This window comes from Rhinoderma darwinii, chromosome 4, assembly GCF_050947455.1.
Source record: "Rhinoderma darwinii isolate aRhiDar2 chromosome 4, aRhiDar2.hap1, whole genome shotgun sequence".
Classification (NCBI taxonomy): domain Eukaryota; kingdom Metazoa; phylum Chordata; class Amphibia; order Anura; family Rhinodermatidae; genus Rhinoderma; species Rhinoderma darwinii.
Window position 1 is genome coordinate 353,184,281 of NC_134690.1, and position 144,179 is coordinate 353,328,459.

The window sequence follows — 144,179 nt, forward strand, 5'->3', positions numbered from 1 at the left end:
AAAGGTGCAGAGTGTTACAAAAGATGGATACCGGCCACCAGCCTGCGCATAACGGATTGCTTCACAGCGTAACACAAATCTATGGATAATTGTATTATTTACCCCATTATTATATCCTCTTATTATGCCCCTGATGTACTCCGCACAGATTACATATGCCCCCACTTTATAAACTGAAATACCAGAAAAACTCAAACAAAACTACTACCAAGCAAAATCCAGCTCCAAATGATGCTCCTTCCCTTCTAAGCCCTACAGTGTGCCCAAACAGCAGTTTATGTCCACACATAAGGCATTACCATACCTGGGAGAACCCGCTTAACAATTTATGGGGCAAGATCCTCCAGTGGCACAAGCTGGGCACACCATATTGTGCAGTGAATAGGCAGATCAGTGGAAAAATTGCAATTTTCACTTTGCATCATCCACTGCGTATTAATTTCTGATAAACGCCAGTGGGGTCTAAATTCTAACAACACCCCTTGATAAATGCCTTTAGGGGTGTCGTTTCTAAAATTGGGTCACTTTATTTTTTTGTACATCAGGGGTTTTGTGAATGCAACATGGCGCCCGCAAACCATTCCAGCAAAATCTACGCTCCAAAAGTCAAATACCACTCCTTTTCTTCTGAACCCTCATATATGTAAATAGCAGTTTATAACAACATATGGGGGTGATATACCATACTCTGAAGAAATTACAAATGTTGGGGTGCATTTGATCTAAAACTACATCTTATTGGAAAAAAAAATACGTTTTTCATTTTCACGGCTTAATTCTAATTAATTCAGCAAAAAACCTTTGGCGTCAAAATTCTTACTATACCCCTAGATGATTCCTCAAGGGGTGTAGTTTCCCAAATGGAGTCACTTTTGGGGTGTTGCCACTAAACTAGTACTACAGGGGCTCAGCAAATGTGACATGGCGCCCAGAAACCATTCCAAAATCCAAATGGTGCTCCTTCCATTCTAAGCCCTACCGTGTGTCCAAACAGCAGTTTATGACCACATATGGGGTATTGTTTTACTCCGGAGAAATTGCTTTACAAATATTGCGGTGCATTCCAATAATTTCTGCAAAACACCTGTGAGGTCAAAATGCTCACTATACCCCTAGATAATTTCCTCAAGGGGTGTAGTTTCCAAAATGGGGTCACTTGTTGGGGGTTTCCACTGTTTTGTCCCCTCAAGGGCTTTGCAAATGTGCCATGGCCTCCGCAAATCATTCCTGCTATGTCATTCCTAAGAAAAATAAAAGGATGTTAAAAAAACGATGCCAATCTAAAGTAGACATATGGTATAACTGTTTTTACAAGCAGATGCATTTAAATTGAGAAAAATGCAAGTTTGAAATGACATATTACACGTCTATTGTATATATTTACCCAATATGTATATATTAACCCACAAAAAAAACAAAGTCCACTACCCATCTGCCATTTCATTGTGAATAGGCACTTATGTTGTGTATATCATTATATTTTATCGTTACACCTGAGTACTTTGATGGAGCTGCTGAAAACAAGAAGTGCTCTACTTATGGTGGAAGCTTTAATTTGCCACACAGAAGTTAATTGTATAGAACATTATCAATGTGAACTACTGAGGGATTCTGTGCTGAAGTAAAGATTCCGTTAGTGAACAGGAGTTGTGTTATAATCATGTCCTATATTCTGTAGTGAGAGAGGAAGGAATAGCAAGAAGTGAATTTCTATAACACATTATATGAATGAATTCCCATGGGACCTGGAGACGGTAATAAGTGAGGGGTGGAAAATAAATCCAGATTCAAGTCCATTCCTGGTTGGTAATTATAAGGTTCTCTATGGACCATATCTATCTATTAATGGAGAGTCGAAGGAGAGCAATGTGCTACAAATCCCAGGAGACGTTGGTTAAGTAATAAACTGTAATTATAAGGAGAAAAGTAACATGTGCAGGACGGAAAGAGAAGTAGTGGGGTGCTTATAGGTTTACAGGTCAATGTGCCAACTCTGTCATTACATAACATACAGAATCTGGCAGGATAGATTGTGACTTGTACTTTCACAGTATATATGAGGTTTAACATGAGTTGAATCTATCTATCTATCTATCTATCTATCTATCTATCTATCTATCTATCTATCTATCTATCTATCTATCTATCTATCTATCTATCTATCTATCTATCTATCTATCTATCTATCTATCTATCTATCCATCTAAATATAGAATCTGGTAGGTTTTAAAATGCCAAATTACAATAATTTTTTGGAGAGTCATACAGAAGTTTTTTTCAATTTGCTTTATGGGTAGAGAAAATGCAGGATGACAGCTCAACATAGAATGTTAACATGAAACCATTACTATTTCAACTAGTTGTCCCATCAAGATAACCCCTTTCTATGTTAAATTTGACCATTCTCCCTGCTCTATAAATTATGAGCTGCTTGAAATGATGGCTCTTCGTTTTAAGGTCTTGACCATATATTACATGATAGACCATTAAAATTCCTGGAGGTAAAATGTGTTTGGTCTGGCAGCTTCTCCCGGTGACAGCAGGTGATTATAAAGGGTTCCAGCAGCAAGATCGTGGCAATTAACTGGGTTGCTATATTTGCAAAAAAGACCCCTTTAATTTATTATTTCTGCTCTGTGTTCTCCTGGTCCCATTAGATTCAATAGGATCTTGCAAATGTGTGCCAGAAAAAGGGGGTCAAACTATCAGAAATTCTGGAGTAATAGATTTTGTATTAAAAAAAACATCACTGGCTAATTATTTTATGCATCTATTGGTAAAGGGGTTTTCCGGCTAAGGAATTTTTGTTTTATTTTACCTTACATGCATTTCTTATATCTAATCTAATGTTGCTCTCTTGGTTCTGGAATAATTTTCTTCTACTGTTTACTTTCCTTCCATTCACGGAGTGCAAGGTATGTGAATATCCGGTATATGGGTGGTCTTCCACTTGAGCGCGCGCCGGTGATAAAAAAAAATTCTCAGTGCCCGCATGCTGCCCGCCCCAATGGTATCTACAGTCATGATGAGGATTACATTATCTAGCTGACGTGTTGTCACGTGACCGCACGCTGAGAATAGACAGATAGAGGGGGCGGAATAATTACTAGACAACATCCCACTAGCGTGACCTAAGTAAATGAGGTATCGACACAGGACTGTGTGCGTACTATTGCTCCTGCACAAGCCTGTGTCGAAAGAAAAAAAGACTTTCATGAAAAGCAGAACTTCCTGCCGGGCAGTGGTAATGTCAATAGCAAGATAAGCATCCCGATTTAATAAAGACTGTATATTAGGAAGTTTATTCCATTTTTATATAGAGTATTACACTGGAAAACCCCTTTAAATTATTTTTCTTTTGATTCACTATGATCTAGTGAGATTTTTTATTTCTTCCCATCTTGGGGTACATGCCTTGCCCCCCACCCACCATGATACTTTGAAAATATAAGATACCTAAGAAAATATAAAAAATACATTTAATAACTTTTTTCAGTTTGAATAAATACTCAGATCTACCAAGAAGAGGAAAATCATCATTTATGCCAATGATCCTTTGGTACGTAATGTGAAAACTCAATAAAAAAAAATATTACAGCTTCTACTACCCACTTCCAAAAATTAGCAGCTCAAAAAAGCAATAAGGAAAAAAAGTATTGTTTCTTATGAGAAGTTCTAATTACAAATAACATAAATGCTAACATATAACAAAACATTATAGAAGGAAATATCCTTATTGGATTTGTTGCAACAAGCACATTAGTGTTGATGCTACTAATACTAATGGGAATGATGATGTCATCATGCCTGAATATGAGTTCATAGCGATCTATCAATTACAATGTCAAAACCTATCCACTTTTTTTTCATTTTCCATAACCCATAAAATGCAGCACAATATGCCATAAGTATATACATAGATTTCAAGTAGGTGTTATATAAATAATACTCTCATATGCTTGCATGCATGAATATATCCTGTTGATGCCTAAAGATAGGAGCATTTTATATTCTCTCCCATGGTGGTCTAAAGCTAAGTTGTCAATGATAATATTCTGATGTACCAATGTTTACCAGATCTTAAATCCAAAGGAAAAGCAAAAATCATACATTTTATAGAAACTATATGTGCACGAGGTTATCATTTTACCTTTTGATCATTTTATTAGGCTTTTTATATTTGTAGAATAACCAATTTCACTTTACATATTTGAAATGATCCTTTTAGCTACCAAGTTATGACTACTCTTTCTGCTCAAGCATATGCCGAAACTGGACATTGTAAATTCTAACACTTGAACCATCATATATTTAAAACAATATTTTCAATTATGATACTTTAAATTCTAATAATACTATTATAGGAATTGTCCAGGACTAGAAAAAAAAAATCTTTTTTTTTTTTAATCAGAAACAGCACCACTTTTGTCCATAGGTTGTGTCTGGTATTGCAGTTAAAGGGGTTTTCCAGGATAAAAAAAAATATGGTTTCTTATATACAAAAACAGAGATATAACTATCCACATCTTGTATCTGGCATTGCAGCTCTGTCCCATTCACTTCAATGGAGCTGAACGGCAAAACCAGACACAAACCATAGACAAAAGCGTCACTGTTTTTCAAACCCTGTACAACGCCTTTAAACCCCATTATCTTTACTAGGACTAAACTGTAATACCAGATACAACCCAAGGACAAAAGTGTCACTGTTTCTGGAAAAAAATATCCTTTTTATTTATTTTTTGTAATCCAATTAAACAACCCATTAAAAGATAATTGGAAATGTACATAAGGAGATAGAATGGTGGGGTGTGTGGGCACATAGAAAAACATTGGCCAAGATTTTGAATGGTATTTGTACAATTTGTTATTGATGAGTTATGATTTAATTAACAGAAATAAAAACAAACTCAGTATAACTGGAAAACAGGTTCATTGGCATTTAAAATAGGCACTAAAGTAAAGGTAATTGTACCCCCATCTAATCATCCACCATAACAATCCCATTTAATCCAGTAGATGGCGCATGGAATCCTTACGTAAAATTGGTTTATCACCCGGAGCATACAGCGTCACATATGACCTTTGGACCACGACTAATAGTCTTTTAAAGGACAACAGCTCAGCCAAAAGTAAGTGTCACTCCAAAGCAAACAGTGGTCCTGCCCTTTAGTCATGGTGAGTTTAACTGTTGTCTGTCTCCTCTAAGTGGAATTAATCGTATAATTTGGAAGAACGAAGTTTTGTTTAATATGATTTGAACGATTAACAGATTACAGTGACATTCTCATGAATATATCTCCTCTTTATAGAGTTTATTATAGAGTCCCAATAACCAAAGTACCGACCGACTAACATATGTCCTACGACAATGTAATGTGTATATAAAAGAATGAATTCTCCTTTAGGGTTTCTAAAAGTAAATCTATTGGGTTTTGTTTTTTTTTTAAATCAGAGAGTTATCTCTCTTTATAGAGTGTGCCCCGAAGAGTTAAATGACAACCCCAGCGTTGCTACATCTGTACTATTTATTTTGCTTGAATCTGGGAAGTTATACTTTAAATATAAGGACGACGTTCTGGAGGTCAGCTAAGTTTATAAATGAGAGTTTATATATTCACCAATTCATGAATGCTTTATCCCTGTGACTGGATATAATCTTGATGGGCTGCATTTACAAATCTATCAGCGGCTTTGTAAGATATTCAGTTCTGAAGTGACCAACTGCTACAATATTTCTGGCCAATGTGTGTAAGAGATTATAGTTGATTGCAGTGGAGATGCATAATGCATAAACTCATCCATCATCCCTGCCCAGGCGCAATTTTTATTTAAAGTATTGGTAGCATTTTTTATATCGCTAACATTTTCACTTTTCATAAAATATGCTTACTCAGAAATGAATATCAATTTTTTTTTGTTTAACCAGGGACCAATGTCAAATGCAATGTGCATCTTTAAAGTTTACATTTTGATAAACTTTCTTAGTTTTTATTTGTTACTAATTTCATAAAAACTTTTATGAAAGTATTAATGTCTATCTATCTATCTATCTATCTATCTATCTATCTATCTATCTATCTATCTATCTATCTATCTATCTATCTATCTATCTATCTCATATCTATCTATCTATCTATCTATCTATCTATCTATCTATCTATCTATCTATCTATCTATCTATCTATCTATCTATCTATCTATCTATCATCTGTCTATCTATCTATCTATCTATCTATCTATCTATCTATCTATCTATCTATCTATCTATCTATCTATCTATCTATCTATCTATCTATCTATCTATCTATCTCATATCTATCTATCTATCTATCTATCTATCTATCTATCTATCTATCTATCTATCTATCTATCTGTCTGTCTGTCTGTCTGTCTGTCCGTCCGTCCGTCCGTCCGTCCGTCCGTCCATCCATCCATCCATCCATCCATCCATCCATCCATCCATCCATCCATCCATCCATCTATCTATCTATCTATCTATCTATCTATCTATCTATCTATCTATCTATCTATCTATCTATCTATCTATCTATCTATCTGTCTGTCTATCTATCTGTCTGTCTGTCTGTCTGTCTGTCTGTCTGTCTGTCTGTCTGTCTGTCTGTCTGTCTGTCTATAGATCTATCTGGATTTTGAACGTTTCCACTGTGTACATCCTCAAGTCAATGAATTGTTTTGATTTTGTCATGACAGACTTCAATACTTTACCTTGGGTTGTTACTACTTGCTTCATCTTCAGATACGTTTTCCTATGTTCAGGTAGGTTTTTTAATTATTGTAAATACTTTTAATTAATTCAAATGTATAGCCAGAAAAGACACTTCAAGCAACTGTTATACCGTATAATTTATTTCATTGACGTCTTCACAGCGACCCTCATAGTCTTCCTAATAGTCTCCATTCACCTGAACACGTGAATGTTCAGTCCTAATTAAAGGAGCGGGGGATTGAGATGCGCCAGTCAAACCTTGCAGCTTGAGTATATTTGCTCTATAATTTACACCATTTTCTGGCGTAAATTTGTCAACCACTCCCATCTTTACTAATCCCCGCCCACTTTAAGCATAGTTCCGTGAGAGGTGCAAATGCCCTAAAAGTTGCGACTTTTCTATGCGTAGAAAAATAATAAATTCCCCCCATAGAGAGATAGTCATGATATATTAAATTGTATAACAAGATGTTTTTCTCGTGCCTGGCTTTTCAGATTAAGTTTATTATTAAGCAGATCTTAACTCCTTCGCGCACTTTGGCGTACATGCACCTCCACGTGAGGGCATTTAATGGGTGCAGGGTATCTGCCCTGCTCTCCCCGTTGCTGATAAGGGACCCATCGCTGCTGAATTAGGCAATTAACCCCTTAGATGAGGCTGTCGATTGCGATCGCTGCATTTAATGGGTTTAGTGCAGATCGGCAGCCCCCACATGCAGTTTTGGGGGCTGCCAATGGTTGTCATGGCAACCGGAGGCTAGACGATGACCTCCGGGCTGCCATGTACGGAAGCCTATGAGGACCAGCCGGTGGCTGGTCCTCATAGGCCTCCTGTCAGAGTGAATGTCACGTCACAATGACAGTTAGGGTATGTGCACACGATAACGTCAATTGCGGCTGAAATTACGGAGCTGTTTTCAGGAGAAAACAGCTCCTGCATTTCAGACGTAATTGCTCGTACTCGCGTTTTGCGAGGCGTCAATTACGGCCGTAATTTGGAGCTGTTCTTCATTGAAGTCAATGAAAAACGGCTCAAATTACGTCCCAAGAAGTGTCCTGCACTTCTTTGACGACGCTGTTATTTTACGCGCCGTCTTTTGACAGTGACGCGTAAAATTACAGGTGGTCGGCCCAGTACGTCGGCAAACCCATTAAAATGAATGGGCAGATGTTTGCCGACGTATTGGAGCCGTGTTTTCAGGTGTAATTCGAGGCGTAAAACGCCTCTTTTACGCCTGAAAATAGGTCATGTGAACCCAGCCTTAGAATACATTACACTATGTGGGTAGTGTAATGTATTCCAGCAGCGATCAGAGCTGCAAATCTTCAAGTCCCTTGTGGGACAAAAAAAAAGTTTAAAAAAAGTTATAAAAATGTTTTACAAACGTGTAAAAATAAAAGTTATAAGTTACATAAACAAGAACTGCTTTTTTTCCTATAGTAAGACTTTTATTATAAGAATAAAATGAAAACGTTAAAAAAAGAACACATATTTGGTATCACCGCGTCCGTAAGGACCCAAACTTGAAAACTATAATGTTATTTTTCCCACACGGTGAACACTGCAAAAAAACGAAGTAAAAAACAATGCTAGAATCACTATTTTTTGGTCACCACCCTCCCAAAATATAGAATAAAAAGTGAACAAAAAGTCACATGTACCCCAAAACAGTACCAATAAAAACTACAACCCGTCCCGCAAAAAGTCCTTACACAGCTTTTATGACTAAAAAATAAAAAAGTTATAGCTCTCAGAATATGGGGACACAAAAAACTAATTATTTTATAAAGAAGTGATTGTATTGTGAAAATGTTGCAAAACATAAAAAAACCTATATACATAGGGTATCACCGTAATCGTAACGACCCGCAGAATAAAGTAAAATTGTAATTTATAGCCCAGGTTGGACACCGTAAAAAAAAAGAATAAAAAACATTGTCAGAGTTGATGGTTCTTGGTCACCTTGCTTGGCAAAAAATGTATAAAAAGTGATCAAAAAATCGCATGTACCCCAAAATGGTACCAATGAAAACTACAGATTGTCTCAAATAAGCCCTCACACAGCTCCGGTGGAGAAAAAATAGAGAAGTTCTGGCTCTCAGAATATAGCAACGCAAAACGTTCCAAAAGCGGATACGATTTGGCACCATTTATCAGTGTGACACTGGCCCACATATCTATGAATTATTGTTTATTTACCACATTATTATACCCTCTAAGGGCACATTCAGACGTGGCGGAATTACTGTTGAATTCCGCTGCGGACAGTCTGCAGTGGAATTCTGCAGCAGCCGTGTTTTACATTTGTTTCTATACAGTTTTAGGAAACTTAGTTCAGACGTTGCGGAAAATAACTGTGCGGAAATTAGGCTGCGGTGCAGAATTTTCCCTCCGCAGCATGCACATTATGTTGCAGAGAAGAAGCGGAATTTCACTGTCAAATATGCAAATGTTGGTGCAGATTCGTTGCGTAATTTCCCCCGAATCTGCACTAACATTTGCAGCGGAAAAATTCTGCCACGTCTGAACATGGCCTTATTGTACCCTGATGTACTCCTCACAGATTACATATGCCCCAACATTATAGAATGAAATACCAGCAAAACTCCAAACAGAACAACTACTAAGTAAAATCTGCGCTCCAAAAGCCAAATGGTGCTCCCTCCCTTCTGAGCCCTACAGCGTGCCCAAACGGCAGTTTACGTCCACATATATGGAATCACCATACCCGGAAGAACCCGATTAACATTTTATAAGGTATTTGTCTTCAGTGGCACTAAAATGGCATATGAGTGGAAAATTTAAATTTTCACTCTGCACCATCCGCTCTGCATTAACCCCTTTGCGCACCACAACTTAATAGTATGTTGTGGTGCGGGGGGTGATGTATGGAGCGGGTTAATGCGCTGGGCCCGCGCCATACGCTGTGGGTATCAGCTGTGTATTATAGCTGACACGGACAGGAACAGCGATCGCGCTCTTACAGGAGCCTATACAAATGACAATATATTGCAACACATTAGTATTGCAGTGTATTGTGCCAGGGATCTAATGATCGCTGGTTCAAGTCCCCTAAGGGGACTAATAAAATGTGTAAAAAAAAAAGTTAATAAAGTTATTATTAGTGAAAAAAATTTCATAAATATTTAAAGTAGAAAAAAAAGACCTTTCCCCATTTTTTCTCTAAAATTAGGTGAAAAAGAAAACAAAATACACAAAATTGGTATCACTGCGTCCGTAAAAGTCTAAACTGTAACAATATACCATTATTTAACTCGCACGGTGAACGCCGTAAAAAATAAATAATTTAAGACACCGCAATCGCTTTTTTGTTCACCTTAGCTCTCCAAATTAAAAAAAAAAAAAGTGCTCAAAAAGTTGTGTGTACCAATAAAAACTACGGCTCATCCCGCAAAGCCCTCACACCTCTCAATCGACCAAAAATAAAAAAAGTTATGCCTCTTACTTTGTAAAAGTAGTAAAATATTAAAAAAACTATATAAATTTGATATCACCGTAATCGTATTGAGTCGCAGAAAAAAATTGAGTTGCCGTTTTCACTACATGGTGGTAGCTGTAAAAACAAAACCCAAAAAACAATGGAGGAATTGCAGTTTTTTCCAATTTCAGCCGGCAAAAAATCTTATTTTCAGTTTCCCAGTATATTAAATGGTACATAATGGTGTCAATAGAAACTACAACTCCTCCCGCAATAAATAAGCCCTCACACCACTCTACTGACGGAAAAATAAAAAAGTTATGACTCTTCGAAAGCGGGGAGGGAAAAACGAAAAAGAAAAAGCAAAAAATTTATCAGTCTGGAAAAGGTTAATTAATTTCTAATAAAAAGCATTTATGACCACATGTGGTGTATTGCAGTACTTGGGAGAAATTGCTTTACAAATGTTGGGGTGCTTTTTCTCCTTTATCCTTGGTGAAAATGTAAAAATTCTACATTTTAGTGGAAATAATGTTGATATTCATTTTCGCTGCCTAATTCTAATAAATTCTGTAAAAGGCCCCTAGAATTCCTTAAGGGGTATAGTTTCCCAAATTGGGTAATTTTTGTGTGGTTTCCACTTTTATGTCCTCCCAGGGGCTTTGCAAATGCGACATGACACCCGAAAACCATTTCAGCTAAATTTGAGCTCCAAAAGCCAAATAGTGCTCCTTCCCTTCTAAGCCCCGCTGTGGGTCCAAACAGCAGTTTATTACCACATATGGCACATTGCCGTAATCGGGAAATATTGCTGTACAAATGTTGGGGTGCTTTTTCTTCTTTATTCCTTGTAAAAATTAAAACTTTCTATGTTTTTTTTAGAAAAAAAGTAGATTTTCATGTTCACACACTAATTCCAATGAATTCAGCAAAAAAAAACAAAAACTGTGGGGTCAAAATGCTAACTATACCCCTAGAAAAATTCCTTGAGGGTGTAGTTTCCAAAATGGGGTCACTTTTGGGGGGTTTCCACTGTTTTGGTCACTCCAGTGCATTGCAAATGTGACATGGCACTGAAAATTATTCCAGCACAATCAGCGCTCCAATATCCAAATGACGCTCCTTCTCTTCTGAGCCCTGCTGTGGATCCATATAGCAGTTTATTATCACATATGGGGTATTGCTATAATTAGGAGAAATTGCTTTTCAAATGTTGGGTTGTTTTTTCTCCTTTATTCCTAGTAAAAAATGTCTATGTTTTTTCAGAAAAAAAAGTAGATTTTCATCTTCATAGACTAATTCCAATGAATCCAGCAAATAAACTGTGAAGTCAAAATGCTAACTATACCCCTAGATAAATTCCTTGAGTGGTGTAGTTTCCAAAATTGGGTCACTTTTGGGGGGTTTCCACTGTTTTGATACCACAAGACCTCTTCAAACCTGACATGGTGCCTGAAATATATTTAAAAAAAGGAGGCCCCAAAATCCACTAGGTGTTCCTTTGGTTCTGAGGCCGGTACTTCAGTCCATTACCATACTAGGGCCACATGTGGGATATTTATAAAAGCTGCAGTATCTTGGCAATAAATATTGAGTTGCATTTCTCGGGTAAAACCTTCTGTGTTACAGAAAAAATTATTACTAATTAATTTTGGCAAAAAATATGAAATTTGTAAATTTCATCTCCACATTGCTTTAATTGCTGTGTGACGCCTAAAGGATTAAAACACTTTCTGAATGCTGTTTTGAATACTTTGAGGGGTGCAGTTTTCAAAATGGGGTGATTTATGGGGACTTTCTAATATATAAGGCCCTCAAAGCCACTTCAGATCTGAACTAGTCCCTGAAAAAATAGGCTTTTGAAATTTTCTTGAAAATGTGAGATTTGAATTGCTGCGAAAGTTCTAAGCCTTGTAACTTCATAGAAAAATAAAAGAACATTAAAAAAATTATGCAAACATAAAGTAGACATATGGGATATGTGAAATAGTAACTATTTTGTGTGGTATTATTCTGTTTTACATTAAAATTTATAAAAATGCTAATTTTTACACATTTTCAGAAAATTTTGGTGTTTTTTCACAAATAAATATTCAATTTATCGACCACATTTTTTCACTACTATAAAGTACAATATGTCATGAGAAAACAATCTCAGAATCGCTTGGATAGGTAAAAGCATTCCAAAGTTAATACCACATAAAGTGACACATGTCAGATTTAAAAAAATCAGCTTTGTCCTCAAGCCCAAAACAGGCTCAGTCCTGAAGGGGTTAAAGCTGACAATACACATTAAACAGTAACCGACTGAACCCGCCGATCTTGGCAGGATCAGTCAATGATCTAATGTGTATGGGGATCTGCTGACTCTCCCCCGGCGGCAGATGTTAGGGGAAAAAAGGATCAATTATTTGGAGCATAGTAAATGAAATGTTACAAATTCCAATTCTATCGTTTGACACTTCCTGCTATGGTAAAACTCTTCTACAACGTAACATGAACAGCATTGCTCTTTACAACTGGACTTACTATAAAACATGATGACCAATCTCATCTACCACTGGATGGTATTAAATTAAACATTTCCTCTAATGATGGTTTTAGACATTAGATTTTTTATGTTAATTTAATCACTCAAACTTGAACAAAAAAATCCATTGCACGTCCACCCTTGAATACCTTGTTGTTGTTTTCTTTGCCTAAATAGGTCCAAATTTTTGTGATGATTAGTTTCTTAATATATCTTTAACCCCTTAATCATACCTCCCAACTTTCAAGTATCGCAAAGAGGGACAACCAATGCGGCGTGCATAGCTTTGTTGCAGTATTTTTTTTCCTTTCAAGCCATGCCTATAACCCCACCCAATAACCGCCCATACACACGCGGTTCAGCCCAAACAATATCATACTCCCATAGTGCCTCCCCACAGTATAATGCCACCATAGAACCCCCACACAGTATAATGTCAAATAGCTTCCCCCACAGTACAATGCCAAATAGCTGCCCCCGCCCAGTATAATGCCACCATACAGTATAATGCCCTCATAGATTCAGTCATACAATATAAAGCCAACATAGATGCCCGCATACAGTATAATGCCCCATAGCTGTCCCTATAAAGCATAATGCCACCATAGCTGCCCCCATACAGCATAATACCCACATAGCTGCCCCCATACAGTATAATGCCCACACAGATGCCCCCGCCCAGTATAATGCCCCATAGTGCCACAATGCCCTGTAAATAGTGCCACAGTTTCCACTGTAGATAGTGTCACAGTGCCCACTGTAGATAAAGTGCCAGTGCCCACAGTGCTCATGTAGATAGTGCCACACTCCTCTCAAGCTTACTGCCCCCTGTAGATAGCTCCACCCTGCCTGTCGATAGCGCTAACACCCAGTGTAGATAGCTCCATTGGGGCTCCCTCTAGGAGCGGAATCCCCAGCCATAGCATTGGCCAGGCTGTGGCTGGGGATTCCGTTCCAGGAGGAGTCCCTGATGTCACCATCCACATATGGATAGTGATGCCAAGGGCTTCTCCAGGAAGGGAATCCCTGGCCAGAGGGTTGGCAACGCTCTGGCTGGGGATTCCTCTCCAGGAGCAGCCCCTGACGTCACTATCCATGTATGGATAGTGGCATGAGGGGCTTCTCAAGGAGTAGATTCCCCGGCCAGAGCGTTGGCAATACTGTGGCCGGGGGTTCCGCTTCAGGAAGAGCCGCTGATGTCACTGTCCATATATGGACAGTGACGCCAGGGGCTTCTCCATGAGCGTAATCCCCGGCCAGAGCGCTGGCAATGCTCTGGCCGGGGATTTCACTTCAGGAAGATCCCCTGACGTTACTGTCCATATTTGGCAAGTGTTGTTACGGGCTTTAAAATCTCGGAATCCCTGGCCAGGCCAAAGCGTCGGCAACCTTCTGGCCGAGGATTCTGCTCCTGGAGGAGCCACTGACATCACTGTCCATATATGGACAGTGACGTCAAGGGCTTTCCCAAGACAGGAGTCCCCAGCCAGAGAGCTTGCGCTTCTCTTGCCTGGGACGCTAGAGCAGGGAGCTGACGGTTCCCTGCTTCAGCATTGGATTCAACTATATCTGAGGACGCAGATACAATTGAAACCAGGACATTCCACTGGTCGCCCAAGACAGCGGGACACTTCCCGGGAATCTGGGACTGTCCCGCTGAGACTGGGAGGGTTGGGAGGTATGCCTTAATGACTAGACCTGAAAAGGACTTAATGATTAGCAAAATGTTTTCATTTTTGCCTCTCTGCATTTCAGCAGCAATAACTTTTTTCATTGATGTGGCTGTATGAGGCCTTGTTTTATGTGGGAAAAATTGTATTTTCTTTTCTGTGCGGTTTGGGGGTACAAATAAATTACTGTGATTTTCGGTATAATTTTTTTTCGTTTATTTTAAATACCATTCCTGTTTCACGCTAAATAACCGTTAAATTAGTTCTTCAGATTATGGTCTTTCAGTTATGTAATATGTGTAGGCTTTTTGTTTTTATGTAATTTATGGTCAATAAAATATATTTTATGCAAAATAATGACTTTATTTGTGAACATTTTTTTATTGTTATTATTTTTTTTAAATGACCTTTTAACAACTTTATTTTATACTTATAATGTATAAGGATACTACTGTATGCTAATACATTACACTGTGTCATTATGAATAGACGTCTCTGGGTTTTCTCTAGGTCACCAGGGCTGACTGCATAGGGTTTCCCCATTTTTCAATCGCGTCACCCTGTTTCCGTTCCTCCGACCCCAGCCGTATTCAGGAGACTTTTCTAAGTATAGGAGATGTTAGTAACAGCTATTACTAAGAGCATCAGAGCTCACTGTAGCTGTAGTCTTTTGATGTTGCTGTAGACTTGGGATCTGCACCACCCGCTGTATAAAGATAGTGGGCGGTTGGGAATTGGTTAAATTGGTCTAGGTCGGAAACATCACACCACTGGGGGGAGTTTAGGGGCTTACTGCATAATGTGCATAAAATGCATTTATTACTGAGTCCAATGTATAATCAGTATGGAGCCAACTCCTAAGCTCCCCCTAGTGGTGGCTGTATGAAGAAAGAATTTTATTATTTAAAGGGGTTATGCGGAGACCAAAAATTATTAGCAGTGTTTTTACTGCAGTATGTGAGTACACGCGCTAATATAAAGTACATTCCGATCCCCTGTCGCGCTGATTCTGAGATTTTCATAGATTTTCTTAGTGCTGCCTGGGGACCGGAAGTCTAGTTGCACAGCCTTCTTTGATGACGATACGACTTTTCGTCATGTGACCGGCCCCGCTGTACTCTATGTACAAGCAGGAGCAGTAGTATAGCGATTGTCATCAAAGAAGGCTGTGCAACTAGACTTCCGGTCCCCCGGCAGCGCTATAAAAATGTATGACATTTTCAGAATCAGCACGATGCGGGATCAGAATGTATATTAGCGAGTGCACTCACATACTGCAGTGAGTACACTGCTAATAATTTTTGGTCCCCGCATAACCCCTTTAAGGGCATGCCCCCACGTGGCGGATTTCCTCCGCAACTGTCCGCATCAATGCCGCACAGAATCTGCGTTGCAGATTCTGCCGCGGATCTGCCCAAAATGTGCAGTAAATTGATGCGGACTAGCTGCTGCGGACTGCGGTAAAAGTGCTTCCCTTCTCCCTATCAGTGCAGGATAGAGAGAAGGGACAGCACTTTCCCTAGCGAAAGTAAAAGAATTTCATACTTACCGGCCGTTGTCTTGGTGACGCGTCCCTCTTTCTGCATCCAGCCCGACCTCCCTGGATGACGCGGCAGTCCATGTGACCGCTGCAGCCTGTGATTGGCCTGTGATTGGCTGCAGCCTGTGATTGGCTGCAGCCGTCACTTAGACTGAAACGTCATCCTGGGAGGCCGGACTGGAGACAGAAGCAGGGAGTTCTCGGTAAGTATGAACTTATATTTTTTTTTACAGGTTGCTGTATATTGTGATCGGTAGTCACTGTCCCGGGTGCAGAAACAGTTACTGCCGATCGCTTAACTCTTTCAGCACCCTGGACAGTGACTATTTACTGACGTCTCCTAGCAACGCTCCCGTCATTACGGGAGCCCCATTGACATCCTCAGTCTGGCTGTAGACCTAGAAATACATAGGTCCAGCCAGAATGAAGAAATGTCAAGTTAAAAAAGCAAGACGCATCCGCAGCACACATAACATGTGCATGACAGCTGCGGACTTCATTGCGGAAATTCGAATCTCCATTGAAGTCAATGGAGAAATTCTGCCATGAGTCCGCAACCAGTCCGCCACTGGTCCGCAACAGACAGAGCATGCTGCGGACACCAAATTCCGCTCCGCAGCCTATGCTCCGCAGCGGAATTTTACGCCTCGTCTAAACGAACACTTCTAAATAGAAGTGGAAGTCAATGGAGAAACGGCTCCGCTGCGGATTAACGCTGCGGAGTGTCCACAGCGGAATTCAAGTGAAATTCCGCCACGTGTGAACCCAGCCTAACTCTACGCCAATGCAGGGGATTTGGAACTCTGTATCAGAAAAACAGAGCTCTGAAATATGATAATATATATTAAGAAATTAATCAGCACAGATTTTTAGATCTAAAAATGAAATGGTATTAAAAGTTGGACATTAACTTTAAATTACAAATATTACAAAAATCTAGATCCTTGGAATCAATTGCAGTTGCAGAGAAATGCTATTAATAATTCTCAGCAGCTTCTATCCGTAACCTGATTTCTCTGTTATTAATCCTTTCAACTTGTGAAAATGTGATATGTATCCTTCAACATTTTGCACTTCTCACATGTTTATACACAAACTTTATATGTTACTACCTGTATATAATTTATAAACATCGAAGTGTTTTCAGGCCACAAAATGATTTATTTTGCATGTATATTTTTGGAAGAACTTATAATTATTTTTGCATTCATGGGGAGAATTGGAAAGTTGAATTGAACAAAGATTAAATGCCTAAAGGAACTTCAAGGCAAAAAATGGAAGAAGGAAAATCAATTTTCCCAGCCAGAGAGATTTATATGGCTTTCTTTGTTATTTGAATCAATAGTTCTGTTCCTGTGAATAGCTGAATAATCACTTTTTTGTATAGTGTTGGTATACATGTAGACTGAGTCACTGAACCTTCAGTTGCAGCACTTTTGATCATTAACAGATTTTTGCTGTTATCCTGATTTCTCCACATCTGTGAATTTTAGTTACAGCTTCGAGCAGAGCAATTATTACATGCTGTGTGTCCAGCATGCCTTGCTAAAATAAATTGATTCTTCAAATACACATTTCCATTTAAAAAAAAGCACATGAAATGTAAAGCACAATAGATCTTGTAAAATGAGCATGAACCCCCCGGTAAGATGTCTTGGAGTAAAATGCGTTTAGTGACGTGATTATATTCACAGGGGACCCCACTGATGTTGGCTTTTATAGATTCCGCTATCATCACAATTTAACATTGAGCTGACATCTTAAACTTTAATTATGAAGCAATACGAAAAAAAAAAATTTTTAAATTCTGTATACTGTACTTTCAAGTATTTTTATTTCTTATGGTATAATCCACTCTGAGTCGAAAACTTGATTAACCAATGATGTTTCTTAGCTGTTGCAGAGATGTGCTCCATAATACCCTGTAGTGGTTAGTTCCATAACATATGGTGCACTCCAAATACCCTAAGGTCGCCATATGTGGTGGAATCCCTGCGTTACCACGTTTGTTTTTACTGCTAGGTTAAATTGGTACAATGTAAGCACAGGAGGTGCGTTCACATACATCAGTTGCATCAGCATCAGTTTTTTGTCTTTCAAGTGGTTACAACTGATGCAAAAGCTGATGCAAAAATGTATCAGGCTAAGTTCACACTTGCGTTGTATCTGTTACGCTGATCTGTTTTTAGATTTTAATAAGATTTTTAACGGATCAATTTTTATCCTTATTCTGTTCTAAAAACGGAACACCAGGCTTTTTCACAATTTTTTACTACAAAACCATCACTTGTCATCGGTTTTCGTTAGTTGTCATCAGTTTTTACCATTCGTTTTTAACATCAGTTTTTACCACAGTGGTCAATCAAAAAGGCAGTCTAGGGTGTGAAAATGTGCCAATTTTTATCAGAGTGGTGCATAGGTTGTGAAAGATTGGATACATGATAGATTTGACATGTTGTGTACTTGTGATTTCACAAAACTTCTGACATGATCCTGGCTTGTCAGGGCTCTCCTCCTCTGCTCCGGCTTCAGTGCTACACTGAAGTCTTTCACACACATTGTAATGTCAGGTGTGTCATATTCAGTGCAGCGCCGGGGACGGCGCTGAGAGGGAGAGCCCAGAAGGCAGCTGCTGTCCACTCACCTCACCTCAGATCAGATCTTTGAAGCAGCCTTTGAACCTGCAAAGGCGCCAAACACTAGCCCTAACTTTAGGGTGGAGTTGGTTTTTGGCACCTTTAGGGTATGTTCACACGGCCAAATTTCAGACGTATACGAGGCGTAATATGCCTCGTTTTACGTCTGAAAATATGGCTACAATACGTCGGCAAACATCTGCCCATTCATTTGAATGGGTTTGCCGACGTACTGTGCAGACGACCTGTTATTTACGAGTCGTCGTTTGACAGCTGTCAAACGACGACCCGTAAATTTACTGCCTCGGCAAAGAAGTGCAGGGCACTTCTTTGCCACGTAATTTGAGCCGTTCTTCATTGAAATCAATGAAGCACGGCTCAAGGTTTACGAGCGTCTCAGACGCCTCGTAAATTACGAGGAGGAGCTTTTACGTGTGAAACGAGGCAGCTGTTAACAGTCTGTCTTTTCACACGTAACTGCCTCTCAGCGTGTGAACATACCCTTACAGCTACCCAATCCCACACCACATCTCCTACCCACTGCACACCCCGCCGGGACTGATGTTGTTTCCATTCACACAACAGGGTCCTGGTGTAGGACGTTAAAAATGTCTGTCTTGGTCTGTTTTTGACGGCCGTTTGCATCCGTTTTGCATTTGATCCATGTCCGTGTTTCCGTTATTGACGGCCGATTGTGACTGGTTTTGCATCCGTTTTCCACTGTCCGTTTTAAAAACAGATGAATTTCATTTGTAGATAATGCCACAGTGCCCTCTGTACATAGTGTCACACTGATCTCTGTAGATAGTGCCACATACCCACTGCAGATAATGCCTCAGTGCCCTCTGTAGATAGTGCCACACACTCCCTGCAGATATTACCACACAGTTCCCTGTAGATAGTGTCACCCAGCCCCCTGTAGACCACACCACACACACCACCTCCAGATAGTGCTACACAGCCCCCTGTAGATAGTGGCACTCACACCAGTCTGTCGATAGTGCCCTCCAAGCATCCCCTCTAGATAGTCTCACCTACGCACCACCTGTAGATAGCGCCACCCATGCCCCCTGTAGATAGCGCTATCTTCTTCTAGATAGCGCCATTGGGGCTCCCTCTAAGAGTGGAATCCCCAGCCAGAGTGCTGCCGATGTCACTGTCTATACATGGAGAGTCGGTCACAAAAACTACTTTTTTACAGTTATTCAGGAACTAAGATCGCCGACCTACTGTATATGTATGCTGCTAATCTGTGATCTGTGCTGCTGGGGGGAGGAGTTCTGAGCTGAATCAGTCTCCTCCCCCCTCTGGCAGCTGACAATATAGTCTCTCCTTACCTTGCCTACAGATAGGTAACATGGGATCCACAGTAGTAAATGTATATATTGTGTGACATAAACAGTGTGCACTCCCTCCCTTAGAAACCAATGACAATATATTGAAATAAAACAATAAAGGCTGAGTGAGCTAGTGTATGTTTCATATCTGCTGTCGGTATGTAGAGCTTTACAATCTTAACAAGCTGAGAACTACTGATCCTTCCCTGACAAGCAGGGTAGAAAGTCATTACTATTAGCTGCTTTGGAGCGAACAGAGGATCACTATGTGCAGGGAGAGTGACTGAGCATGCGTGTCACCCAGCATTCATCTCAGTCGATGAATATGCATATTGTTATACACGTTGAACACCAGGTGGCGTGATGTAATGTCGGTAAATGTCAGAACTCTTTACTAGATTGCAAATGGCACACATTTTTTATGATCTATTCAATTTATATGATATCAAATGGTGGGACGACCCTTTTAATAATTTTCCCAATGAAAAATTGTTTGTTTCATGGAATATATCACACCCTTGCTTTGCACCACATATACTTTCCTTGAATGATAGTAAAGTAAATTCTAACCATGGAAGCATATACTACTAGCCACCGAGAAAAATACGGATGGAGCAAATTTCCATTATTCAGAACTGATTATAAATTTTTGGGATCATTAACAATAATTATTACGTCTATGGTCTCCATTGATTTTCCTACTCTTCCTGATTGTAAACTGATTAAAGGGCTGGCTTAAAGAGGCTCTGTCACCAGATTTTGCAACCCCTATCTGCTATTGCAGCAGATCGGCGCTGCAATGTAGATTACAGTAACGTTTTTATTTTTAAAAAACGAGCATTTTTGGTCAAGTTATGACCATTTTTGTATTTATGCAAATGAGACTTGCAAAAGTACAACTGGGCGTGTTTACAGTAAAAGTCCAACTGGGCGTGTATTATGTGTGTTACATCTGGGCGTGTTTACTTCTTTTACTAGCTGGGCGTTCTGACGAGAAGAATCATCCAATTCTCTTCAGAACGCCCAGCTTCTGGCAGTGCAGACACACAGCGTGTTCTCGAGAGATCACGGTGTGACGTCACTCACTTCCTGCCCCAGGTCCTGCATCGTGTCGGCCACATCGGCACCAGAGGCTACAGTTGATTCTGCAGCAGCATCAGCGTTTGCAGGTAAGTAGCTACATCGACTTACCTGCAAACGCCGATGTTGCTGCAGAATCAACTGTAGCCTCTGGTGCCGATGTGTCCTCGCTTGTCTGACACGATGCAGGACCTGGGGCAGGAAGTGAGTGACGACACAGCGTGATCTCTCGAGAACACGCTGTGTGTCTGCACTGCCAGAAGCTGGGCGTTCTGAAGAGAAGTGGATGATACTTCTCGTCAGAACGCCCAGCTAGTAAAAGAAGTAAACACGCCCCGATGTAACGAACACAATACACGCCCAGTTGGACTTTTACTTTAAACACGCCCAGTTGGACTTTTGCAAGCCTCATTTGCATAAATACAAAAATGGTCATAACTTGGCCAAAAATGCTCGTTTTTTAAAAATAAAAACGTTACTCTTATCTACATTGCAGCGCCGATCTGCTGCAATAGCAGATAGGGTTGGCAAAATCTGGTGACAGAGCCTCTTTAATATTCACCAAATAACACTGCTGTAGAAGGGAAAGTAGCCAGGTGTAGAATCCGCAGTAGTTCTGAATGTGTCAATGACATCTTGTCATTTGAAACCGTAACTTGTATCAGTACCATAATAGTGGAAACTCTGATACTGTGATGTTATGCGACAACAGATGCCTTGTATTTGCTGATGGTAAAACTCCTCCACAATAAACACAATGATTAGGGTTCCACCTAGATCACACCTGGTATAATTGGTATCAGGGTCCGCCTTAGGGTGTGAGACTTCTGCAGTCGCACAGGGCGCATCACAAGTCACCACTGAAGGGGGCATTACTGGCCCTCCTGGCCCTGGGTACCCAAACTTGCACCTACTATTTTACACTTCAAGCAATGGAAAGACGACTGCATAAAATGCAGCTACATTTTCTAGTTTATTGATTGTAAAGTGTTATTTGGGCTCCTTATGACAATGTTATTTGAGCAGTATATGATTTTATTTGGGCAATCTATGGTAAGCATCATGCACGGGGCATAAATCAACCTGTGGCCCGCCCTGATTGGCATAAAGGCTTTTTTTTTTATCAATGTTTTAATGCTTAAGTGAAGAATTTAACAAATGTAGCTATGGCATAAACATGTATATACGTTTTGGTAAAGTTGAACCTACAGATGTACTGATTTGGACAGTACATATTTTGGACTCTACTATCCAATTCTTATGTCAGGAGGAAGAGATTGTACCTATTTTTTATTTCAAAATATTATCTTTCACTTGTCATGAAATCACTGGCATTGCTGACCATGAGGACAACCAAAGACTTGATATAAACATCTTTCCTTTGTAATTGCTAACAAATGAACAATTCATTGCATGACCTTGACCCCCCCCATCCTCATGCAGCTGCCTGTCCGACCTACCCCTTGTCCCAGTTCAGCAGTTTCAGATAATTTAGTAATAATCCCCTGTGATAATGGTTTGGTGTGATTACACATGTCTGTGACCATCTATATTAAATTCAGTAGTCACAGGTCACATCTTGGCTTTCAAGTGTTAATCGCTTTTGTTCTATTGTGCCCTTTGACCCGGAGGTAAGGAACTCTGTATCCTTGGCACAGCTTGGTGGGATGACCTAGCAACCCAATTAATGGTATAATTATGCAGAATATTGTGTGGCATGTGTTTATTATTAACATACACAGAGAAGGGAGGATAGACAGCAATTAAAGGGAGAGCAAGGTGTGTGATTTCCATATTGCCCGGAGAATCATCCTATGTATTAAGTATGTGTCTTGTCAATCAAGTATTCTTAGGAAAATATTTATCTGTTAGACTTTCCTTTGGGACAACATGTTATTGGTCATCCAATTATATTAGTGGCAAACAAATGCTATAAACCAATAATTGTTCCTATTAGCCGTATGGAATGGTGGTAAAACATTGTTCCTAATGACGAGAACTGGAAGTCAATATTATCCTCTACATAGTGGTAAAATATTTTACAGTGTCGTATGTGAAAAATTATTCTGCCAATTTAGACCCTGGCCCATTAAAAATCGTAATCTGATTTCACCAGGAGCCTAAAGACACAAGCATCATTGTTTGACAAGAAATTTGCTACCATTATTCAGGAAAAATGTACGTGTTCCTTACATGCAGTAAGATATTGTTGCAGACTTCTATTTACATCTAAGGGCATGGCCAGACATGGCGTATTTCTGCCGATACCGTACGCATCAATGCCGCACATAATCCGCGTTTCAGATTCTGTTGAATTTTGAATTTTGAATCTCCATTGAAGTCAATGGAGAAATTCCGCAATGTGTCCGCAACAAGTCCGCTACACGTCCGCAACAGCCAGTGTATGATGCGAACACCAAATTCCGCACCGCAGCCTATGGTCCGCAGCGGAGTTTTCCGCCACGTGTGCACGAACCTAACTAAAAAGTTGTGGAAACCAATGGAGAAAATGTCCGCTGCGGATTTCCGCAGCGGACCGGCCACAGCGGAATTCCAGAGCAATTCCGCCACGTCTGGCCATGCCCTTATAAGTGGAATGATAAACTTTATATCACTTTGTATAAACTGACCTTTAGTCACATAAAAAAATAAATTCTGGGTTAAATATAGCTTCTAATAATGCAGAACATGTGACCCATAATAAAAAGAGTTCAAATGACATCTTACCTTAATTAAAGGCTATGTAAATCTTTGAAAGTGATTTTTTAAAAATAAAAATGTCTATCAGTGTGATTGGTGCAACTTTCAAATTAGTTTTTATTAAAAATTATTTTTACATTTTGAGATACAGCTGCTTTATATCCTGTATACAGAGCAGCTGTATCGTTCACTAAGACCTGAATCCATCAGTCCCGTGGAGGTGATAGATTATAGGTGGATCCTGCGTGTCACAGACCCGCTGACACTGAACCTGTCAGTCCCGCGGAGCTGACGGGTACAGGATTCAGCGCTGTATACAGAATACAGAGTAGATGTAACTCTAAAAGGAAAAATAATTTTTAATAAAAACTAATTTGAAAGTTGCAGCAAACAAACTGACTGACATTTTTATTAAAAAATTAAATAAAAAAACTTTCAAAGGTTTACATAGCCTTTAAATCCTAAAGGCTATATCTACATTCACAACCCTATTGAAATAAAAAGTGAAGCAACTTTGCAAATGGCCTTGAATAAAAAATTTCAAAAATTTTGTGTGTATAGCTCATATGCAGGTCTAAGCATCTCCATGGTAACAGACTACAAACTCTGTGTAGTCTGATCCTATAGTCTAAGGGTATGTGCACACGTTTTCGTGGCGTTTTTTACGTCTGTTTTTGGAGCTGTTTTCATTGGAGTCTATGAGAAAACAGCTCCAAAAACGTCCAAAGAAGTGTCCTGCACTTCTTTTGACGAGGCTGTATTTTTACGAGTCGTCGTTTGACAGCTGTCAAACGACGACGCGTAAATAACAGGTCGTCTGCACAGTACGTCGGCAAACCCATTCAAATGAATGGGCAGATGTTTGCCGACGTATTGTAGCCCTATTTTCAGGCGTAAAACGAGTCATAATACGCCTCGTTTACGTCTGAAAATAGTTCGTGTGAACCCAGCCTTACTCCTTACACTCTGCCCCTTACTTCTTCCTTACATACATTCAGTAGGACATAATGTAAGAGACAACATAATTATATATGAATATTTGAAGTGTGAAATGCTCTGTAAGACGAAAAGAATGAATATATGAATTCTTTTATATGAATATCATTTTGATTTAGATATTGTGGCAGGATCCTTATTTTTTTTAATTTTTCAGGTGCTTACCTTATTATTATGCTCTTTCCTGACTAAGGATAGTTTCTGAAATGCACGTAAAAAGTTATATCCTTGTATTTGTACATAGTAAGATGATACCATATTCAGCTCCTCATATATAACATGGTAGCGGTACCACCATCAGAAATATCTGGGCCCCATACTGGCAATCAGGGCCGCCATCAGGAATTTCAGGGCACCATACAGCTAAATTGTCTGGGCCCCCCTACCGTGGCACCGCCCGTTAAGGATACTCCGTCCAGCACCATATCACACCCTTTGTATGATACATAACTAATAACTTTTTATTTGGCCGAAAGATTTTGAAGCCTGCCACCACGACAAGGTAGACTCTTTTGGCAGGGCCCTACTCTACTCTAACGTAAAAATATATAGACTTTATTCCTTTTTCTGCAGATTTAATTAATATAACACTTAAAGGGGTTTCCCAGCCCCTAAAAATTTATGTCCTATCCTCAAGATAGGCCATCAATAGCTGATGGGTCGGGGTCCAACTACCGGGACCCCCGCCGATCAGCTGTTTTGAAGGGAGTGCAGTGCTTGTACGAGTGCTGCTACCCCTTCATTTCTACTTGCTCACTGTGAATCGTTGACACAGATGTAGTGCAATTCAGAGTATTACAGCCTTCTCACATTCACTTCATTGGGAGAGGGCTGCAATACTGTGAATCACCGCTACATCTGTGTCGACGATTCACAGTGAGCAAGTAGAAATGAAGGGGTAGTAGCGCTCGTACTGACCCCAAATTTATTGATGGCCTATCCTGAGAACCTTTTAGCAAACTCATGCTGCCCTAACAATGGACACAAGCCAGTGCTAAAGCTATGACTTCTCTTATATGACGCAGAACTTTAGAGTAACCAATAGTTTAGTTTAATCAGTGCACCTGTCACTATAGCATACTGTCCGCAGTTAGGGCAACATTACCAGGCCGACAGGTTCACATAAAAAAAATAGAAGATACAGGATTTGTTTTGGTACAATCTTAAAACCCCATCTATGATCAAAAATAGATGCATAAGAGCAAAGGAGAAAAAAGGTTGTTAAAACAATGGCCTAACAATTGCGGTCACAGGGGGGTGGGTCAACCTGGTATTTAACGAAGCGTTAGGACGGTGTATGCTGCGTCTTATATAATTTACTAATGCTGCCCAGCCGGATGTGGTAGTGGGCCTTGTGTACCAGGCCATGAAGGCAAGAGGAGCGAGTAGTGGGGAGTACGTTTGTTTACATTTTTATGTCGGTTCTGGGGTCCATGCTTAAGGTGGACGAGGCTATTCAAAAGTGTGGCATGGGGCCCAGCACATTGTAGTTACACCCCTGTGTGTAAATATTATTCTAGTTCTATATGTAACCCATTTATCCATTTTACACTTACCTTTGCAGTCTTCTCTTCAGCAGGGGGGCATCAAGCTCACAAGTGGTTACCACACACTGAAGCTGAGCCGCTCCCTCTGCCCTATCCAGACAGCAGTTGGCGTCGCTGGGATCGCTCTTCATCGCTTTGGACCTTTAGCAATAAGGCTGGGTTCACACGTGGCGGAATTTCACTTAAATTCCGCTGCGGACACTCCGCAGCGTTAATCCGCAGCGGAGCCGTTTGTCCATTGACTTACACTTTAATTTAGCAGTGTTCGTTTAGACGAGGCGTAAAATTCCGCTGCGGAGCATAGGCTGCGGAGCGGAATTTGGTGTCCGCAGCATGCTCTGTCTGTTGCGGAGCAGTGGCGGACTCATGGCGGAATTTCTCCATTGACTTCAATGGAGATTCTAATTTCCGCAATGAAGTCCGCAGCTGTCATGCACATGTTATGTGTGCTGCGGATCCGTCTTGCTTTTTTAACTTGACATTTCTTCATTCTGGCTGGACCTATGTATTTCTAGGTCTACAGCCAGACTGAGGAAGTCAATGGGGCTCCCGTAATGACGGGAGCGTTGCTAGGAGACGTCAGTAAATAGTCACTGTCCAGGGTGCTGAAAGAGTTAAGCGATCGGCAGTAACTGTTTCTGCACTCGGGACAGTGACTACCGATCCCAATATACATGTATCTGTAAAAAAAAATGAAGTTCATACTTACCGAGAACTCCCTGCTTCTGTCTCCAGTCCGGCCTCCCAGGATGACGTTTCAGTCTAAGTGACGGCTACAGCCAATCACAGGCTAATAACAGGCTGCAGCGGTCACATGGACTGCCGCGTCATCCAGGGAGATCGGGCTGGATGCCGAAGGAGGGACGCGTCACCAAGACAACGGCCGGTAAGTATGAATTTCTTTGACTTTCACAAGGGAAAGTGCTGTCCCTTCTCTCTATCCTGCACTGAATAGGGAGAAGGGAAGTACTTTTACCGCAGTCCGCAGCAGCTAGTCCGCATCAATTTACTGCACATTTTGTGCAGATCTGCAGCAGAATCTGCAACGCAGATTCTGTGCGGCATTGATGCGGACAGTTGCGGAGGAAATCCGCCACGTGTGGTCATGCCCTAATAAAACTGCCCCCCCTACAGCCCGCTTTGACCATTTTATTGGTAAAAATTCGATACCACGACGATCTTACGTAGTCCAAGATACTGAAACTTGTAAAAAAAAACACAGACAATAAAACATATAAGACCGTTACAAGCATACAATGTGATATACTTACATACAGAAGATGATTCATGACAACCCTGGCGCTGTCTTCCTCCGTACTCCAATGACGCGCTGTCAGTGAGGATATTGCTGCAGCCGCAGACCCTGTCAAGGACCCAGCAGGAGAAGTGTCAGAAGAGATGGACACAGCGCTGACATCATCGGTGCTTGACCTTCCGAGAGCAGTGAAGGGGGTGGGGGCATGCCTCAGGCTGGAAGGCAACGCTCTCCACATGCAAGTCTGAGACAGTAGCAGCCATCTTGGATCCGGGAAAACTGGGACCAGAACGAAGGAACGGAGCGGGAAGCAAGAAAGTCAGGCCAGCAGGTAGGTTAACAATAATTTTACAGTTTTAGTGCTTATTCAGACAAACGTATAATACGTCCGTGCAACGCGCGTGACTTTCACGCGCGTCGCTCGGACCTATGTTAGTCAATGGGGCCGTTCATACTGTCAGTGATTTTCACGCAGCGTATGTGCGCTGCGTAAAACTCACAACATGCCCTATATTTTCCCGTTTTTCGCGCATCACGCACCCATTGAAGTCAATGGGTGCGTGAAAACCGCGCACGGCACATGGACGCACTTCAGTAGTCAAAACTATGAATGAAAACAGAAAAGCACCACGTGCTTTTCTGTTTATAAACATAAAAACAGAGTGTCATAATGATGGCGGCTGCGCGAAAATCACGCATCCACGCATCATATGCTGCTGACACACGCTCGTTTGAATCCGGCCTAATTCTTTTTTTTTTTGTGTTCATAAGAACGAGGGTCCCAAACCCCCAGATCCTCCTCACTGCACCCCCCACAGTGAGGGGGACATTGAATTGAGCGGCGGTCAAGCGTTCACGCTTCCATTTCATTCAAAGTGTATGGGAATGACAGGAAGAGCAGAGTGCATGTTTGACTGCCGCTCCGTACATGCTCCGCCTGCATGGGAGTGTAAGTTTTATTTTACGCAAAATGCCCAAAATGTAAGGCTGGGTTCACACCTGCGTTCAGCTTTCCGTTATTCTCCTCCGTCAGAGCAGAACAACGGAAAAATAAGACGCGCCTGTTCCGCTGCACAACGGACAACACCTGCCGCCAACTAAACCCATTGACTTTAATGGTTTTTTTCGGATTTCCGTTGGGGTGTCTGTGGTTTTAACGAAAACAATAGGGCAGCATGCTGCAATATTGTATCTGGTATTCTTGGTCAGATCTGCAACGCAGATGTGAACAAGGCCTAACACAAAAGTTTTGTATTTTTTTAAGCTGGTTCACAAAAAAAAGAAAAAATTCTACTGGACCAACTGCCTATTTAGAGACAGGCAGCAGCTCCAGGAGCGACATCATAAGGGACACACTAGGCGGATATGCTGAGTAAAACTACACAGCTTATCCGCCCCGGTAGCCGCAGGGAATTCCGCCAGCAAAACCGCACCAAATAGTGGCGCAGGTTTCGTGAGGCATGTTCACTGCGGAAATCCTGCAGGGAAAAAAAAGTTTACTTACTCCGGCAGTAGTCTAGGCGACGCGTCTCTCTCTTCTGAACGTAGCCCCGCCTCCTGGGATGACGCTGTAGACCATGTGACTGCTGCAGCAGTCACATGGGATGAAAGGTCATGACAGGAGGCCGGGCTGCGCTAAGAATAGAGGATCGCGTTGCCTAGACTACAGCCGGGGTAAGTCTAAACTTTTTTTTATAAATTTTAAATAAAAAAATACTTTTTTTTTTCTCATTTGTGATTTTTGCGGCAGAACCACAGCATTTTCACAACAAAGGAGCAGCGATTCCACAGAATACATTGACATGCTGCGGCTTAAAAAAAACATCTCATCCACTCTGCTGCTACTGTTATAGGCTGCGGATTTTGTACAATGAAATGTGTTGCAGAAAATCCGCGGCGTTCATGCCTAGTGTGTTCCTACCCTAACAATAAGGCCCAGTTCACAGAGTTTTTGGGCCTTGATATTGACTCGGACAATGCGTCTGAATCAGCCCCAAAAAAACTTCCAAAACAGCCTTCCATTGATTTCATCTGAAATCAATGGGAGCCAGTCGCAGAAAAAATAAAAAGCAGCACGTCCTTTCTTGCCGCGGTTCCGCCTCTGACCTCCCATCAAAATCAATGGGAGGCAGAAAATGCATTTTTCGCTGCGCTTTCGGTCTGCGGTCCTCAATCGCCGCGGGCAAAAAACACAGCAAAAAATGCGGCAAGATAGTTTGGGCAGGTCAACATCGGCCTTAAAATTCTTTAATGAATTTCGAGGCAGATTTTTTTCTGCCTGCAAAATACTCTGTGTGAACAGGGCCATACACAATCAGCACTTTCACACGCTTTACTCACTGTGTCAGAAGGAGCTGCTGGCTCCCACTCCAGTCCTCATTGTCAGGCGATGTCTTCCAGGTCCAGTCCTTCACCTCCAGGCTCAAGAAAATGTCAGGGATCGGAGAATGCCTGCCGCCGCGCTGCAACTTGACTCCTCCCCCTCTCCTTACGCAGTTACGCTCTGGAGGAGGAGGAGGCCCAGGTGAGTCACGGGAGCACGCGGCCATCCGTGAGTGCGTGCCGGCGTTCACAGGTGCGCGCAGTAGCTCTCGGGTGCGCGCAAGCGGTGTTTGACGGCCGGGCCCCCATGACGAGAGGGGGGGCCTGCAGCTCACGACTTTCTTTTGGTGAATAGAATGGGCCCCATTGCAGGGGCCTATTTTTTTCTACCAAAGGCAAGTCGCGGAAGTTGCCAGGCCCCCTTTCAATTAGGTTTGGCCGGGCCCCTTACAGCAGTACCCCTAGTACCTCCCTGATGGCGGCCCTGCTGGCAATTCGTGAGGGCCCCTAAACCCTTATTGTACCTTATTGCATACAATTGGTGACCCACAAATTTTGAAATTTTGAAATTCAGAGAAATAATATGATCTTTGTACAGTCTCTTTGGCTGATACAATGTAATAAGTGGGTTCATAAGGGAAGAGCAGAATACTAATAGTTGCCTGTGCATTTGCACTTCATTGTATAATTGACCCTTTCCATGCAGCGACTGGTAGGCAGGAGGGTGGCAGCACACAGATGAGTTTGAGCATCTAGTTTGTCTAGGCCCCTGACATCAGTACCACCTGTTTTGCCCTGATGGCAGCCCTGAGTGGGAATCATTTATAGGTCCAGTACAGCTCAGAAATGATTAATAAAAGTAAACAGAAGACTAAGGCTTCGTTCACATCTGCGTCGCGGTTCTGTTCATGGGTTCCTTCAGACTTTTCCGTCAGGGGAACCCATGAACGGAAAGCAAACAGAAAACCATAGCTTTCCGTTTGCATTACCATTGATTTCAATGGTAATGCTTCCGTTGCTAATGGTTTCCGCTTGTCTCCGTTTCGTAAGGTTTCCTTGTTTTTGGCAGAATCAATAGCATATTGATAAAAAATCCTGCCTGGTAGTGTCTTAGATTAACGTGTCCTAGAGGAACTATTATTCATACACACATACATTATAAACAATAATCACCGTTAATGGTGAAACTCGGAGGGTCTATGGTAACAGGATTGGTAGAATGTTTTCTCAATAGGTAATTCATACAACTGCTTGTAATTGTAACTGCTATGATCGTAACGAAACAATTATTGGAATATTTATGTATAGCACTATTCACCTTGAGTTTTCTGGTTTATAAAGATAACACCAGAACTACTATGACACCAACACAGGCAGTGCTGTAGGTGAAAGGGAACAGGGAGAGAATTTTACTTTGCATAATATAGTATTTTTACTGTATGTGCCATTCAGGAGCTGTATAAAGCTGTAGACAATGACTAAATGTTTGATTTTGGGATGAAATGCTCTGTAAGAAACGTCTGTTCCTAAGGCCCATGCACATGTCGGTATTATGGCTCCGTATAACTACCGAGCTGTATGAAGCCCTAATTTGGCACCCAAAGACTTTTATGGGTTCCTCCTGTACCTCCTAATGCCTCTAATTTATTATGTAGGCAAAATGAGTGTGTTTTATTCTTTTAAATGAACTGTTTATAAATCGTCTGCATGTATTTTATTTCTAACGTGAGTTCATGAAACTCTCTACAGGCAAAAAAAAAGGGATAAAATAAATATTTAGCATTTTTTTTTATTTATTTATTTATTTATTTACTAATTATTTTTTTTATTTTATTTGTTTTTTTATTGTTTTAATACTGATAAGGTAGTCATACAATGACGGATTTTGCTCTATTTAATTGTAATGATATTTTGTTACTTAGTGTGCCAAGGTTGTAATTTTCTTATCATGTAAATTGTAGGGTAAATCATCCGCTAAAGGAAAGTCAGTTAGCAAGTGTAAAAATGCTTTCAGACAAACAAGAATTAAATGGCTATTTCATTGGCTTAATGTAAGGTAAATTCACTGTGAGATCATAACTTTATCTTTACTATGTATTTAACTCATCACCAGTGACCTTTATATAGTAGTAGTATACTATTATGTTAACTTGTGTAATGGAATACATCAGTAGTGCTCAGAATAAAGAAATGTCTATTGCTAAAATTGTATGGAACAGAATAAATAAAATAATTGTTAGTTACTTTTATACAGCATTCCTGATCCTTGTGTCCTTATGGGCGGAGTGGTGGCTCAGTGGTTAGGACTGTTGGCTTGCGGCACTGGGATCCTGGGTTTGAATCTGACCAATATCTGTGTGAAGTTTGTATTTGAGTGTTTGAGTGTTTCTCTGTGTTTGAGTACTCCAGTCAGACAACCTCTGTACAGCACTGTGGAATTTGTTGGTGACATATAAGCAATGGGAAATAGATGAAATGCAATTCCTTGACGTTCTTTTGTCTACAGGTAGACGGCCCCCATGTGTATGGTCAGTTTTAAATAGCCAAAGTTAGTCCAATCCCCTTTTCTATTGGCTGTTGAGAACCCGTGCAGGACACCCCTCTTCAGAGGAATTACATTGTTCGCAAATAAGAGGGGAGGTGGGTTGGCCTAAAATTCATAAAAAGAACGAGAAGGGAAAACAAGGTTGGTTACATGGTATATAGATGGTATAGTTAACTTTTATACATACATTATAATCTCTGTTATGTGTGTGATTTCTGATACCTTCTGACGCACATAAAAAACATATAGTTTGCACATTTTGAAGGCTTCATAATCAGAGTTCATGTACACAAGATAAGATATCCACATCATTAGTTATTATTAGGCAGCAATTTTTCAGCTCCACAAAATCTAAAGTACAAAAGTAGAAATCTCTTGACTGTGATCATAAAAAGGTAAAAGTAACAATAAAAATGTATGGTTCCAACTGACTATGTATATATGTATATATATATATATATATATATATATATATATATATATATATATATACACAGTATATATATTTTATTGTAGATCAGAACATTTTAATCAATATTTTAAACTTGGGTACATTGAGGGAGAACTTCTAGGAATCTTTTCTGGTGTGATAATCTTAACAAAAGCTTAAGGCTGAGTTCACATGTCACGGATTTGTCGCAGATTTTCATTGCAGATTTTACCCTATGATGCAAAAAGGTAAGATCTGCATCAAATCCGCAACAAAATCTGCGACGTGTAATCTCAGACTTACGTTTTTGTTAAGATTATTGCCTAATAGAATACATACAATTTATTTATTTTTTTTGTAAAAAAAAAAGCATGTCATTCCAGGTGGCTAAGTGATATTGATTTATTACAGTTCTTTCTTTTCAGCGAAGAAATGTAGTGGTGAACAAGGCCTGGTGTTGTGCAGGAGTGCGAGCACTAAATAGGAGCGAATTTCCAAAAATTTGTTTGGGGTTTGAGCGAAACGACCATCCGATTCGTTTTGGTCCGATTACATTTTACGCAAATCAAAAGTGCCCCGATTGCATTAAACATTTGTGTCTGACTCTCTGATGTCTTCTAAGACTGTATCCAACCCCTTTCAAGCTCATAACGCATTAGTAAGCTCAAAATAACAGCAACATAAAGGGAGGGATAACCGCAGTGTATTTTGGGAAGGCTGCCGGCAAAGCATTATGAGTAGCCCATCTGAGGTCATGCGATCCTTTTTCTAATTGTAAAATGGCGCTCGGCGCTCTCTGACAGCTGCCATTTTGCCGTGATTTGTGCGTCATGAACCCCAACAGTTTTGGAATTTGGTGAATCCTAAACTTTTGGGAACTTCAGACCAAATTTGGTTTGTGTAGAACTGATTCGCTCATCTCTATGCAGCCTCTTATTAGAGAGATTACATGATTTTATAGCATTCTACGGTTTAAATTTACATGAAATGTTGAATATCTTTGTATATCTTTTACTCTACTTCTCTTCCTCCTTTTTACTTATATGATGTTTTAACCTCTTCACGCACTGCTCCGCAATAGTACGTCCTGCACAGGGCTTGCTTCCCGCATCCAGACGTACTATTGCGGAGTAGTTCCCGCCGCATTTAAGTGGTTTGAAGCACATCGGCAGCCCCCACGAAGTGATCGTGGGGGGTTCCGATGCTTGTCGTGGCAATCGGAGGTCAGACAATGACCTCCGGGTTGCCATGTACGGAAGCCTCAGAGGAGCAGCCTCCGGCCGGTCCTCCGAGGCTTCCTGTCAGTGTGACGTCACAATGACAGTTAGAGTACATTACACTACGTGTGTAGTGTAATGTACTCTAGGAGCGATCAAAGCTGCAAGTCTAAGTGTCCCCTAGTGGGACAAGTGAAAAAAGTAAAAAAAAGATAATAAAAATGTTTTCAAAAAAGTGTAAAAATAAAAGTTATAAGTTATATAAACAAACACTGCATTTTTTTCCTATAATAAGTCTTTTACTATAGGAAAAAAATGAACACGTTAAAAAAAAGTACATATATCTTGTATCACCGCGTTCGTAACGACCCCAACTATAAAACTATAATGTTATTTTTCCCGCACGATGAACACCCCAAAAAAAATCAATCAAAAACTACAGCAGAATCGCTATTTTTTGGTCACCACCCCTCCAAAAATAGAGAATAAAAAGTGATCAAAAAGTCGCATGTACCCGAAAATAGTACCGATAAAAACTACAACCCGTCCCGCAAAAAACAAGCTCTTACACAGCTTTTTTGACTGAAAAATAAAAAAGTTATGGCTCTCAGAATATGGTGACAGAAAATAAATTATTTTATAAAAAAGTGATTTTATTGTGCAAACGCTGCAAAACATAAAAAAAACTATATACATCTGGTATCGCCGTAATCGTACCGACCCGCAGAATAAAATATAATGGTCATTTATAGTGCACGGTGAACGTCGCAAAAATAAACTAAAAAACATTGTCAGAATTCATTGTTTTTGGTAACCCGGCTTGCAAAATATTGTAATAAAAAGTGATTAAAAAAAATCGCATGTACCCCAAAATGGTACCAATGAAAAGTACAGATTGTCCCGCAACAAATAAGCCCTCACACAGCTCCGAAGGTAAAAAAAATAAAGAAGTTCTGGCTCTCAGAATATGGCGATGCAAAATGTGCAGTGTTTTCTAAAAGCGGGTAACATCTGACACCATTTATCAGTGCGACACCGGGCACATATCTTTGAATTATTATTTATTTACCGCATTATTATACGCTCTTATTATGCCCTGATGTTCTCCGCACAGATTACATATGCCCCCACATTATAAACTGAAATACCAGCGAAACCCAAAACAGAAAAACTACCAAGCAAAATCTGCGCTCCAAAAGCAAAATGGCGTCCCTCCCTTCTGAGCCCTGCAGCGTGCCCAAACAGCAGTTTGTGCCCACATATATGGCATCACCATACCCGGGAGAACCCGCTTAACGCTTTATGAGGTATTTGTCTTCAGGGACACAAACTGGGCACGACATATTATGCACTAAAATGGCACATCAGTGGGAAATTGCAATATTCACACCATCCGCTGTGCATTAACCCCTTTGAGCACTATGACTTAATAGCACGTCATGGTGCGCGGGTTTATGTATGGAGCGGGCTCACATGCTGAGCCCGCTCCATACGCTGCGGGTGTCGGCTGTGTATTACAGCTGACACCCGGGACTAACGGACAGGAACAGCGATCGCTCTGTTACAGGAGTCTGTAAAAGTAACAATATACTGCAATACATTAGTATCGCAGCATATTGTACCCGCGATCCAATGATCGCTGGTACAAGTCCCCTAAGGGGACTAATAAAATGTGTAGAAGAATTAAAGTTATTAGTAGTGAGAAAGAAAAAAGTTTAAAGTTAAAAAAAAAAAGCTTTTCCCATTTTTCTTCAAAAGTAATGTAAAAAAATAAACAGAATTGATATCGCTACGTCCGTAAGAGGCCGAACTATTCCAATATACCATTATTTAACTCACACGGTGAACACCATAAAAAACGTAAATAATTTAAACTGCCAAAATCGCTGTAGTTTTCTTTTTTACCGCACAGTTTCCCAGTACTTTTTATGGCACTTTAAATGGTATCAATAGAAACTACAATTCCTCCCACAAGAAATAAGCCCTCACATCACTCTACTGACGGAAAAAGAAAAAAGTTATGGCTCTTGGAAGGCGGGTAGTGAAAAGCGAAAGTAAGAAAGCAAAAAATGGATCAGTCCTGAAAGGGTTAATTCATTTCTAATGAAAAAAATGTATGACCACGTGGGGTATTTCCATACTCAGGAGAAATTGCTTTACAAAAATTGGTTGTTTATTTCTCCTTTATCCCTTGTGAAAATGAGAAAATTCAACATTTTAGTGGATAAAAATTGTGATATTAATTTTCTCCGCCTAATTCTAATAAATTCTGCAAAAGACCCGTGGAGTCTAAATGCTCACTATACCCCTAGAAAAATTCCTTGAGGGGTGTTTCCAAAATGGGATAACTTGGGGGGCTTCCACTGTTTTGGTCCCTCCAGGGCGTTGCAAAGGCGACATGGCACCGAAAAACAATCCAGCAAAATCCGTGCTCCAAAATCCAAATGGCGCTACTTCCTTCTGAGCGCTGCCATGGGTCCAATCAACAGTTTATTACCACATATGGGGTATTGCCGTAATCAGGAGAAAATGCTTTACAAATGTTGTGGTTCTTTTTTTCCTTTATTCCTTGTAAAAACTTTAAATTTTTATGCTTTTTCAGAAAAAAAAGTTGATTTTCATTTTCACTGCCTAATTCCACTAAATTCTGCAAAAAACCTGTGTAGTCAAAATGCTAACTATACCCCTAGATAAATTCCTTGAGGGGTGTAGTTTCCAAAATGGGGTCACTTTTGGGGGGTTTCCCCTGTTTTGGTCTCTCCAGGGCGTTGCAAACGTGACATGGCACCGAAAACCAATCCAGCAAAATCTGTGCTCCAAAATCCAAATGGCACTCCTTCCCTTCTGAGCCCTGCTGTGGGTCCAATCAGCAGTTTATTACCACATATGGGATATTGCTGTAATCAGGAGACATTGCTTTACAAATGTTGGAGTGATTTTCTTCATTATTCCTCTTAAATATTACAAAGTTTTCATTTTTACAGACTAATTCCAATATATTTAGCGAAAAACCTGTGTGGTCAAAATGCTAACTATACCCCTAGATAAATTCCTTGATAGGCGTAGTTTCCAAAATGGGGTCACTCTTGGAAATTGTACACTTAAAGGAACAGTGTCACCCAAATATTTTTTTTTATATCAGTTTTATGTTAGGGTTTTATTAAAAACATTTATATTTACTTCTGTGTACGCCGTCTGTGTGGGAACTGCGCATGCGCCGCTCCCACACAGTCCAATTTGAAATGCGCGCCGTCCGGCGCCATTTTCCTGTGGACCGGAAGTCGCGGCCGGGCAGTAAGATTACTACTTCCGGTCGCGGCTTCCGGACTTGTGCACCTGGAGCAGCAGCAGCAGACGGTCCGGAGGGAGCGGCTGCGACTGGAGCAGGTAAGTGATTTCTATGTATGTTCGTGTTTCAGTGTGTTTTACTAGTGTATGTAAACCTTCTACACTGTGTGTTAGCTCAAAAAATGGCGACACACAGTGTAGGACGTTAGACCGTTCAAACCCCTCGTTTCTCCCGGCACTAGCCAGGATAAAGGAGGGGGGGGGGGATTCTGAGAGCTCACTAGAGCGAGGGATTTTTTCCCAATTTTGCAGCATAAAGCAATGTGGTTGCTTTACCACATGCAATGCTGCAATTTTGGGAATGGCGCCATCTAGTGACCAGTGCTGGGAAATATTATAAATTGAATCCAATTTATAATATTTCCTGACTCGTGAAAAAAATAAAAAAAATTAGAACAATGTTTAATCACCTACACACTAATTGTTTAACTAAAAAAAAAAAAACTTGTTTTGCTGGCAACACATTCCCTTTAAGGAATATTCAGACGTATCGTAATTATTCTCAGCATTTGACAGTACAATACAACTGGATGGGGTTGTCAAAACCCCATCTACGTGTAGTGGAAAAAATCCACACTAAAAGCGGAGCATGCTGCAGGTTTTTTAAATCTGCAGTATGCACAGTTTGATGCGGAGAAGCAGCGTATATTCACCGCGGATTCCAACCTTTGCAATGCAAATGCTAAATCCTGCGGCAGATCCCCTGCGAAATCTGCCTAGTCTGGATGCACCCTTACATATGGGGATTTTGCAGCAGACTCGTTGCGTAATTGCCGCGAATAAGTGGCAAAATTCATAGTAAAAATTGTCCGCCACGTCTCAACATGCCCTTACTGGCAAGTTTTTCCAACTGATAGCAGCTGATCTCTGGGGGGCCCAGCAGGGGGACACTTTGTGATCTGCCTATTACCATTGCACCCTTCTAACAAGTAGGGATTGTCTAAAGCGGACAGTCCCTTTAAAGGCTATGTACACCTTTTGTAAGCAAATTTTTTTTAATTAAATGAATGTATTTTGTGTTTTTAATCTTCTTTTAAATTCACTTTTATTACATTTCTTCTTTGAACTTTTTTAAATACTGCTTTTGTGTATCCTGTATACATATAAACTGTATCGTTCTCTCTGTCGATTCCGTCAGTTCAGCTAAACCTACAGCATGGCTGAGAGCCGATCCTGTGTGTCTCTGATACACAGGATCCACCTAGTATCGATCAGATCTAAGTTTATAACTTACATGTGATCAATTTTAGCTGGAGCCTGTGTGTCAGAGACACGCAGGTCCCACTCTCAGCCGAGCCGTCAGTTCAGCTAAATTGACAGAATCGGCTGGGAGAGAACAATACAGCTTCTATGTATACAGGATACGCTGCGTCTTAAAAGGCAATTTTTTTTATTTATTTTTTATCAAAGTGAGTTTAAAAGTTGTTTAAAAACACAAAATAAAATAATTTAACTAAATAAAATGTGCTTACAATGGTATACATAGTATGAATTTTGTAATAACTAAAAAAAATAGAGAACCCTATTATGTTACAGAACTTATGTGGGGCAGTTGTATTTTTGCTATTGATATAAACCCCTATTTACACATTATGGTTGTAATATAATTATCCTAATAGGGTTATAGAATAAAAAATCTGCACCAAAACTGTAAAGTTCATAGCAAGTTTACAAGCTAACCCAGAACAGAATTGTAGTCCTCATCCCAGACCGAGTGATGTGGGTATAGATACAGGCAAAATGTTGTGACGGACTCCGCATAACTAATTACTGGGCGTCAGGCGTTGAGTCTGTGCCAATCTTCTACAAACTATGATGAAGCGCCAAGTGAAAAAAAAAAGCAATTTCATGCTTCATTCTGTCATTAATTCTCTCTTGTATTCTTCGAGGCACTAGACGCCTTTGTTTAAGTTTGGGATAATGGAAGGTTTAAGTTTTGATTCGTGTCAAATAAGTCACGGGAGTGAACAACAGAGACCCCATTTGTTGTTTGTTTTTGTGCAGATTACTGTAAAGATAAATAAGTGAGCATTACAGGTGATTCCTTTCTTGGCAATAAGGTATAGGGCTTCCATTAGGCCCTATCAAATGCATTAAGCTGGAAGTCAAAGCCCTCCGCTTTCTGCTTGCTGCTTGTCTATGCCAGGAGACAATCAACCCATAAGGGTCATTTTCTGCATGAACTAACCTTTTCCTCTCTTAAGGTTTGAAGCCTTTGTTGGCAATGAGATGCTCAGTGGGAACATTAAATTAACACTTCATATTCGTGCCTGTAAATTTACTGGCAGGCTGAAGGAAAGTCAAGGAAAACAAACACTCCATCATTTCTGCTTCATTTAGCTTGTGAACGGGGACACTCTCACCTGCAGAGAAAAGAGGTCAGGGCAGACAGGGATAATTTTAATCAGACTCTCAGACTGGTCTTTAGTTGTAGTGGATTGAGTTGCATTCTGTGTTTAACGGAAAGGTGAGATTGAGGTGAGAGCAAGCAAATAGATAATAAGTACTCTGTGGAATATTTAAAAGGGCTCGTTGCGGTAACCAAGGCAAGAAGTCACACTCTAATCGGTTACCAAGGAAACCGGAAGGTCTTAAAGATTGTTAATTTTAATCGCCGGTAGAAGGAAATATGTTGTCATCTTAATAAGGGTGTCTGATTTGTATAAACTGACTAAAATAGAGGAGGGAAGTTTCTCTTCTTGTAAGGTAAATAATGATGACAGATGTCTCCGCTTTTCAATAAATGAGTCCTCTCTACTTCACAACTGAAGGTTTTGTGTATAAGAGGCAATGAGCAATTATAGATATTGACTAGTTCACTGTGTTAAATCTATTATTATTACTAAGGAAAGTTTTATAGACTGCACTTTTTTTTTTCTTGTTTTTTTTAACACATTTAATACAAAACCAACATATATTGTTCCTTAATAACGAAATAATTGTTTTTGTTGTGTTTTTCTTCTTCTCCAGAATAATTAGATCCCTATGAAATTGGTCTTAGTATATACGTGTTTATATTTGTAATTTGTTATTGTTGAAATAGAGAGAAGCAAAATGATCAGCCTGGCTGATAATAGGCACCAATGAAGGTATAAATAAAAATGTACTATACATACTATATAGGTGTCTGTAATGTTAAAGGGAAACTCTCTTGGTAATCAGATTATCCAATGTGAATTCTTACCTGAAATCCTGATGTCTGAAACAACTGCTATTTCTTTTGCCTTTTTTTGGCTCTCAGTACATGCTGGGTGTTGTAGTCTCACATCACCTGAAGAGCCACAGGTTGTATACCGCTGCTTTAATATACATATACCTATAATATATCAATGAAGGGAAAAGTAAATAAATATTCTGATAGATAGAGAAATAGATCGATAAATAGATTAATAGGGGAGAGATACAGTAGATATATAGTTGACGTTGGTGATAGATAACAGAAGGAACCACAGCGCTCCAATTTCAGGTGAAATTTTTTTAATTTTAGTCAAATATATATCAATGGTTTTGCCCTCTTATTTGGATGTTTTACTATTAGTAAAAAAATGTCACTTGAAAATATAGTATTGCAGTTTTTTTGGTAATATTTACCTTGGAACCTTGACTCCATAACCTTTTTACAAGGGCCAACAATCAGGGAATTGGAACATTTGTTCCCGAGCATTAGCCCGTGCAAAAGTGCCCAGCAAGCATTTGTCAACCAATCACATTTTTAATATGGCCGTAAAGATCATTGTTGTTGGCAGCACATTTTTTTTGTGTAAGTAGGAGATGGGCTGCCGACAATGATGCAAATTGTAAGGTGACGAACGTTCTTGTTCGTCCCCATACTGTACAATGATTGCTCCATGTAAATGGAGCTAAACAAGAGCCGATAAACGTGCTGAATCGTCGATCGCCGCTCGCTTACCAGCATATATCTGCCAGTGTAAAAGGACCTTATGCCCTGGGTGTGTGCACTTTAAGGACTTTTACTAAGTGCCATTTTTCTGTGTTTAGTAGATTGAATAATGGGGTCCATCTGTCTAATCTGCACTCAACCTACACCAGTTTCCTGCGTCTTCCTATATAGATAGCATTAAAATTAAAAGTATTTAAAAGTATTCAAACATTTTGTGAATTTAGCCTTAGAAGGATGAAATATATATGGCAAACTTTCTAAGTATGTGAATGTGATCCCGGAAAAGCATAATTCAGAACCTTTCCAACAGTTGTGAATGTCCATTGATGTTCCATTGATATAAATATTGACCTTTGAACACAATTTTACAGCTCATATATAGATATAAGGTAAATGGAAAGTTGAGTAACTTTCTAAATATAGCTTATCATGTACTTGTTTTTAATACAGGTTGTAACTAGGATCAGTACAAGATAAATGAAAGCAATTTACGATATTTACTAAGTTTCGCAACTTTCTATGTAGATTAATTCTATATGCAACGTGTAAAATAGTGTTCAACAACTAACATGTTTCCACACTTTAAGTTGAATTAAAGTGTTTGTCTGGGTTTAAAAATCCATCTCTAAATACCCTTATGGGGAATTCTGAGTTAATAGAGGGGTGTTCACTGTTCAGAACCCCCATCTATTAGCCAAAGGGAATATTGGATACAAAGAAAGTCTCTTAATCTGGAGAACCTTACATTGATTGCAATTTGCACCATGCTTCACTTGTCCTGTGGGGGCACTGCAGGGGTTTACATCTTGTCGATGGGGTACTCAGAAGGGGACTATTATATATATATATATATATATATATATATATATATATAAATACAGTCTTAAGCAGACAGCCCCTATAAGCTGTACCACCAACATTCCCTTTGGATTGCTTTAACTGACTTATTACGGCATATTGTAGTATATTTTAGCAATAACTTAATTAAAGAATGTATACACATTTCTGGTGCAGTGTAATGCTGGAATCCCATCTGTAAATGTCTCTGTGTGCCTCTGCTAATAATAACATAAGCTTATTACAGCTGAATAGGAAACTATTAGATCTTCTCAATAAGAAGATAGATTTGTTAAACTAATCCATTCTTCAAGATGCTCCTGCATTTTTTGCAAATTCTATTGTACCGAGTAGTAGCAAGCATAGGCCCTATGTCCACTATTCTTCAATAGCAACTTTCTGCATCTTTTCTGCACCTTCGACTTAAAGTGTACCTTCCATTATAAGAAAAAAAAATCATCACAATCACTCCATAGGCAGCTGTAAACGTATTTTAGGTGTTGTACGAACAAAAATTTGGTGTCAACTCCGCATATTTTGGGTTTATTTCCATTCCGTGGTATGGCTTCTATGAATATATGACACTTTTCCTAGTGTAATGTTACACTTTAGTGGCATTTTCTGCTATCTACACATCCTATAATACTGTGTACAACACTCTGAAGTGCTCATATGTCAACACTTTGCTTTTGCACTATGCATTGTCACAGATGCAGAGAATGGGAGAGAGAGAGAGAGAAAGGAAAGAGAGAGAGAGAGGGAGAGTGAGAAAGAAGAGAGAGAGGGTGAAAGAGAGAGAGAGCGAGCGAGAGAGCGAGAGAGAGAGAGAGAGAGAGAGAAGCTGCAGCGGCCACCCCTCCTGACTCTTTTTCCTATTGATTTATGGGGATGACTAGGGAGGTTTCTGTACATTTAGACAAAGCCTTGAGTCATGACAAGGGGCACCACAGGCTGCTGAAGGGAAGGAACATGTCATGTCCCCCTATTATTACAGGGTATACAGTGGAGGAAATAAGTATTTGATCCCTTGCTGATTTTGTAAGTTTGCCCACTGTCAAAGTCATGAACAGTCTAGAATTTTTAGGCTAGGTTAATTTTACCAGTGAGAGATAGATTATATTTAAAAAAAAAAAGAAAATCACATTGTCAAAATTATATATATTTATTTGCATTGTGCAGAGAAATAAGTATTTGATCCCCTACCAACCATTAAGAGTTCAGCCTCCTCCAGACCAGTTACACGCTCCAAATCAACTTGGTGCCTGCATTAAAGACAGCTGTCTTACATGGTCACCTGTATAAAAGACTCCTGTCCACAGACTCACTTAATCAGTCTGACTCTAACCTCTACAACATGGGCAAGACCAAAGAGCTTTCTAAGGATGTCAGGGACAAGATCATAGACCTGCACAAGGCTGGAATGGGCTACAAAACCATAAGTAAGACGCTGGGTGAGAAGGAGACAACTGTTGGTGCAATAGTAAGAAAATGGAAGACATACAAAATGACTGTCAATCGACATCGATCTGGGGCTCCATGCAAAATCTCACCTCGTGGGGTATCCTTGATCCTGAGGAAGGTGAGAGCTCAGCTGAAAACTACACGGGGGGAACTTGTTAATGATCTCAAGGCTGCTGGGACCACAGTCACCAAGAAAACCATTGGTAACACATTACGCTGTAATGGATTAAAATCCTGCAGTGCCCGCAAGGTCCCTCTGCTCAAGAAGGCACATGTATAGGCCCGTCTGAAGTTTGCAAATGAACATCTGGATGATTCTGAGAGTGATTGGGAGAAGGTGCTGTGGTCAGATGAGACTAAAATTGAGCTCTTTGGCATTAACTCAACTCGCCGTTTTTGGAGGAAGAGAAATGCTGCCTATGACCCAAAGAACACCGTCCCCACTGTCAAGCATGGAGGTGGAAACATTATGTTTTGGGGGTGTTTCTCTGCTAAGGGCACAGGACTACTTCACCGCATCAATGGGAGAATGGATGGAGCCATGTACCGTCAAATCCTGAGTGACAACCTCCTTCCCTCCACCAGGACATTAAAAATGGCTCGTGGCTGGGTCTTCCAGCACGACAATTACCCAAAACATACAGCCAAGGCAACAAAGGAGTCGCTCAAAAAGAAGCACATTAAGGTCATGGAGTGGCCTAGCCAGTCTCCAGACCTTAATCCCATCGAAAACTTATGGAGGGAGCTGAAGATCCGAGTTGCCAAGCGACAGCCTCGAAATCTTAATGATTTACAGATGATCTGCAAAGAGGAGTGGGCCAAAATTCCATCTAACATGTGTGCAAACCTCATCAACAACTACTAAAAATGTCTGACTGCTGTGCTTGCCAACAAGGGTTTTGCCACCAAGTATTAAGTCTTGTTTGCCAAAGGGATCAAATACTTATTTCTCTGTGCACAATGCAAATAAATATATATAATTTTGACAATGTGATTTTTTTTTTTTACATAATCTATCTCTCACTGGTAAAATTAACCTAGCCTAAAAATTCTAGACTGTTCATGTCTTTGACAGTGGGCAAACTTACAAAATCAACAAGGGATCAAATACTTATTTCCTTCACTGTATATACTACAAATCGATGAAAAAAAAATGATAATGATAGATATGCTTTATGTTATTGACTTGTATGTGACCTCTTGCAACTTTAATTGCTCACCTTCCAGCAATCCATGTCTTCAATTTGTTTATGTGTGTATCTAGATGCTTAGGAACAATTGTTTGCTATGTCAAGGTCAGGTGCAGTATAGTAGCCATATTGAAACAGTTTATCTTACTCTTATTTTCGTTTTTAACAATTTTTTTTATTGCTGCTTGGTGATAGCCAAGCATTCATTCAACACTAGTAATGTAAATGGGGTAGACAAGATGAAAAGTTAAAAAAACTGATTAAATTTATAACCGATGCCACAATAAGTAACATTATACAGTACATGTAACCAGCAAATAGTGATTGTGGTTGGTATTCCAAGAATAGAATAGCAATACATGACAAAAGATAAAATATAAAAAAAGCAAGAATGAGTGCAGAACAGGTATATAGTCAGAAGATCTCACTATAGTATCACAATTGTATTTGTAAATCCAGGTGGGGTATATCATATACAGGGGCGTAACTAGGAAAGACTGGGCCCCATAGCAAACTTTTGACTGGGGCCCCCCCCCTCTGCTGGGTATTACACAACCCCCCCCCCCTTGTAGATAGTGCCTCCCTATAGATTCCACCACACAGCGCCCCCCTATAGATAGCACCATACACAGCCCCCTGTAGATAACGCCATACAGCCCCCTCTGTAGATAACGCCATACAGCCCCCTCTGTAGATTACGCCATACAGACCCCCCCCCCCAAAAAAAAAAACGGCCTATAGTTTGTCCTACAAAAGACATGCATCCCCTATCCACAGGATAGGGGATACATGTGTGATCGCTGGCAGCGATAAGGAGAACGGGGGACCGAAAGTCCCCCGAAGTTCTCCATGACTAACCTCGGACTTCCGGCGTCTGTGCAGTTCAATAAAAATGAAAGGAGCGCTGGTCACGCATGCGCACAAGCACGACCGGTGCGCAAGTCATTTCCATGGAGCTGCAGACAGACTACGGAAGTCCGAGGTTTGTCATGGAGAACTTAAGGGGGACTTTCGGTCCCCCGTTCTCCTCATCGCTGGGCGTCCCAGAGATCCCACATGTATCCCCTATCCTGTGGTTAGGGGATGCATGTCTTTTGTAGGAACAACCCCTTCAGTGGCGTCGCGCTGTAGCAGCCATAGCGGCTGCTAGCGGAGCCTGCGGCCATGGGAGGAGCCGTGCCGGCGGGTGGCACGGGCCCCCTCATGCTGCAGGCCCCGTAGAAGTCGCTACGGCTGCTATAGCGGTAGTTACGCAACTGCGCATAGGTTTGTACCGCGTAAAACTACAGCTCCCAGCATGGCCGAAACAATGATAAGGATATGCTGGGAGATGCGGTTTCACAAAAAAAAATCATACCACCCATCATCTCGCTGCAGATCATACAGTGACTACAATACTGATTAGAGGCAGAATAAACATTTACATTAAGTGACTCACCGGTGACGTATCAGATTCTAGTTCTTTTCTTCTCCCTCCGGTTCAGACATCTATGATGGATTTCTCCCGGCCTCGACCCATTTCTGCAGTTTTCTGTTTAGATGTCTTCAGCTTCTCACTTTTAAAACATTTCTGCACCTATAAACAAAGTTAAAATTCTCAACACCTCTAAATATAACTGTCACACACACACACACACACACACACACACACACACACACACACACACACACACACACACACACACACACACACACAGTGCCCCCTGTAGATAGTGCCCCCTATAGATTGTGACCTACATAGAAGCCCCTGTAGATAGTGCCCACATATGGACTCCAGAGCTGCAAGGCAATAGTACTAACCACTGAGCCACCGTGCTGCCCTACATATTGCTTTCCCTATAGTTAGTGCTCCACGTATAGCCCACCTCTGTAGATATTGTCCCACATATAGCCCACCCCTGTAGACTGTGCACTACATATAGCCACCCTGTTGCTAGTGCCCCACAGGTAACCCACCCCTGTATATAGTGTCCCACACATAGCCCACCCTTATAGAAAGTACCCTAAAAAATAGCTCCCCTATAGATAGTGCTCTACATATAGCCCACCCCTGTATAGTGTCTCATATATACTGCCCCACATATAGACCCCCCTGTAGATAGTGGCCCACATCCCCACATACAGACCTCCCCTGTAGCTAGTGCCCCACATATAGACCCCCCCCTGTATATAGTGGCCCACATATAGACCCCCCTGTATATAGTGGCCCACACCCCCACATATAGACCCCCCTGTAGCTACTGCCCCACATATAGACCCCCCTGTAGCTACTGCCCCACATATAGACCCCCCTATATATAATAGCCCACATAAAGACGACCCCCCCCCCCTGTAGATAGACCCCCCCACTATAGATAATGCCATTCACATTTTTATGAGGAAAAAAATATATAAAGTTGATATACTCACATTCTCCGGTTCCCACGCTGTTCACTGGCGATGCAGACATGCTCTCTTCTGAGCATGTCTGAAGGAGCTGAATGAGCGTCCTTCAATGACGCTGATTGGCGGGGCAGAATGACTTGCCCCGTCAATCAGCACCTTCCAAGCATGGAAGCGGCGCGATGATGTCATCGCGCCGCTAGCCAATCAGTGTCATTGTAAGGCACTGGATGGTCAGGCACGGAACATGCCCGGCCATTCAGTGCGAATACATGTATTTGGCTGCCGCTAGCACCGGGGCCCCCTCCGGTGCTAGCGACACCTACAGGCATGAGAGTGCCTGTGTAAGGCTCGGTGGCGCGGGCCCCACAGTAGCGGCGCCACCCCTGTAGCAGCCATAACGGCTGCTAGCGGCGCCACCGGGCATTTGGGAGGGCGTGTCGGCTGTCGGCACGGGCCCCCTCAAGCCCCGGGCCCCGTAGCAGCCGCTACTGCTGCTACCGCGGTAGTTACGCCACTGATCATATATAAAAATATGTACTACTACTTCATAATGAAAATTACCTGCCACTTCTTAATCTCATTAAGGACTCATGCACACAGACATATTACGGATGTGTGTTGTATGGATCTGTAATATGCTACTCATGTAAATCATAAACAGAGGCTTATATAGAGGGGTTTTTTCTTCAAATGGATTCTTACATTTTATTGCATGCTGTACTAGGAAGATATTCTTTCATCAAAGCATTGCTTCCAGTGGAGAATACCATGCTGTATGGAAGCGCCATATGGCGGCACATAGTGTGCCTATGGTTCTGTACTAAAAATAACTGTGAGGATTCTATGGCCCTCTATGCAGACTCTATGAACACGGTTGTGTGCATGAGGCCTAAGGAACAAGCAACTACCACCTAATCATATTTTAGGAGCAATGTTCTAAGCAGTATATTTTTCTGAACAGTTAAAGCGGTTTTCCCAGCCAATTAAAATTGATGGCCTATCCTCAGGATAGGCCATCAATAGCTAATGGGTCGGGGTGGGACTCCCGGGACCCCCGCTGATCAGCTGTTTTTAAGGGGCCGCAGCGCTTGTACGATCACTTCTTCCCCTTCATTTCTTCTTGCTCACTGAGAATCTTTGATGCGCATTTGGCGGCGATTCACAGCTACTGCAGCCTTCTTCTCCCATTCACTTCAATGGAAGAAAAGGCTGCAATACCTGTAAATCGCCGCTAAAACAGCTGATCGGCGGGGATCCCGGGAGTCGGACCCTGACCCATCAGCTATTGATGGCCTATCCTGAGGATAAGGCCATCAATTTTTACAGGCTGGAAGACCCCTTTAAAGTCTTTATTTAGCTATCGAACCAACTGTTTTTTTTATATACTGCAATGCTTCAGTCTGAACACAGAAATTTATGGCAAATCCTTTAGTCATAGACATATTGCAAGTCTGTTTTTCTGGAGTGAGGACTGCTTCTACTTTGCAAGTCTAATAGGTCCAATTGAGTATGGATTTTTTTTACCTTTTTACATTTTTGGTTTTTACATATATATTTTTACTCCCTGTCTAATCGAGTTCATTTTCAACATTTGTTTTGGGTCTGGTTAGGATATTTTTCTTTTAGTCTTCTAATATTTTTTGCTTTTTTTATGCTTTGCTATCATATTAGCAAGAGTTTACAGTTTTTCTGTATGGCGTTTACATATAATGGATTATAATTTTTTATTTTTGTAACTATTATCTTCAAATATGTGCTATGTGATACATCTTATATAGTTTTAAATGTTATTTATTTAAAATGTCTATTTTTTTCTATTATCATTTTGTATAATTAGTTCATTCACTATATTTAAGAAACATTTCTTATTTTATGTTATGAGGAAGTTAAAAAAACACACAATTCTTTAATTCTAATTCTTTTTATTACTGTAAATGCTTGTGCTAATAGGATACATTACAGCTACTCTTAACTCATCTTCTAAAATATGGAGCACTGTAAATATAAAGGAATTACTATTTAAAAGATTATACATTACACAAAAATGACAACCATATAATGATTACAAATAATAATTATTATTTAATGTTGCTTTTCTCGACTATAGCTCCTTAACTTCTTATAAATCTTAGATAAGGGATCAGTGAATCTGCCAGGGTACCAAACCTTTCAACCAATTGGTCAGTTTATTCCATACAAATGTTCACTCATGATGCCTCAGATCTGCATATGAACAATCCTATTAGACTAAAATATAGGCAATTGAGTATGCAAATCTGTCTCTTCTAAATCTCTATTCATGTTCGGCATTAAAATTTATCCCTCTAATTTGCTTTACAAAATGTTCTTTAACTACATTGTACTTCTGTGGAGATTGGTGAATTTTCTACATCTGTTAGAAATATAGCTGCCAAAATCAACATCATCACCGAGCTATTTTATGTAAAATATTGTAATATTATTTTACTATTTGGATGAAACTTTAATGCACGATATTTATTTGGTGAGAGAACCTGACTTTCCTCTGACAATACATCACGGTAACTGTTTGGTTTATATTTCCTAACAAACTAGTGCACAAATTTCTTTTATTTCTTTTTTTTTCCTTTAGGAAGCATGTGATGCTTTTGATGCCGAAACTCAAAATCAATTTTAGAATGAATAAAAATTTCAAGCTGTATAATAATTTTAATAGATCTCGAATTGAAAATAAAAAAATATTAGATAAAAACACTTCTACTACTATTAGTAAACGTATTCAAAACAATTTAATTATTACTAAGAAACAACAATTAAAAATAATTACAAGTTTGTTACCTTTTCTAACCTTTAACTGTACTTTAGTTAACAAATAGGATATGCATTTGTAAAAGAAAAATAATAAAAGTAAAAGTTTGTGTCCAGTCGTAAAGAGCGGCTGACCATCATGATATCATAAAACAATTATTTGCCTGAGCATCGGAAGCTTTTTTTTTTTTGTATTACATTTTATATCCAAATGTCATGAAACCATTAGATTTGTTTTAGTCATATTTTAACAATTGTTACCTGTTAAGGGATTCAATATTAACTAAATGATTTATTTATTTATTTATTTATGTATTTATTTATTTATTTATTTATTTGGCTGTGGGAGAGTTGAGTTGATACTGTGTTAAAAGGAGCCTACCAGGTGGTCCCTGAAAGTAGACGCACTGTGTCAAGTAAACTGAAAGGCTGGAGCTCTTTGCAGTTCACTGGCTGCTGTAGAGCCTGGCAAATGTTACACGCTGTGGGGGTGGCACTGATGTAGCTATTGAGGTTCCAGGGAATTCTGTGTCAGGCTTGGTTTACTACAATCAGAGTAGTGATTAGATTTCTTTTGATCGCAGGGTTAGTGTTCATCCTATCAAGGGACTAGAAGAGATGGGATACATATTAATGTCTTGCAGTGGGCCCACATAATTTCCCAGAGGGTCACAAGGTCAGGTTTGTATTTAGTTAGCTGTAATGATCTCGTTAGGGATCTGAATGGACCACCGTCCAAGCCCTTTCAGGGATATGAACGTGCCTCCCCTTCCCCCTTCTTTCCCTACCTTGTGTGGGCTTACACAGGACATGAACTGTGATTAATGGACTTCCAGTGCTTAATAATTTGCAAAACAGTATTAAACAAGGAGAGTTGAGGACAATTGGAATTGGACACAGGAGGGGCAGGAGGTTGTTGTAAACAGAACCAGTACAATCCCAGTGCATGGAATTAACTAAGATGGATGCATACAATGGCACAGCTGGCCGCTGGCAGGGAGCCAGTTCTGGGATAAAGCCCCATTGCTGTGTCCAGGTGGTCAGACTGAGCTGGGCCTTTTAACTTTGCACGTCTTAAAACAAAAATGGCAAGGGGGAAAAAGACTACACTTGCAGTGGGAAAAAAACACAATGGGAAGCCATTGAGTACAAGAAAGAAAGAGATTATGAAGCAAAGAAAGTGACAAGCTGATAATAGAAAACACGTTCAATAGTAGTAATCCTTGACATACAGGCAGAAATATGAATACTTTCTTCTAGAATTTAGATGAACTTTCACTTCAATAGTGAAATAAGAGTAGATGTTTAAGTTGGTGCCCACTGAACAAATGATGACTTAGATAAAAAAAAAAAGTTTCAAGTTCATAGTATTGACCCGGCCAAGTCTTCTGCACAGACGAGCCAACACAAATAAACAAGTAAACAAGAGCAGCACAAGTGGCCCGGTCTTGTGTGTGCTTTTTGTTGGATGTGTCTGGCTGCCAACATGATTTATGGACGGAGTTATGCTTTGTCTTAACGAAATCTACATGTGTTCTCTTTTTAAAGAAAGTGCTGTCTAGGAGCGGGAGGACACATCCTCAGACAAGAAACCTTCTATACTAACACTGCATTCTAGGAAATGCATTCTAAAAGACAGAAATTAGAAGAATTACTCCGTAGGTTCAGACAAAGTTGAAGCAATCTATGTATATTCTGGAATTGCATATACAGTAACTCCCTATTATTATTTTGTTTCATGTTGCTTATATAGCTTCAACATGTTCTGCAGTGCTGTACAGAGATTGTCAACATTCATTTGTCCCTGTCCCAGACACATGCTTTAGGGACGATTTTTTAAGTATTTTTATTTTTTTTGTATCAGCATGTTTTTGAAGTTTGGCAGAAAACCCCTGAAAACACAGGTAGAACATACAAACTGCATGCAGTTGTTGCTCTTGGTCAAATATGAAACAAGGATCCAAGTGCTGCAAGACAATGGTAGTTACCACTGACCCACCGTGCTACTTATACTTCTATTTTCACCTGAACACAGGTTGGCCTTTACCGGAGCCACTATTCTCTGCAGATACAGGCTGTTGTAATACTAAAGGCTACGGGACTCTCCTGATCCAGATTTAGTGATTGGATAATATTGAAATTAATAAAGTTTTCTAATGTGGCTGACAAAAGCTGAACCTGCATTTTAAAGGTTTTATCTGTGTTATTCATATATATTATTATTACAACCAATCTGTCATTTGACTATAATGCTATGTTAGGGTATGTTCACACGCTGAGTCAAAAACGTCTCAAAATACGGAGCTGTTTTCAAGAGAAAATAGCTCCTGATTTTCAGACATTTTTTGTGCCACTTGCGATTTTCGCTACATTTTTACGGCTGTTTTTGGAGCTTTTTTCAATAGAGTCTATGGAAAACAGCTCCAAAAACGCCCCAAGAAGTGTCCTGCACTTTTTTTCGTGGCCGTTTTTTATGCGTAAAAAAACGCAGCGAAAAACGCTCCGATTTTTTGGATGTTTTTCGGGCGTTTAAGGCCGTCTGAACATACCCTAAGGGCTGGTCTGCTCTCCTAGTAGCCCAAGCAGCGTAAAAGAATATTGGATCTATCAAATTGGACTCATAATCCACTGTATTCATGAGGGCGGTACTCCATCCAACGCTTCTCTTAGCAGAGATTGTTGCCTGGCTGATGTCAGCTGCGGGCCAACACACCCATGAACAGGGTGTTCTACCCGCTTGATAGGTGGCGTGTTGCCCCGTCCGGAGCTGTACCACAAAACTTCTCTGTTTGTGCTGCGCGGCTGTAGCTACAATATCGGGACCTGGCGTGGCGTGTGTGCTATACTCCTCCTGGACCTTTAACCCCTTAATGACCGGGCAGATTTTAGTTTTTTACTCCCCATCTTCCAAAAGCCATAACCTTTTTATTTTTCTGTGAATGTAGCCATATAAGTGCTTGGTTTTTGCAGGACAAGTAGTACTTTTCCATGGCACCATTTAATGTACCGTATAATGTACTGGGAAACTGAAAAACAATTATTTGTCGGGTGAAATGGGCAAAATAAACAGAAATTCCGCAATAGTTTTTTTGGGGTTTCCTTTTTTTATAAGTTCATTGTGTAGTAAAACCGACATGTTAACTTTCTTCTACGGGTTCATACGATTACGGTGATACCAAATTTGTATAGTTTTTTTTGTGTTTTACCACTTTTATAAAGAAACTATTTGTTAAAAACTAAAATTGCATTGGGTCGCGTCATTCTGAGAGCCATAACTTTTTTTTCCGTCGATTGAGCAATGTGAGGATCTATTTTTTGCTGGGCGAGCTGTAGTTTGTCTAGGTGCCAATTTGGGCTACATGTGACTTTTTGATCACTTTTTATTCAATTTTGTTGGGGAGTTAAGAAGGCCTTTATTAGGACCCGTGGCTGCCATGACAATGATCGTCTTGTGTGAGGGCCGATGAGCTGTCTGAGGGGGTCGACGACCCTTTTTTTAATGTCTTAGATTGACCGCGGCATCTAAGAGGTTGAACGGGCTGAATGAATGTAAGTTGTCAGATGTGTAATACAGCTGACACCTCACTTTGAGTCTGGCCATTTAACCCCTTAGATGCCACTGAGTATGGAGCATGCTTAGCCTGTGAGTGCGCTACAAACTTCCCTTTAACGCTTTTCATGTACATGTATGTGCATGAGGTTAAAGGGTACCTGCTCCTGGAATTCATTGCTTGGTTACCAGCCCTGGTGGTGAGCTTCCTGGCATTTGTTCCTGTTTTTCCTGAGGATTTTCCTTGGTTTAAACCAGCTTTCGTCTTCATTACACTTCTGTCCTATCCATGTACTGACCTCTGGCTTAAAGGGGTTTCCCCATGAGGGACATTTATGACATATCCACAGGATACAGGCAAAATATTCAAAGACAGCATCCAATGTGGCAAATATTTTCATGCTTGACAAAGATTCCTACGGGGTCGAAATGTAGCCTTTATTTTATTGGGATGTGTTAATAAACACTTATGAATTGATGCCACAATGGATGCTGTCTTAATATTTTGCCTATTGAAAGATGTCTGGATGGGATTTCCGGATTAAGAATTTGCATCCAGCTGTGTAATGACGGGGGTGGGGAGACAGACAAGTGAGCCCTAATCTACCCGCCACTCAGTCCCTGCCTACTTGCAACGACCCGCCCTAGGCGACGGGGTACAACTGGGCGACGGTCCCTACGCTCAATAAGTGCATGACAGACAAACAGACAAGGGTACACAGAGCTAGGGGGAGAAATGGGCAGTTGCCCACGGCAACACCGTGAGCAACAAGAGAAGTGAACAAGCCGAGTCAAACCAGGAGAGTACGAGGTGCCAAACGCAGAGCAGAAGAGTAGTAAACAAGCCGAGTCAAACCAGGAGTGTACGAGGTACCAAATACAGAGCAGGAGAGTAGTCAGCAAGCCGGGGTCAATATGAAGCAAGGACAATAGTACAAGAAGCTGCAGCAGGGCCAGGAAACCAAACGAGAAGAATCACAAGCAAAGGAGGAACAGGAAAGGCAGGTATAAATAGACAGAGGGCGGGAGCTAGCTCCGTCTGGCCAGGCTGTGATAGGTTCTCCCACTCCTAAGCCTGCCACCCTGAGTGGTGGAAGATGGAGTCAGTCTCACAGACATAGAAGCAGGTGCAGACTGATTATCTATGGGCGTTAACCCCGAAGCTGTGCCTGGCAGATCCTTTACAAGCTGATTTTGAAGTGGGAAGTTCCTGTGCAAGTGAGTGCTGTGGATACTTTTCTTTTACAATTGAATAGCCACAGGATATGTCATAAATGTCAGATAGATGCGGGTCCCACCTCTGGGACCCGCTCCTATCCTTAGAATGGGGCCCCTAAATCCCATTCTACCTCTGTGTGTGTCAGCCGATTTCCGAACATGAAGGTGAAAACAGCGTAGCTCCTGAACTACGCTGTTTTCATAAGCCCCATCGAATGGAATGGTAGTTACGGAAACCGCGTAACTCGCATGCTATGCTACTTCCGTAACTGCTATTCAATACTATGGGAGTTACGGAAACAGCGTAGCTCAGCGAGCTACGCTGCTTTCATAACTCCCGACCATAAATTCAGGAAGTGGCTTGGAGTCAGTGATAGCAGACAAAGCTAGAATGGGGTTCAGGGGGCCCCGTTCTAGAGATAGGTGCGGGTCCCAGAGGTCTGCCTCTATCTGACATTTATGACATATCTTGTGGACTTTGCCTCCTGATTCTGATTACTGAACCTGACATTGCCCGCCTGTTACCAACCCGGATCTGTTTGACCACACCTGTCATCTGCAGCCTGACAGTCTATTTGGAACTATCCTGGGGTATACAACCTGGAAGTCTTACCTGCAAAGTCCATAAGATCTTGCTGGAGTTAAGAGTGAAGAACAGGGGATTTCTTATTTTCCGCACACTAGGTTAGCCTGCGCCACCTCAATAATGGTCCCAGTCATTCATTGTTCTTGCTGTCCTCCCAAACTACTCCTGCGCTGTGTGCAGCTCCTTCTCCAACAAGTTTACACGGTGGCACTGAAGTCTGTCCCTGTTATGCTTTGATACTCTACTTCACTCTACCTGAGACGTCCTGGTACGTGGTGCTACTCTGTGCTACTCTATTTTACTGTGTTTGAGACATCATCCAAGTTTCAACTACGCTAGCCGGGAAGCAGCATCCAGGTACACTCTTAGGCTTACAGTTTAATATGGATTGTTACAACTGCAGTATATGCAGATACAACTAGTAGCAAGGTACCTAATGTGTGCCAGGATAACATTTCCAAAAATATTTCACAACCACTATTAGCTTGAAATAATAGACCCACAGAGGCCTTGGCTTTCAGTCATCCAGTTCTGGTGCTCATGTTTCTTGGAATTGAGCCATGATGAAAGCCTGTGAGCTCTTCAGCGTGACTGATGCTTGTCTATGGAGATTACATGGCTTTTTGCTTTAGATTCATGCACCTGTTAGAAATGGGTGAAAAGGTCAAACCCCCTAACTAAGAGTGATTATTTACCTTTTGGTATATAATAAAGAATTATCTATTTATTTCCAATTGCTTATATAGTACCAAAATATATTTTGTATTGTTATACAGCGTTGTCTTGAGTTCTTGTCTAATTCCCTATGTCAAACAGGGAAACTAAATACATGGGCCAAACTCAAAGAAAGCAAATTAATCAGTAAATTTATGGAGTGTGGGAGGAAACCCATACAAACTCGGTCAGAACCTATAACTGCCATCCAGACTGGAACCCAGGACACCAGTGCTGTAAGGCAACAATGCTGCTCATATTGTAGTTATAAACTACTATCACTACTAATACAACTTCTAATATAATTAATGTGATTTTACATTGTCATTACCAATATTACCAAGAACGTGAAAGCATAAAAAAATATAATGTGTAATACAAAATGTAATAGACAACCTACTATGTTCTAAGAGCCATACATTGTCCATTGGTCTTGAAGTCTTGGATGTGATACTGCCTTGATGTACAGAGTGGGTCGCAGGGTTTCTCTGAGATTAATTGCTTGTCACAAGTTTGATGCCTGAACACTGAAAAGAAAATAGGTTGAAGTCTGCTGCCATTGAGCACTTGATGATATTAGACTTCCCCCTGTCCTATCTATATCTTTCTTTAACAGTGCGTGTTTGAGGATAATAGGTAGAGAGATTTGAGTGAAATATACTGGTTAAGTAGAAGAAAAAGTGATATCTAATTTTCCAAACAATGTAACACATCAAAGGGACATTTTGAGTGACAAGGCACACACTAAAGAACTTTTCCATTATGTTTCTATAGGATGATTGCAGCACGCGTAACTAAGTACAAAAGTTTTTGGTGAGATACTTTCATTGCTGAACTTTTTACATCCAAATCCAATTGTTAATCTCTGTGCACTGTCTACGAGATGCTATCTAGTTCCTCTACTAGAGCTAGTTCAGCCAGACTCCATTTTTTACATTGTTAGTTTTAAAATACACATTTTATTAACCCTTTCATTTTGTTTAATGCAGATTGTATTCTTTACTTTTCAAAGTCTAGCTCAGGTTACCACATCCCATCCAAGTATTAATCTTCACAAGGCTTGCCCTCTCGAATGCCAACAAATAAGGGAGGGGATCCATCTGATTGTGTCTCCAACAGTAAATGAAAGGACTATGAACAAGCTGCGCTCCGCTTGTCCAAGAATGGCTGGGAAAAGTGATGGCAGGGATTAGCACAAGTAGATGGCACCAATTTGGAATGAAGTCCCCTCTCCTCTATAAAGTTTCCTGCATCTGAACATAAATAATTTAAAGTAATGGAATTTATGTTATCTCCCATGCGGCATCTTTGAGGTATAGGTGATACTTTGGCTCACAATGGTTTTGTAAGATTTCCAGCCACTTTTTGCACCTTAATGCATATGGCAGTGCCCATTTTTTTGCCTTTTCAGTTGGGTAGCTTTACATGTAACCTGCTGATATAAGTATTCTTAGCTGCCATTCATTTCTTAACTGTCAAAATACCTTTTTTCTTTCTTTGATATGGACATATTTAAAAAAGAGTGCTAGAATTAATATACCATGAGTAAGGCTTTCAATATGGTATTGCACTATAAATACTAATACAATATACTGGTTTACTTGGCTACTCTCTGAAAAGTCATATAAAAAAAGCTCTGTTCATTCTGCTTGCGCACGTAATCGGCTCCCTCATGAGGCTTCATATATGCCTCTAAATGTCACAAAAGGCTATACTTCCAATTAGAACAAATCCCATTAAAAACATATTTAGTTTATCTAATTTAGTTATGGATTGCTAACTGCATGGCTGAGACATGAAGCAGTGAAAGACGGGGCAAGAGATGGAGCGGACAGCAACAACCTATTTGTTTAAACATTTTGAAACAAATGGCACTTGTACGTGGAATGGTTAAATAGATTGTAAATGAGGGGATGCTTTAGATGCAGTTTATTGCCTTTTGCTATCTCTAACAAATGATAAATGCCTACAGTTCATCAGGTTCTGCATTCTAGGTGGAATATCAATGTACAAATTTTCATTTAAATGTAAATGAACATTATAGCAAAAAAAGTATTTGTTTTAAGTAAAAGATCATATGTATATCACTGGAAATATCACGTCATGTCACATTTTCAAAATGATCAACAATTAAATGCTACTGCCACATCTATACTTGAGAAAAGAATCTTAAAAACATGATGTACCCTGGTCTGTGGGTAGATTGTATGACCCTGCCTGCGTGTATCTCAGATCTGTAAAACTCAGGTACGTGTAGTAGACAACAAATTTTGATTATAAAAAAGAGAGCTGTGAAAAAGTCCAGAGATCAAGTTCTTGTTCATTTTATTTATTGTCAAACAGGCCATACAATAGACAAAAAGCTTTTTGAGTGAAGTATAGCAGCTTGGAAAAACAGGAGTTTCCAAAAGTTACATGGGATATAGCGAAAATAGAACTCCTAAGACCTAGTAGACCATAAAAACTGTCCCCATCAGATAAATTATTGTTTCCTTTTTTAATATAAATAAGTGAAAAATTATGTTATTTACTTTCTAAATATATTTTAATAGGGATCGGGGATCCATTGTTTTGATAAAAATTTTCACTTTAAAGTGTAACTCTCATTTAGCTAGCAAAATGATAATAAACTCCGATTTGTGCAACAATGCTGCCAAAATAAAGCTTGACTGCATCTGTTACCTGCAACCCACGATTTCATTCATTTTCTGCCTGTCCAGGTGCTGTCTGTAATGTGCAAAATCTCTGCTGCTGCCGGCTGATGGGGCGGGATCGCACAGAAACATCTGCTTGTACAATGTTTGCTGGTGCTGCTGCCCTCAGTTCCCACAATACATTGTGGATTTGGGAGTGCGCACATCACTGACTGACTAGACCTGATGTCCATGAAGATGACGTCATGTGTTAGAGACGAGGGCAGTTGGAAATTGCCCATGTATGAGCAGAGAGTGCTTCGGCTAGACCATGGGAGCAATTTGTTTACTGATGGAATAATGGTTAGGCCCCATGCACACGACTGTGTCTATAATTACAGTCACAGACGGCCGCGGACAGCCGTCCTCATTTGTGGGCCGTAGCCCATTATAAAGTATGAGAGCACGGTCCTTAAAATAAAAAAAATAGAACATGCCAATGCTGAGCTTAAATTTAGAAAAAAAATAATTAAATGATAATGACCCTTTAAAGCTTTCATCTTTGAGAAATAGTAGAAAATTAAAGGGGCTTCCTGGGATCTTAAATTGATGGCATATTCTTAGGAAGGGATAAGGCTGAGCTGCAGTATTAAAATCGTCAGCAATCGCATGGATATTGCTGTGTTAGGTAGTGAAGGGAATAGGCCGCGGTACTCCATCAAGTGCCATTGTCCCCTTGTTTTGCTGATCTATGAGGGTTCTGGGGGTTGACAGGTCATGATTAGAATAGTAATGTATAATCCTGGAAAACCCCGATCTTACATCAGATTTAAAAAAATCTATAGGTGTTTCAGTCTATCCAGTAACGGTGAGAAGACAACTCAATGAGAAGACAACTGAATAGTATGGGTATGAAATGATTAGTTACTGTCAAGAAACCATTACTAAGAAAAGGAAATCAACATAAAAATATTAAAATGATAACACTGAAAATGACACCTGTGATGTGGAAAAAGGATTTATGGCCTAAAGAGTCTAAACTTGAGATCTTTAGAATTAACAAAAGTCAGTATGTTTGTAGTCAAAGCAACGAAAGACTCTTCGAACCATGTCTACAACGATCAGTTAAGCGGGGAGAGGATCAATGCAAGTCTCAGGATGCATAGCAACAATTGGAGTTGGTGATATGTGTTTAATTGAAGGCATCAAGAATGCAGAAAACTGCAAACAAATTTTAATACGTCAAATTTTAATACGTCAAGTAATAGAACTTCAACCTGATAACAACCCCAAGCACACTGATCACATGATGGATATACCGGCCTCCAATAGGGAAATATTGTAACACCTGCTTGGAGGTCGGTATTTCTACCCTTCTGTGTTTCAGGAGTTTTTCTTATTGCATGGTGATTTTGGTGAAGTCTCCAATGTCAACCTTTTTAGAGACCAACCAAGATAACACTTGCATGTTTATACAAGGATTTCCATCTCGCTGTGTCAGAATTAAAAACCCAAGATAAATTCTCAGACTGCGCCTATCATATTTATTATATATTTGTGACTTTTCTATAGTCCGACCAACTACAACGACTAAGAAAGTTTATTATTTTGAATCAGTTATTTGCTGAGCAATTTTTTTTTAGGCCTCGTTTACACGAGCGTGATATACGTACGTGCGACGCGCATGCTTTTCATGCGTGTCGTACGGACCTATATAAGTCTATGGGGGCATGCAGACAGTCTGTGAGTTTTGCTCAGCGTGAGTCCGCTGAAAAAAACTCACGACATGTCCTATATTTGTGTGCTGTTTGCGCATCACGCACCCATTGAAGTCAATGGGTGCGTGAAAATCACCGTGCGAACAGCGTGATTCGCGCAACATCTGTCAAACTGTGAATGTAAACAGAAAAGCATCCAAACGGAGTGTCATAATGATGGCGGCTGTGCGAAAATCACGCAGCCGCGCATCATACGCTGATGACACACGGAGCTGTTAAGTGCCTTTTGCACACGCAAAACGCCACGTTTTTTTGCGTGCGCAAAACGCACACGCTCGTGTAAACCAGGCCTTAGATTGTACTTTGTTTTTTTCTTTTACAATATCAAAGTACTGTTACTGAAAAGTTCACAGTAAAAAGCAAAATGCATAGTTGATTATATTTCAGCACTTATTCATGATAGATTTTTATATATTTTGGTGCCCAATATATCAAGTTTGCTTATATAGGCACAGCAGTTAGTCTTTATATTTTGGTTTTAAAATGATCACCCTTTTAGCCACCAACATAGAAAAGGATTCTTTACTGTAAGAGCAGTAAGATTATGGGACTCCCTGTTTGTAATTGTTCATTCATTGAAAGGGAGACCGGTTGTTGTTTCCGGAATTTATTCTGATGGCTAAATTTGGAGTCTGGACGGAGTTTTGCTTTCCTGTGGAATATTCTACTTAGCTGATTCCATCATGTCAGAGTCAGATTAGTATACAGCTACATTAGTATACTATCCTACTAAGAGGACCTCTACCGCACCATCTTAAGAGAAAGCACCACATTCACCTGAGTTACTCACTAAGGGAGACACTACTCCTCCAAACTTGTCACCCTCCTCCAGCACACCAGTATCCTCAGCCTCTATGACTCAACAGGTGTCAGAGGTGTCGCAGGAAGTTTCATGGCTTATGCTTCCTCTCGATCTCATCCAAACCTCTATAAATGCTGAACTAGTGCAAATCACAGTTAAAACATCTCTACACTAGAGTCCCGTATCCTATGAAATTACGATGAGCTGAGTCGACTAATCTGTGAGCCAATGCCCCATGAAAACCAACCTCTTCATTTTAAAATAAAATACTGTAAATCGTCTTTGTATATGCGTGATATTTACTGTATATTACTCCGTTTTTGAAGTGTTAATAGATGTTATTAAGTTTAACAGTGATGTCAAAAAAGTAGAAAAAATAATAAAAAAACAATGGCGTATATTGTTTGCCGAAAATAATACCCTTTAATCGACACAGTGCAGTAATAGATCAGGATTACCCAATTTTGGGGCCCTTTTGCCATATGGAATGTGAGGCCATTACCTGATAATCTTATTTTACTCACTGGTGGTTAGGTTTCTTGTAGTTTATAATCATTTTATCAGTGACGCAAGGAACATCAGCTGTCCTTTCATACTACTTGGCGCTCCTTGTTACTCTGAAGACGGGCTCATCGACTTTCTTTGGGAGCTTGTTTTCAGTCTACCGAGGAGCGCCGATCATAGCCGAAGGTGCAGGGTGCTGGGCTTCACATTCTGCACCTTCTTTTTAGCGAAGATAGAGGTCTTATCCCCGGACCCAACTGATCAAAACTTATATCTCTTTTTAACATATCAAAATTGTTTTATGCATTTTTAAAAATATAATTGTTATATGTTAGAATGAATATTGTAGCGTTCATGGCCACGGACCGTCAGGATTACTCACCCCCCTGCCAGCGCTCACTTCCGCTCTATTCTGATCGTGCCCGGCATTAAAGGGCCAGCGCGCGCACATGAAAATAATCGTAAATTAACCCATAAGCACCCTGGACTATAAAAAGGGCTTTGTCCTTTCACTCATTGCCTGAGCGTTGTTGTGTTTACCCATGTTAGTCTTAGCAAATGGTCCCTTAGTGTTATCCTGTTCCCGTTGTTCCCTTGCCTTGCTACCTGTATCCTGCATCCCGTGCAATATCTGTTCCTGTGCCTTAACCTGTTGGAGTCGTGTTGTGCCCCCGGTCACACCTGCTGATATACACCACGTCTGGTGTCTACAAGTTCATCTGTGCTGAGCCTCCATTACTGTCTGGACTTTTAAAGGTGCTACTGTACTAGGACTGTTGTTTGGCCAGCTGCTACTCCACTACGAAGGTGCGGCCTAGTGGGTCCACATACCCACGGATCGTGACAGATTTGAGTAGCTTTCTCTCAAAAAAAGTGCCAATGCAATATTGCTTTACTGCCCATTTGGTGTGACCGCATTAACCATCTATTATTCATACGATTGGGAATCATGGTTCTATTATTTAATCTGCATTATTTATATGGAATATTCTACTTTATATGTACACATTCTTATTAAGCATCCCAGCGCTAAGGTTACACTGAGATTTATTTTGCGTAAATGCCAAAATGAGTGATCTGTATAGCCGTCTCTCAAATATTCATATCTATCCCTTGGTAAATGTTCTCCTCCATATTAAGCATTTGTTGAAATACAGAGTAATTCATTATGAAGCCTAGTGTAAAGGACAGTGTTACATAGAACCTATTTTATTTCCATCCCAGCGCCTGAGGATTTAGAGAAGGAACCTGACACTGTCTGTGAGGCAGGTGCATGGAAATGAAATCACTATGCATGGGGATATTTATTAAATGTGTTACATTTAGAAATCAATGCAAAGCCAACAGTAATGGATGAATGGTCCATTAATAAAGAATCTGTAGCATAGATAAAGAATCTGTGTATTTAAAAAAATAAAAAATAAATATATATATATATATATATATATATATATATATATATAGTGACTGGGAAGGAAATGGGGGGATGGGGTTTCCCCCCAGAACACTATTTTAGGGTGTATTTACAGGTGTTGTTTTTTTCTCGTGTTTTTCAGTGCTTTTTTGGGCTGAAATTTTCGTGATTGTGGCAAAATTGCCCGATCATTGTAAAAACTGACGCGTTTTTTGCCACGATTACAAAACTCATGGCAGAAAGACCCGACAACAATTACAGAAATGTAAACTTATGTTTCAAGGCTCCAAGGAATGCTGTGCTGAGACATAGAGGACAGTTGTGCGCTTTCCTAAGAGCTGGAAAAGGACCTTGAGCCTAAGCTTGGGAAAAGTTGGTGTTTCCCCATCCTGCAATCCACCTTGGCTGGGCTTATTAGTTGTAGTCGCAGAGCAGCCAAAATAACGTGCCGAAATATTATTTTGCTGCACAATGGCACGGTTTTTAAATTGATTGTTAATATTCACATGGCTAATGACATAGTTGTATGATGGCTTTTTTTTATTGCAGGACAAGTTGTCGTTCTTAATGGCACCATTTAATGTACTGAGAAACTTTACAAATATTTTGTGGGCTGGAATGGAAAAAAAACAGCAATTCCTTCAATGTTTGCTGGGTATTGTTTTTACTGCGTTCACTGTGTAGTTAAAATGACATGCTAAGGCCTCGTTCACATCTGCGTCGGGCTTCCATACATGGGTTCTGTTAGACCTTTCTGTCAGGGCAACCCATGAACGGAAAGCCAGAAACCATAGTTTCCGTTTGCATTACCATTGATTTCAATGGTAATGATTCAGTTGCAAATGGTTTTCATCTGTCTCCGCTCCGTAAGGTTTCCGTTTTTTAGCGGGAACAATAGTGCAGTTGACTACACTATTGTTTCCGCTTTAAAAAAACGCAAAACCTGACGAAACAGAGACAAACAGAAACCATTTGCAACAAAAACATTACCATTGAAATCAATGGTAATGCAAATGGAAACTATGGTTTCCATTTGACTTTCTGTTCATGAGTTGCCCTGACAGAAAGCTCTAACGGAACCCATGAATGGAACCCTAACGCTGATGTGAACGAGGCCTAATTTTATTCTGAGGGTCAATACGATTGCTAAATTTAAATAGGTTTTTTATTATGTTTTGCTACTTTATTATAATTTGTTTTGTGTCATATTCTGAGACTCACAACTTTTTTATTTTTACATTGATGGAGCTGTGTGAGGGCTTGTGTTTTGCAAGGCGAACTGTAGTTTTTATTGATATCATTTTGGGGTACATATGGCTTATTTATTCCATTTTTTGGGGGGGGGGAGCAAAACACAGCAATTCTGGCATTTTTTATTGATTTACATTTTTTACAACGTTCACCGTGCTGGATAAATAACATTATTTTGTAATAGTTCAGATCTTTATGGACGCGGTGATACATATTATGTGTATTTTTTATTGTTCACATTAGTTTAAGGAAAATTGGAAAAAGGTGTGCTTGCCTTTTCACCGACTAACACTTAGGGCATGACCAGACGTGGCGGAATTGCTCTGGAATTCCGCTGCGGACAGTCCGCAGCGGAAATCCGCAGCGTACACGTTTCTCCATTACCTTCCACAGCTTTTTAGTTGTGTTCGTTTACACGTTGCGGACAATTCTGCTGTGTAGCATAGGCTGCGGTGCGGAATTTGGTGTCCGCAGCATACAATGGTTGATGCGGACGTGTTGCGGACTCATTGCGGAATTTCTCCATTGACTTCAATGGAGAGTCAAAATTCTGCAATGAAGTCCGCAGATGTTATGTGTGCTGCGGAGCGTATTGGTTTTACTAACATGACATTTCTTCATCCTGGCTGGACCTATGTATTTCTAGGTCTACAGCCAGACTGAGGAAGTCAATGGGGCTCCCATAATTACGGGTGACTATGTGTGTGCACCCGTAATTACGGGAGCATAGCTAGGCGACGTTAGTAAATAGTCACTGTCCAGGGTGCTGAAAGAGTTAAGCGATCGGCAGTAACTGTTTCAGCACCCTGGACAGTGACTTCCGATCACAATATACATCAACCTGTAAAACAAATAGAAGTTCATACTTACCAAGAACTCCCTGCTTCTTCCTCCAGTCCGGCCTCCCGGGATGACGTTTCAGTCCAAGTGATGGCTGCAGCCAATCACAGGCTGCAGCGGTCACATGGACTGCCGCGTCATCCAGGGAGGTCGGGCTGGATGGCGAAAGAGGGAAGCGTCACCAAGACAACGGCCGGGTAAGTATGAAATTCTTTTTACTTTTACTAGGGAAAGGGCTGTCCCTTCTCTCTATCCTGCACTGATAGAGAGAAGGGAAGCCCTCTTCCCCTCAATGCGCAATGCGCAATGCCCATTTTAGGCAAAGCCGCAACAGAATCTGCAACGCAGATTCTGTGCGGCATTGATGCGGACAGTGGCGGAAGAACTCCGCCACGTCTGTGCATGCCCTAAACCCCAAACTCTGCCTTAGTAAGGGCACATTCAGACGTGGCTGAATTGCTGTTGAATTCTGCTGTGGACAGTCAGCAGTGGAATTCTGTAGCAGCCGTTTTTTACATTTGCTTCTATACATTTTTAGGAAACTTAGTTCAGACGTTGCGGAAAATAACTGCGCGGAATTTAGGCTGCGGTGCAGAATTTTCCCTCCGCAGCATGCACAGAATTTCACTGCGGATTTCAGCCTTTGCAATGCAAAAACTGAAATCTGCGGAAGTCCGCTGTGATATCTGCAACGTCTGAATTGCCTGTCAAATATGCAAATGTTGGTGCAGATTCCGCCACGCCTGAACATGGCCTTATGGATGCTGTCAATCAGATTGCAGCCATTACTAAGGCAGTAGTAATAAAATTAAAAAGAAACACAGAAAAAATATTTTATTGAAATAAACCCCCCCACAACCCTCGTTAACCATTTTATTGAAAATAAAAAAACACTGTCACTGAATAAGGTCTCGCATCCGAAGTAGTCCAACAACGGAACCTGTAAAAAAACACAAACAAACACAAAAAAAATTAGTAACATTTAAAAAAAAGCAAAGTAATCATTACGCTTTCCTGGGTCCAGTGCCGGAGCCATCGGGAGTTAAGGGGGGCATCAGCACTTAAAGTGCCTAGGGCAGCACCAACTCTAAATACTCGAAAAACATACCAATAGGGAATTTTAGATTGTGAGCCCCAATGGGGTCAGTAAAAGAGGACCTCTGTACAGCGCTGCGTAATATGTTGGCGCTATATAAGTAACTGAAATAAATAATAAATAAATACGGCTCTGCCCCTTCTTCTGGTCACCTGACTGGCACTTTGAGAAGGTTATTTAGTGCATGCTTTGCACTCACTAGATCAGCTTTTAAATATCCCTAATCTGAACCTATGCCATTTCTACAACTATGCAGACTTTGTAGTTCTTTACAGCCACCGATGTCTAAACACCAATAAAATACAATAGTTGAGTTACATCTATCATAAGGTCCTCTGCACACATTGCAAATTTTGTTGCAGATTAATGTAACTGATTTTCAGTCATAGAATTTTCTGCAACAAAATGTGCAGGGGAACTTAAAATGTAGCATTTAAGCTCCCTTTAAACACACACACACACACACACACACATACACATACACACACACACACACACACACACACATACACACACACACGCACACACATACACGCACACACATACACGCACACACATACACGCGCACACACACACACACACACACACATACACGCACACACACGCACACACACACATACAGTCACACGCACACACATACACGCACACACACACCTACATACATGCACACACACATACACACATACACGCACACACCCACATACACACACACACACACACACACACACGCACACACACACACAACACACACACACACACACATACACATACACGCACACACACATACACATGCTCACACACGAATACACACACTATTTTTTCTGCATTTTTAAAAAAGTACTGTCACCTCTCCTGACATGTCTGTATTAGTAAGTATTAGCATTCCCCATAATACAATGATTCTGGAGAAACTATTCTTAGAACTCGGTATTAGCATTCCCCATAATACAATGATTCTGGAGAAACTATTCTTAGAACTCGGTATTAGCATTCCCCATAATACAATGATTCTGGAGAATCTGTTCTTAGAACTCTACATTTCTCTGTTATTCCTCCTAGAAATTCATGAATAAATTGACAGCTGCGTGTTATCAGTTGGGGGTGACAAAGCCAGATGGTACGCCCCTTTGACAAGTGAAATGGTAACAACTAGTTGACAATTTATTCATAAATTACCAGGAGGAATAACAGAGAAATGGCACAATGCTGAGATCTGAGAAAAGATTCTCTAAATTGTTATTTCCTGTGGAATACATGTATTTACTAAAACAAACATGTCAGGAGAGCTAACAGGTCCTCTTCAAACACTTGTAAAAAAGCCATAGTTTTCAAGTGATGGCTTTTTATTTGTAAACATTTTAGACACTCGTTTCTTTTCCTGACATTTTTACAAGTCCTAAAGAGAAGCCAAATGGGAAAAACTCCCCCAAAAATTCCATACCCAGAGCATGCTGGGTTTGAAAAAAAAAAATACCACTGAACCCAAAAGCGCCACCAAAATGCCACAAACCAAAACGCTGTATATGTAGACTTTTCAATATGTCACTATAGACTTTAAAGTAACATCTGACCTCAGCATTTTTAACCTAAAAAACGGTGAAAAACATCAATAAAAACACCTAAAAAAAAAAGCAGCAAAACGCTGTGTGTGATTTCACCCTTAACGCATTGTAGAAATTTTAATAGATTTCAGAAGGTGTCCTCATCATGTAATGCCAATTTTATTAGGCTATTACAGTCCTCCTGTTATTCAGGACAGTAATAGGTTTATAAGGAAGCCCTTGCATATTCTGGCCGATGAAACATAATGTAGAAAAAAACGTAGAAAACAGCGTGCGCTATATGCAAATGTCCTATAAAGAGTCGTGGGGGTGGTGCCACCCCTCTGCAGAGTCATCCTAGCCTGTCCCCCTCCTTGCTTGATTGGCATCTCCCAGACTGGGATACGTCATCACAAGCCAGCTCCGGTGGCATTTGGCACATGCACAGTGAGGCAAGGTCTACTGGCCACGACTTCATCTGTACTCTGCACATGCGCCGGATAACAACGAAGCTGGCTTGTAATAAAGTGCGCTGGCCTGACGGATGTCAATCAAGCCGGGACGGGGACCGGCCAGCGTGACTCTGCAGAGGAGCGGCACCACCCCATGACTCTTTACGGTATATTTGCATATAGTTCATGCAGTATTCAGAGTTATTTTTCTACATCATGGTGTTTCAGACAGTATATATAAGGGCATCTTTGTCAAAATATTACCATTCTATATAACATATTGGTGGCAGTTTTGGCCTACCGACAACCCTTCTAACACGTTGCCGTTAAACACTATTAACACTTCCTTAAGGTATCAGCTCTTCCCATCAAGTTTTAATTTTCAGGACCAAGGTTAGCAACTGAAGAGAAAAATGGGATTCTTAAGGCGTCAAAAGTAGCAAGATCCAGAGAAATTAAGTTTGTAAAATGTAAAGTCCCAGGGGGGCAACTCATCGGCAGAGCTGGTAGCATAGACCAGCGCTAACACTACAGTTGTAAAACTTAATGCTAAAAGCTTATCTTATCTGCATAGCGTTTTTCAAACTGTTCATATAGATTTATTTTGATACTTATCGTATATCTAATTACCTCCTAAACAGCTCGTTTCCCTGGTTGCTATTTCCTCTAAGATATTAGAGTTATCTGGCAGATGCAGCCAGCTCAGCCTCAGAAATCTTTTTTTTTTTTATAAATAATTTTGCTTGTTTTTTATCTGGTGGAATGGATTTTAGTGTTCTACAGTTGGATTAGTATACTGCTGTTTCTAAGGTCAGCTTGTTTCCAGATGTTAAACTTGGATATTTGTAATAGCTTATTTCAGGGGAGGTGCATATAAATTGCAATTTTTGATGTACATGTGTATTTAATAAAAGTAAAGAATATCAGTTCATAAAAACAAATTTTATCTTCAAAGCATAATATTGCTGATAAATAAATTGCATATATTTGTTTAATTTAGTACAATGCTTACCCACTAGGACCCCCGGATGTAGTATGCTTATGTTAAATATATGTTTCTTATGTGGACAATAATTCTGCATGAAAAGTTAATTGTCATTCTGATTAAAGTGAACCTCCCATTTCAGATATAACTGGGCAGAATGGTAAAACTGCCATATCAGTTGCCTGCTATTTACATGCAGCAGAAGATCCTCCTGATCTCCACTTGCAGTTTGTATAATCTTTACAGATCTTCCCCTCAGGGGTGTAACTAGGAAAGACTGGGCCCCATAGCAAACTTTTGACTGGGGCCCCCCCTCCCCTGGGTGTCACACAACCCCCCCTTGTAGATAGTGCCTTTTTTACAGCCCCCCCCTGTAGATAACGCCATACAGCCCACCCTGTAGATAACGCCATACAGCCCCCTGTAGATATCGCCATACAGCCCCCCTGTAGATAGCGCCATACAGCCCCCTGTAGATAGTGCCATACAGCCCCCCTGTAGATAACGCCATACAGCCCCCCCTGTAGGTAATGCCATACAGCCCCCATGTAGATAACGGCATACAGCCCCCCCCCTGTAGGTAACGCCATACAGCCCCCCTGTAGGTAACGCCATACAGCCCCCCCTGTAGGTAACGCCATACAGCCCCCCCTGTAGGTAACGCCATACAGCCCCCCCTGTAGGTAACGCCATGCAGCCCCAACCCCCCAAAAAAATCCGTCCTATAGTGTGTTCTACAAAAGACATGTATCCCCTATCCACAGGATAGGGGATACATGTGTGATCGCTGGCACTGATAAGGAGGATGGGGGACCGAAAGTCCCCCGAAGTTGTCCATGACTAACCTCTGACTTCCGGAGTCTGCACAGCTCAATAAAAATGAAAGGAGCGCTGGTCACGCATGCACACAAGCGCGACCGGCGCTCCATTCATTTCTACGGAGCTGCCGACACAGACCCCGGAAGTCCGAGGTTTGTGATGGAGAACTTCAGGGGACTTTCGGTCCCCCGTTCTCCCTATCGCTGCCAGCGATGTCACATGTATCCCCTATCCTGTGGATAGGGGATACATGTCTTATGTAGGAACAACCCGTTTAATGGCAGAGCGGGGAGATACCTCCCTGCTCTGCCGTAGTGTTCAGTGGCGTCGCGCTGTAGCAGCCATAGCGGCAGCTAGCGGAGCCTCTGGCCATGGTGGGGGCCCGTGCTGGCGGGCGACACGGGCCCCCTCATGCCGTGGGCCCCGTAGCAGCCGCTACGGCTGCTATAGCGGTAGTTACGACTGCTTTCCCTCTGTATGCTTACATATATCATATATTGGTCAACCTACTCTTTCAATGTAATAGAAGTGCGGTAACATCGGTGACTCTAGCCTTTCTGCTGCTCCAGGCAAATACGAATATTATGTTAGAAAGCAGTTGCATAGTATAGTGAATCTCCCTTTAGCATTTGGAGGCTTTCTGTAGTACACATGTAGGGCAGTAGGAAATGTTGAATTCCTGTTATCCTATAAAATTGAGAGACACTAAAGGCCCTTTTACACTCTGCGATAAGCGGCCGGTGCAGCGAGCTCCGATCAATGGGACATAGTTGATCGGCGCTCGTTTGCTCCTGTCACACGGAGCTATGTATGGATGGGGACGAGCAGTCGTTGCTCCGATCGCTCGTCTCTATACATTATCATCATGTCGGCAGTGTGTCTCCTTGTTTACACAGGGAGATGTGCTGCCGACGACGATAATATTTCACTTTTTTAAAACAATACGACCAGCAGATGATCGAGAGTTTTCACGTTTATCTGCTGATCACTGCCCTGTTTACACTGGGCAATTATCGGCAAAGAGCGTTCTGTGAACGCTCGTCTGCCCGATAATCGCCCAGTGTAAAACCCCCTTAAAGGCTGCTGTTTATGAGAGACTGGACTGGACTGCACATCACTGAGCAAACAACTGATATCACCAGGGAAGTGGTGGCCGGCCAAATATTTTCCCTGCAGCAGCCACTACAGGGGAAATGTTGTATTACATGAATGGTTGGACATTTAATACATTGCAGTAGTTTCTCTTTTTTAGCATCTCTTAGCTCTGACTACTAGATATGAGTCATATGGACAGGGTTTTTTTTGTTGAGACAACTCCTTTCAAGGGGTAGTCTCATCACATATAACCCCTTTAATATCAGAGCCACAGCTGATTTTGCTGGGAGTAGAATAGTCCAGCCATACACATACCCTGCAGAGGTTAAAAAATTGTAGTAGTACATGGTGGCCATTCTAATACATAGTGGCTGTTCAATACATGGAAGTCCCAAGTGGGCCAAAGCGAGAGTCACTGCTTGTTAGTGGCTCCCCACTCTGACTCGTGGAGGAGGGACCAGAGCAAGAATAGGGCATATGGACAGGAATTGTCCCATTATCAACCAGCTGATTATCTATGAGCTAGTCCCTAATATATTTGTTTAGACTCAACAACAGTGAAGGCCCTTTCACATAGGCCAATGATCGTTTCTGATCATAGCTCCATGCAAACAGGGCAACGATCAGCCGATGAACGAGCAAACACTCATTCATCTCTGCCTATTTTATGCGGCCAAAAGAATGGTCGCTAGTCGGCCGCACATACTCCTCTGTAAGCAGGGGATGTTCTGCCGACATAATGTAAATGTATGGGGACGAATAATCGTAGTAACGATCATTCATCCCCATACTTAATGATCACTGCTCCTTGTGACTAGAGCAAACGAGCGCCAATCGATGAGCTGTATTGACCATCTGTGCTCATTTAAGGGTGGCAAACATGTGCGAATATCTGCCCGTGTAAAATCACCTTTAGCTGAAATCTAAATTGCTCTATTATATTGTCCCATATGTAATCTTTTTTATGTAAAGGAAAAACAAAATGTTCGAGAAAACCTAGTGGCAGAATCACATTGTGCAATTGAAAGAAATCTAATTAGCTGCTGCGATATGCCGTGTTAAACCCATCTTCTGTGAAACACAGAAACAATTATCTGTTTTTTTTTCCTTCTCTCTCAGGAAGGACCGAGCTCTCTTTCAGTTTACGCCCTGCGGTTGGGACCGGGAGAAGAAATAGTCACATCATTGTTTAAATTTGTGCAGGAGAAGAATCTAAGAGCGCCGTTTGTTATTACTTGTGTGGGCAGCGTCACCAAAGCAACACTTAGACTGGCTAATGCAGATGCGCAGAATACCAATGAGGTACCTGACAGGTCCAATGATGTACTGGCTCAGTTTAAGTCATGCATAGATATAGCAAGATGGCCGTGGAGTGTTTCAAGAGAAGTGTACTGTTCCTAATTATGTAATTATAAGGCTTAGGTGCCAAACTACAAGCTGTTGCCGAAATCTGTTCGTTCTGTCTTTCTCAAGAAATGCAGAGAATAAGATGCAATTCCCCTGAAGGTATCCTGTCATCTTTAATTTGATATAATCTTTAATTAAACACATTGGCAATGCTAAAATGGTAAAATATGTAGGATATTTCTTATGTCACAGAGGAGATACCTCTCCTATCACCGTCTCAATTACCAGTATACATTTGCTTTCTAAGCTGTAACTGTTGTATAGAATAACAATACCATGACCCTGGAAGAAATGAAAACTACCTTCATGTCTTCTGTTTTACTAATGTTTCCCTAGGATAGGCCCTTTATAGGGTGCCATACAAAGAATCTGTAGGGTGGAAAGACCCATAGATTTATGCTTATGAGATCATTGTGTGTGTATTCTTTCATGGGCACCGTGCTAAATGCCATAACTGCCAAGCGTTGAAAGTGGAAAAGAGGGAGAGTCATATGTTTTGCGCACAGTTTGTTGCTCCATTCCTATCCCTCCTTTTAATACTCTGGTCACACTGCCGAAAGAGTGAGAATACAATTTCATAGTATTTTTTTAAATTTATTTGTAAAATATTATAAAATATTATTGGTGCTTTATTTAAAGTCTATGTATACCTAAGGGATTTAAAAAAAAGATATAAAATAACATGATTTATGTGATTTTAAACAATATTTACGATGACTTTTATTAAAAATTGTTTTAACTTTTTAAGATACAGCTTCTATGTATCCTGTATACATAGAAGCTGTATCGTTCAGTCAAAGTCTATTCCGTCCGTTCAGCTGAATTGACGGCTCGGCTAAAAGCTGGTCCTGCATGTCTCTGACACACAGGATCCAGCTAAACACGACCAATATGAGCAGCTTTCAGCCGAGCCGTCAGTTTAGCTGAACTGACCGCCGCAGCTTTGACAGAACAAAACAGTTTCTATATATACAGGATACACAGAAGAATCTTAAAAAAAATTATTATTTTTTTAGAAAAGCCAATTAAAAATTTGTATAAAATCACATAAAACATTTATTAAAAAAGATACACAATTCCTGTGGAATTTGTACATACATAGACTTTAAATATCCAGTTTGATTGATTACTTTCTAACAAGTCTTTTGACCTTAGCTGCTACATTTTTCTGTAATTTCTGGGCTGCCACTGGATTTCAAAAGTTCATATATCAACATCCTTTCTTCCACAATGTAACCGGGTATGTATAGTGGGACTATTACACACTCTAGGCCCTGATCTCTAATGTACAGACAGGGGTAAAAAATACAGCTTTCTAAAAAGTGGTTCAAAATTTTCTGGGCTGGCATGGATTGCCTTTTACTTAATTTCAAAAAATAAAAAAGGTAAGAGATAACCTGAGATCTGATGGGAATTACAGTGACAGGAAAGGGGGCCATGTTTAAAGAGGATTCTTCATGCTTCTATTCTACATGAAATAAAAATTTTAAAGCATCATTTCTCAGAACTGCATTATGCCGTTTCTCTGTTGTACCTCAACAATAGGGCTCTACCATTCCCTTTGACCCTACATAGTCTGCCAGCTGTGATTGGACAGTGTCAGACAGTATATGGACATGCCTCATTAACAGGGGAATGGTAACACCCCATTGTCAATTTATATATACATTTCCAGGAGGAATAACAGAGGAACAGTATAATGCAAAGTTCTAAGAAAAGGTGCTCCAAAACTTTCATTTTATTGGGTTTAAGTATTAACTTAAACAGACATGTCAGGAGAGATGACAAGTCCCCTTTAAAATCTGTTTGCAATGACTGGAAATGTGCTGGGGAATATCTGTAATAATCTTTTAGAATCAGTGCCAAGTCTTTCTGTTACAATCATGATAAATCCATACAAATGGCAATAATGGGCAAGTATGCTGGATTATCAGAATTTAAATATATTATGTTAGTCTTTCCTTGCTTTCTTTCCAATTCAATTCCACAGTGATTCATTGTTCAAATGTTCGACCATGCTTATATACTTGGTATCCTATTCCATTTACTGTTTTCATGAACATAAATAGAAGATTGTCTCTTTTATCAGCAGCAATGTACAGTGATTTCTATGATCATGTTAATGGCCTTGACCTGCGACAGTATATATGCATTTTTAGCGGACAATTCTAGCCACAGATTTCTCTAACTTTTCTGTATTCAACGCCTCTGGAAGAGAGTACTTGGGAACTTTTTGTATTTTTTTTTATACTCACTCAAGTCATCACTAAATTACAGCACCTAAAACATGACACTGAAACTTTTTATAGCATCAAAATATAATCCAAGAACTGCATTAGAACTTTATCAGTACTTGTAGGACTGGTCTGGCCATACCCTTAAATGCAAATAAATATTATCAAGGTATGCTAGTTATTGCTACTTATTTAGTTAGACTTAAGGCCCATTTACACTGGCCAATTATCGGCAAACGAGCGTTCACAGTCGACTACACTATTGCTTCCGGCAAAACTACGGGTCCGGTGCACAACAGACACAAACGGAAAGCATGGGCACCGGATCCGTCACCATTGAAATCAATGGTGATGGAAACAGAAACCTCTGGTTTCCGTTCGTGTCAGTTTGTATCTGTTCAGGGTCCCGTTCTGACAGAAAGCTCAGACGGAACGTCAGAACGGGACCTCAACGCAGATGTGAACGAAGCCTTAGGCCTCATGCACACGACCGTAGTGTTTTTCTGGTCCGCAAATTCCAGGACCGTGTTCCGTGAAATGTCCTCCGCAGTTCATCCGTATGTAATCCGCAGCTCATCCGTATGTAATCCGCAAAATGCGGATAAAAAAAAAAAGCCTAGGTAAAACAGGATGACGACAGAACTCATTCCCGGTCGTCGCCTAGCAACACTTCCGCAAATCTGCAAACTGCGGTTGACACACGGAGGTGTACCCGCATTTTCCACGGGCCCATTGACTTCTCTGGGCATGTCTGCATCGAATTTGCGGGCCGTAATAAGACATGTCCTGAGTTTCTGCGGCACGGATTTGCGGACATGCGGAGACCCGTGAAAACACGGATAGTGTGTATGGGCCCATAGAAATGAATGGGTCCGCAATTCTCCCGTGGATTTGCGGGGGAATTGCGGACGCAAAAACACGTTCGTGTGCATGGGGCCTTTGACAGAGGATGGAATAGATCTTTACATGCTGGTGCTGACTTCACTATGTTGGTCCTAATGGTGTCATGATCCAGAGAAGCAGGCAGGGAAAAACCTCCCCGAAGATCTCTCATCAGGAAGCTCCATTTAAGAAATATTTTTGAACATAAAATTTTTATTTTTTTTCCTTAACATAGTGATGTCATTACTGCTGTTACTTTTTGTGACAATGTGCTTGGCTAAATCTTGCCTCATAAAGAGCAAGACACTTATTCCTCCCCAGCTCTTTAATTTGCAAAGATTACTGTTCCTACAAAGTTGATGCTTTTAGGCATTTCATCAAATCAAGACCTACTTGTCTCTATGTATCACATATACTGTATAACTGTGTGCAAATCTATTGTATTTCAGATAATACATTTAAAAGAGAGATTTGAAATCGTTTCTTTAGTGGGAACGATGAATGAACACGCACACCTCCACATCTCACTGTCTGACAAGGATGGGAAGACCATTGGTGGCCATGTCATGGGGGATCTGGAAGTCTTCACTACTGCAGAAATAGTGATTGGAGAGCTCAGTGACCTTCAATTCTCTCGGGAGATGGATGAACGCACAGGCTTCCCAGAGCTCGTCATTAGACCTCGTTCGGAGAATATTACCTCTGCCTAGATTCTAAATTATGTACCATTTTTTTGTTGATAATAAGAGAATGAAATAGATTGGCTTCAGAGCATGTCTTTACGTTGCTCTTTGCATTATTGTATTGATGGCAGCCATTTGATCACGCACGACATAATCAGTCATGTATGAAATGCACACAGCAGAATGATCTCAGTAAATTCTTTAAATGTCTAGTCATTAATTTTTGCTGTTTATCAGCATGAGTTGCATTTAATGTTCAGGGATTTTTCTTCTCTTGTCAGCTTTGGCTGAAATGTCCTACAGGGATTTTACGAGACTGATTGGCCCATAGAGGGTATAGGACAGTGACAATAGCTCTGAGGACTAATGAATGTACTGTTTGCTCATCTTTACACGGTTCCTGTAACACTAATTGGGAGGGACAGTGCCAGAAATCACAGAGGAACAGTCGTGCTTTGCGTGACATGGATGTAGAGTAGGAGTTAGGTGCCTGTTCTGCCCTGTACTGGTTACTCTCACATATACTACTTAAATTAGTTGAAGGCTTTTTATATCTGTCTTTTTACGTTATACATTGAAGGAATTTTGTACGTTTTTTCACAATAATAAAATATTTCTAACAGCATGCACTTAATATTTTTTTTCTCATTTTACAACTTATTTTTCAAGTTTGCATTATTGTATGTCATTGGATGGCAGGGGATCGATATATATTCTGAAACCAGAAGGGCAGTTGTAAAAATTCATTGCGTTAATTTGTCTCTATACTCTGTTTGCCAACCCCTAAAAATTGTTTAATATGTGCACAATATACTGATCTTTGGTACCATTCCCTTGTGGGGTCCCCCATCCTGTTGTTATCCCTGCATGATATCATAACTGTAGAAAAAGAAATGGTAAAACCTGCGCAGGGGCGCTGTCACCTGTTTGGTCTTTACGCATCTTACATCATGCAATGTAATTTTTTTCAGTAGGTCCTTGGGATTGTACCACAAAGGCAAACTAAACAGATGTGGCATAGAATGCTTTTGCATGCTTTGTACATTTAATGATTTCATGAGTACTGTATGTTTTACTGAATTCGACATTGCATCCATGTGCACTGTTATAAGATATTCTTATATTAATACTGTTCAGACAGCGTCATTTCCAGTTTACTGTGTGTGATGCTCTACCTTTTAATTATGAATTAATAAACCTTCACTACTTATGAATCACTCTGCCTTAAAGGCTATGTACACCTTTGAAGCTCATGTGATATATATATATATATATATATATATATATATATATATATATATATACAGGGGCGTAACTAGGAAAGACTGGGCCCCATAGCAAACTTTTGACTGGGGCCCCCCCTCCCCTGGGTGTCACACAACCCCCCTCCCCTTGTAGATAGTGCCTTTTCTACAGCCCCCCCTGTAGATGGCGCCATACAGCCCCCCTGTAGATAGCGCCATACAGCCCCCCTGTAGAGAACGCCATACAGCCCCCCTGTAGAGAACGCCATACAGCCCCCCCTGTAGAGAATGCCATACAGCCCCCCCTGTATATAGCGCCATACAGCCCCCTCTGCAGATAGCGCCATACAGCCCCCTCTGTAGATAGCGCCATACAGCCCCCCTGTAGATAGCGCCATACAGCCCCCCCTGTAGATAGCGCCATACAGCCCCCCTGTAGATAGCGCCATACAGCCCCCCCTGTAGATAACGCCATACAGCCCCCTCTGTAGATATCTACAAAGGGGGCTGTATGGCGTTCTCTACAGAGGGGGCTGTATGGCGCTATCTACAGGGGGGACTGTATGGCGCTATCTACAGAGGGGGCTGTATGGCGCTATCTACAGAGGGGCTGTATGGTGTTATCTACAGAGGGGGCTGTATGGTGTTATCTACAGAGGGGGCTGTATGGCGTTATCTACAGAGGGGGCTGTATGGCGTTATCTACAGGGGGACTGTATGGCGTTATCTACAGGGGGGCTGTATGGCGCTATCTACAGAGGGGCTGTATGGCGCTATCTACAGGGGGTGTATGGTGCTATCCACAGGGGGGACTGTATGGCGTTATCTACAGGGGGGACTGCATGGCGCTATCCACAGGGAGACTGTATGACGCTATCTACAGAGGGGGCTGTATGGCGCTATCTACAGAGGGGGTGTATGGCACTATCCACAGGGGGGCTGTATGGCGTTCTCTACAGAGGGGGCTGTATGGCGTTATCTACAGGGGGGCTGTATGGCGTTATCTACAGGGGGGACTGTATGGCGTTATCTACAGGGGGACTGTATGGCGTTATCTACAGGGGGGACTGTATGGCGTTATCTACAGGGGGACTGTATGGCGTTATCTACAGGGGGACTGTATGGCGTTATCTACAGGGGGACTGTATGGCGTTATCTACAGGGGGACTGTATGGCGCTATCCACAGGGGGGGCTGTATGGCGTTCTCTACAGAGGAGGCTGTTTGGCGTTATCTACAGGGGGGGCTGTATGGCGTTATCTACAGGGGGGACTGTATGGCGTTATCTACAGGGGGTCTGTATGGCGTTCCCTACAGGGGGGTCTGTAGGGAACGCCATACAGCCCCCCCTGTAGGGAACGCCATACAGCCCCCCCTGTAGGGAACGCCATACAGCCCCCCCTTTAGGGAACGCCATACAGCCCCCCCCTGTAGGGAACGCCATACAGGCCCCCCTGTAGGGAACGCCATACAGCCCCCATGTAGGGAACGCCATACAGCCCCCCCTGTAGGGAACGCCATACAGCCCCCTGTAGGGAACGCTGTACAGCCCCCCCTGTAGGGAACGCTATACAGCCCCCCTGTAGGGAACGCTATACAGCCCCCCCTGTAGGGAACGCTATACAGCCCCCTCCTGTAGGGAACGCTATACAGCATCCCCAAGCCCCCAAAAAAATGCGACCTACAGTGTGAAAAGACAAAAGACATGTAACCCCTATCCACAGGATAGGGGATACATGTGTGATCGCTGGCAGCGATAGGGAGAACGGGGGACCGAAAGTCCCCTGAAGTTCTCCATGACTTTCCTCTGACTTCCGGCGTCTGCGCAGCTCACTAAAAATGAAAGGAGCACTGGTCACGCATGCGCACAAGCACGACCGGCGCTCCATTCATTTCTACGGAGCTGCCGACACAGACCCCGGAAGTCCGAGGTTTGTGATGGAGAACTTCAGGGGACTTTCAGTCCCCCGTTCTCCCTATCGCTGCCAGCGATCACACATGTATCCCCTATCCTGTGGATAGGGGATACATGTCTTTTGTTTAATGGCAGAGCGGGGAGATACCTCCCTGCTCTGCCGTAGTGTTCAGTGGCGTCCCGCTGTAGCAGCCATAGCGGCTGCTAGCGGAGCCTCCGGCCTTGGTGGGGGCCCGTGCCGGCGGGCGACACGGGCCCCCTCATGCCGCGGGCCCCGTAACAGCCGCTACGGCTGTAATAGCGGTAGTTACGCCACTGTATATATATATATATATATATATATATATATACATATATAAAATTGTCAGTCAGTGTGGTGCAACTTTCAAATTGTTTTTTATTAAACATAATTTTTTACTTTTTAAAAAATACAGCTGCTCTCTATCCTGTATACAGAGCAGCTGTATCTAGCACTGTATCCTGCAACCGTCAGGTCCGCGTAACTGACGGGTGCAGTGTCAGCGTGTCTCCACCTGTAATCTATCACAACTAAGTTATGAACATAAATGTGATCGGTAACAGCTCGATCCTGCGTGTCACACGCAGGACCTGCTGACACAGAACCCATCAGTCCCGCGGACCTGACGGGTACAGGATTCAGTGCTAGATACAGCTGCTCTATATACAGGATACAAAGCAGATGTATCCCAAAAAGTACAAAGAATTTTTAATAAAAACTAATTTGAAAGTTTCACCAAACACTGACATTTTTATTAAAAGGAAAAAAAAAATCGCTTTCAAAGGTTTACATAGCCTTTGTCACCAGTTTATAACTGCCCTATCTCCTACCTAAACTAATAGGTGCTTTAATGTAGATAACAACAGTTGTTTTTTTGTTTTTTTTAAACGTTTATTTTTGACCAAGTTATGATCATTTTTAGTTTTATGCTAATTTGTTCTAAATGCCCAACTGGGCAGTGTTTTTTTACTTTTCACCAAGTGGACGTTGTAAAGAGAAGTGTATGACGCTGACCAATCAGTGTCATACACTTCTCTTCATTCATGCCCAGCTTGTTTCACAGCACAGCGTGATCTCGCGAGATCACACTGTGACGAGACTTCCTCCCACAGGTCCTTCACCGGAGCCATGGAAGACTAAACAGACATCACCTCCAGCCACTGAAGATTCGGATAAACGTCCTAGCACGGCTGGAAGCGATGTCTGTTGACACTTTCGTTGCTCTGGTGAAGGACCTGTGGGAGGAAGTCCCGTAAAAGCGTGATTTCGTGAGATCACGCTGTGCTATGAAACAAGCTGGGCATGAATGAAGAGAAGTGTATGACGCTGATTGGTAAGCATCATACACTTCTCTTTACAACGCCCACTTGGTGAAAAGTAAAAAAACGCCCAGTTGGACATTTAGAACAAATTAGCATAGAACTAAAAACGATCATAACTTGGTCAAAAATAAAAGTTTTTTAAAAAAAACAAAAAAACTGTTGCTATCTACATTAAAGCGCCCATTAGATTAGGTAGGAGATAGGGCAGTTATAAACTGGTGATAGAGCCTCTTTAAAGGATCACTCCACTTTTTTTTTTATTTCCCCCTCCATTTGTACATTGGTATTTCAGTGGAGTGCTGTGTGTAAAAATACTCTCATATTCTCATCCAGCGCCGCTCCCGTGATGTTCCCTCTGACCTGTCTGGAATCGCTGTGCTTTTGAGAAAACCGGAACTCAGGCTCTCAATGCCTTCCTATGGAGCATCGTTCTGTTACTATTAGTGTAAAAAAAAATAGCATTTCTGTGTATTTTTTTTTTACAGATTTTTTCTTCTTTAACATTACTTTTTTTATTTTATTAATTTTACTTTTTTTTCAATCCCATAGAGGGATTTTTCATTTTTATTTTTTTACTTGAATGTACTGGCACTTATCTATATTAGACTGTACATTAGACTGTACATTAGCCTGTACACAGGCAGTTGTTAGGGCATACCTCAGTATGCCCTAACAACAGGAAATATGGTCAGACAGCCTTGGGGTCCTTCAATGGACCCTGGGCTGTCTGTCCATACAAGGTATGGGCCTCGATTACGTCACAGGGATTTCCTGTGACAAGATCAAAGGGGGGTCCCCCATCTCAGTTTCGCTTTGAATGCTCCGGTCAGCTTTGATGGTGGTATTCAAGGGATTACCAGCGGAGAGAAGAGGGTTCTCTTTTCTCCGCCATGCACACTGTTTTCAGTGTGCACACTTTTTGTCACACAGGACGAGAATGCTTGTCCTAATGCGGCAAGAACCTGCCGCCCAGGACGAGTATCCTCGTCCTTTGTCGGCAACCAGTTAATGCTCCTTTCTTGTAGGCTTTAGTATAGTAGTAGTAGTAGTAGTAGTAGTAGTAGTAGTAGTAGTAGTAGTAATAGTAGTAGTGTGCTATTAATATTAATTTTTCTTCATTTTTATATTGAGGTTGGGCTGGCAATCAGTTGATCGCCACGGGTCCTGCTTCAAAAACCAAGCACTCTGGGGGAAATATATAATTAAATGCCGGCCATTCAAATGAATGGCCATCTATGTAATACATGGTCGTGCCAGGTCTGCCAGAGAGAGAGCTGCTGTTTTCCATGTGGGCAACCCTCCCTATATAACATTCATATGCCCTAATAGGACATATGGAAAAGGTGTTGATAAGAGAACCCCTTTAAGGAAAAATGATTGGCAGATCTGTCAAAGACAGAATTAATAAAACAGACACAATTTACATAGAAGGATAAACCCTAAAATGCTTCCATAACAAACACATAACCATTCTCTTGTCAATGGTTATTTCAGCCATGTATCATATATAAGCCAGGTCTTAACTTGAATTTACGTAATGTTAAGTATATCTCAGCAGTGAAAATTAAGATTACAACATAAAATATCTGGAATAAAAATGTGCATCTTAATATAGAGATCAGATCAAATGAATTCTAAAAGCCATTGAACAATCCAGATTTCTGAACAATCTACAGTGTTTTATCCATTGGAATAAAAGTGACACCACATCATAAAGTAGCTTTTTTTCTTTTTTACTGTAGTGCACAGTCGTGGAGAACGCATTCCACTCTGGCTGCTATGGAACTGAATGTCAAGAAACTCATTTTAGTGACAAACGATCATAGTTAATATATCTGGAAAAAAATAGGAGCCAGTTCACAGAGTTCATTCCTCTTTACACAGCAAAGCAGTCTTATGTTAATCCATAGAAGGTAAGGAAAGTGGCACAAAAGCCAATTGGTTCGGAAGCCATAAAATGAGGATGGTAAAGTCTTGCGGACAGTAACTCCCTGTGGTTGAATGAATTAAATGCTGTTCTTGTTTCCTCCTTGTTTTTCCTATTGAAGAGTGTTGTATGTATTTTACTGCACCATGACATAGCGAGAATGTTGACACTAGTATAATACTGTATTGTATTATTGTGCGCCAACTTATCCATTGAGTGAATTTAATTCTAGATATAAATATATTTACCTGCAATGAAGTTAACCTCCAGACATGTCAACAAGGGAAGGCTTATATATTAAAATGACTTATGGGCCATTCACATGGCTTTATTTTCAGTGTGTAAAAATGGAAGAGTATCGCAGAGAAAAAAGCATAAATCATTTCTCAGTGCTCGGACCCCCACCAATCCAAACTTCTGACATGTCAGAAGTTTTTCAAATGTTTAGCTACACTTTAATTGACTGATCTCTTAACCAAATGCAAAGAAACTCTTAGGATGTATTCTCATAGCACAGATTTGTTGCCGAAATTTCTTCGACTGTCCTATTCATCTGAATTGGGTTTGAAGAAATCAATGCACATGCTGCAGACATAGCCCCATTCACATCTAAAGAACAGATTTTCAGTTGCAGAAATTTCTGCAACAAATCTGCCACATCTGAATCTACCCCTAAAGTTCATCAATTCATAAACGTTTATTTTGATAAAACCAGCAGACTTTGAGTTTAAATTATCCATGTATATTAATGGAAAACACAACAAGAAATAACTTCAAATCTATGCAAAAACACTAAAGAAAAGAATTGACAAAGTTACTCAACCTTTTCATTAAATTTTAACCGTGAAATGTTAACAGGTGGAGTGACGCTTTACTTTTGTTCCTTATCCATACATTGTATTATAGAACATGGCCATACTAAACTAAATTATTTCTCCACAACACAAGAAAATAAGAGAGTTGAGTTGTATGTATCTTTTCTTAGCTCTTGGGCAGAATGACTTGTTGTACCCTGAAAGCTTTTAAGAAACAGTGCCGTACAGGGCTAAAACAATGGCCCCTTCACTTTTGCATGAATGCTTTCTGTTATTTTACACACGTCCGGTAGTCATCTATTTTGTCCTTTTGACATCTGCAAGGCTTGATTGTTTATAATGCTTTCAGGGCACTCGGCTAGAATGAAAATGCTGTAAATCTTGTTGGTTATGACTAAACAAACAGTCTGCATTGTTTTTGTAGGACAGTGCCATCAACCTGTGGCAACACAGAGGGGCAGGGGGGGGGGGGGGTTACAATGCTCTGCATTTCACGGCTAATCTACAACCAAGGGCATCAGTATCGGCCATCAGGTTACTTTGTATTGTTTATTTAAAACTCATTAGTATATCACCAGTTGTTTATTTACTGATCTATAAATACAAGTCAGAAATGCAAAATCCTATAAGAATGCCCCTCCATATTTTTACATTACTGCTTCTCTCCATCTCTAAAATAATACAATTCTTTTTAGTGTTTGCTTAAGTGTCCACTTAACATGATGAATTAATTTCGGATTTATTATCCCACACCAGCCAAGAGAATTGTTTAGTATGCATGTCCATGTAACATGCAGTTTTTAATTTTGCAACATAATTTAGAGCAAGTTAATAGACATTATAAATAGCCACTTGTATGCTGTGCTTTATCTGTATTTAAAAATAAGGATAGAGAACTCAACAAATTAACATTATTACAAACCTGGATAAAATGTTGTTATTTTGTTGAATATTTCACTGTGAATTGTTACCTTAAAATCAGAAACAAGAATATTTATCTACCCAAGTCTAGAGGGGTTTTAGAGAATAACAGAAGGAAATATATATGAAACACATTACAAGAAATGCACATAAAAGTTTGTATACATTCCCAGATAGATATTTAAAGGGGAATGCAGTTTTATTATGTAAGACTTAGCCCTTATTCACACGACAGGGTTTCCTGGCCGGGTGACGGCCGTTCATAAAACGGCTGTCACCCGGCTCCAGTAGGAACAATAGACCCCAAATGGGGCTATTCACATGACCGATTTTTTGACGGGCCGGGAAAACCGGCCGTCAAAAAATGGGACATGCCCTATTTTCGGCCGTTCACCCGGAAGTCTATGGGGCCGGGTAATACACGGCCAACACCGGAATGTGTCACGAGTGACGGCCGTGTCTAACGTCGCTTGCTCTCTCCTCACAGCGCAGAGTGCATGTGAGGAGGGGGAGTTTATGCCATTCAGACGAATGGCTGTACGCTGGAGGTAAGTTTCTACACTGTGTGGCAGGGCCCGGGTGTACAGCAGGTGGAAGAGAGCGCTGCGCTGGCTCCCTTCCCCTGCTTGTTTTAAAAGCGCCCTGGCACGGCGACACCTCCCATGGCGCCGCTAGCAGCTGCTGCGGTTGCTACTGCTGTAGCGACGCCACTATAGTATCTCCCTGCTCTGCTATGTGCTAGCCCCACTTTAGCTCCCTGAAGGAGCGATTGATGTCTCTATCTTAACGCCACTGTTAGCGAACTATTGAGCTTACTACTACTTATCCTCTGTATGGATACGTGTGTTTTAATCTCTTCAGTCTCTTGAGATAGGATTTTGCCATAGTTGAAAATGATTCACCTACCACCCCAGAGCCTTTTGATTCACCTAATTCCCTAGGCCTTTCAATTCTGTTAGATTTGGTATATGTTTGTAGCTGACTGCTGAAGCGCAATAGTTTTGGGATACTATCATACTAACCTCATGGAGATATGAAGGCAAAATAGATGCATTCATTAATTTAATATTCTATATATACAGGAAGGTGAAAAAGTTTTAGGCAGTTGTGGAAAAATGCTGCAAATTAAAAATGCTTTTAAAAATAGAAGTGGTAATAGTTTTTTTATCAATTAACAAAATGCAAATTGAATGATCATAAGAGAAATCGAAATCAAATCAATATTTGGTGTGACCACCCTTTGCCTAAAAAACAGCATCAATTCTTCTAGGTACACTTGCACACAGTTTTTGAAGTAACTCGGCAGGGAGGTTGTTCCACACATCTTGGAGAGCTAACCACAGATGTTCTGTGGATGTAGGATTCCTCAAATCCTTGTGTCTATTCATGTAATCCCAGACAGACTACATGATGTTAAGATCAGGGCACTGTAGGGGCCATATTATCACTTCCAGGGCTCCTTGTTCTTCTGAAGATAGTTCTTAATGACATTGGCTGTATGTTTGGGGTCGTTGTCCTGCTGCAGAATAAATATGCAGCCAATCAGACGCCTTCCTGATGGTATTGCATGATGGATAAGTATCTGTCTGTATTTCTCAGCATTGAGGACACCATTAATCCTGACCAAATCCCAAACTCCATTAGTTGAAATGCAGTCCCAAACTTGCAAGGAACCTCCACTATGCTTCATTGTTGCCTGCAGACACTCATTATTGTACCTCTCTCCATCCTTTTGGCGAACAAACTGCCCTATGTTACAGCCAAATATTTAACATTTTGACTCATCAGTCCAGAGCACCTGCTGCCATTTTTTGCCGTCATTTGCACCCCAGTTCCTATGTTTTTGTGCATAGTTGAGTCGCTTGGCTGTTTTTCTGCGTCGAAGGTATGGCTTGTTGGCCGCAATTCTTCTATGAACACCACTTTTGGCCAAACATCTCCGAACAGTAGATGTGTGTACATGGGTCCTACTGGTTTCTGCCAGTTCTGAGCTGATGGCACATCTCCCGATTTCAAAGGGGATGAAGCATGATGTGTCTTTGATCTGCTGCACTAAGTTTCCACTGCGTCTACGGTCCTCAACTTTGCCCGTTTCTTTGTGCTTCTTCAAAAGAGCTTGATCAGCACATCTTGAAACTCCAGTCTGCTTGGAAATTTTTGCCTGGGAGAGACCTTGCTGATGCAGTATAAGGCCTCATGCACACGACCGTGTTTTTGCGTCCGCAATTCAACCGCAAATCCACGGGTAAATTGCGGACCCATTCATTTCTATGGGCCCATACACACTATCCGTGTTTTCACGGCTCTCCGCATGTCCGCACATCCGTGCCGCAGAAACTACGGACATGTCCTATTATGGGCCGCAAATGCGGTGCGGACATGCCAATAGAAGTCAATGGGCCCGTGGAAATTGCGGATACACCGCCGTGTGTCATCCGCAGTTTTGCGGATTTGCGGAAGTGTTGCTAGGCGACGACCGGGAATGAGTTCTGTCGTCATCATGTTTTACCTAGGCTTTTTATTTTTCATCCGCATTTTGCGGATTACATACGGATGAACTGCGGAGGACATACGGATGAACTGCGGATGACATTTCACGGAACACGGTCCTGGAATTTGCGGACCAGAAAAACACTACGGTCGTGTGCATGAGGCCTAACTAACTTGTGTCTTGTTGCTGTGCTCAGTCTTGCCATGGTGCACCTGTAATATGAAACTGTCTTCCACAACCTCATCTTTGTAGCAGAGTTTGGCTGTTCCCACCTAGTTTTAAGCCCCCTACACAGCTGTTTCTGTTACAGTTAATGACTGTGTTTCAACCTACATATGAAAATGATGATCATTATCATATGTTTGGTATAATTGGCTAATCTTACACCTGACTATAATCCTACAAAATCCATGACTTTGGGCAAGTGTACCTTAAAGAACTAATGCTGTTTCGAAGGCAGAGGGTGGTCACACCAAATATTGATTTGATTCATTGTATTTTGTCAATTGATTGAAAAAAAAAAAACGATTAATACTATTAGCACTTTCCCACAACTGCCTAAAACTTTTGCACAGTACTGTATATATGTATATATATATATATATATATATATATATATATGTATACGATGGATAGATAGAGCATGGTAAATTATATATATATTAGATAAATGGATAGATAGATAGATAGATAGATAGATAGATAGATAGATAGATAGATAGATAGATAGATAGATAGATAGATAGATAGATAGATGGATGGATGGATGGATGGATGGATGGATGGATAAATAGATAGATAGAAAGATAGATAGATAAAAACTATTAACACTATTAGTATTTTCCCACAACTGCCTAAAACGTTTGCACAGTACTGTGTATGTATATATATATATATATATATATATATATATATATATATATATATATATATAAACGAAAGATAGATAGATAAATAAATCTTCAGTATTCTTAGGGATTTTAATTAAAGATCTAGTCAGAAGCTGTAATATAAAACCTTGCACCAACACTGGGGGGACTGCAGCCCTCTTTCAGGCACTGGAGCACAAATGCTGGTGGGGCATTAGTGGTGGTGCCTTTATTAGGGTCTCCAGTTCTCCACAGGACTATGGAGATTAGTCATGTCATCTGTTCCCTCCAAACTATAGCAAAAGAGCCCATACAAAGTAATAATCATAGGAAGGACACCCTAGTGAATGAGTACCATGGAAAATTCAATTGTTTTAGCAGAGTTTCCCTTTAATCATTTCCTTTAAATACATATTAGCTTTTTCGTAAAACATTTACATTATTATCACACGGGACACTGCTACATTTTTCCTCATTTACATAGAACGCTGTATTTTGTATTGCAGAGCTTCATTAGATGTCTACTTTTATGTTCATCAACCACTATATGTCTTAGCAAAACGTGCAAAGTACTTATTTGCCGCTTTTTACCCTAATTAATTTGTTTTTGAAAAGACACAGAATTACTAAGTAACAATGGCGATGGAACAAAACTGTTCATTTCTACGCTAAGAAAATGTAAATAAATACCATCCTTCCTGCATTGCTTCATTTATATATTGAATAATTAGGATACACTTTTTTCCTCTAAAATTTACATTTTAACTGTGTGATGTCCTCGAGCAGAACAAAGGCGATACATATATATGTAAAATATCAGACTCCACATCTGTAGATTACAATTTGCATTCTGAAATTGGCTGATTGAATGGAGCTGCGTTTACCGCTGTCAGTCCATTTTTTTTTTTCATTCAGATGGTTTATTTAATGAAATGCTAGAGGTCATCCCTTTGTCCCTAAATGAGTTCCTCTAAAAATACATTTTCCTGTACTTGTGTGGCTTGTTATGATGTCATCGGATTGAGGCGAAAAAAAAAACGTAAGAGGAACAGCTTGTATTAACACTGTCTTTGTTAAATATGGATATCTACTCACAGTTAGTTAAATATTTTCAAATAAAATTAGCAGCGAGAAACACTGAGGCCAGCTTTGGGTTTCTTATCTAGAATTTTTCCTTTCAGTAAGAGAATGCTCCTCTGTGAGTATGCATTATCTAATATATTCAGCCCTCACTCGCTGCTTCTTTTCCCAGATGAAGATGGGCCTAATTGAGGTGGCGCTTTCATGTTTGTAGAGCTCTTGAGCATCTTTATACAAACGCATCTAGAGCCTTCTCATTTGTCTGGAGTATGTTTTAGATGTCTAAATATTATTTACTTTAAACTCTAAATCAAAAGTTAATGCAATTATTAAATATCAAGGCAGTAAGAGTTATGTGTTTACTCCTTACACTTAGTTGATGCATTTATTGGTTGTTGTTTAGTTACTACACTGTTTGAATCGACATTTCATGCTTTTTTATTATCTTCATGTTTAAAAAGAATGGGAAAAATGTATTAAGACTGGCATTTCATACGCCAGTCTTAATAGGAAACAAGCTGGAGTAAGATGCAACAAATTTATTAAAAGGCGCACGCCTCTTAATAAATTTTTTCACATCTCCAGCAGTCCGTGCGCCACTGAGTGAAATATATGACAGCCAGGAGCTGGCGTAGATATCCACTATAATTTATGCTAGTTTCTAGCGTAAATTATAATAAACGCATCAGGCTGTGGGTGGCCCTGCCCCTTCTGCCTGCTTTTTAGAAAAGTAGCGGGAGCAGCAGTTACAGCCCAAAAGTTAAAATTTGGCGACTGACATAAAAAAGTTGTTGCGTTCCCCCTAATATTTTCTTTAGATGCACTTTGAAAAATAATGATAAGTGTCAAAATACACATTATTGATAGGGATAGTTTTGCTATTATTTACAATGATTAAAAAGAATGACAAAACAAAATTCATAGTAAGATAATTGGCATGTTTTTGTTATTAAAGGAATACTAAACATATAAAATATACAAAATCATTAAAACATATCCCTGCAATTCCTCCTTTAATCTGCTGCTCTCATTTGATCCTATTTTGTCTTATATTAAAACAGAAAAATATAATTAAATCTTCTCTATGTGTCCCAGGAGATTAGTCATTCTGCCTCTCCTCGCAATCCTCTGTCTGACTGTAGGACAACTGGCTGCAGCAGGAGCCTCCCACCTCTATCCTGTCTGTAGCAGAACATACAAATTATTGAACGCTGTCCACTTTCCAAAGCCCTGGCCAACTGCTAAAAATGGAACAGATCAGCAGGAAATTAACCCCTGTGTTCTCTGCAGGATTTCTGCAAGATTTTTTCAAGAACATGCAAAAGATCCTGCTGACTGGTGAACAGTGGGAGCAAGTTTATCTACAGTTTACTTTTATCTTTCACTTCTAGGTTTAGTGTCCCTTTAAAAAATAGGTTCATCTTTTGTAAAGGTAAGGCAAAATGCATGTGCATTAGGGAATTACAGATATAATATTAACATAATAATAACGATCATCTTTAGTTATATAGTGCCTATAGCGCCAGCATATTTTGCACAATATTTAAATTTAGAGGGTACATGTAGAAAATCAGACATTACTAAGTAACAAACTAATTAATAATTCAAATAAGAGGTGTAAGTTCCCTGCTTACAATTCATAACATATTTGTATTCAAAGGTAAAGTTGGGTACACATCAGCGTTCGGTTTCCGTTGATGGGTTCCGTCAGACCTTTCCATCAGGGTAACTCATCAACGTAAAGGCAAACGGAAACCATAGCTTTCGTTTGCATTACCATTGATTTCAATGGTAATGCTTCCATTGCAAATGGTTTCCGTTTGTTTCCGTTCTGTAAGATTCCGTTTCTTTTTATGGAATCAATAGCACAGTCGACTGCGCTATTAATTTAGTAAAAAAACGGAAACCTTACGTAACGGAGACAAAGAGAAACCATTTGCATTGGAAGCATTACCATTGAAATCAATGGTAATGCAAACGAAAGCTATGGTTTCCGTTTGCCTTTCCGTTGATGGGTTCCTCTGACGAAAAGGTCTGACAGAACCCATCAACGGAAACGCTGATGTATACCGGCCCTAAGACAAGTTATTTTGGTGCTCAAAGCAAACCTGGCAAAATGCATACAATTTCCTGATGTGCTCTTTTGATATCATCAGATGGGTACAACTGTATATGAACAGCCGCCATATCATTTTGTATGTTAGTGCCATCAGTACTTTGTTGGTTGCAGGACTTTGTCGTTTTCCCCAGATTTATTTTCTAGAGAAGCTAAAATATTTCTAAAGAAGAGGATGGCAGGATGGCAGTTGTTAAAAAGGCACATCGCAACCATGATAATAGTCATACATTAAACCATACTGAATCGGATATCCAGATGGTACTAATATATACATCCCCATCATTCACCTACAACAAATCTATGATAGGGGATATGGTATAGGAAATAGAAATCCAAAAATCCTGTCCAAACACTAACCAGGATGAGACATCTTAATAGGCACAAGTGTTCTCAATCACCACCTTAGACATGACGTGCGTTTCGCCATCAAGCATTCTCATTCGGTATTTATCGGATCACATAGTTGCCCAGAGCAACAGGAATTGATGATGCCCAGTGGTACAGACCAGGTCATCAATTTGCTATTACACATGATACAGGATTAGTAAACAGTGGCAAAGTTATACAAAAAGGCATAAGACAGAGATATAATCAGTTTTCACGCAAAAGTTCAGAGTGCCGGCGGAGGGGATCAGGTCATAGTCAATGGTCAAAAGTCATAAACAAGAGACGCACAAATGGAAGTGAAAAATAGTCAAGATAACTACTGTAACTGGCACCATGCTGATGACAAAATAGAAGCTAAGTAGGGGGAGCTGTGTTTTGTTCATCCAAATAGGTTGTATCTTGGCCTATAAAGGGCCGCTGGATTGCCACCATGTAAAAGTATTTAAGAGGTTTTCCTAGTATAGTTAGTGAAGGCTTATCACTAGTATATGCCATCACTTACTTATCAATGGGGTTTCGAATGCAGGGGTCCTCACTGATCCTTAGAATTAAGGGGTCACAGCGTTAGTTTATGCTATGTGTTGCCACCTGTTGACTATCATATCCAGAAATCCAGTAACTACAGCAACTACTCTCACAAAATATGTCCAGACATGAAAATTGCAAGTTGTTAAAAATATATTGAGCTATTTTTATTTATAACTGTCAATATAGCATTTATGTCTGCTATTATAGCTCCCACAGAGGTTGTCATTTAGCTTTCATAGAGTCTTGAATAGCAAATCTAGCTAGTCAGTGACACATTCATTCCACATGCATAGCTGCCATAACGGGTTATTCCCACCATGGACATTTTAGACCCACACCTATCTTGAGAACGTGGTTCACTCGAGACCCATCCCGCCACACCACTGGCTGCCGTATACAGGCAGGGATTGAATGGAGGGTTTGCTCGGCTGTTTCCCTAAGGAAATTATACAGAGCTGCACACATACGCACGGCCAAGTCTCCATTCACACCCGGTCTGGATGCATAAGATGCCTCAACATGCAGGACAGGCATGGTTGATCCCTGTTCTTGGGACTCGCATCTATGAGACATTTATGCATATCCCATGGACATGCGAGAAATGTCTACCATAGGAATACCCCTTTAACAAAGCAGATATGGCAATTAGGAGTGTGAAGCCAAATAACCCCACCAGCTTTCCCTGAACTGATGTAACTAAAAAAATGGATGAATAGAATTTTGATCAAGATGACAGAAGAGGACAACTAAGGGAGTAATATTTACTGATGATATTAAAAAAAAAAAAAAAAACGAAATGAAAAAATCTACAAGAAAAGTCATTATTTTTGACAACTCTAAATTTAAATGGTCTTTGTATGGCCATTTCACAGAAATAAATGGAGGATTGGAGAAATTTAATCATTTGGATATTTATTTTTAATTTCACAAAAACAACAAGCATTTTTTTAATATTTTTACAATGACAACTCAAAAATGAAGAAGCGGTTTAAGCTATATATGCAATCAGAAGAAGGTTATTTTGTTCTTAAAAAGTTATTTGTGCTCAATTTACTGACTAAATAATATATTCCACACCCAAGTGCCTGCAAATAACTGATTTTAATGAGCACTTACCGTGTTAAAATGATTTGTAGGTTGATTCAGAATATGAGAAGTAAATTGCTAATGTGGCTTGAAGGTAACTAGTTTTAGTTCCTACTTCTGAATGTCCCTAAATGACCTCAATTGTCTTGAAAGAATATTCAACTTAATAGCTTTAAATTTTGTAGCAATATTAAAGTCATTAATAAATTTAAATTTAGAGTTTGTGTTGTTATTGTTCATGTTACATATGGCCACGATTTAATTTTCAGACACCATTTTGCACACAATTTTGCTGGTAACCAGGTAGACCAGTGAAGTCCACCATAAGCGCATAGTGCACACAACCATTATGGGGTTTTTGTCATGAATTTCGTATGATTTTATGAGAACAAAAAAGATGCCATATAAGGGCTAGTTCACACTGAGTATTTTGGCGTTGATTTGGACGTGGAAACCGGGTCGGAAGCAGCGCCAAGAAACACTCGAAATCGCCTCCCATTGAAAAAACACTCGCCGGAAAAAGAAGGGACATACCCTTCTTTCGGGCGTTTCCATCTCTGACCTCCCATTGACATCAATGGGAGGTAGAATAGTATGTTACAGCTCACACCCTGCTGTAACAGCAGGGAACGGAGCTAGCTCCGATCCCTGCCATTAACCCCTTAGATGCAGGGATCGCTGCATCTTAGAAGATTATAGTACATCAGCAGCCCTGCGATGTGATCGCAGGGCTGCTGACGGCTGCTATAGCAACAGGAGGCCTAACAATGGCCTCCTGGTTTGCCATTACAGAAGCTGATTAGGCAACGGCCGGAGGCAGGGCCTAATCGACTTGCTGTCAGTGAACGACTGACAGTTCTAATACATTGCACTACATAGGTAGTGAAATGTATTAGAACATAAATCAGACAATTGGATCTTCAAATCCCCTAGTGGGACAAAAACAAAGTGTAAAAGAAGTGTAAAAAAAAGTTGACAAAAATTAAATATAAGTTTCAAGTAATAAAATAAAACACAATCGCCCTTTTTCCCTTATCACGTCCTTTATTATTAAAAAAATAATAAACCATACATATTTGGTATTGCCGCATCCGTAACGGCCTGAACTATAAAACTATTATGTTATTTATCCTGCGCGGTGAACGCCGTAAATAAAACCCCTAAAAAACAATGCCAGAATTGTTGTTTATTGGTCACTTTGCTTTCCAAAAATTGGAATAAAAAGAGATCAAAAATTCACATGTATCCAAAAATGGTACCTATATAAACTACAGCTCATCTCCCAAAAAATGCCCTCATACAGCTCCCTCACAGAAACAATTAAAATGTTATGGTTCTCAAAACATGGAGACAGAAAAAATTCTTTCTGCTTACAAAAGTAATTTTAGTGTGCAAAAAGTTGTAAAACATAAAAAAAGTGCTAGAAACTTGGTATCGCCGGAAACGTACTGACCCGCAGAATAAAGTTAACATGTAATTTATAACGCATGGTAAACGCTGTACAAAAAAACCCCCTAAAAACGATGCCAGAATTGCTATTTTTTGGTCAGCTTGCCTCCCAAAAAGTAGGATAACAAGTGATCAAAAAGTCGCACGTACCCCAAAATGGTACCAATAATAACTACAGCTCGTCCCACAAAAAAAACAGCCCTCACTACATCTAAGGAAAAATAAAATAAGTTAAGGCTTCCATAAGTCAGGAAAGAAAAAATATTGAGTTGTGCAAGCCCATGGGGAACATTTCTCATTTCAATTTATCAAGGCCCTAAAATTAGTGAACCGGAAAGGGTAGGGCCCAGAAACATATCTGCTGGATGCGCCCATATTATACCAGGACAACACTTTCCCAACAAAATTCCCAAAACTGCAAAGGTGCAGATTGTGTATCAAAAGGGGGATATGAAATAACATAATTTATCAGTGCGGCACTGGCCTGTGCATAAAGGATTGCTTCACAGCGTAACACACATCTATGGATTATTTTATTGGTTTTTTTCACCCTATTATTTTACCCTCTTATTATACCCTTATGTACTCTGCCCAGCTTACATGTACCCACACATTATAAACTGAAATACCAGTAAAACTTCAAACAAACCTACTACCAAACAAAATCCACGCTTCAAATCCAAATGGCACTGCCTCCCTTCTGAGTCCTACACTGTTCCCAAAAAGCAGTTTACTTCCACATATATGGCATCGCCATACCTGGTAGAACCCTTTTAACAATTTTTGGGGTGTGTGTCTCTAGTGGCACAAGCTGGGCACAACGTATTTGTCACTGAAATGGCATATCTAGGGAATTTTTTTTACTTTGCACCATCCATAGTGCAATCATTTATGGAAAAGACCTGTAGGGTCAAAAGGCTCACTACACCCCTTATTAAATGCCTTAAGGGGTGTCTCTTCCAAAATGGGGTCACTTCTCAGCGGTTTCTATTATTATTTCACATCAGAGCCCTGCAATTGTGAACCAATACTTATTAAGTCGACAAATTAGGGCTCAATTAAGCATGGTACTCTTTTACTCCTAGCCCTGTCGAATGTCCAGCCAAATGATTAGGGCATTGGGGTGTTTCTAAAACCGGGATACACAACATAATAATTAGAGAGCTGTCTTTTCATGGTGGCACAAGCTGGGCACCACATATTGGCATATCTACGGAAAAATTGCCATTTTCACTCTGCAACATCGAGTTGGCACTAATTTCTGGAAAACACCTGCGAAGTTAACATGCTCACCACACCCCTGGGTGAATACCTTGAGGGGTGTAGTTCCAAAATGAGGTCACTTCTGTGGGGTTTCCACTGTTTTGGTCCCACAGGGGCTTTGCAAATGCGACATAGTGCCCAGAAACCAATAGAGCAAAATATGTACTCCAAAAGCCAAATGGCACTCCTTCCCTACTGAGCCCTACTCTGTGCCCAAACAGCAGTTTATTATCACATATGGGGTATTGCCGTACTCGGGAGAAATTGATTTACAAATGTTGGGGTGCTTTTTCTTTTTTTATTTGTTGTCTTCTTGGAGAAAAATTTAATTTTTATTTCCACTGCCCCATTCTAATAAAATTAATTCCTCAAAGGGTGTAGTTTCCAAATTAGAGTCACTTCTGGGGGGTTTCTAATGTTTTGGTCCTACAGTGGCTTAGCAAATGCAACATGGTTCTATGAAACAAATCCAGCAAAATCTGAGCTCTAATAGCCAAATGGCGCTCCTTCTCTTCTGAGCCCTACCGTGTGCCCAAACAGAAGTTTTTGACCACCTATGGGGTATTTCCGTACTCTGGAGAAGTTGCTTTACAAATGTTCGGGATCTTTTTTTCCTTTATTTGTTGAGAAAATTAGTTTAATAAAACTAATTCTAATAAAAACTATTAAACAGCTGTGGAGTCAAAATGCTCACTACACCCTAGATGAATTCCTCAAGGGGTGCAGTTTCCGAATTGGAGTAACTTTTGGGGATTTATCACTGTACTGGTACCTTAGGGTCTTTGCAAATGCGACATGGTGCTGAGAAACCAATCCAGAAAAGGGTTAACCCGTTAGTGACCGGCCCATCGTGTTTTTACGTCGGTCACTAACGGGCCTTATTCCGATGCCATAGACTTTTTAAGTCGCGGCATCGGAATAAGTAAACAGAGCAGGGAGCTGCCAAATCTCCCTGCTCTCAGCTGCCAGAGGCAGCTGAGGGCTGGGAGCGTCCCTGCTCTGCCGGGTGAGATCGATATTAGTATCGATCTCACCCGTTTAACCCCTCAGATGCGGTGCACAATAGCGAGCGCTGCATCTGAGTGGTTTTGGAGAGAGGGAGGGAGCTCCCTCTCTCTCCCACCGACATCCGGCGATAAGATCGCCGAGTGTCTGTGTCTCCAATGGCAGCCGGGGGCCTAATAAAGGCCCCCAGGTCTGCCTGGAGCGAATGCCTGCTAGATCATGCCGGAGGCATGACCTAGCAGATGCCTGTCCGTGTTAAACGGACAGGCAGTAATACACTGCAATACAGAAGTATTGCAGTGTATTATAAATGCGATCGCAGAATCGCATATTATAGTCCCTTAGTGGGACTAGTAAAAAAGTGAAAAAAAAGTTTAACAAAGTTAATTTTAAAAAAAATGTGGAAAAAAATGAAAAACCCAGCTTTTCCCCTTACAAAATGCTTAAAAAAACAAAATAAAGTTAAAAAGTTACACATATTTGGTATTTCCGCGTCCGTAATGACCCCGACTATAAATCTATTACATTATTTAACCCGCACGGTGAACGCCGTAAAAAATGTAATAAAAAACTATGGAAAAATTGCTGTTTTCTGTGAATACTGACTTTAAAAAAATGTGATAAAAAGTGATCAAAAAGTCGCATCTACTCCAAAATGGTACCAATAAAAACTACAAGTCTTCCCGCAAAAAAAAAGCCCTCATACAACTGCATCGGCGAGAAAATAAAAACGTTACGGCTCTTCAAATATGGAGACACAAAAACAAATAATTTTGAAAAAAAAGCGTTTTTACTGTGTAAAAGTAGTAAAACATACAAAAACTATACAAATTTGGTATCGTTGCAATCGTAACAATCCGCTGAATAAAGTTATTGTGTTATTTATATCACACGGTAAACGGCATAGATTTAAGACGCGAAAAAGAGTGGCAAAATTTCAGGTTTTTTTCTATTTCCCCCCAAATAAAAGTTAATAAAAGTTAATCAATAAATAATATGTCCCCCAAAATGGTGCTATTAAAAAATACAACTTATACAAGACCTTATACAGCTATGTCGACGCAAAAATAAAAAGGTTATAGCTCTTGGAATGCGACGATGGAAAAACTTAAAAAATGGCTTGGTCATTAAGGTTTAAAATAGGCTGGTCATTAAGGGGTTAAGAAACTTTGTAAATGCTGTTTTGAATACTTTGCGGGATGCAGTTTTTAAAATGGGGTGATTTATGGGGACTTTCTAATATATAAGGCCCTCAAAGACACTTTAGAACTGAACTGGTCCTTAAAAAATAGCTTTTTAAAATGTTATTGAAAATGTGATAAATTTCTGCTAAAGTTCTAAGCCTTGTAACGTCCTAGAAAAATAAAAGGCTGTTCAAAAAACGTAGACATATGGGAAATGTTAATTAGCAACTATTTTATGTGGTATAACTATCTGTCTTTTAAATTTTTAAAAATGCACATTTTTCCAATTTTTCACAAAATTATAGTGTTTTTCACAATTAAATACTGAATGTATCGACCAATTTTTACCATGTCCCATTATTATTTAATGAATGTATCGACCATTATTTAAGCATGTCCCATTTTTTGATGGCTTGGTTTATGGGGCCGTCAAAAAATCGGCCGTTTGAATAGCCCCATTTGGGGTCTATTGTTCCTACTGCGGCCATGTGATGGCCGTTCAAAGAATCCCTGTTGTGTGAATAGGGCCTAAAGGAGTGCACTAACGGGGATAAGATAGGGAGGGGCAAGTGTAAAATGAGCCAGCAAGCTTGTAGAAACCGTGACAGAAAACGGCTCCATTGTATCTGTATCAGACAATCACAACTTCCTGTAAGTGAGTCAGGAAGAAAAGGTCTGCAGCACAAATGGTTGAGCTTTGAAGGGAAAGGCTTTCCAAAGGTAATGGGCTAAAGGCCCTGAGTACTGTGTAATTTAAAATTTTTACTGGAGGTATGCTCTAAATAGGTTACTGGATAATTTGTTGCCCTGGCAGACATACTATTTGTGCAACCTGTACAAATGCACAGGAGCCCAGTAGGTAAGGGGCCCACTGTCACTTTAAAGCAGACTTCATCTGTCTTTTAGATTGCATGTAAATGCCTGAGCTAATGAATTTTATGGCTAACAATTACTGATGGATTGTTAGAGACATAAGTGGATAATTTATGATAAGATATTTGAGAGCAAGGGGCCCACATACTGTTTCTACACAGGAACCCTTAGCTGTCCTTGTCCGCACCTACTTGCCTATATGCCCTATTAGGGGGTAATCAGAATAAGGGAGCATATCTTGGTTTTCTCCTTACCTGCTTCCACCAGATCATGACCACCTCTCGGGCTACAAGTGGTGTTATGGTCTGCAATAATGCAATGATTTATAACAGAGAGTATTTATAATACAGAGACCTTAGAGTATCATGATTCGTCTACCTGCAGTCCTCCAAGTGATACTTTATTATATGATCGCTGCAGCTTACAAATGGACCAATCTTAATAACAAGTGTATTAGAAAACTGATGTGCATAAAATTCTTTATTAAGAGTTTATTTAGCAGCAAACATGTCACTAGAGTTATTTTATAATATTGCCAAAAAGTGCATGAAAATTTATGAAACTTATAAAAATTTGAATTTTTTTTGTTTTGTTTTGTTTTATACCTTCTTATTTCTGGCCAGTATAGAACAAAGGTAAGGTGTTCACAAAATGTTATTTAATTCCTTGTTATAGTGACTTTTTAAACCATGTTATCTAAATTTGCATTGCAGAAGTGTCTATACTCACCTCCCACCATAGCAACAAATCCTTTTTCCCCCGACTGTCCCCTGTGCTGCCGGCCTCCTGGGATGACATTTTATCCCAAGTAACTGCTGCCGCCAATCACAGGCTGCAGCAGTCCCATTGCCAGTCTCATCCTTGGAGGCTGGCTTCATGAAGACAGGGGATGCGTTGCTATGGCAATGCCAGAGAGGTAAGTATGGACTTTTTTTTATCAGCTCTGTTTTCCGCAGTGTGTGGTAGTGCGTGTGGTTGAGTGTGTGGTAGTGTGTGCATGTGCGTGGGGTCTTGAATGTGGTTGTGTGTGTAATAGGGTGTGTATGTGCGTGTGGTCTTGCGTGTGGTTGTGTGTGTAATAGTATGTGTATGTGCGTGTGGTCTTGCGTGTGGTTGTGTGTATGTGCGTGGGGTCTTACATGTGGTTGTGTGTGTAAGTGCATGTAGTAGTGCGTTGTTTTGAGTGTTTTTTAGTTTAATTTCAAAAGGTTGCATTGTGTTTATAGTATGAAAAACAAACATTTTCAGCATGTCACAGTACATTAGGTATTGCCCATGCAGGGGCCCTATTACGTATACGGAACACATACAATCAGGAAGAAAAAAACAATAACAAAACACCACGCAATTGTTGTAAACTGGACATATGCTGTACATGACTGAATACACAAGTGACTGTAAGTCTGTGACAAGCAAGGAGGACAAACTCGGGGGGTAAGTAGTTATTGAGTCCTCAGGCCATTATAATGGGACAGGTATGATGGCAAAGATTGGATAAGAACAATATGTACTCGGTGGATATGATCATTACTTAGGGACTAAATTGTGACTATATTGGTAAATTATTGCCTGCCTTGTACTTAGGCTAGGTCCACACTGTATTTGGGCACTGTGTTCAGTGGGAACAGTTAAAACGTGCTGCTGAACATATGTCCCAGGCACATGCCATCTTTGGCATGTATCGTTGCTTACATCTGCCTTGTCCCTCATCGTTGCTTACATCTGCCTTGTCCCTCATTGGAAAAAAAATGATATTGTGCGATCCTTTTTTTGCATGCAGTTGTTTTGGAAAGTGTAGAAAACGACGCTTTTCAATACAGTTGAGGCAAAGGTATAGTGATGTACAGTATACCTCCCAAATGTATGGCAAAAGGACAATCTTATGGCATACATCTAGCTAATGAAGGTTTATGTGGACATTAGATTAATACTTTGGGAGAATGACCCCATATTCTCCTAAATAATTTATTTGTCCAGCAAACCTGCAACTGAAATAATGTATATTAAAACCTATGTCATTCTACAATGTTTGCGTGACAACCTTTAAAACGATGACACCATCTAGGTGACTGAGGACAGGAGAATGAAAGGGTTTTGTTTTTTTTTTGCAAAGAGCCCCATTTAGACTCAACGAGGCATCAAATCTTTAAGGATCCATCTATCATGAAGTTATTTTAATGTAAACATTTGTTCATTTAGGTGAAGTGTTTTCATTATTAAGCTAATTTTGCCATCTTTCACACAAAGTGATGGGCTGGACGGGAGGCACTCACAGACAAGACACTGAATTTTACACTAGCTCATCTTGCTGTCAGATATGTCTTCATTAGTTTTTTTTGTCATTCGGTGATGGCAAATGTTATATAAATGGGATGACGATCAGGTCTGCCTTGATAACATGCCTTATCTCATTAGTTTTCACATGAAAGTTAATCAGTACTGTGAATTGTAATTGCGGCAGAAGACAATGCAATAGATCACTGGAACCCCCTTTTCAGCATGGCATCTTGAAACATCAGCAGGCTGTTGTGAGTAGATAGGGTCTGAATTAGAGCATGATGTGAAAGGCATAATAAGCAAGCTGCTTAGAATTAATGAGCTTAGCCAATAAGAAAAGAATAACCAATCAATGTGAGATGGGCAAATATAATTTAGGAATAATTACTTGATTGGTTGTCTATAGTAAACTGATTTGACCACACGTGAGGATTAAGTATTAAGATGTCAGGGGAAGAGAAAAACAGAAATCTGACAAGTGCGGGCATGTCATTTTATTTTCTGCAGTCTCTGCTACTACAGAACATTGGTCATGCAGAAGTCAGTATGGATTTGATTTATTTACTTGTAAATTGTTCTACTTTGTGAATTGTTTGCAAATATGTGTATATATGTATATACATGACAGTGTGCAAAATACACTAAATTATCATGGAGCTCTTTATATCTTTCAAAAATATCGAAACTGCATGTTCTTGACTTAAGGAAAATATATCTATCTATGTATTGTATTCTATCTATGATATTCTATATTCTATCTATGCTATTCTATTTATTTATCTACCTATTATCTATATATCGATCTATCGAGCGTGTTCTGTCTATGATATTCTTTTTTATATCTATGATGATCTTTTTATATATCTATGAAATTCTATCTATTTATGGTATTTATTTATATATGGTATTCTATCTATCTATCTATTTAAGAAATTTGATCTATATTTACACACACATCTCTCTCTCTACGAACAAATAAACAACATTTTAGAAAAAATATTTTTTTTCAGTAACATTTCTAAATAAACGCTGTAACAACTGTTTCTATGTAAAACCTTATCTGTGGAACCAAGCTGAAAATGTTTCTACATGCCGTTCTTTTACTTTAGGTTTTTCCCCATTTAAAAAATATTGGCATAAAAATACCCAACCTAGAGCATGTGCTGCTTTTACACAGAGCTTACAATTCATATAATACTACATACAGTCAATTGGTGTCTATGGAATGAAATTGCTTTTCTGTCATTGCACATATTGCAGGAGAAGGCATAAATGATGAGGAGAATAATAAAGCTTAGTGTCACGGTCATTGAGACATTAGCAGTGTTTGCTTTCTACAATACACACATGCTTTTCAGACTGTTTCACCAGCAGCTATACACATTTAATCAGGAACCTTCCTATTCTCCTATCTCTACTACAGTAAAGGTTCAGCCAGAAGGTAAATTTGCTTTGATCTACATTATACCTAATTGAGTCACCAGCAATGTCTCTATCCCAACATCAAGAAATGTGAAAATGTTAGATTATTTCACTGGGGATTAAACCTAATTTTCGCGTGTTCTGCATTAACCTATTAGGCTGACTGATCTGCATTGCTAATGTGGCTCAGGCAGCTGTCACTGCCAAAAGAAGACATGATCGTGCAATCCTTGAATGAATGATTCCTGCACTGATTAGTTTTAGTGAAGTTAGCTGAGCCACGGTGATAAGGAAGCAAAATTCCCAAGTTGCCAATAGCCTTGAAAATTAACAGACTGTAGGCAAAAAAATGTACTGGCGGCTCATGGCTGTCTGTGCGGGCTACAGTGATAATATTTATGGCTGCTGTTGACTCCTTTACTAGTTTATTTAGTATATTGCATTACTTTAGTCGAATTTGACCTTATTTTAATTACTTCCACCTATTGTTGTCATAGCAATGACAACGCATTTCGCTATACTGAAGTCTCCTCTCTCTGGTAGCAGCAGTTAAAATAAATTAAACAAGAAAATTCTATTAAATGTGTATTAAGAAACTTCAAAATTGCCTTCAATAGCTTATTACACAGCATTAAATACTGTAAATATTGCTAATTTATATACAGCACCATCATCTTCCATAGAGCCATACAATGTAAGACATACACAACACATACATAAAACATTGACCCATAGAACTAAGCATAATAAGGCAGAACAATGCCAATATGGTAGGTATACACTAGGCATATTAGGAGAGAGCCCTTCCCATATTAATTCCCATGCCATAATGGCTTTGTAATATTTTACATGCCGGTAAACCAAACCTTTTGGAAGCCTGTTTGTTTTTCGTGTCTTTTTTCATTGTGCATGCATTGCTGGATATCTTGTTTGTAATGTGTATTGTGTTGGCTAATATGTTAAAAATACCTTTTTTTTAAGCAACGATTTCATTTATGATAAATTCTGCAAGCAACAATATAAAGCAAGTAAATACTGTCCATATAATAGCGCTCAATGGTGTTTAGCTGCAGTGTTATATTCCCGCGCTACTGCTCATCGATGGTCTTTGTCTGCATTGTGAGAAGCCATTGCTGTAATCTCAAGCCTGTACTTGCTGCTTTCTATCTCTGTGATGTAAATAGGGATGGGAGAAAAGTAACAAAGGCACATCCCCTTGAGATGTGAAAATTTTCGGAATGAGTTTAGAATCCTAGCTGTAGAGCTAGCAACCAATTTAATCCGATTAGTACAAGCCAACAATGGATGTTGCTAACCCATTGTGGACAGAAGTCCTTATTTTATTTGTTTCTATTAGTCAAGAACTGGAGTTATCGGGAATGAGGACTCTACTCCATCAGATTTCTTGGGCACTCCACAAAACAAATTTAGAAAATAATCTAGTGTGTCAATATTTATCTGTGGCCTTAATTGTATATAAGAAGAGCTTGTTAAGTGTGCAAAGTTTACAGCATTAGGTTTGTCGAAGAGCTCTTGATTCTTGCTATTGTGTAGTTATAGTGCCACAGCTTGGAACATGATAATGGTTTAGAAGGATTGGAGCAGGGAAAATACAAAAGAGCCAATGGAAATAAGAAAAAGAAGAGCAAAACAAACCGGAGTGTTAAATACCCATTGGAGAAAAATCCTGATCAGTCAAAGTTTTAACTAGACATGTGCACATCCAAGTATCGTAGCAGTGGGATGTTCCTGCTGGAAGATGGACATGGGGAATGTAGAATGTCTAAAACCCACACTTATTCTGCATATCATGTTCTTGTTGAATTTCAAGTGGCGTGTATAATCACTAACAATGCTTTACTTAGCCCAGAATACAATGCATTGTCCTCTTCATTTCCTGTACTCCCTATAAATCTCTTTGATTGAAACCACACAGTTGCTGGTTCCCTCACATAACAATGAATCCACACACAGTTCTATAAATCTTACTAAATGGAAAACATTACTAAATGGCCCTATTGTGGTTGCAGTGTTCTGAAACGCGTTTTGCCTCTTAGAAATTGTTAATGAGGAAACCATGCTTAGTAAAAGCACAGTAAAATTAATAAAACCACTAATTCTGGTCACACCATGCTAGTAAAGTCAAGCATTAAGTCATTCTTTGGGATCGCTTAAGATCATTTAACTCTTTGCTAGTGTAGTGAGGCAGAAATTAGTATAATAAGTAAGTGTTGTATGGCCTAATGAGAGCTTAGTACAATTCCCAAAGATGAATAAGCTAAACCTTCTTGTGCATAATCTTACATTTTTCTTTTGGCTCTAAATTTCCTTTTGGGGTTTTATGTTGATGTATGTTGTCACCAATATTACATTGGTACGGAGGTCATATTCAATGACTCGCAATAAACCTTGACTTGGGCAAAGTAGACGACACAATACAGTAAAAGAAAACATTTTATCTGGGTGCTTGGACAGTTAAGTCTGTGTTCACATCAGCGTTGCTTTTCATTGAGAGGTTTCGTCTGGGCTTTTCGTCGGGGGAACCCGTCAAGGGAAAGGCAAATGGAAAACTTAGCTTTCGTTTGCATTACCATTGATCTCACTGGTGACGGAAACTATGGTAATGGTTTCTGTTTGTCACAGTTGTGAAAGGGTTCCGTTGTTTTGACGGAATCAATAGCGCAGTCAAAACAACGGAACCCCTTCACAACGGTGACAAACGGAAACCATTAGCAAAGTTTCCGTCACCATTGAGATCAATGGTGATGCAAACGGAAGCTAAGATTTCCATTTGCATTTCCGTTGAGGGGTTCCCCCGACGGAAAGCTCCAACAGAACCCCTCAACGGAAGTCAACGCTGATGTTAACAGGCCCTAAGCCTGGAAGAAAATACAAATTGTAAGTCTGGTTCACAAGATAAGCAGTGCAATGTAGTTACAAAGTTACTCAACTCCTTACTGACTATATATAGCAGTAGGGTTCACATTATTCCCACATGAATACCAATAAATAGGGAGGTTGCCTAAGAAATTCATATGTTAATGAGCCAGACTGAAAGGGTCATTAGGTATTAATGAACCAAGAAGACCTTCAGTCCAATAAGAGGTTAAATCTTTATGCACTCAAAGTACTCACAGGCATACACAATTTATAATGCTGGTCAATTGCAGCTAGCCTACATGTCCATGGTTACAAGGTAGAAACAGGACATATAGTTATAAACTGGCTACAGTAAAAAAAAAATAAAAGAAGAAGAACGATAAGGGAAACCAGTGAAAATAATAATAAAGATATATTATAAAAAAAATTCTGCATTTTACATATAATGTTTATATAGCCAATGTTAACGAAATGCAGGGTCTCACTTTACCCAGCCAATATTGATATTATGCATAGTAAATATATTAAGCAAAGTTAAATGTGTTTCATATTTATTAATATTTCTAATATAATTTTTGGAAAAACAATTGCTGATTACGTTTTTAAAATTGTATAATATTTGGCTTAATTTTGCAATATTAACCGGTAACAATACCTAAGTATATTGAAAGTATCAATAATGCTTTCGTATGGATTATAAAAAGACAGTAAAGGCCCTTTTACACTGGGCGATTATCGTGGAGACGAGCGTTCGTATAATACTCGTTGCCGATAATTGCCCTGTTTGTTAGGGATCTGCCAGGTACTTCATCTAGCTATACTCCTGGGATTAATCAATCCACACCTGAGGCCAGACCTGTTCGACTGACACCATCTCCCACCAACCAGGGTGGCAGGCTCAGGAGTGGGAGAGCCTATCGCGGCCTGGTCTCTCGGAGTTAGCTCCGCCCCCTGCCCTTTATTACCTGCCCTGTGCTCTCCCTCAGTGCTTGTAATTCTTTTGGATTCCTGGCCCCACTGCTGCTTGCTCCAGCCTGCTTCTGCCGTGCTTCTGCCTTGCTGCAGTTCTGCTTGACCTGCTTTGCTTGCCCTGGCTTGCTTCTGTCTCCGTGCCCGCTCGGGTGTACTCACTTCGTCCTGGTCCTGACTGTTCGTTCGCCGCCCCGTTTCCTCGTGGCGTTCCGTGGCTACTGCCCTTCCCTTGCGTGTTCCCTGTTTGTCTTCCAGTGCACTTAGCCAGCGTAGGGACCGCCGCCCAGTTGTACCTCGTCGCCTAGGGCGGGTCGTTGCAAGTAGGCAGGGACAGGGCGGTGGGTAGATTAGGGCTCACTTTCCCTTCACCTCCTTCCTGCCATTACATAATTACAAGCCCTTACCTAGTCTACCCTTTCTCCTACGCTGACGCTATCATGGACCCCCTTGAGACCCTGACCCAGCAGATGCAGGGCCTCTCCCTACAGGTCCAGGCCCTGGCCCAAAGGGTCAATCAGGGTGACGCTGCTTTAGTAGTACCCCTCACCTCACCTCTAGAACCCGACCTCAAGTTACCTGACCGGTTTTCAGGGGACCGTAAGACGTTTCTCTCCTTCCGGGAGAGTTGCAGACTGTATTTCCGCCTAAAGCCCCACTCCTCAGGTTCCGAGAACCAGCGGGTGGGTATCATCATATCCCGACTCCAGGAAGGGCCCCAAGAGTGGGCCTTCTCCTTGGCTCCTGACGCCCCTGAACTTTCCTCTGTTGATCGTTTTTTCTCTGCCCTCGGACTCATTTACGACGAGACTGACAGGACTGCTTTAGCCGAGAGTCAGCTGGTGACCTTACGTCAGGGTAGGAGACCGGTTGAGGAATACTGTTCTGATTTTAGGAAGTGGTGCGTAGCTTCTCAGTGGAACGATCCGGCCCTAAGGTGCCAGTTTAGGTTAGGATTATCTGACGCCCTGAAGGATCTGCTGGTTAGCTACCCCTCGCCTGACTCCCTTGACCAGGTTATGGCCCTAGCAGTACGACTTGACCGACGTCTCAGGGAACGTCAGCTAGAACGCTTCAGTGTGCTCCCCTCTGACTTTTCTGCGATTCCCCCCGAGGTCCCGTCTCCTCGCCCCTCCACGGAGGACTCGGAGGTACCTATGCAACTCGGGGCCTCCATGTCCCCTCGACAACGTAGGGAGTTTCGCAGAATGAATGGTCTCTGCTTCTACTGTGGGGACGACAAGCATCTACTGAACACCTGTCCCAGGCGCAAGAATAAGAAGCCGGAAAACTTCCGCGCCTAAGTGATCATCGGGGAGGTCACTTGGGCGCACAGGTATTTCCCGTTAATGTGAAACGCAATAAAATTTTGCTTCCCTTTCAGGTCTCGTTTGCTGGCCGGTCTGCCACGGGCAGTGCTTTCGTGGATTCTGGCTCATCTGCTAATATCATGTCTGTGGAATTTGCTATGTCTCTAAAGATGCCTTGTATTGATTTACCTTATCCTATCCCTGTAGTAGGAATCGACTCAACCCCCCTTGCTAATGGTTATTTTACACAGCATACCCCTGTTTTTGAACTCCTGGTTGGCTCCATGCATTTGGAGCAGTGCTCTGTACTGGTGATGCAGGGATTATCGTCTGATCTGGTATTAGGTCTTCCCTGGTTGCAGTTGCATAATCCCACGTTTGATTGGAATACTGGGGATCTCACCAAATGGGGTAATGAATGTCTGATGTCATGTCTTTCTGTTAACTCTATTTCTCCCCGGGAGGAGGTAAACACGCTTCCTGAGTTTGTTCAGGACTTCGCCGATGTGTTTTCCAAGGAGGCCTCTGAGGTGTTGCCCCCCCATAGAGATTACGATTGCGCCATCGATTTGGTGCCTGGTGCCAAGCTTCCTAAGGGTAGGATATTTAATCTTTCATGTCCTGAACGTGAAGCGATGAGGGTATATATCCAAGAATGCCTGGCCAAGGGTTTCATTCGCCCCTCGACTTCTCCTGTAGGTGCTGGCTTCTTCTTCGTGGGGAAGAAGGATGGTGGTCTTAGGCCGTGCATTGATTATCGTAACCTGAATAAGGTCACCGTAAGGAACCAGTACCCACTTCCTTTGATTCCGGATCTTTTTAATCAGGTTCAGGGAGCCCAGTGGTTTTCTAAGTTCGATCTACGGGGGGCATATAACCTTATCCGCATCAAAGAGGGGGATGAGTGGAAAACTGCGTTCAACACACCCGAGGGTCATTTCGAATACCTGGTCATGCCCTTTGGGTTGTGTAATGCCCCTGCTGTCTTCCAGAATTTTATTAATGAAATCCTGAGAGATTACCTGGGGATATTTCTTGTTGTGTACCTTGATGACATACTGGTGTTTTCCAAGGACTGGTCCTCCCACGTGGAGCATGTCAGGAAGGTGCTCCAGGTCCTTCGGGAGAATAATCTGTTTGCTAAGACTGAAAAATGTGTCTTTGGGGTACAGGAGATACCATTTTTAGGGCAAATCCTCACTCCTCATGAATTCCGCATGGACCCTGCCAAGGTTCAAGCTGTGGCGGAATGGGTCCAACCTGCCTCCCTTAAGGCGTTACAGTGTTTTTTAGGGTTCGCCAACTATTACAGGAGATTTATTGCCAACTTCTCGGTCGTCGCTAAGCCTCTTACGGACCTCACCCGCAAGGGTGCCGATGTCCTCCATTGGCCCCCTAAGGCCGTCCAGGCCTTTGAGACTCTCAAGAAGTGCTTTATCTCGGCCCCCGTGCTGATTCAGCCCAACCAAGAGGAGCCATTTATTGTGGAGGTTGACGCTTCCGAGGTGGGAGTGGGGGCCGTCTTGTCCCAGGGTACCAGCTCCCTCACCCATCTCCGCCCCTGTGCTTACTTCTCTAGGAAGTTTTCGCCCACGGAGAGTAACTATGATATTGGCAACCGCGAACTTCTAGCCATTAAATGGGCGTTTGAGGAGTGGCGGCACTTCCTGGAGGGGGCCAGACACCAGGTAACGGTCCTTACGGATCACAAGAATCTGGTTTTCCTAGAATCGGCCCGGAGGCTTAATCCTAGACAAGCTCGGTGGGCACTATTCTTTACCAGATTTAATTTCTTGGTTACCTATAGGGCTGGGTCCAAGAATATTAAGGCTGACGCTCTGTCACGTAGTTTCATGGCCAATCCTCCTTCCGAGAAGGATCCCGCTTGTATTTTACCCCCTGGTATAATCGTCTCTGCCACGGATTCTGATTTAGCTTCTGATATCGCGGCTGATCAGGGTGCAGCTCCCGGGAACGTCCCTGGGGACAAACTGTTTGTTCCCCTGCAATACCGGCTGAGGGTACTCAGGGAAAACCATGACTCCGCTCTATCTGGTCATCCTGGCATCTTGGGCACCAAACACCTCATTACCAGAAACTATTGGTGGCCTGGGTTGCCTAAAGATGTTAGGGCTTACGTCGCCGCTTGTGAGGTTTGCGCTAGGTCCAAAACCCCTAGGTCCCGACCTGCGGGCCTACTACGTTCCTTGCCCATTCCCCAGAGACCTTGGACCCATATCTCCATGGATTTTATCACCGATTTGCCTCCATCTCAGGGCAAGTCGGTGGTGTGGGTGGTAGTCGACCGCTTCAGCAAGATGTGCCACTTTGTGCCCCTTAAGAAGCTACCTAACGCCAAGACGTTAGCTTCTTTGTTCGTGAAACACATACTGCGTCTCCATGGGGCCCCAGTCAATATAGTTTCTGACAGAGGGGTACAATTTGTTTCCTTATTTTGGAGAGCTTTTTGTAAAAAGTTGGAGATTGATCTGTCCTTCTCCTCCGCCTTCCATCCCGAAACTAATGGCCAAACGGAAAGGACCAACCAATCCCTGGAACAATATTTAAGGTGTTTCATCTCGGACTGTCAATTCGATTGGGTCTCATTCCTTCCCCTTGCTGAATTTTCCCTGAATAACCGGGTCAGTAACTCGTCAGGGGTCTCCCCGTTTTTCTGTAATTTCGGGTTTAACCCAAGGTTCTCCTCCGTCTCCCCTGGTTGTTCCAATAATCCTGAGGTAGAGGAGGTTCATCGGGAACTGTGCACTGTCTGGGCCCAGGTTCAGAAGAACCTAGAGGCGTCCCAGAGCGCACAAAAGATTCAGGCGGATAGTAGACGTTCTGCTAACCCCCGGTTTGTCGTCGGGGATTTGGTCTGGTTGTCGTCCAGGAACTTGCGCCTTAAGGTCCCGTCCAGGAAGTTTGCTCCCCGATTCATTGGACCTTATAAGATCATTGAAGTCCTCAACCCTGTATCCTTCCGTCTGGAGCTCCCCCCATCCTTTCGCATACATGACGTCTTCCATGCCTCCCTCCTTAAACGCTGCTCCCCGTCCTGGTCCCCCTCGAGGATACCTCCTGTTCCCGTTCTCACCCCTGAGGGGGTGGAATTCGAGGTGGCCAAGATTATGGACAGTAGGATGGTCCAGGGCTCCCTCCAGTACCTGGTCCATTGGAAAGGATACGGGCCGGAGGAGAGGACTTGGGTACCTGCCCGTGATGTTCACGCTGGGGTATTGATCAGGAGGTTCCACCTCCTCTTCCCCACTAAACCGGGTCCCCTTAGTAAGGGTCCGGTGGCCCCTCATAAAAGGGGGAGTACTGTTAGGGATCTGCCAGGTACTTCATCTAGCTATACTCCTGGGATTAATCAATCCACACCTGAGGCCAGACCTGTTCGACTGACACCATCTCCCACCAACCAGGGTGGCAGGCTCAGGAGTGGGAGAGCCTATCGCGGCCTGGTCTCTCGGAGTTAGCTCCGCCCCCTGCCCTTTATTACCTGCCCTGTGCTCTCCCTCAGTGCTTGTAATTCTTTTGGATTCCTGGCCCCACTGCTGCTTGCTCCAGCCTGCTTCTGCCGTGCTTCTGCCTTGCTGCAGTTCTGCTTGACCTGCTTTGCTTGCCCTGGCTTGCTTCTGTCTCCGTGCCCGCTCGGGTGTACTCACTTCGTCCTGGTCCTGACTGTTCGTTCGCCGCCCCGTTTCCTCGTGGCGTTCCGTGGCTACTGCCCCTTCCCTTGCGTGTTCCCTGTTTGTCTTCCAGTGCACTTAGCCAGCGTAGGGACCGCCGCCCAGTTGTACCTCGTCGCCTAGGGCGGGTCGTTGCAAGTAGGCAGGGACAGGGCGGTGGGTAGATTAGGGCTCACTTTCCCTTCACCTCCTTCCTGCCATTACACTGTTTAAACAGGGCAGCGATCAACAGAGAAACGAGCAAACGCTCGATCATCTGCTGGTCGTATCGTTTTAAAAAAGTGAAATATTATAGCGTATGGTAAAAGGCATGCCCTCACCATAGCACCAAAACCCCTGAGGACACCTAGATATGACAAAACATGTAGAGATGGGAGGCTTTGCTACCTGTGACTTTAACCAATGTCCCTACTGTTCTAGCATAGGCTATTTCTTCTAGTGATGGTGTGTACTGCAGACCATTCTAACGGTGATTACGTTACTATTGAACGCCAAGTCAAGGACGTAAACAATATACTAGAACTACCTAAAAATGATATATGATATTTAGGTACATTTTTTTTCGAATTTATTTGCAGTGTAAGGTATTTTAGCGTTTTATCAGTTTCATTTCTTTTTTCCCGCAATTACTTGACTTATTTCATACATGACATATATTTAAGGAACATGAGTAAAATGTGTGCCTATGGTACTTCTGGCTTTGGTGAGAGGTCAATTGTTCTAGAAAGATGGTTAGTCCCCCACTAGATCTGAAAGATGCCCAGGTTTATAGTGGTGTGGCAAGAAGATTTTAAGTGCTTTATATGTATGAAATTAACAATTTTCCTTTGAATGCTAAGTTTGATTCATTTATTAGAAGTGTGAATTTTTCCAACATTGTATTGGAAGCCAAAATATCTTGGGTGCATTACTGTGAAATGATCAAATAGTACTTTTGCAATGGTTGAAAAAAGTAAAAACAATGTTTTGTTAGATGCATCATTATAATTACATTCTATTTCCTTTTATTACAGAATATATGAGTTCTGTGGCAGGCAGTATTGACAGCCCACCAGAGGAAATAATTCTGAGGACCCTCCCTCCATCTATACAGAAAATGACAATGTCCATGTTAATTGCATCATAAACTTTGTTTTTATTATTGCACACACAAGACATATCATCAGTAAGGTCAAATAGGTTATTTTTTAATATACCCTTAAGAAATAAGGTCTTAGGCTATGTTCACATCTGCGTCAGGGCTCTGTTCGCACCGGATCCGTCACCATTGAAATCAATGGTGATGGAAACGGAAACCTATTGTTTCAGTTTGTGTCAGTCAGGGCTCCATTCCGAGGGAAAGCTCAGACGGAATGTCGGAACGGAGCCCTGATGCGGATGTGAACAAAGCCTTAGTGATTCCAAAGTCAGCTTCAAATTTGGTTATCTGTTGTGCATTTGGGGCCCATTTTTGTGTCAGAGGCTAGGCCCACTGGTAGATCCATTGGTTCTATACTCTGGAACAGTCAACCCTATTTAATAGTCATAGCAGGTGTAAAAGTCATTGGGCAAATTTTCAGGGCAAAATTAAAGGGGAATTATCAGTAGTTTACACTACAAACTTTCATATGATGCATTGATTATTGTATGAGCAACACAGTGGTTTAGGGTTTAGCACTGGCGTCAACCAAGGACAACATCTGCATGGAGTTTGTATGTTCTCCACGTGTTTGCGTAACTATCCTCCGGGTTCTCCGGTTTCCTACTACACTGCAAAATACATACTGTTAGGTTAATGGGCTTCATATGAAATTGGCCCTAGTGTATGTGTTTAAAGAGGCTCTGTCACCTGATTTTCAAACCCCTATCTCCTATTGCAGCAGATCGGCGCTGCAATGTAGATAACTAACGTTTTTTTTTTTTTCAAAAACGAGCATTTTTGGCCAAGTTATGACCATTTTTATATTTATGCAAATGAGCCTTTCTTATGTACAACTGGGCGTGTTTAAAGTTATGTCCAACTGGGCGTGTATTGTGTGTGTACATCTGGGCGTTTTTACTTGTTTTACTAGCTGGGCGTTGTGAATAGAAGTGTATGATGCTGACGAATCAGCATCATCCACTTCTCTTCGTTACCACCCAGCTTCTGGCAGTTCACAGACACACAGTGTGTCCTCGCTCATCCGACGCGATGAAGTTCCTGTGGGAGGAAGTGAGTGACGTCACAGCGTGATCTCGCGAGGACACGCTGTGTGTCTGTACACAGCCAGAAGCTGGGTGGTAACGAAGAGAAGTGGATGATGCTGATTCGTCAGCATCATACACTTCTATTCACAACGCCCAGCTAGTAAAACAAGTAAAAACGCCCAGATGTACACACACAATACACGCCCACTTGGACATAACTTTAAACACGCCCAGTGGTACATAAGAAAGGCTCATTTGCATAAATATAAAAATGGTCATAACTTGGCCAAAAATGCTCGTTTTTGAAAAAAAAAACAACGTTACTGTTATCTACATTGCAGCGCCGATCTGCTGCAATAGGAGATAGGGGTTTGAAAATCTGGTGACAGAGCCTCTTTAAGATTTTAGATTTTGTGTCAGAGAGTGATGTTGGCGATATAGAGGCGACAATAAAAAAAACATAAGTTGTGCTCTCAACTTTACATATTACACTCAGATTCAGCTAATAATTATTGGCCTCTGGATGTAATTTAGCATGCTGAGGACTTCTGCTAGTGGAACAGGTTAAAAAATGTCAACCAACATTTAAAGAAGAAGACACTAATTTCCCCATAAAACTATTTTTTTTTTTTAATCATTTTTATACCATGCAACACAAGCAATGTGTCAATATAAAATTTCATCTGTTAAAATGATTGAGTAAGTGTCCAGGAATTTCAGTCTCTAAATAGATGTCACTAAACGTAATTTGTTTCAGGTCAATTGATATTATTTAATATTATTAAACACAAAGATCACGGGTCACATACACAATCCACACATGACGTAAAGCGGTGAATAGTATGTTTTTCATTTGCTTCTTGACTATATAATGAGTGCAAAATGTTATTAAACAAAGGTTACAGCTTTTATTTTTTTAATTGGTTTTAAAAATACACATTACAATGCTCTTAGGTAACATTTGTAGCATTCTCAGCCTCATCCATGAAGACAATGTCTATATAAATGATATCTTGTCCATTGTCTATCATGGGGACCACACAGCAACTCCCTACACAATTTACATCTTATTACATTGATGACACACTGAAACAAGATGTCAAAATTACAATATTTATGCAGTACTTTGTTATCTTAGTTAATTGGCAGATAAGACATAGGTTACGATTTATCAGAGGTTTACAGCCATCTAGGGCCGCTGCTAAGCCAAATGCCATTTCCTGATGGTGTTTCAAGACATCTTGATGGTAATATATATTTTTTTCGTTACTTATCTATTTTAGAAGCTAATCTGCTGTTACAGTGTTCATTATTCTAGTGATACAAGCATATTTTAATGAACTATTTATTACATATTACTATTGTAACATTTCAGTCTGTACAACATAATTGAAAAGATTTTTTACATTTTAATTAATATTCTTAAGTGAATATTTTGTGACATACTTTAAATCAGCAGATAGCTGTATAGTATTTAACTTCAGCAGTATCCACTATACAAATACTTCAGAAACTGTACTACTATTACTACAGATTAAAGTATTAAGGGCCTTTTACAAGGGCCGACAATCGGCATGTGCAGCGAACGCCGATCAACGAGACATTGTTGATCGGCGCTCGTTTGCTCCTGTCATACGGAGCTATGGATAGGGACGTTCAGTCGTTACTCCGATCGCTCGTCCCCATACATTATCAAACAGTCTAGACCAATCAGCTCTCTCTCTCTCTATTCGGTACTGGCTCTTTCTGTAGTTTGATTGATGGCCACTTAGGCCATTGTCTATACAGAAGGTGTACATCAGATGGACGCCACCATCTGATCGGGCCAATCAGTTTTACACAAGCCAAGCAGTGTACAAAAATGTATACTTGTAATTGTTGCATTGGCCTTTCTCAAGTTGTTAGTCTCTTATTCATATCAGTAGAGCTATTGTGCATGCTTGGGGACATAGAAGATAAATTCCTTAATGAAAGACATTGCGCTTGCTCAGGAACAAAAGATCGTCTTGATGCACATCTTTTGGCACTTAGTAATTCGAGCTTGCATAATATCTTATTCTTTAGAGGTACTCTATTGGTTACGCTTGGGCATTTAATAAAACATTTAATAAAATGTGTATAATGTGTATAATAAATCATTGCGATCATCACATCATGACAGTGGGCATGCGGCAAGGATGGGGCAGAGAGAAAACAGTTACCTTGCTTCTCCTATTAGAGAGATCCTGTCATTGCCCAAAACCCATCAGATCCGAGCAGAAGGTAGGAGCTGGATTTAAAGAGGCTCTGCCACCAGATTATAAGTGCCTATCTCCTACATAATCTGATCGGCACTGTAATGTAGATAACAGCAGTGGTTTTTATTTTGAAAAGCGATCATTTTTTAGCAAGTTATGAGCAATTTTAGATTTAGTTTCTTAAAGACCAACTGGGCGTGTTTGTACTTTTGACCAAGTGGGTGTTGTAAAGAAGTGTATGAGGCTGACCAATCAGTGACCAATCAGTGACCAATCAGCGTCATACACTTCTCATTGTTCCAGCCCAGCATGATCCACAGCACAGTGTGATTGTGCAGTGAAAGAAGCTGGGCTGGAACAATGAGAAGTGTATGAGGCTGATTGGTCACTGATTGGTCAGCCTCATACACTTCTTTACAACACCCATTTGGTCAAAAGTAAAAACACGCCGAGTTGGTCTTTAAGAAACTAATTAGCATAAATCTAAAATTGCTCATATCTTGCTAAAAAATGATCGTTTTTTAAAATAAAAACCACTGCTGTTATCTACATTACAGCGCCGATCAGATTATGTAGGAGATAGGGCACTTATAATGTGGTGACAGAGCCTCTTTAAAAAATACATATATTTGTTTTACTCGCGCCCGCTACAACTAGATTTCGGTAAACAGCAGATCAGGCCTAAAGTGACACCCTGACAATCACTTAGGCCTGGGAGTTTCCCAGCTTAGTGGGCCTAATTGGGCATACAGCACTGAGATAACCCTTTACTCAATCGGATGCAATAGATATGTTCAGGGGAAAAACCAGCTTGCTCTAACTGCAAAGACTCCTCCAATTCTGAAAGGTAGGAACTAACAAAAGGGTACTGACATTGCCTGTACCTCTCCAAAGTACAGCCTAAAACTGAAAGTCCACCTAGGTAGCAAAAGACACCAGGTCATCCAGGGAGGTTAGTAAATGCCGTCCAGCCAGCTCATTCTTAACATTCGGTACCTCATATTCAGAGCCTCATTATTCCAGCCCAGTTCTGAGGCTAAGGTCCGGTAGCAGATGGCATGCTGACCAACTGTGGCAGATCCCTGCTACAGATGCAGAAGGACACAGGTGGCAGATGAGGTTTGGCCAGGTTCACCAAATTCTTTGTTGAAGGTTTACAAGAAAGCCGATAGGTTTGACATGATAGGATCCCTCCATTTCCAAAAAAGAGAGCCCACGCTAAAGCTTAATCAGACAGAAGTGATACAATATAGGCAACTTTGGTCGGTCAGCCGTGAATTGCTGAAATAGAATTTCAAACTGTATAGTACACAGAGTGATGAATCCACGACATGCTTTGGAGTCCACACTGAACTGAGGAGGTGGAGGCAGATGCAGGGAGGTAACAGGTGGAGAAATGGGCCAATGAGCAAGTAAAGTCGGTACTGAAGTGGCTATACTAAGTGGAGTACTGAATTGCAAAGCCTCGAGAAGGGATGAAAGATTCTGGAGAGCCTGAATTATTTTATCCTCTTTGGAGCCATGCTACACGACCTAATCAACAAGATCTTGCATATCAAAAGACAGCAGAGCTTCAGCGGGGTCCATGGCCTGAGTGTACTGTCACTCAGGGGTGGGATTCAAATTTTTAAAAACAGGTTCTCTGTTTTGCCGACAAAGACATAAGCGCTGGGTGGGTCACAGTGTTTCATGGTGTATCGCACCATGGAAAATTATTATAATAATCAAATAAAACAATTACAATATTCTAAATACACCCTATATTAAAGTGAATGCTAAATAAATAAATTCCCTGTCCAGAATGTTTAACTGGATTACCTACCTACCTACCTACCTACCTACCTACCTACCCACACATTAAACTCACCCACTATGTATAAACCTATATGCACTCATTCAATATTGTAAGTGTGCTCAGGCCATTTAGTTAGGCTGTGCACTGTGAGGAGGGTGGAGAACAGTGTGGCGTGCGCAGTAAGCCGCAACAAATCTCCCAGCTAATGCACATTTACGGTGCCAGAACAAAGCTCAGTACATAAATACAGTGCCACAACCATACTCAGTACATATATACAGCACTAGAACCAAGCCTAGTACATAAATACAGCACCAGGACCAGGCTCAGTATATATATATATATATATATATATATATATATATATATATATATACAGTCCACTTGTAGATGAACACAGCACCCCATACAGCTATATATTAGGCCATGTGCACGTTATCAGAGGATGAATCAGTTCCCCAATTGAAATGCATAAAAACCATAGGACGAAATAACGGCACCAGGACTTCCAGATAGATGAAAAAAGGGTGGATTTATTCACCACAAGTGAGCAGCGACATTTCTTGAGAAAGGTTCTGTGACGAACCGAAGGGTCGCTGCTCACTTGAGGTGAATAAATCCACCCTTTTTTCATCTATCTGGGAGTCCTGGTACCGTTATTTCGTCCTATGGTTTTTATATGTATATACAGCACCATAACAAAGCTCAGTACATAAATACATCACCAGAACCAAGCTCAGTACATAAATACAGCACCAGAACAGAGCTCAGTGCATAAATACATCACAAAAACCAAGCTCAGTATATAAATACAATACTAGAAGCAAGTTCAGTACATATATACAGCACCAGAACAAAGCTCAGTACATAAATACAGAACCAGAACCAAGCTCAGTACATAAATACAGCACCAGAACAAAGATCAGTACATAAATACAGCACCAGAACCCAGCCCAGTACATAAAAACAGCTCCAGAACTAAGCTCAGTACATAAATACAGCACCAGAACAAAGCTCAGTACATAAATATGGCACCAGAACCACGCTCAGTACATTAATACAATACCAGAACAAAGCTCAGTACATATATATACAGCACCAGAACCAAGTTCAGTACATATATAAAGCATCAGAACCCAGCTCAGTACATAAATACAGCACCAGAATAAAGCACAGTACATAAATACAGCACAATCACAAATACAGCTCAGTACAGAAATAATTTGCAAATTCACTTTAACCCCTGCCATATAAGTTTGTACGACCTAAAACGACTACTCCCAGTATTGCCTGAACAATGGTAAGGATATGCTGGGAGTTGCTGTTTCACAAAAAAGAATGATACACTCATCATCTCGCTGCAGATCATACAGTGGTTACAGTACTGATCAACAAACATGCTTGAGAAAGGTCCTGTTGGACTCAAATGTTGCATTGGTGGGTGAATAAATTCCCCTTTTTTTCCTGGATGTGCTGCCTTGTCTCTTGTTTGTGGATCTAACCTAAGGGACTTTGGATCAAGTCCCACTGAGGCTTGCACCCGGTATTTTCATTCCATTATTTTCTCTTGTGCTGTGATATTGTAATGGCAGGAAGGAGGTGAAGGGAACAAGTGAGCCATAATCTACCCACCGCCCTGTCCCTGTCTACTTGCAACGACCCGCCCTAGGTGACGGGGTACAACTTGGCGGCGGTCCCTACGCTGTCTAAGTGCAAGGGAGAACAAACAGGGAACACGCAAGGGAAGGGGCAGTAGCCCACGGAACGCCGCGAGGAAACGGAGCGGTGAATGAATCAGTCAGGATCAGGATGTAGTGGAGTATACCAACGAGAGCACGGAGCAGGAAGCAAGCCAGGGGCAAAGCGAAGCAGGATAAGCGGAACTGAAGCAAGGCAGAAGCCCGGCAGAAGCAGGCTGGAGCAAGGCAGCAGTGGGGCCAGGAATCCAAGAAGAATAACAAGCACTGAGGAAGAGAACACGGCAGGTATAAATGGACAGGGGGCGGAGCTAACTCCGACTGACCAGGCCGCGATAGGCTCTCCCACTCCTGAGCCTGCCACCCTGGTTGGTGGGAGCCGGTGTCAGTCTAAGAGGTCTGGCCTCAGGTGTCGACTGATTAATCCCGGGAGTATACACAGACGTAGTACCTGGCAGATCCTTTACAGATATCTTCATTCTTTACTACAGTACGGATCAGTCACATTTAGTCACTTACAGGCGACATCTTCTCATATTGGAGTAGTTTGTTTTTCCTTTTCTTTTCCATCTGGCCCAGACCTCCATGACGACGCCTCCTGGCCACGACCCATTTCTGCAGAGTTTGCCACAGACGTCTTTGACTACTGACTTTTAAAACATTTCCGCACCTACAAACGAAGATAAAATTCTCATGGTGCCACACTTTATGCCCCTAAATATAATAGTATCATAAACTGTGCCCCTGAATATAATAGTGCTACACAATAGGCCCCCGAATATAATTGTACCATACACTGTGCCCCTGAATATAATAGTACCATACACTGTGCCCAGGATTAAAATTTTGTCAAACACTGTAAAGTAAAGCACCACAAATACACAGTGCCACCTATAGATTGTGACACTCACAATGCCCCCTGTAGATTGTGCCCCCCATAGAGCCACCTGTAAATAGTGGCCCTCATAGAGCCCCCTGTAGATAGTTCCCTTCATATAGATAGTGCCCCTAATAAAATAGTGCCCCTCATAGAGCCCCCTGTAGATAGTGCCTCATAGAGTCCCATGTTGATAGTGTCCCCCATAGAGTCACCTGTAGATAGCGCCCCCAGTAGAGCCCCCTCTAGATAGGGCCCCTGTAGATAGGGCCCCCTATAGATAGTGACCACTGTAGTCTACAGGCTGTAAATAGTTCCCCTGTAGAGTTCCATGTAGATAGTGTCCCCTGTAAAGTCCCCTGAAGATAGGGACCCAGTAGATAAGGCCCCCTATGGAGTCCCCTGTAGGTAGTGCCCCCTGTAGATAGTGCCCCCTGCAGAGTCCACTATTGATATTGCCCCTGTAGATAGCGCCGCCTATAGAGTCCCCTATAGATCGTGCCCCCTGTAGATAGTGCCCCCTGTAGTCTACAGGCTGTAAATAGTGCCCCGGTAGAGTCCCCTGTATATAGTGCCCCCTGTAGAGTCCCCTCTAGATAGTGCCCCCAACACTGCCCACTGTAAAAGAAGAAAAAAATTACATGCTCATCTGTCCCTGATCCCGCACTGTCCTCCAGTGACGCCAGGCCTCACGCTACGTAATGATGCAGCGATGCAATGACGTCATCGCGCCGACTGCATCATTGCTAAAGCGCCGAATGGCGAAGCGTCCTGTGCCTAGCCAGGCAGTGCTAGACATATCAATTGTATCTGCATCCTAAGATCGCAGATATAATTGAGTGCAGGAGACCGGTTCTGGGTTCTCGCTTTACCCCGGGCCAAACAGGCCGGATTCCCACCCCTGCTGTCACGTACCAGATAAGTGGATACCCTATACCACTATCAGACTGACTCAGGCTAAACCGAGGTGCGGATTTAAGGGACAACTTGGTCTTCACCCTTGACCGCTACAAGGAGGTTTTAACTTTGCTGCAAGAAGGTTCCCAGGTTGAGGTCCCCGATGTAGTTTCTAATGGATGGCAGCTGTGTAGAAACCAGATTATAGGAAGAAATTGGAGCAGACTGAAGTCTTAGTCAGGACGAAGCACGTTAACTTAGTCGGAAGAGCAATCCACAATAGTACCGGAGGATCAGGTGGTATTCGGAGCCTGTAAACAAAGCCAAGGAGTCAAACCAGGAGTTAAGACAACCAGGGAGGAACAAAGAGCATAATCAGAAACATAGCTGAAGGATTAGCCAGAAATAACCAAGAGTAGAAATACATGTCCCAGGAATGCTAGGATGTTGTCACCGGAGAGAGCTGAGGTGACTAACAATATGGATAGTGATGGTTAAGGCAAGGGTGTAGCTAGTGGGACTGTTGGGGTATGTGCCCCAGGTGCTTTGTCCTAGGGGGGGGGGCACAGAAAACCCCACTTCCTTGAGCAGGGTATTTAAATACAGGTTAAGGAATTTTTGCCTTAGGAAAAGGAAAGCCCAGCTATGCATCTGTTTAAGGGTTCTGTGAAGGAGTTCACCAGAATAAAATGATCACCTCTCATTTTAAAATTGGATAAATTGTGTAATAAAGGAACAATAAGTCAATGAAAAAAATCCCCGTTGGAATTTAATTTCTTGAGTTAAAGATTTGGACTTGCGACTGTGTTTATATAAAGCTGAGGAATAACTGAGGTTCTGTTCACACTGGTGACGTTTCCACCATATCAGGTTACCATTACCACCTAATGGGCAAAATAGCATGGTCTGAAACAGAAACAGGATAAACCCAATAAGATTCATTAGTTCTGAAGTGGGAACAAAGCTTTAGATCTAAGGCTGTGTTCACATCACCGTCTGTGTTCTGCTGAGGGCTTCCGTCTGAGGTTTCCGTCGGGTTTACCCCTCAGCGGAAAGGCAAATGGAAACCTCAACTTCCGTTTCCCTCACCACTGAACTCAATGGTGATGGAAACCTAGCTAATGGTTTCCGTCTGTCACTATTGTGACAGGGTTCCATCGTTTTGACGGAATCAATAGCGCAGTCGACTACCGGTGGTAGACGATAATGTAGATGATAACTTTCAAATGAGCTCCCACTCGACCCTCCGTGCCATTTAAGATTTTAAGTGGGGAGGGGGATACTATCTACAAGGGGGGGTGTGACACTATCTACAATGGGTCTGTATCTACAGGGGGGCTGTGTAGCACTGTCTACAGGAAGGGCTGTATGGCACAATCTACAGGGGGGGCTGTATGGCACAATCTACAGTGGGGGCAGTATGGTACTACAGGGGGCACTATCTACAAAGGGGGGTTGTGTGTGTGGCACCCAGAGGAGCGGGGTCCAGTCATTCCTAGTTACGCCCCTGACTTCAGGGTTCTAGCCATAGCTGTGTAATGTGTTATGGGTTTAATGATCCACTTTTTTAGTTAGAATTTTTTTTCCATATGACAAAACTCAATAAAATGCAAAACCAAACATTTTTCTAATTTTGACCATAGAGACAATGTCTCTCCATATGCACTATTATGACATATGGATGTCATAAAGGGGGCCCCCCACTCAAAATGCACAGGCATCAGTTAGGGCACATCTAAACCCAGGGCTGTTAATATTTAAACGTCAGCCATTAAGATTGCAATGCAGGGGCTGACGAGTCCAGGGCAAATGAAGACCCCTACCTTTGTCCGAATTGCAAACAGTACTGATTGAATTGCATTAGGGGTTAAATAGCTGGGATCAGCTGTGGCCGCGCAAACACGATGACATACATTTATGGCATCATGTGGGAATAACCTCCCACCAATGACGTTCATGTATGGCATACATTGGCACTTCACCGCTACCCTAGGAGAGCAGTATACCATCTAGAGTGATCGCAATTGCTCCTCATGGCAAACATGCTAGAAGAGCATGATACCACCATTGCTATTTGATGGCGACCAAAGTATCATGCGTCAGGCATATTCACTCATCAAGGAGGATCCCCTGATATGTAACGAGATACATGAGTTAAAGAGAACTTTTCACCAGCCCATGCATGTGCAGCTGAGTGCACCATGTAATAGGCACTGCTGCACAAACTTTGTGCCACTTTAAACTATGTTTCAAGCCTCCTCCGCTATTTAGATATCGGTGCCTTTATATTTGCCACCCGATATGTAAATAACCCCCTGAACTTTCAATGGGGCATTTCTTTTATTGTAAATGGCAGGAGGCGTGATACTTAGCGCTCTGACACTGTCCAATCAACTACGGACAGTATCAGAGCGGATTGTGCTGTGTGATCTCTCTCGTGAGATCAAACAGTCTTGTGGTCCTTGTCTGCCGAGAGCTGAAGAGAGAATGAGAACGGGCGCGCTCTCATAAAACCAAATTTATATTTTTTGTATGTTTTACCAAAAATTCTATTTGCTAAAAAAAAATTGTTTGTGTCGCCATATTCTGAGAGACATAACATTTTTATTTTTCCATCGATTGTTCGAAATGAGGGCTTATTTTTTGCAAGATGAGCTGTAGTTTTTATTGGTACCATCTTGGGGTACATGCGACTCTTTGATCACTTTTTATTGCATTTTTTTAGAGGGCTAAGGTGACAAAAACAGCAATTTGGTGTTTTTTTCTTTTTTTTTTACGGCGTTCACCGACCGGGTTAAATAACGCTATATTGTAATAGTTTGGACTTTTACATAAGTGGCAATACCAGTTATGTTAACTTAGATTATTATTTTTTATACTTTTCTTTAGGGAAAAAATGTGAAAAGGTTTTTTTTAAATTTCTTTTTCTTTTTGGAACATTAAAAAAAAACGTTATTTAACAGTTTTTTTACTTATTTTTATTAGTTCCCCTTGGGGACTTGAACCAGCAATCATTGGATTGCTTGCATAATATACTGCAATACTAATGTATTGCAGTATATCGCTATGCTGACAGTCTTTTTTGAAGCCCTGCCGGAGGCACTCCGCGATCAGATCGAGGGGAGGCCGACAGCACGTCGACGGGGCCCCTCCCTGATTCTAACTCTTTAAATGCCGCGACCGCTGTACCTAATGGGTTAAGCGGGCGGAATCAAAGTGATCTTTCATTCCGCCCATTACAGTGAGGTATCGGCTGTATTACACAGTTGTCAAAGCTAAGTATGGGCGGGCCCAGCCTGTAGGCCCGCTCCATACTTCCCCTTAACGGCTACCACGTACATGGATGTGGCATATTGTTAAGAAGTTAAGGTCATGGTTTTTATGTTTTCATTTTCTATCTCCTAATCGGAAAGGATAATCACATAAAAATTCAGTGATACTCTCTTTGCCTTTGCATACTTATTTATTTGTCTGTATAATGAAAAATACAAATCACTGCATCAATTATGTCATCCTTGGACGACATAAGGTTTAGGCAGTTAATAAAAAATCACCGTACTTCACTAAACTCTATAAAATCACTTATTAGATGCCCTAGGGAATCCGCCCTGAAAAGGGCGATCTTGCGCAGGATCCTATCCCTATCACTCCCTATGCGACTCTATCTTGATACAAAACACAAAACAGGAGAGGAGGGAGAACAAATGTGTATATTAATTAGGCACTCACAATTCCATGGAAGTGGAGGACACCAAGGGAAGGACAAGTGGAAGGCTGCAGATGGTGCAAGATGTTATACAGAGTGCACCACAATGTTCTGCTGTACATGACTCATAGGGATTGTTTAAAAAAAAAATCCGGCAGCAAAATATGAAATAAAATACCAAAAAACACAATACACACCTGTTAAATTCCCTGCCGCACCAGTGACGATTTTCCTATGGTCTCCCACCGGTCTATGTTTACAAGGCAGCATCAATGACCTACTTATCGGAATCACCTCTGTGGCCAGTCATTGGTTGCAGTGGTTATGTGCCAATAAGGCAAGTCATTGCTGTTGGGTGAACCGCAGGAATATCGCCACTAGAACGACAGGGGATTTAACAGGTGATTATTGTGTACTTTGTTTGTCTTGTTTTTTATTACATATTTCGCTTCTGTTTTAAAAAAATTCTGGACAACCTTTTTAAGATGTGGTCTACTTGACAGGCGGAGTCAATGGCGCCAGACAGACTGTTTCTTCATGAGATGTAAATTCAGCACTGCCCATTTGTGTAATTTGTTTGATTTTAGCGCCCATTGATTTTGAACACATATGGATAGAGGCACTTCTTTTTAGGAAAAACAGTGGGGTAATATTAAATTAAGCCAGTGTTTTGGAGTACATGCTGTGCGCCATATTTGTTACATGTTTTAGACACTCTTTCGCTATGCTCGACAAGGGGGAGTGGCCTAGCAGAAAGGAACGTGACTTGAAATGCGACACCGTGGATCTAAACATGCATCAAAATTTTGGTGCAAAAAATTGGTGTAAACTAAGCCAACTAATAGGGGGTGTAAGAAAGAGAAGTGTGTTTAGCATGTCTAGCAAGATGCGCCAAATTTATCATACAGCGTGCATTTGGTGCATTTTCTGACTACCTTGTCTAAGTTTACAATGTCCACACCTTAAGGCACTATTAGACCGGCCGATTTTGGCCGGTTCAGCGAGCGCCAATCACAGAAACATCATTAATCGGCGCTCGTTTGCTCCTGTCACACGGGGCTATGGATGAGGGTGAGCTGTCATTACTTCGATCGCTTGTCCCCATACATTATTATCATGTCGGCAGCGTGTCTCTTTGTTTACACAGAGAGATGTGCTGCGAACAACGATAATATTTTACTTTAAAACGATACGATCAGCAGATGATCAAGGGCAATTATCAGGAACGAGCGTTCTGTGAATGCTTGTCTGCCCGATAATCGCCCAGATAATCGCCCAGTGTAAAACCCCCTTTAGACAGTATTGTTTCTTAATATGTATATATATACCTGTAGATTTATATCTGTTTCTCTTTTTTCCCCTTCCTTGTTTTCTACCATAAAAGAGTCACATAGGGGGAGATAGGGATTGGTTCCCGGTTAGGTTTAGCTTTTTCAGGGAGGTTCTCTGCTTGCAGGGGGTATCAAGGATGAATTAGGCGAAGGAAATAATTCCCAGTATCCTTTACCATCTTTCCTTCCATTTTTTTTTTGCGCTATATCATGTGTTTTTAATGTGTTTTTTAATAGAGATTACTGTAGAGTGTGGGGAAATACAGTGTTTTTTTTTTTCATTATGGAAGATAGCGATACTCACCTTTAATGCTTTTTATGATGACTTTGTGGAGCCATGGTCTGTGTTGTACCTCCGATAATGGTGTGGGCTGGATGTCATAAGAGACATGGTCTAGTGTAACAAGTGACCATCCAAAATTCTGTGAAATATTCCTGAAAGCATTCTAAAAATCTAAATACCATTACAAAGTGTGTTACATGCAAATCGGATGCTACAATTAGGATGCATTTGACCCATAATTATAGTTACTTGCCTAATTACAAACATTAACCAGCAGAAAGCAACATTTGCCAGAAACAGTTTTTTAACAATAAATCATCTAAGAAGTCTTGTAAAACTGTCAAAAAATGTTATGTGTTCACTGCAACATTAATTGCTTCAACTTAAAAACTAACATTCTAATTACTATATTTAACAGTAAAAATGCAAATGCTATTAGTGGACTGATTGTTGATAAGCATGCCTTTGTACTATGCTTTAACCTCTATTAGTGAGGATTATAAGGACATATCCACATTGGCATTTTGTAAGTGTCACTATGACAGCACTTGCTGCACAAATGCCTAGCTGTCAGAGTGAGGTTTATCACTCGGCTTTTTCCTCCGAATGCAGACTAATAAGCCCAGAAATTACAATTGCCTCCCTGCCGAATCTGTGATAGGCGGAAATAATGATATCAGTGCCCTGCTAATCTTCTTGCCTCTCCGCTTGGCACCATCCTATTGAGTCACCTGTCATACTCCGCTTTGATGAGGCGAATTCAATCTCTCAGCTATAATGACAATGGAGTCATTTTAATGTTTGGAAATGATTATGTGAAGGTTTTTCTTTGCACTGTCTTGGCAAGCAAACCAGGTTAATGTTCACTGTGTCACTGTGTGCTCTAGCTGGTTTGAAGCAAGGCTGTATTAAGTGAATATGAATTCTTAAAAAGATCTATATATTGCCAATTACCAGTTCTTTGCAGAAATACATACAGTATATAGCACACATATTATGTTCAAAATATTAGAAATGTTATTAAAAATGTCATAAATACCCTTTCCTTAACATACATATATTATAGCAGGGTCAACATGCAGCTCACAGATGGGGGGGACGGGACTGTATATTACAGCTCGCTCCATAGTCCCCCCTACAGACTATGACATAATGGTCGGCCCATTTAACCACTGAGGTGCGTTCGTCTATAGCGACTTTCAATATATTTTAGTCTTGTCTAACTTAGGCCCCATGCACACGACCCATAATCACGGCCCTTGATTGCGGGGATGGCCGTCTACTGACGGCTACCCGAATTTTCGGGCCATGCTCCCATACAAGTATGGGAGCACGGCCCGTAAATCACGAAAAAACAGACATGCTCCATAATTCACGGCACAGTTCTACGGCACGAACACCCATCTGTAGCGATACAGAAAGGTGTCTGCAGCCAATAGAGCTGAATGGCTCCGTAAAACCGCGGACAATATTAAGGTCCCCTGTTTTACGGTCGTGTGCATGGGGCCTTAGAGACAGTTTCCGCCCTGTCTGGCTAAGTGACAGTTTCCTCCCTGTCTGGCTTAGTGACAGTTTCCTCCCTGTTTGACTTAACGGTAGTTACCGCCTTGTCAGGTTTAACTCACATTCGGTATCACTGTGCTCAGGCAAAACGTCCTTATGCATCCCAGGACCTTTTTGGCTACCATCACAGTATCCAAACCCAAAGACAAAACACGCACATTGAACTTAGGTGATAATGCATTTCAACCTGAAATTAAAGGTTGTATGAATTCAAGAGCCACATCATCACTAAACATAACTTTGTCTGTTTCTCCAATGACTCCCACTTCATATACTTTATTACATATTACGCAACAGAACCACAAGAAATGTCCACTCTTCTTTTCCACCTCCTACAGCTATATTAATAGGATTATATTAATATTTATTAGCTCTGCTCCTTATTTGAACACCCCCATGTCCTCTTCCATTCGCTAGGATATGCCATCTCTTTATGATTGTAGGGGTCTGATGTCTCAGAACCCCACAATTTCTGAGAATGAATGAAAATTAAGGGGCCACAGCGCTAAATTAGCGCTGGGTTTTCTTCTACGTTTGTCCTGCACAGCTGCACCCTGGCCACCAGCTGTTGGAAAATCAGTGGACAACCAGTAAGGGAAAACAGTGCTAAATCATTCTCCGCCCTCTTCATTCTCAGGATTGGTAGAGTCCCAGAGATCCGACTCATGATCATAAAGTGATATCATATCCTAGTGAAAATGTCTTTGTAGTGCTCGTTCTTCACCCTTAACCCCCGCAAGGAGGTATGGAGTTTGCCAGTAAGATTCCTAGGTTGCGATCACCAGGATAGTTCCAAATAGACGATCGGACTGCAAATGGCGGGTATGAAATGACTCGTGATCAAACAGATCTGATGGGCAGGTGGGCAGCAACAGGTCCAGAAACCAGTATCAGGAGACAAGGTCAGGGCAAGACCAGAGGGCAGTACACGGATGAATCAGATCATACAGAGTTATGATGAGAACTGGGTCAAACACAGGAAAATCACAGGGAATTGCAGGAACAAATGCCAGGAAACTCACCACCAGGGCTGATAATCAAGCAATGGAAGATTGGAGCAATTCCCCTTTAAAGACCAAGGGGAGTAATGCCACATGCTTCACAGGCAGAGGAGAACCGTCCTGTTGCCATGCTGATGCCACCCACCAAGCAGAGAGGACTAGGAGTTTATTCAAAATGACATGCATGGTCAGTTTAAGTGACACAATAGGTAAAATTAAATTGACTAAACTAATGGTTTGTCCTCTGTTTTCTTTCCTATGTCTTTTCCTTTCCTTTGTACATTATTTATGTTCTATGGTTATAGTTTGTGTGATATTTATTAATATGACCAACAGTATAATGGTTTTCTCCATGTACCATCATGGTAAGACCTCAAACACACTACCATATTACAGCTATGTATAACCCCCAAGCTTCCGAGTACATACAAAGGCATACAGGGAGTAATTTATCAAAATTTTGTTAAAAAGGGCACTGTTTCCTAAAAGGGACGGGGTCACAGCAGCTCAACTCAGCTTTATTTTAATTTACACCAGAGAGGTAAATTGTAGCGGATTATAGGAGATTTCACTCTGCTTATTTATTGCCTGCTGGAAAGATTCGGGATATTGAAAAACAGGTCTACCCTGATGGTGAAACTCCACAACTAGACACCATGGCAGGCAATACATCAGGCATAGAGGAAGCACTCTGACTCTACTCAAAACCCAAATTATGTATAAATTATTTTAAAATAGTGATTCAATATGCTAAATATACAATAATAGCAGAAACCTGAGGGGCAATTACCTTTTAACAATTCTGTAAGTACATATGACCAGTTCTTTTCAGTACAGGGTACATGTATGCCTATAATAAACTGTTTTATGCAATTATTTGGACATCACGTCATATACCCGCAATTGTTCACAGTAATAGTACCAACATCAGGCCAAAAAATGTTTATTATCTCTCTGTATGCCTGCATCTAAATGCAAAATTATTACACTCAGTAGGTTGGTACAAATAAGCAATTTGTTTTATGTGACCGCGAGATAAATGACTTTTATATATAGATCAGCGACTTTAATTATCAAATTTTCTGCAGCATTCTGATGTTTATATACATTTTCTGATACACATGTTATGATCATGTTACCAATGACATGAGCTTTGCCTCATTTGAATTTATTTGAAATTCCTTTTATCATATTTTATTGACCGTATCATTTTATTATGATGTTTATTAAACTAAACTATACAAGTAAATGTTATCAGTTAGTATTTATATAGCTCCCATTGAATTCAATAACAAATCCATCCTCAGTGAGCTCCTAAGCTTCCCCTGGTGGTAGCAACAAGCTACCAGAATTTTGTCATTTAACTTTATAGGGAATGTGGAGCTCTTTAACAGAAAAACATAACTCCAACCCATTCTAAAGATGTTATGAAATTATTCAGCATGTACTTTTAGACTTTTTTACAAAAATCTTAGACTTTGGTCAAGTCCACCTCCATCTCTATGCAATTATTGGGGATGTCATACTTACTTTCTTTAAATTATGCTTGTGCAGCACCTTAAACTGTACCAATATGTCAACAGCTTTGTAACCGTTGACACTTGGCTGGTTTCTTGTAGGGAAGAAGACTTATGAATCACACATGAGAGATTGGCAGTGATTGGGGTCTCACTGGTATAAACCTGCTAAGTGCAGTATCATAAGTATCAAATATTTTCACTAATGTAGATGGTCAGACTGGAAAAGATCAAGCCGTCCATCACGGATATCTAGCTATTGGAGCCATCCTAGCATCGATGGGAACTCCAGTATGTCAAATACATATGACAATATTGATAATTTTCAAGCACATTAACCTCATTCAGGACTGAGCCTGTTTTGGCCTTCAGGTCGAAGCTGATTTTTTCAAATCTGTTAGTCAAAAAATTTGTTCGATAAATTCAATATTTATTTGTCAAAAACACCAAGATTTAGAGAAAATTTGCAAAAATTTGCATTTTTCTAAATTTAAATGTATCAAAATACTAGTCTACATTTCCCATATGTCTATTTTATGTTTGCATAATTTTTGAACATTCATTTATTTTTCTAGGACGTTACAAGGCTTAGAACTTTAGCAGCAATTTCTCATATTTTCAAGAAAATTTCAAAAGGCTATTTTTTCAGGGACCAAAGTGGCTTTGATGGCCTTATATATTAGAAAGTCCCCATAAGTCACCCCATTTTTAAAACTGCACCCCTCAAAGTATTCAAAACACCATTCAGTTAGTGTTTTAACCCTTTAGGTGTTTCACAGGAATTAAAGCAAAGTAGAGTTGAAATTTACAAATTTCATATTTTTCTGCCAAAATTAATTTGTAATAAAAAAAAATCTGTACCACAGAAGGTTTTACCCAAGAAATGCAACTCAATATTTATTCTGCAGTTTTTAGACATATCCCATATGTGGCCCTAGTGCACTAATGGACTGAAACACCTGCCTCAGAAGCAAAGCAGCACCTAGAGGATTTTGGGGCATCCTTTTCTTTAGAATATATTTTGGGCTCCATGCCAGGTTTGAAGAGCTCTTGCGGTGCCAAAACAGTAAAGACCCCCTAAAATTGACCCCATTTTGGATACTACACCCCTCAAGGAATTCATCTAGAGGTATAGATAGTATTTTGAACCCACAGTTTATTTTTGCTAAATTTATTTGAATTAGTATGTGAAGATGAAAATCAGTTTTTTTTCTGAAAAAACATAGAAATTTTTAATTTTTACAAGGAATAAAGGAGAAAAAAACACCCCAACATTTGTAAAGCAATTTCTCCCAATTACTACAATACCCCATGTGTGGTAATAAACAGCTGTTTTGACCCACAGCAGGGCTCAGAAGAGAAGGAGCACCATTTGGATTTTGGATTTTGCTGGAATAGTTTTTTGGTGCCATGTCACGTTTGCAATGCACTAGAGGGACCAAAACAGTGGAAACACCCCAAAAGTGACCCCATTTGGGGAACTACACCACTTAAGGAATATATAGACCCCACAGGTCTTTTGTAGAATTTATTAGAATTAGGTCGTGAAAATGAATAGCAACATTATTTCCACTAAAATGTTTAATTTTTTCATTTTCACAAAGGATAAAGAAGGAAAATGCACCCCAACATTTGTAAAGCAATTTTTCCCGAATACGGCTATACCCCACATGTGGTCATAAATGTTTTTTCATTAGAAATTAATTAACCCTTTCCGGACTGATCCATTTTTTCCTTTTTCTTTTTTCCCTCCCCGCATTCCAAGAGCCATAACTTTTTTATTTTTCTGTCAACAGAGTAGTGTGAGGGCTTTTTATTATTGCGGGAGGAGTTGTAGTTTCTATTGACACCATTTAAAGTACCATTTAATGTACTGGGAAACTGAAATTAAAGTTCTTTCCAGGCTGAAATGGGAAATAATTGTGATTCCTCCACTGTTTTTTGGGTTTTATTTTTACTGCTTTCACCGTGCAGTAAAAACGACAACTTAAATTTTTTCTGCGACTCAATACTATTACGATGATACCAAATTTATGTCGTTTTTTTAATATTTTACTACTTTTACAAAGTAAAAACTATTTGTAAAAAAAAAATAATTTTTTTGTTTCACCATATTCCGAGAGGCATAACTTTTTGTATTTTTTTGTTGATTGAGAGGTGTTAGAGCTTATTTTTTGGGCGATGAGCTGTAGTTTTTATTGGTACCATTTTTTAGTACATACAACTTTTTGAGCTCTTTTTTTAAAAATTTTTGGTAGAGCCAAGGTGACCAAAAATTAGCTATTTTGCCATTTTAAATTCATTCTTATTCACGGCGTTCACCGTGCGAGTTAAATAATGGTATATTGTAATAGTTCTGACTTTTACAGACACAGCTATACAAATTTTGTGTATTTTTAAAAAAAATGTAACATTACTTTAGAGAAAATATTTTTTTTCACTAATAATAACTATTTACTTTTGTTTTTATATATTTTATTAGTCCCCCTAGGGGACTTGAACCAGCAATCAGTAGATAGCTGATACAATACACTGCAATACTAATGTATTGCAGCATATTGTCATTTTTCAGGCTTCTGTAACAGCGGCAATTGGCTTTTGGAGCGCAGATTTTGCTTGGTAGTTGTTCTGTTTGGTGTTTTGCTGGTATTCCAGTTTATAATGTGGGGGCATATGTAATCTGTGCGGAATACATCAGGGCATAATAAGAGGGTAATGGGGTAAATAAATAATATCCGCAGATATGTGGCCAGTGTCGCACTTATAAATGGTGCCCAATCTTATCCGCTTTTGGAACACTCTGCCCATTTTGCATCGTCATATTCTGAGAGCCAGAACTTCTTTATTTTTTCTCCAACTGAGCGATGTGAGGGCTTATTTGTTGCGGGACAATTTGTAGTTTCATTGTTACCATTTTGGGGTACAAGCGTTTTTTTGATCACTTTGTATTACAAAAACCATAAATTCTGACAATGTTTTTTTATTCTTTTTTTTTTTTTCGCAGCGTTCACCCTGTGCTATAAATTCCAAATTTACTTCATTCTGCGGGTCGATACGATTACGGCGATACCATATGTATATAATTTTTTTTATGTTTTGCAGCGTTTACGCAATAAATTCACTTATTTATAAAAAATTAAATTTTTTTGTGTCACCATATGCTGAGACCCATAACTTTTTTATTTTTCGGTCAAAAAATATGTTTTTCGCGGGACGGGTTGTAGTTTTTATTGGTACTATTTTGGAGTACATGCGACTTCTGATCACTTTTTATTCTATATTTTGGGAGGAGTGGTGACCAAAAAATAGTGATTCTAGGATTGTTTTTTTACAAATTTTTTTGCGCTGTTCACTATGTGGGAAAAATAACATTATAGTTTTATAGTTTGGGTCGCGAACGCGGTGATACCAAATATGTGTACTTTTTATAATGTGTTAAGTTTTTTCCTATAATGAAAAACTTATTATAGGAAAAAAAAACAGTTCTTGTTTATGTAAGATAACTTTTATTTTTACACTTTTTTAAAACAGTTTTATCATTTTTTTTTTTACTTTTTTTACTTGCCCTACTACTATATGAAGACTTGCAGCGCTAATCGCTGCTAGAATGCATTCAATTACCTACATCGTGTAATGAATTCTAACTGTCATTGTGACGTAACAGTCACTCTGACAGGAAGCCGACGAGGACCAGCCTCCGGCTGGTCCTCATAGGCTTCCATAGATGGCAGCCCAGAGGCCATTGTCTGGCCTCCGGTTGCCGTGACAAGCATCGCCAGCCCCCGCAAATGCATGTGGGGGCTGCCGATCTGCTCTAAAACTCTTAAATGCGGTGATCGCAATCGACCGCCGAATGTAAGGGGTTAATTGCCAACACGGAGAGCAGGGCAGACAACCCTGCACAGTTAACCGCCGTTGCGGTGTAGCACAGCGCGGCGGTTAACTGTTAAAGTGCGGACGTAACTGCACGCCCAGGTGAGCGAAGTTACTGCTCACCTGGACGTGCATTTACACCAGGGTTCATAAAGGGGTTAATATATGTAAAAAAAGGTTTACATTTATCAGTGCTCAGACACCATGTAACTTTTTGGATGATACATGCGGGAATACCTGTCTAACTGCTATTATATGTATTCACAATGACCAGTATAGAGTCAATTGAGTCAATCATATATATATTGGGCGAGGACGTGGTGTCCTAGGCACAGTTGAGTTGTTTTTTTTACTCAGCTGCTTTTCTCTCTCTCACCAAATACAACCAAACTCTATGATACGCGCCAAACTAATTTCTCTCTTTCTTTCCAATTCCTTATTATTATTTCATTTACACTATAAAAGAAACAACAATAGGTAGGTGTTACTGGACGTGGTGAACAATCGAGTTGAAGCGTAGGATTTTCGAGTGGGAGTGATGGACATTCGAGTTGGAGCGTAGGATTTTCGAGTGGGAGTGATGAACAATCGAGTTGGAATGTAAGATTTTCGAGTGGGAGTGATGGACAATCGAGTTGGAGAATAGGATTTTCAGGTGGGAGTGGTCAAGTTGTGGATATTCGAGTTGAAGCGTCGGATTTTCGAGTGGGAGTGGTCGAGTGGTGGATATTCGAGTGGTGGGAGTGGTCGAGTGGTGGATAAGAGCGGGTGGGGGGAAAGCCAGAGGTGGTGAAGAGGGGGACAGCCCGAAGAGGCTAACAAATGCTCAAAGATGCGAATAAACGCCCAAAGAGGCTAATATAAGGCCAAAGAGGCTAATAAAAGCCCGAAGAGGCTGCACTTATATTTTTTTCTAATATTTTTTAAAAATACTTATCCTTTCTTTTTCTAACGGGGTTTCTATACTAGTTATTCAATGTTTTACTTCATTAATATTCTTATTCTTGAAGAAATCTGTAGCTACATTTCTGAGCAATATGTGATATGATCTCTCAAAAGATGTTTTCTAGAGTGAAGATATTAAAAACTGCAGTTATTTTTCCAGTAGCTGTTTGTACTTTCTCTCTTTAGACCCGGTAACAATGTTGTGAATTTTGAAATACCCTTGGTGGCCTGATTTGGATGTGAAAACACAGAAGAGTGTGTATTCTCAGCAGGAGGTGAGCTTTGTATAGGAGACCTCCTGGGATCAGTCCGCCAAACCATCAGAGCTCACTGCAAAAGACACAGCTCCTTTTAGAAACAAACTCCATTTTTTTTCTCTCTCTCCCTCCTCTAATTAAGGAAGCCAATCTAATTATATGGAGTTATATCAAATATTTCTCAAAAATACATCCCATTGCAGCCTGTTGGACTGATCAAAGATTTGGAGGCTTCTGATTAGATATGATGTCCCTGTTAGGGTCTGACACAGATTTCTTCTCACTTGGGTGCATCTGCCTCTGAGTGCCAAGCAAATTCACCCTCACTCATTTCCTCTGTTGCCTGTATAAAGCAAAAAACATAATTACCAAACTTAAGAAAACATCCCTGTAATTAGCAAAGCAACTCTAAGCACAAGAAATGGAAATTAGTCACAGTATAATGAATTAGCTTGTGCATATATTACATGCGATGAGCACCCTCGGGGCCTTATAGTTGTTGTGTTTGGCTTGCAACCTCATGTATCTCAATAAACCATTCATCCCTATATGATTATCTTGCTGCTAAAAGTGGATTTGCTTTTGTTAAAACTAAAATATCTTTTTTTCTGGCTGTAATCCTTATACAAATATGTTCTGCTCTTTTCTTTTTCATGTATTTGTAGATTTTAATATTTTATCATGATAAGTTGTCTTTTTGCCTAGTAAATGTAGTATTGTGTTAAGGCTGTGTTTTAGTGACTGTTTATGCATGTGTTTTTCTTGTCTGTTTCTGTGTTTTGTACAATAGTGCAGTGTTTGTTTGTGTGTATGCTTCTATTACTGAAAGAGGAAAGACATGGAGAGCGAAGAGGTGGGAAAGAAGTAGACTGACATGCTATAAAAGACATCAAGAGTGCAATGACGTTCTGTGATTGACAGGCATTAATCCAGTACTCGTGATTCTTGAGGATTTGTGTTACTTTTGTAAAGCTCTTGTTGACTCTAATTAGGAGCGGCAACAAAGAACTGGCTTGATAGCCTATATAATGTAACTAGTTTTTTGTTTTGTTTTTATTAAATAAAAGCATAGGAAAAATAATAGACAGCTACATAGACGCACACATGTACACACACACACACACATACACACACACACACACACACACACACACACACACACACACACACACACACACACACACACACAGGAAATTGAGCCTAGAACATACACTATGTGGAATTTGCATCAAAATAATACAGCGGGGCTTCAAAAAAATCACAATCACATCACTCAAGAGGAAGGCACAGAATACAAATTAAAGAGATAATGTAAATTTTTTTGCCATTAAGCTTCAATGACCATTTGAAATGGTGCAAGGCACAAAGGTTTGCGACGAGCATCATCCAGTTTGATTATTCATACTTGTGTTTCTGCTTGAATTAAAGCAGGAGTGCTACAGCCTGTTAAAGCAAAATATTTGAATTGGTAGTGAACTCTCACCTTACTTGCATCCATTTACTTTTCAATTGAATACCAGATAAGTTAGTGCATTTTATAATCGGCCTGTCTTCCAGTGAGAGCTGTCATTACATACCAATTTCTTTTAGAAGTGCTTCCTAAGGAACATTAAATACTCACAAATAAGGATCTGTCCATCAGCAGCTGCAGTCTTCTGGTGCCTATTCTACCAGTGATTTGAGACAGAAGAGCATTTCAGATTGTTTCTTTCTGATTTGGTCTCTCATCTTCTCTCCCATTTCCTTCAACAATTATCCTGTACAAGTCTGTGCACAGGCTGCTTACCATTAAAGGGAGGTGATCGTCTTCAGGGCGCTCGAGACCAGATCTTGGGCTTCTTCTACCTGTTGTTCAGCTTTAAATGAATTCCTGGCATGGGGTGTACAGGAGATGTTAGATGATGACTTTTGGGTGCACTTCTCTGGTGCTCCTTTAAATGTTCATTTTCTACTATGTACTATTGAGAGTAAAGAGGAGGATTTTTATGTGAATGCAGCCTAGATAACAGAAAGGACCTCAGATATTTGGCTAAAATCAAAATTTTCTGTTAATATGTTTAGAAATTTGCATTTATTTGTCTTATACTTTTCTAGCTAAATTGTGTATCTTTTATTTCTTTTTTTATTCTGTACCTTGTGTCGTATTGGGCAAAAATTATATTTAAAATGACAGCAGATTAAATACATATTAAATATATTTTTTTAAATTATTATATGAATTGTACAAAAACGTAATTCATCTATCTATCTATCTATCTATCTATCTATCTATCTATCTATCTATCTATCTATCTATCTAGTCCTCCAGCACTAGAGATTACTGAGTATTCATAAAAATGAGTACAAATAAAATAAAAATTGCTATCTTTAATATTTTATTTTTAATTATAATAAACTTTTTAAATGAATAGAAATAATGAAATGTAGAATGCTGAGACACTAGAACCTTTGATTCCCTTACCAACCCTCTCACTCCTATGTTCTTGCCCCAGGTTCTCGCCCCCCTACCATTGCTACTAAAAGAAACACTTACATCCAGACAACTTCATCTTACATGCAATAAGAATAAGACAATATTTAAGCCTTAAATGAGGAGGCAGAGCAGATTTCTCGGTGTTCAGAGATCCTTCCGCTTGGGTAACCACAGTGAGAATTCCGGTGACAAGACCTGTGTAGTAATAGTTGGGAACTTTCAACAATCCAGTGCCAGCTGAGCTGATTATTTATCATATGCTTCATGCAAAATTGGGAATCACCAAAGCAGAAAATGCTACTGGCCTTTTAAAGTGATTCAAATCAAGCGGCTCTGAAGCCTCCAACCAGTTATTTGGGGTAATCTTTGGTGGTCTGATGCAATCAATTTTCATAAACGACAGTTTTGCTCTGCAAGGCAAATGCTCCACTCAGAAGAGATGAAAACATCATTCTCAAGGAGCTTTTGATGCCACATGAGGAAACAAAATTACTATTTTATTTTTTTTTTTTTTCAATCAAGGCTACAAATGACATTTACTATCAGCATTTTATCAACGTCTCAGAGTAAATTTTTTCTTTTTCTTAAATAAATGTGATGAGGATATTTATTTTTATATTTTATAATGAAGAGGTAACTCTTAGTGATATAACTAATTTCCGTAATAATAGAATTAAATAGCTTATTGTACCAATATAAAAAATTATAAGACAAATAAATGCTATATATACACGTAAACATACACACTTATGCAAGGTCAACTTGGGTGGGATTTGGATGGGTATTTCCAATTCTTCCAATCCGATTGTTAAGATCCCCACTGGTTTGCATAACAACCAAATCGAGACTCAGTTCCCCTTACTGCTGTCAAACATCGACATCAATAAGGGGAACTAAAAGCAATTATGGCCAAATAAATTTTAACAATAAGTCCTTTGGGCCAATATACATCAGGGCACTATGGCATATACAGTATTCACTATTTATTTGAGTGCTGTTTTTCGCTATTCATCGGGGCACTGAATGGGCACTATTTGTTTGAACACTATTTGTTTGAACACTGTAGGGCACTGTCTTGGTGCTGTTTTCTCTTTGTAGGTAGGTTTTATATGCAACATTTTGTGCTCTTAATTAAAAAAAATAAAAATGTATTTCCATATTGTTATGATGATGATTTATCAAATTTTGTATTTCAAATTACTAATAAAAATCATCAATAGTTGTGTTGGAATGAACAAGCTGACAGATCATTAATCCAAGTACAATTCTTAGAATTATCTAAATCATCAAATCCATTGACCAGTCGTCATATATTGACGGCCTAAACAATCCCAGGCCTATGCGATCATTGGATAATTGATATACAGCGATCTATACTAGAATTGTTATGTGCAATGAGCAGTGTGTATGTCTGTATAGACGTCAGCTTCTATGTGATAGGTGATGCTTAGTATAAAGCAGTTTGACATTTGCTGTATGTAGTTAGCAGATGCCTGATATGGCTGTGCCGTGTTATAAGTGACAGTGATTGACCAAAAAGATTACAGGCGTATTGATTGCCATAACCTGGGTACTAATAGGCCTGTTCCTTCCCATTAGAGAGCACAGCAGACGATTTGGTCTATTACAGGGTGACTGGGAATATCGATCAATAAAGCACACAGTTGCTGAGAGATGATTGGAACTAAATAAACATAAGTATAACGGGATTATAAGGTATATCAAGTATCACCTCCTGAAATGATCATCCTCTGTTACACCATGATATGGGAAAAATGCTGACATTTGCCCTACCTTTGATATAGATATGATAGGGACTTGCTGATATAAGTATAGGTAGTGTAATATATTTTGTTACCCCCGTAGTATACAATAACTACTGCCTTGAGAGGATAGAAATACATTGACTGTTAGATATGAGTTAGTAGCATTCCTAGCTTGTTAAAAAAAGATGTATATATATATATATATATATATATATATATATACACAAACACTCACATATATATAAATAGATAGATGATGGATAGATAGATAGATAGATAGATAGATAGATAGATAGATAGATAGATAGATAGATAGATAGATAGATAGATAGATAGATAGATAGATAGATAGATAGATAGATAGATAGATAGATAGATAGATAAACAGGACTTGTGAAAAATCCCAGAAAAATGTAAGTCTGTAGGGATTTTCAATTTCCTATGCTTCTCCTGCAGGATCTGTCAGCAGATTACAGGCTGCTCTGGACAATAAACGGCTATGCTGTCATAAAACTTACTAGCTGGTTTGGGCACCATGTGTCTGCAAAGCTAGCAGAGGGGTTTGAAATACTTGTATGCTATCTCACCTGCCTGTGAAACTGCTCCTGTTTGTAGAGATAATAATGTTATATAAGAAAATTGATAATTATGTAATTTGCTAATATAATATTGAAGTTGTTCAAATTCGGAAATTTATTTAATGGAATTTTTTTTTCTATAATTCGATACCTCGGGAGAATCCAAATAATCCACTATAACGTAACTACATTTTTGCCACAGCTCTGCTTTTTATGCTGTCATGAAGCATTGAGGGTGCAAGAAGCACCTATTTCCTTTGTACCCTATATGCAACACTATATATATATATATATATATATATATATATATATATATATATATATATATATATATACATATATACCTGGACTTATAGAGAATAATGGCACAAAAGAGAGCGGCACTCCAGTGGGCATATTATAAAAACGAAAACGTATTCACCCATAGTGAAAATGCCCCTACCATGGAGTCATTTTCAAGCTTGAAAAATAACTTATTCCAATGGATTATACTGGAAGATATAATATATCTCACAATGCTTCTTTTGTCGTATGTACTTCCCTCAGACTCTCTAAAAAGGTTCTGCTAGATTTATTTTCAGACAAATCCTCTTACCAAGGCTCTGTTCACCACATTTGGGGCAAACAGTTAAGGTATCCTTTTTTTTTTTTTTTCAATTAAAGTATGCTCAACTGTATTACTTTACAGAATCCTATAACAAAACCTGGGGTTAAATAAACATTTCACTTCTGGCTTGACAACTGCTATTAATAAATGGTTTTCTAAAACAATTTTTCCCTAAAAAAATGACTATATCACACAAACACAATCAGGTGTTAGTCATAGGTTATACCCACTTATGAAATAAAAACAAATTAAATAAAGAAGTCATTCAGTAGAATAACAGATTTGATCAGATATATCCACTCACTTCTTTCTGTAGGATCTTTCTATCCCAGTTTCCCACTGGGATAAAAACTTAGAAACAAACTTTTAAATCCACCCCATGGTTTTCCGACAAATGATGGAAAATAAGGGGGAACACATTTGTTTCTAATTTCTCCGATATTATCGCAAATTTGTCTCCTAAATTGTCTCTTCGTTTTACCCACATAGTCGAGTGGACAACTAAATGAGCACAGATAGATACCACCTTCTGTTTAGCAATTCGCAAGTCTCGCATTGAATATTATTTTCCTGTGGAGTGGCTTATGAAGGTCTTAGATCGATGTACAAATGGGCATGCTTTACACTCGCCACATTTATAAGTTCTTATTGGCTTATGATCAAGCCAGGTTACTGATGGTATTTTGGGCTCATAATGAATATGTATTAGTTGATCATTGAGAGATCTTCCTCTGCTGAATGTAACGGTAGGATGTTTTGTTATCACCTCCCATAACTCAAATGTATGCAAAAAATTTGTACAATTGTATGTCAATACAGTAACATACCATACTATTTACCATGGTGGTGGACTACACTTTTCTATATTGTCAAGAAAAATATACAGATGTTAAAATATCAAATGTACTGTATGTGGAAATTACACTATTTTGGTATATGATTGGATAATGTTTTTTCCAACTAAATTTATACTTAAAATTTTCTCAAGGCCAAATTAGTACTAACCTAAGGGAGGGGAAAAAACAACACGCTTTTTCTCTTAGGCTCTGTTCACATTACGATTAATGAGGTCTGTCTGGGTTTCGATCAGCTTTGCTGTATTTTTCACGGTAAAAATTGCACAGTCTGCAGTGCTATTCTTGCCATCAAAACTATTGGGACCCTAAACCTGATAGACCCCAATAAAGTCAAAGATTTCAGTTTAAAAATGGATCCAGCATAGTTGTCATGGCTCCGTTATAAATGAAAGACACGAGTGTAAAAATAAATTTAGGTAGAGAAGCTCTTTAACCTAAACGCTACAAATAACATGTTCTTCCAATAAATGGAACAGCAGAAGAAGGCTTGTAAAAAACATAAAAAAACACACAAAAAACAACCGATAGCAGAGCCTTGTTAAAGGGATGTTTTCGCTAATATGGTGTGATAGTTTGGAAATTGTCCATGTGTAAGCCAACAATGAAAGATGGCACGGCTTACATAGCAGAAAATCCTAACTCTTCAGACACCTGCTTACCTCTGGAGAATCGCATATTACTGGTCTTCAGTAAAGGCTGAGCTGATCCTTGCTGATAAGTGGAACTAATCTGTCAGTCTTCAGTGTCCGCCTCTATTGACTTGCACTAGGACATGGATGGCTTGTTCTGTCCTTAAGACCCAAAGACAGTGTGATTCATGAACCATTTACGTGCTCAGTGCAACTTTCCCTGCATATCACTCATTAACAATGTTGTAATGTTGTTTCTACCGGTTATCAGCAGAGTAAACAGCACACATTCCATATACAACACAGACCCTTTGTCCTGCATATTTTTTTCTAATAATTTTTAATGTCTACAACAAATTTCTCAATGACTACCACATTCATTTATATTTTCAGTCCTTTGCTATGTATCTTGTAATAACATGTAATTTAGAAAAAAGTAACAGCTTTTATTTTATTTTTTGGCATAAGTCCTTCTAAAACAATGACAATGTTATATGTATATACATATTTTATTTTGGCACTTTTACTGTTGAAAAGATAACCTCTTATCCAAAGCCATTTCCAAGCAGCGTTTCTTTAAATGTTATTATAATTTAAAGGGGTATTCCCATCTTAGACATTCCTTAGACACCAAAGGGACCCGCACCAATCTCCCAAACAGAGGTCCCCCGAACCGGTCTCGTCTGGGAGCAGCACTGTGGCTTGGAAGGAAAACCTTGTGGTTGGTGCAGAGCTTCAAGGGAGCGACCTTCTCCCCATGTAATGAAATAAAATATGGTTGGGGAGCAGCACTCACATAAACTTGAGTTCTGCTTCCCCACCATCTTTTGCTATATACACACACGCATATATATATATATATATATATATATATATATATATATATATATATATATATATATATATATATATATATATATGTAAGAAACCATAGGGAAAGGAACAGAACCAGGGCTGTTCCTTTTCCTATGGTCTCTTCTACATTCAAGTTGGGGAACTGATTCATCCTTTGGTAATGTGCACATGGCCTAATATTCAGTTTTGTTGGAGTGCTGTGTTAATCTTTGTTTGGACTGTGTATATATATATATATATATATATATATATATACAGTGAAGGAAATAAGTATTTGATCCCTTGCTGATTTTGTAAGTTTGCCCACTGTCAAAGAAATGAACTGTCTAAAATTTTTAGGCTAGGTTAATTTTACCAGTGAGAGATAGATTATATAAAAAAAAATACAGAAAATCACATAGTCAAAATTATATATATTTATTTGCATTGTGCACAGAGAAATAAGTATTTGATCCCTTTGGTAAACAAGACTTAATACTTGGTGGCAAAACCCTTGTTGGCAAGCACAGCAGTCAGACGTTTTTTGTAGTTGATGATGAGGTTTGCACACATGTTAGATGGAATTTTGGCCCACTCCTCTTTGCAGATCATCTGTAAATCATTAAGATTTCGAGGCTGTCGCTTGGCAACTCGGATCTTCAGCTCCCTCCATAAGTTTTCGATGGGATTAAGGTCTGGAGACTGGCTAGGCCACTCCATGACCTTAATGTGCTTCTTTTTGAGCCACTTCTTTGTTGCCTTGGCTGTATGTTTCGGGTCATTGTCGTGCTGGAAGACCCAGCCACGATCCATTTTGAATGTCATGGTGGAGGGAAGGAGGTTGTCACTCAGGATTTGACGGTACATGGCTCCATC

General features: G+C 40.5%; 1 protein-coding gene across 1 annotated transcript; it reads left to right on the forward strand.

Annotated features, from left to right (window-relative positions):
• The first annotated feature begins 5,114 nt into the window (after window positions 1–5,114).
• LOC142761309 (bifunctional protein GlmU-like) lies at window positions 5,115–76,993 on the forward strand. The gene is made up of 4 exons (XM_075864494.1): window positions 5,115–5,178; window positions 6,715–6,780; window positions 72,282–72,464; window positions 76,135–76,993. The coding sequence occupies exons 1-4, from the start codon at window positions 5,176–5,178 to the stop codon at window positions 76,393–76,395; spliced, it is 513 nt and encodes a 170-aa protein (XP_075720609.1). The 5' UTR covers window positions 5,115–5,175; the 3' UTR covers window positions 76,396–76,993.
• The last annotated feature ends 67,186 nt before the right edge of the window (window positions 76,994–144,179 follow it).

Excerpts from the sequence above, each read along its gene's own strand:
- LOC142761309 (XM_075864494.1), top strand. Across the intron at positions 6,781-72,281 it reads ATACGTTTTCCTATGTTCAG|GAAGGACCGAGCTCTCTTTC; the intron begins GTAGGTTTTTTA and ends CTTCTCTCTCAG. Across the intron at positions 72,465-76,134 it reads ATGCGCAGAATACCAATGAG|ATAATACATTTAAAAGAGAG; the intron begins GTACCTGACAGG and ends ATTGTATTTCAG.